The sequence below is a fragment of the Ctenopharyngodon idella genome, chromosome 13, assembly GCF_019924925.1.
Source record: "Ctenopharyngodon idella isolate HZGC_01 chromosome 13, HZGC01, whole genome shotgun sequence".
NCBI lineage: Eukaryota > Metazoa > Chordata > Actinopteri > Cypriniformes > Xenocyprididae > Ctenopharyngodon > Ctenopharyngodon idella.
Genome location: NC_067232.1, coordinates 25,621,685 through 25,741,978, shown reverse-complemented (window position 1 = coordinate 25,741,978; position 120,294 = coordinate 25,621,685). Strand labels below are relative to the sequence as shown.

General features: G+C 37.1%; 1 protein-coding gene and 1 non-coding gene across 2 annotated transcripts; one reads left to right on the top strand and one right to left on the bottom strand.

Moving 5' to 3' along the window:
* Positions 1-34,052: 34,052 nt before the first annotated feature.
* On the top strand, positions 34,053-109,920 carry LOC127525417 (cilia- and flagella-associated protein 46). Its single transcript, XM_051917951.1, has 58 exons — positions 34,053-34,160; positions 39,127-39,258; positions 39,629-39,693; positions 42,679-42,843; positions 44,298-44,421; positions 44,775-44,857; positions 47,511-47,798; positions 48,953-49,052; positions 49,154-49,249; positions 50,754-50,944; positions 51,585-51,804; positions 52,885-53,005; positions 54,522-54,642; positions 55,675-55,790; positions 56,811-56,917; positions 58,227-58,339; positions 59,204-59,416; positions 60,364-60,598; positions 61,368-61,511; positions 64,369-64,479; positions 65,768-65,949; positions 66,084-66,215; positions 66,300-66,465; positions 66,687-66,738; positions 67,965-68,115; positions 68,990-69,173; positions 70,311-70,443; positions 70,528-70,694; positions 70,778-70,891; positions 72,304-72,465; positions 74,602-74,750; positions 74,831-74,929; positions 75,018-75,060; positions 75,139-75,273; positions 76,113-76,313; positions 77,132-77,238; positions 77,324-77,506; positions 78,152-78,287; positions 84,863-85,060; positions 86,804-86,992; positions 87,589-87,699; positions 88,094-88,273; positions 89,021-89,194; positions 91,071-91,168; positions 92,013-92,083; positions 92,794-92,909; positions 93,013-93,116; positions 93,311-93,393; positions 95,150-95,302; positions 99,696-99,775; positions 100,007-100,067; positions 100,220-100,264; positions 101,355-101,457; positions 101,583-101,695; positions 106,360-106,417; positions 108,434-108,570; positions 109,352-109,453; positions 109,568-109,920. Exons 3-58 carry the CDS (start codon positions 39,650-39,652, stop codon positions 109,690-109,692), a joined length of 7,389 nt encoding a protein of 2,462 aa, XP_051773911.1. The 5' UTR covers positions 34,053-34,160; positions 39,127-39,258; positions 39,629-39,649; the 3' UTR covers positions 109,693-109,920.
* On the bottom strand, positions 67,182-67,252 carry trnag-gcc (transfer RNA glycine (anticodon GCC)). Its single transcript has one exon. It is a non-coding gene; the product is annotated as a tRNA-Gly (tRNA).
* Positions 109,921-120,294: the final 10,374 nt, after the last annotated feature.

The window sequence follows — 120,294 nt, the reverse complement described above, 5'->3', positions numbered from 1 at the left end:
GTTTTCAAAAAACTCTCTGTATAAATAAAGGTTGACAGGAGTGAAACTAGCTGTCAGTTCTGTTGCTGTACCACGTCTGCCAAATGGCTCTCAAAATGAGCTTTTAACTTCATAAAGTTCTGTATTCAAACAGTATCGACACCAAGGTCATGGGTTTGATTCCCAGAGAATACATAAACTGAGAAAAAATGAATGCAAAGTAAGTCACTTTGGATAAAAACATTTGACAATGCATAACGTATAAGTGTAGCACTGACAACTGTATTGTACGGGTTCTTCAGGTTTATTTTTATCTTAAAATGTGTCTTCATTGAATATGGAAGACAACCCTTGATACTTCAAATATGTTTGAAGACAGTGAAAGTCAAACTCACAAATGAAAACGATGCTGTGAGGTTTAGATGTAGGTTGTAATGTTTTTTCTCTCTTCCATTCACACACAAACACACACTATCATTAATCAAACTCTAACCTTAATGAATGAAATGATAATCAGCAGAAATTGAAACCTATTCTCATTTCCATCCATCTGCACTTCCTTTGTGTTTTCTAATTACTTCTTCACATTGTCCATGAGCCTTCAAGCGTGTTTAACTTAAACTGTTTTGACATTACGTAGATAAATTATAGCTCATTGTCACCATTGCTGTCTTGAGAATGAAATGTTTGCAGTCATTGTTGTTTTGTTGTTACTCTGAGTTTAATCAAGTGATAAAAATTCTGCCGTTGTGTTTAACGCTTAACAGAAGCACTTGAAATTATGAGGATGATAATTAAAACACAACCGAAACACAACCGCAATCAGGGATGAGCAAGAAATGCATTTAAATGAGCTTCTTCTCAATGTTTGAGCTATAGTTTCTTCTAACACATGTTCAGACAGACAAAACAGCTTCTTTGCATTTCAGAAACTTCTATTTCTATCACACCTATATCACACATCTTTAACAAACTTTTAATTTTTCTAGTGCACTGGTTAGATCACGTTAAACATTATTTGTTTTTTTTTTTATGTATATTTATGCCACTTTTTATCTAAACAAGTACAACAATATGCATGACTATTTTGAATTGGGCTGAAAAATTGGATCCATAAAGGGAGTTTTGAACAATATTTATGCAAGAACAGAGGGTCAAAGCTGATGGTCCCTGCACTGTGTTTAATGCATCTTTTAGCTTTAGTTCACACACAGCATGAATATGAAGATTCCTTTGTCACAGATAAATACATGACATCCAATTCAGTCCCACGCACTAATCCGGACTGTATCCCCCTCACTCTCTTGACACGCTATCTATGCTCTTTATCCCCAGGCACAAGGCATCCCTATGCATTAAACATCAAAGACACTTGAGATCTCCGCTCAGATGCTACTAAGAGGAAATTTTTGGGAGGAAAGGCAGAAAATGAAGCGTCTGCCCTCCATCTGCCATCTGCCTCTGCTGTGACAAGAGTTCCATGAATTCCACATCACACCGTATCCACAACAGCAGCAGCGGTCTGAAGTCCTGATAATGTCTAAATCTAGCAGCGTTGAATTATGCATCTGAGTTTATTGTTGGTGCAGAAGCTGGTGAAATCATGAGCTGCTGGCTGACCTTATACACTGATCAAGCATAACATTATGAGCACTGACAGGTGAAGTGAATAACACTGATTATCTCTTCATCACGGCACCTGTTAGTGGGTGGATATATTAGGCAGCAAGTGAACATTTTGTCCTCAAAGTTGATGTGTTAGAAGCAGGAAAAATGGGCAAGCGTAAGGATTTAAGTGAGTTTGACCAAATTGTGATGGCTAGACGACTGGGTCAGAGCATCCCCAAAACTGCAGCTCTTGTGGGGTGTTCCCGGTCTGCAGATCAAAAATGGTCCAAGGAAGGAACAGTGGTGAACCGGCGACAGGGTCATGGGCGGCCAAGGCTCATTGATGCACGTGAGGAGCACAGGCTGGCCCGTGTTGTCCGATCCAACAGACGAGCTACTGTAGCTCAAATTGCTCAAGAAGTTAATGCTGGTTCTGATAGAAAGGTGTCAGAACACACAGTGCATCACAGTTTGTTGCGTATGGAGCTGCATAGCTGCAGACCAGTCAGGGTGCCCATGCTGATCCCTGTCCACCGCCGAAAGAGCCAACGGTGGGCATGTGAGCATCAGAACTGGACCACGGAGCAATGGAAGAAGGTGGCCTCGTCTGATGAATCATGTTTTCTTTTACATCACGTGGATGGCCAGGTGCGTGTGCGTCGCTTACCTGGGGAACACATGGAACCAGGTGCACTATGGGAAGATTAAGGCAAGCTGGCGGAGGCAGTGTGATGCTTTGGTCAATGTTCTGCTGGGAAACCTTGAGTCCTGCCATTCATGTGGATGTTACTTTGACACGTACCACCTACCTAAGCATTGTTGCAGATCATGTACACCCTTTCATGGAAACAGTATTCCCTGGTGGCTGTGGCCTCTTTCAGCAGGATAATGCGTCCTGACACAAAGCAAAAATGGTTCAGGAATGGTTTGAGGAGCACAACAACGAGTTTGAGGTGTTGACTTGGCCTCCAAATTCCCCAGATCTCAATCCAATCGAGCATCTGTGGGATGTGCTGAACAAACAAGTCCGATCCATGGAGGCCCCAGTTGGCCTGACAGTGGCGCTACAGTGATCAAATGAATGAAATCTCTCATAACTCACTTGCTGCAGACTCAAAATTTTAGATATTTTAAATAAAAAAAAAAACTACTACTTTTGATCAACCTCAACAAAACCAGTGTAGTACAATTCTCTGGACTCTCTAGGTCAATAATTATCAAAACAAAACAAAAAAACTTTAAATTTACCCTTTGGATAGCTATAACAGGGTCATGGCATGGCCAAGTGTACACAAAACCCTACAATTTCTAAAAGAAAACTCAGAACTACACGAAATTGCATATGATTCTGAACAACCATGCAAACTTTTATGGAGATTGGGCCATAGTTGGCACTATAACAGTTAAAAAGCTTTAAAAAAAAACATATATTTCCTTATACCTATTGGCTGTAAATTGTCTATTCCATCTCTGATCTAGATGGTTACAGACTCGCTAAATAGTATGTAAAATTTTTTTACGTATGTGCTTAAAGACCTTAAAGCGCTTGAACCCCGTTAATTGCTGCTTGCAGATTTATTTGTTGGAGCTGACTGTAAAACTGGCACTATGCAGATTAACCACTTCTATTAAATGAGCAATTAATCAGACATAGTTATCAGCTGATGCAGATAATCTCAAAATCTGACTGATGTACTGCTCTTAATAATAGATACAAAGCGTATTTCGTGTTTAAGGTGTCTTGTCTGTTTTCTTTTTTACACGTGATAAACGGCAAAATGTAATATAAAGATCAGAAAGAAAAAAATCACTGTCTTTAATCACCATTTCCCAAGAAGAAAGATGGATTTTGATGTGAAATAGTGTAGTTACAGTATTGACCAGCAGGGCTAACTGGACCATACTAACCAGCCAAACAATGAGCTAACAAGACTTGAAAACAAATGGATGCTGACACAGTGGAAAATTGTGTAAAAGAAAATTAAAATACATAAAAGAATACATGAACTCCTCCTGTGATCATGAAATTCTCAAAAAGAAAAGAAGAAAAAAAATTACAAAAGTTAATAGGGTTAGGGTTAATCCCAGCTAACAAAAATATGTTCTGAGAATGTTTTGATAACATTCTCATTAAGTTATGGAAACATTATTTCTGAATGTTCTTAGTCCAGTTCAAACAGGTTACCGGAGTAAAAACATTAAGTAGTAAGTAGTAACATTTAGAAAATGTTAGACGAACTTCCCGCTAAAATGTTTCATAAAAAGAAAAAAAATACGCTCCATGAAAGATGTATGAATAGAGTTTTTGTGCTAACGTTATGAGAACATTGTTGAAGACCAGATAACTTTGAATGAACGTTCTATTAACATAACTGGAAGAATGTTTGTTTATAACTTTGAGAGAACCTTGCCAGAACTTTCTGAGAATGTTGCCTGTTAGATGGCATGTTCAGAGTCACTATAGCTGCGCAAGTTTCACACTGACACAAATCACAACAGAAATGAAAGCATGATATAATCTTCTCTAATCTTCAAATGAGGCCATTGTTGTCATGTGATTAGACTCACAAGTCCAATCATCAAAGTACGATTGAGAAAACCTGATTAAGATGCTGCACCACATGCATAATGCAAACACACTTTCCACTGAGAGCGTTTGCCACATAATTGGCTCCCATACCATTGTCTGTGTGTTTTTGATTCTATCTCCTCCATCTCTCTTGCTCTGTTTTCCCTGGCTTCTTTTATTGATGAATAATCTTCCATATTTGCTTCTCTGTTTCTCATCGTCCTCTCTGAATCACTTGCACCTCTTTCGTTCTTTATCTCTCCCTAATATCAATTCTATTTTCCCTCTCTTTCTGCATCGTCCTTTATCCCCGTGTTTGTTTTCCAAGCTCTCATTCTCCGTGACACTATCTCAGTCCCCGAGGTTAAGAGGTTTTCTGCCGTCACACATTCTTTGTCAGAGAATTGGAGCTCATCGTCCTGCGGCCTCACACGCTGCAAAGATACAAATAGATTAAGAGAGAGAGACGGCAAAGAACAAACAGTTCTTATCACCTCTGACTGGGTGAGACAATTCACCACACATCTCAGGAGAAAAGCTAATAGTTTAATATTCTCAGTTACAGAATCTGCATGTACGTAACTCTTTCCCCATCATTGATGGAATTTTCTGGCAATCCAATCACGCGTCCAAAATCTTCTGAATAGGTACTACATTTGAATTTGAATTTACCAAATCCACCAAAAAGTATGTTCGATATAGTATGAATGTGTGTAGTATGAATGAAATTCGGATGTACTACGTACATCTGCCAAGTTGTCACTGTCATGGACAACTCACACTGTCACTGATCAAAACACAGGTGAAGAAGAAGCAGAAACAGTGATATAAGCATTGCTGATGCACATGTAAAATAACGCAATCATCAAACATTCAACAATACATAAATCAAAATTATTGTTTTGAACATTTTTAATATTGCTGAATGAAATGTCAAACCCATGGTTGCAATCAATTTTAGTTCTGAATCTGATCCAGGTGAAGTCTTTTACAAAATTTTTTGTTCAAAATGTTGTTGTTTTTAATAAAACTTACCCACATTCAAGTGTTGATAGCGCTGACGGGGAAAGAGTCAAAAAGTCTTCGTAAAAAATGAAGCAGACCAACCAGCTACGAGGTGAATCACAACATTACAAACTTTGATTTGCAGCAAGAAGTATTCCAAATTTGAATCCCTACATGTACAGGGAGAGACAGAAAGCAATAGGAGAGAAGAGAGGGGAACAGACCAGGACCACGAGTCGGGACGTGAACTCACATCACCCGAGGCACAGCTGAACCATATGTCAGCCACAGCCAGTCATCTCTAATTTAGGATAATCTCCTCTCTTCATAGGCTCAGTGTTATTAGTATCCTTGAGATGATAATATAGTTTTTATTTTTATCTTCAGTTTTCAGTTTAAATCGTGTTAAAGTTTTAGTTTTTGTGTGTGTGTGTGTGTGTGTGTGTGTGTGTTGTTTTTATTTATTTATTGGTAACACTTTAAAATAAGGTTTCATTTGTTAACATTAGTTAACTATATTAGTTAACATAACTAATATAGTTATGTTAACTAACTATATTAGTTAACATAACTAATATAGTTATGTTAACTAACAACAACACTTCTGCAGCACTCATTATTCTTAGTTAATGTTAATGTCAACATTTACTAATACGTTTTGAACTTGTATTTGTTAACATTAGTTAATGCACCGTGAACTAACATGAGCATGAACATTTTTAATTATCAACATAACCAAAGGTTAATAAATGCTGTAAAAATGTGTTGCTCATTGTTAGTTCATGTTAGTTAATGCATAAACTAATGTTAACAAATGAGACCTTATTGTAAAGTGTTACCATTTTCTTTATTTCTATATTATTATCATTCATTTTAATTTCAGTTTTAGTACATGTAATTAGTAATTTAGTAATGCTTCTTTGGCAACTACCTGAAATAATAATAATAATAATAACGTTTTTTTTTTTTTTTTTTTTTTTACAGTTTTAGTTGTCAGGGAAATAACCCTGTTTAGGCTAAAAATGAAAAGATAAGAACATTTTCTGAAATTTGCTATCTGCTGTCTTTAAGAGGAGAGAGCTTTAGACTATGTCTAAAATCTTAAAATCTGGCATTTTAAAGACTCTTACTCATCATCCCTCTGGCTCACTGGAAGGTTTGTGCTGCATTCAGACTGGCATAATAACAGAGCGCTCTGAGAATGATTTCATGACACACTCTTCAATTCAATTCAGCAATGATCAGTAGATACATTCACACACAAAAATAAAAGAAATAACGTATATAACCCAAAGTATTAAAACATGAGACATTAAAAAAACACCTGTCTACTACTCAAAACACCCTTGCAACTGCACAACAATACAATAAAAATGACTTGGAATCAGCATCCGCACCCCTATAGCATCTTTTTTCGACCACAATAATAGATCTTCAAAGACTTATTGACTAGGTTTGAGTGGTAATTGGCAATTAGAAGCCTTTGATCCACAGCAATGCACGCCTCACTAACTGCACAGACTCTCTGCAGTATCCTGAGGTTAACTGTCTTTCAGTGCTTAGAGAGCAGCGTTGTGATCAGATACTTCAGTTCATAGATCATCCCCATCAACCAACAAGCTCTCATCCTTAACCTCTAACCTACAAAAGATTACTGACGGCCCCAGATGATTGTTGTTTACATTCAATGCATGCAATACTCTTATTTGATCTTAAAAACTGTGTATCATTAGAAAGACTTAGGAATCCAGCTTTGAAATGTTTACAACAAAACTTGTTCAAAACAGTTTGCCAAAGCAAACTTTCTGGAAAAATTTGCTCTGGATGTTAAACACCTTCAAATTACCATTGGTCTGTATGGCGATGACAGTAGGTAATAATAGGTGGGTGTGGCTCTGAGGCTCCGCCTCTTTGAGGTGTAAATCTTCTCTGGTTAATTTCTTCTGTTCAGTCAAAGTCAAACACGAGTAAATGCATGAACACACCAGAGAGCTGCTTTATAGTAGAAACTGAAGCTGTAATTCTAACTGAAAGTGACACTGACTGTTTTTTCATGTTTAATGCTTTAAAACAATCTGTTGTATAAAGTGCTGTATAAATAAACATCACGTGAATTGCAGAGCTGATCAGATGCTTTCTGAACTGCTGTTTTCTCACCGCTGCCATTTTCATTGTGTGGCATCGTCGTCATGATGTTCGCTAACAGAATATCTCTGTAAAGGTGTTTCAAACTTCTTTTTACCCCTAAGCAAAGAGCAAAAAAAGAACATTGCTGTGAGTATATCGGGACCTTAACTGAAGCTCAAAATGTCTGTAATATCAAGAAAAACACGTTTTTGATGATGCTGTAGGCTTTAAGAAATAAGCAAAACAATATATATTGACCAAAAGTAAGTTTGAGTAATTTTGAATACACCACTATTGTTGCTGAGAATCGCCCAGAGCAGTGCATCAATAAAAGCTCACTGTTTATAGATTTTTTTTTAATGATGTTTACAAAAGATCTGTATTGAAACACTTTATTTTGGAGGTAACAATATAGTGAGTTCTGTAGGCAGAGGAGAAAAAAAAAACCCAGAATAGAGATTATTATTTCAAATAATCATCAGCTAAGAAGGTGAACATTGTCTTCTTCTATTGTCTTCCTTTTGAAGAGTTTCGCTCATTTGTCATGTTTCTCTTCAGACCTCAGACCGACCGTCAGTTCTTTACCATGTTTTTTTTCAGAGTCATGTTTTTCTGATGCATATCTTACATAAGCAGTGACATTTCAAAGCTCTCTGGCGACTCATTAGGGGCCAAAACCTGGAGTACGACTCTTACGTGTCCTCTGATGTGAGAGGCACTTTCACATACTCAAATGTCTGACGCTCTGTTTACAGGGTTTTCACATGCTTCCACCAATATATTTCAATCACTTTAACTCTGTGGTTGCTGGATAACTTACCAATGCAGTCCAATATGCTACTGAATCTGAAGATTGAGATGTGAATCGGTTCAGCTGATTCTTTGAAAAGAAACAATCTGAAAGAAGAATTTGCACACAAATTAATATCAATATACTTGTAATATGCACAACTGCACAAATTTCAGTAATGCTTTACATTAAGGTTTCATTTGTTAAAATTAGTGATAGTTAACATGAGCAATACTTACTGCGTTTATTTATTTTCATCCATGTTCATTTTAACATTACTATACTAAAGCATTTTAAAATCAAAATTTGCCTCTATTAACATGTAAATGCACTGACATAAACAAACAATAAATAATATGTATTATTAATGTATGTAAAAATTAATATTATTAAAATATGTAAAGACAAATATTACTCTCATTGATCCAATGTACTTCTCTTAATGTAGAGAGCCTAAAAATTTCTGAAAAATTAATTTTCTTGATTGGTGGTTGTTTGAAAGGATGAATATGGCTTCTAATGGAGCAGTTAAAAGAGGTGAATTAATTTAAACATGTCTACTGTTTAAACACTGTAGTCATTAAATCTAACATAAATGTCTATCATGTTAACAAAAATTTTATGGAAATTTAAATTACTTTTTTCAGGGCTGGAAAACTCCATTTTAAAATGCCTTGATATTTTTAGGCTTTCCATGACTTTACACAAACCTTTTACAGGTATAATAAACAAACCATATTAAACCAGATAACCGAAAGCGCTGGCATCCAGTTAAAGGTCCCTTACCACTACCTATTTTTAATGTGTTTAAACAAAACACAACTCACAATCAATCTGTCTTGAGATACAGTATTACTGTAAAGCCAATGAACAAGCAGCACAGATGCTGTGATTGACAGATTTGATTGACAACTGAGATTCTTTCCAAGATAACTGGAAGAGTCTGAGTCTGTCCTAAATGCTGCCTCTGACCAGAGGCCTGCTGGGTAATATCAGACCTATTTCAGCTCAGGGCAGTAATGAGGACATCCATTTGCATCAGTGCCTTCTCCAGTAAAAGGAGCATCATGGCAAGCGTGACACTCAGGTCTCTGCCAGCACAGCGAGGGTCCTTCACAAGCCATCACAGAGCTGTCAATCACACAGACGTTGCATTCTTCTCCATACTTAAATTCATGTAATGATGAGATCTTTAGCCTACACGTATTTATGTTTCATGATGAGATTTTCTTTATATGTTAACTGGGACACATAAAACATGGCGCTATTGTTCACTAAAACTACTATGATAATAGTACAGTATTCTTTGACAGATTCTAGAGTATCATGCAAATGCCTCATCAATATGGTAATCATTCAGTGCCATGGTTAGATACTTTCCCTGTACTTTAGTTTTGCCACTTTGTGTGTGTGTGTGTGTGTGTGTGTGTGTGTGTGTGTGTGTGTGTTTGTGTGTGTAAATATTAATGTCATCATTGTACAAACCTGATTCCAAAAAAGTTGGGACACTGTACAGATTGTGAATAAAAAAGGAATGCAATGATGTGGAAGTTTCAAATTTCAATATTTTATTCAGAATACAACATAGATGACATATCAAATGTTGAAAGTGAGAAAATGTATCATTTTAAGGGGAAAATAAGTTGATTTTAAATTTCATGGCATCAACACATCTCAAAAAAGTTGGGACAAGGCCATGTTTACCACTGTGTGGCATCCCCTCTTCTTTTTATAACAGTCTGCAAACATCTGGGGACTGAGGAGACAAGATGCTCAAGTTTAGGAATAGGAATGTTGTGCCATTCTTGTCTAATACAGGCTTCTAGTTGCTCAACTGTCTTAGGTCTTCTTTGTCGCATCTTCCTCTTTATGATGCGCCAAATGTTTTCTATGGGTGAAAGATCTGGACTGCAGGCTGGCCATTTCAGTACCCGGATCCTTCTTCTACACAGCCATGATGTTGTAATTGATGCAGTATGTGGTCTGGCATTGTTATGTTGGAAAATGCAAGGTCTTCCCTGAAAGAGACGATGTCTGGATGGGAGCATATGTTGTTTTAGAACTTGGATATACCTTTCAGCATTGATGGTGCCTTTCCAGATGTGTAAGCTGCCCATGCCACACGCACTCATGCAACCCCATACCATCAGAGATGCAGGCTTCTGAACTGAGCGCGGATAACAACTTGGGTTGTCCTTGTCCTCTTTAGTCCGGATGACATGGCGTCCCAGTTTTCCAAAAAGAACTTCAAATTTTAATTCGTCTGACCACAGAACAGTTTTCCACTTTGCCACAGTCCATTTTAAATGAGCCTTGGCCCAGAGAAAACGCCTGCGCTTCTGGATGATGTTTAGATATGGCTTCTTTTTTGACCTATAGAGTTTTAGCCGGCAACGGCGAATGGCACGGTGGATTGTGTTGACCGACAATGTTTTCTGGAAGTATTCCTGAGCCCACGTGATTTCCATTACAGTAGCATTCCTGTATGTGATGCAGTGCCGTCTAAGGGCCCGAAGATCACGGGCATCCAGTATGGTTTTCCGGCCTTGACCCTTACGCACAGAGATTGTTCCAGATTCTCTGAATCTTTGGATGATATTATGCACTGTAGATGATGATAACTTCAAACTCTTTGCAATTTTTCTCTGAGAAACTCCTTTCTGATATTGCTCCACTATTTTTCGCCGCAGCATTGGGGGAATTGGTGATCCTCTGCCCATCTTGACTTCTGAGAGACACTGCCACTCTGAGAGGCTCTTTTTATACTCAATCATGTTGCCAATTGACCTAATAAGTTGCAAATTGGTCCTCCAGCTGTTCCTTATATGTACATTTAACTTTTCCAGCCTCTTATTGCTACCTGTCCCAACTTTTTTGGAATGTGTAGCTCTCATGAAATCCAAAATGAGCCAATCTTTGGCATGACATTTCAAAATGTCTCACTTTCAACATTTGATATGTTATCTATATTCTATTGTGAATAAAATATATGTTTATGAGATTTGTAAATTATTGCATTCCTTTTTTATTCACAATTTGTACAGTGTCCTAACTTTTTTGGAATCGGGTTTGTATTCAAAGCTGCATTTTACTCTCATTGATCCAATGTGCTTATCTGAATGTTCAGGAAAAAGTCTGGAAAATTAATTTTGTCAATTGGTGGTTGGTCAAAAGAATTAAAATGGCATCTGATGAAGTTAATTTTTAGAGTTTGTTTTAGACATTACAGTGCCTTAAGAGACAGTCTAAAACCAGAAACCAGGTTAACACGTTCTGATCACTCGAGCGGCTCTCTGTGAATTTGGACATATCAAAATGTAAGATCATACATTGTAAATGATACAAGAGTCTGGCAGATTATAAAAATGAGAGACAGAAATGAATATGTGCTCTGATCTCCCTCAGTGAAGGCTGTAATATCATGAACACAGTGTTTATCAGTCTGTCTGTAATGAAGCTCTCTATTCAGAAAGTGACCCGGCTCCCTTATCGCACTAAATGAGATTATTTCTTTATGGCACAAACACATTTCACCAGAGACTGCACTGATCTTCTTACTATGCAGCAGGAGGCAGCTTTTAACTCACAGCCAGATTCAATCAGATCAAGTCTTGTGTTTCACTTAATTATTTTCCTGATACCTTGACAGATCTGAGAGAGCTGAAACAAAAGAGTGTGTGCACAACCTCTTCTTGAATGTTAAAAAGTTGCTTTAGCAAATATATTAAATGAAAGCCTTGGACTGATGGACTTGAGGCTCTTAAGTTCACAGCAATTTCTTAAAGGTCGACATACACTTTTAAAAATAAAGGTTTTTATTGCCATTTATGGTTCTATGAAGATCCTTTAACAACTATGGAATCTCTCCACAGGTTCTTAAGATTGTTGAAATGTTCTTCACACTAAGAGAAAATGGTTCTTTTAAGAACTGATCACTGAAAAGTTATTTTCTTGTGAAATGTTCTCCAGTGACCTTTTAATTACAACTTTGACTTTTACAGTGCAGACAACAATCAAATTAAATATAATGTAGTCTTTTGAGTTTCAATGTCTCAAACTGTGCTCAGATTTGTCAAGATACCAAAATGCATTAAAAAGTCGGTAACACTTAACAGTAAGATTTTATTTGTTAACATTAGGTAACTACATTAGTTAAAATGAACTATGAAAAAAATATCTTAGTCAATGTTTATCTCAACATTTACTAAAACAGATCAAAAGTTGTATCTGTTAACATTAGTTAATGCACTGTGAACTAACATGAACATGAACATTTTTATTAACAAACATTTAGCCTACAAAGTTGAGTAAAAGCTGTAAAAAATATATTGTTAGTTCATGTTAACCAATGAGACTTTATTAAGAAGTCCAATTCTTCAGCTGCTCCACATTCATTTTACAACTCCAGCGAATGTCCATTTTTATTTCCCCTCAGGACTTTTAGGTGAAACATCCAAGATAAAGTTCAGTGGAGCATTTAGCGGAGACATTTCTTAGCTCTTAAATGTTGTTCTGAGAGCACAGGCTTTTATGGGTCAGTCTGACACGCTTTGGGTCTGTTAACGTAGCTGTGCTGAAGAGTGTGACACGAGGCTCCTCAGGGGAACAACGGCGGTCTCACCTTTAACTAGTCAAGTTCACATCACTTCCAATCCTCATCTTCCACGTTCTCCTTTGTTCTGGTAGAGACACACACCTCCACATTATGTTAAAATGAGAATTAACAGATGTTTAGCTCTCGAGAATGTTGGTTTATTGAAAATGATTTGATTGAAGTCACTAATCACCATTATGGTGATTAGTGTTTTCATTCGTCAGGCTCTTTTCTGAAGTTGATTCTCTTTAAACAGTTGGAATAGTGTTTTTACTAAAGGCATTTATAAGTTGTTACAGAAAGGAGAGATAGATCAGATTTAATTGTTTATAATCTTTGAATGATTATCATAAGATCATTTAATCACTGATGTTTTTTCCTAATTTGATGATTTATTCAACTGTTGAGGCATTACTGAAGATCACTGTAATTCATCAGTGTTATAAGAAAAACAGAACCTTTTTCCAATGATACTACAACATATTTTGTATGAGAATTTTTAACTGGGCATTGAGACACAACACCACTCCTCATACAAACCTCAACAATGGTGACAATCAACAAAATATTCAAATAAACAGATCAACTCTCAGAATCATAAAACAAGCTACTAAAAAGTCACAACAACAAAAATAAAAGCAAATAGAAATAATAAAGAAAATAATAGGATAAATCAGCTGCATAATTTATTCATACTGCAATGCATGCTGGGAGTTTTATGAAGCTTTTTGTTGATTGTCACCATTGTTGAGATTCATATGCTGATTGCTGATGTCTAATGAGACAGTAGTTTTTGTGCACATTTTCGTTTATAACTGATTGTTGCAGCACTGCAGGATCTCATGTTGTAGGTTCACAAAAATCCAACTGTAGTTGGTGCCTGCTTGCCAACATCTGCCTTACAGCAAATCGGGACCACCAGATGAATGTCATGTCACATAATTAATATTTATTAGGCAAGTTGATATATTTTATCATGCCCCGCCCACACACACTATTCATATCATTCCAGCAGTATGCCACTGGTATGTGAGTCAAAGTACTGTGTGTTTGGGCTCTTGCAGGCTTATGATCCCCAACTTCAACCCCCAAGCTGTTTTACTCCAGAAGCAGCAGCGACACTCAAACTCAAGCTCCACCTGAGAGAGAAAGAGAGAAACACACACAGAATTTGTGAGAGACAGAATTTAAGTCTCTCCTCTGGCACTCTGTATAAAACTAGTTGTTCTCCCTCAGCTCATGTGGCAAGAGAGAAATTGAGATCACTGGAGAAAAGAGAAGAGAAAGAAAGACTGGAAGCCCCCCAAAACAAACTCTGCTGGAGGGACGGAGCATCTGCTTTAGTCTGAGACTCACACAGATTGAGAGTAGTAAGAGAAGCAGTTTCAAGTGGTTCCACGCAAGAAATAATTAAAGCCCTATATCACTTGTAAAGTGAAACTAACTAACTGCAATGATTGTTAAGTAGGTACTATTTTACACCAGGGTTGCACCCCTAGTCTTTCTGAAAAACAGCAGTTTAACACTATACTGGGGCGTTAAGACCCACTGAGACCGCAGGATGAGCAGAGCCCCCTGCTGGCCTCACTAACACCTCTTCTAGCAGCAACCTAGCCTTCCCAGGAGGTCTCCCATCCAGGTACTGACCAGACTCAATCCTGCTTAGCTTTATTGGGCGTGCAGGCGAAAGCTTCAGGTTGATAACTGCTGGCTTGTGTAGCAAGTCTCCTCAAGCATCTCATATATGTCTGGCCAAGAGCTTGCAGGCATAGAGCATGACTTACTGAACCTTAAGCCCCATCTCCTTTGATTTGATTGGCTCTCTCAAACATTTTGACATTGACAAGTGCCTGCTGCACTGAGCCTTAGATTTACTCAAGTAGGCTTCTGGAAGGATAGACTATATACATACATTTACTATCATTCATTTTTTATATAGGCCTATTTATATAGCAATGGGCCCACAATGTACAGCGGTCTGAAAACTGTACATTGTGGGAAAACTCTCTCTGCTCCAGATGGCCAGTCCGCCACTTCTTTAAAGACAGTGCGAACAGTCATTTGAGATGTCTGCCAACCAAATGCATTTTCTCCAAAAACGGAAGGCATGTAGTGGAGTGTGACAAAAGCTGTGTTAATGTTCTCTGTCATCTCTCATCTGTGTTTTCTTTGATCAGTCGCACCTCCAGCGATAAACTGACACACCAAATCAGACTGAGAACCAATGAACCGTCCGCAGAAGAAGAGACGGGACGACAGGAGTTCATAATGACATGCCGCACTGAAAAAAAAAAAAAATTTAAGGTAAAAAAAAATCAACAAAACCAAATATGGCAGCAACATTTAGGGCTTAACAGATTTAACTTAAAACTAGATTTAAAAAAAAAAGTTATTCAAGACAAACTTTCATTGTGAAGTGTGAAGAAGTTTGAAGTTTTTCAGTTTGAAGTTTAAAGTAGTTTTAAAGCTTAAAGTTTGAAGGATTTGAAGGCAATACAGTCTATCAGATAGATAGATAGATATATATTTTAACATGTTGTTAGCATGCTTTATCACATTGCCAACATGTTTCTAACATGATTTAACAATTTGCTAGCAATGTTGCTAACTTGTTTCTCGCATGAATTAGTACAAAACTAGCATGTTTTAGCATGTCGTTAGCATAATTTAGCACACTGTTAGCATGAATTAACAGATGGCTAGCATGTTTCTAGTATGAATGAAAACATTGCTATAATGATTTAGCACATTGCTAACATGTTTCTAACATAAATTAACACATACCATGTTTTAACATGTTGCTAGCATTAATTAACACTTTGCTAACATGATTTAACATGTTGCTAACGTGAATTAACACATTGCTAACATGTTGCTAGCATGAATTAGCACATTGCTAACATTTTTAACATGTTTGCTGACATGAATTAACATGTTGCTAGCATGAATTAGCAAATTTGCTAGCATGTTTCTAACATGATTTACCACATTGCTACCATGCTTTAGCATTTTGCTAGCATGAATTAGCACATTGTTAGCATGTTTAAGCATGTTTTGCTAACTTGATTTATCAAATTGCTAGCATGTTTAAGCATTCTGCTAGTATGATTTAGCACATTGCTAGCATGTTTTAGCATGTTGTTAACATGAATTAGCATGTTGCTAGCATGTTTCTTGCTAGCATTTTTGAAGCGAAAATGAGGACGCTGCCATCTTAGCTGTGGGTCACCACACGTCACTCCCGGATAACTGAAAATGGGCAAAGAGGCAGGACGTGGTTGGATCTTTATAATGAAATAGCGATCGCGAGATGAATACAATCCATCGCACTTGGGTAAAATGTCCATGAGCGTCCAATGAAAAACAAACAACAGCACTTTTTGTCCACAAAAGCGTTAAATCCATGAAATATTGATACATTGTCCATTGTTTGCATCACATTTCTGCTGAATGATCTGCTCTCCATCATCGTTCTTCAAGTAATTATGCAATCTGAGCAGTTTATGTTGTAAAACTGTATATGATCGTATACATTAGACTCTCACAAACAAATGAGCCTGCGTCCAAACTATAATTTTTCAAAATAGTGCAGCAGTTTTAGTTATAATATCCGAGCAGCGCTGTCTGAGTTTTATATCTTCTCGCCATTGTCATTGTAGTAAATCTCACGAAAACTTTTAGCCGATGCCAAGACGATCCAACAACGTGTGTTCTGTTTATCTTCCGCATGTGTGCACATGTACACAGACGTACAGCTGTCTCGAGTCTCGACCATTAACACAGCAAGCCATATTATTTTATTATTGTACAAAAAAATCCCGAAAAAAGCACAAACACGGCAGAGATGCCAAATTCAGCGGCCGGAATTAGCTGAGGTAAAGTGACGGCTCACAGACAGCAGCGGCAAACCTGTCACTCAAGTGACCATGCCCTTAATTATGCAGAACTTTAAGGCTTAATATAATTTAAACGGATGAGTTATAAAAAATTCACCCCCCTCAGTGTTGTCATGAAATTAGCAGTATAGACCAAAACCACAATTTGAACCAGGCTGTAAACATATTTTTCTGCTGTAAAGTTGGTCATTTTAACATGGGACTCAATGAGATTCTGCTCTCTTTTGGAGCCTGTCCCTAGCGGCCAGTCAATGAATTGCAGTTTAAGTCACTTCCATATTGGCTTCAAGAGAAACTGGGGGAGGTTGTTGCTTGATTGGGACCTTATGTAAAACAACACTGTCTCTTTAAATCTGAATCAGTGACTCATTTGAGCAGCACAATAATGGGCTTCTCCCATGATGCTTTACTGAGCGGGTCAGGAAAAAAAGAGGAGGAGAAGAGAAGATTCTCTCATCTCTGTTTTTGAGACACATGGTGACAGTGTCATATCTGATGATTAATGGATGACTGCGTGTCAAGGTGAATCTGAGTCTCGTTCAATGAATTACCAACACACTCTCAGATGAAGATGGTGGTATCGACCAGCACAAATCCCTCTTTCAAATGCAGCTCAACAGGAGCCTATGACCCAGCAGAAGAAAGTGCTGTGGCTCTTAAAGACACACTTGTGCATGTATTCCTTACATTAGCAGATTTCAGTGGGTTTCAGCAGACTTACAGGAATCTGTGCATCTCTTGAACAAGACTTTCAGACTGAACCAAATGTCTTGTGTTTCTGTAGTGCATCAGATGTTGGCTCTGGCAGGGAGGGACGCTGAGTGACATCATGGGAAGAATCGAGATGTTCTTTCTGATTCATACATCCTTCATGAGTCAGTATGATTACAACAAACACATTCAGGTATTGCATTATCTTTCAACCCATAATGCACTGCACACAAGACACTAGATACACAGAAACTCAGTGTATTCTGAAACTAAGGGTTCAATACAAGTAAAGATCAACTATAGACATGACTTTTCTATTTAATTATAAAATACAGACTGTTTTGAGAGTGTTTTGAAAAAGTTTTTAAAACAACATTGTGTTCACATGAGACTAGAGTGATAAAATCGCTCACTAACCTTGTTTACGTATTGACATTCAAGATTCCCGTTAAGTTAGATAAATGCACATATGAATATTAAGATAAATGCACATACAAATATTCAGATAAATGCACATACGAAAACCAACATAAAGAACAGCAGCACATGCGAGTATGTACAGCATTCCACTCTGAATATCTTAATGTCACAGCCTTTTTCTGTAAGAACAAGATTTCCTGCTGAATAAATAGAGTACATGTGTTGATTTGCATACAGCAGCAGTTTCAGTGGTACCGGCTGTTGTGGTGATGACTGTATGAAGAACTAACATCGTCGAGGCATTTGTTTAAAATATGAATGATTTTGTCAGCAACACTTTTTGACTGCTGCTACCCTGGAGAAAAAGCATAAAGATGAGGGGAAAAGAGTCATGGCGCCTGCGACCACACTGTGAACAAAGAGAGCGAGATAGAGCCAGAATAAAAGAGATTAATCAAGCACATTCACACTGGTCTATTATCAACTGTGAGCAAACTGAGAAGTTAATGAAGAGACGCATTACAGACTGTTTTCAGAAAGTATTGTTCTTTATGATAAGAAGAACTTAAAGTGCCTCTATTATGCTATTTTAAAGGTTCTTAATTTTGTTTTGGAGGTCTCCTATAACAGGTTTATATGCATCAAAGGTCCAAAAAATGCTTTCATTTTCTCATAATATGTATTACACATCACCACATTTTTTCAATCATTCTCAAACGATTCATCCGATGCTTCAGCCTCTCTGAAGCCACCTTTCCACTATCTCCGACAAACGACAAGCTACAGACTGATCGAGAGTAGTACGGGAGATCTGAGGGAGCGAAATGTGACAATCGCATGCGAATGTTGGATATAGTGGAAAGGCGGCTTAAGGCCCTGTTTACACTAGTGTGTTTTCATTTTAAAACGCATAACTTTTGCTACGGTTACGCCTGTAGTTTACACTACTCTGCCGTTTTCGACCCTAGAAAACGGAGACTTTCGAAAACACTACTTTCGTAAATGGAGCAAAATACTGCATATACTGCAGTATACTGCATATAATACTGCAGCTGCCTACATGCGCAAGTGTGTTTGAATGGTCATGTGACATGCGTTTTTGGTCCTGTAGTGTGGGGGGTGGGGGAACAGATTCCGACAGCTGGACTGTTTGCCATCGGCTTCTGTTCCCCCATGGATCTCACACAAGAAGGCTCTAATATTTATCAGGTTGCACTATCAATCCAATAGCCTAGTGGGCAGCATGCTGACATATAGCACCATTGTGCTTTGGCACGACCCAAGTTGAAGTTCCTGCTTGCAGACTTTTCCTGATCCCGTTCCAACCCCCCCCCCCCCACTCTCTCTCTCTCTCTCTCTCTCTCTCTCTCTATCTATCTCCCACTTTTCTTCCTGTCTACATACTGTCCTATCATAAAAAAGGCAAAAATGCCAAAGAAAATAAATCTTTAAACTGATGCTAGTTAACCTCCTTCCACACACAGAATAGAATCAGCATCTTTTAGGCCACTACATCAACATCTTTCATCATGGGGGTTTGGGAACGGATGACAGCTGGATTGTTTTTCATGAGAATCTGTACCCTCCATGTTTCTTACACCGTGTCTACACCAGACGCGACTTTTATCGCATCGCGCTGCAACATCTAAAAGCTGTCTACACTGAATGCGACAAGATGACCGTTGGAAAGCAACGGTCAAGCAACATCTCTCATCATGGGGGTAGGACGATTATAATGGGTTCTATTGTCTTTTGATGTGTTGCATCGTGTTGTGCCGCTCACGTCCGGTGTAGACACTGTGTTACATAGTGAGATTCTAATAATTATCAAGCTGATGCTGGTTAAGCTCCATCCACACACAGAAAAGAATCAGTATCTTTTAAGTCACCACATCCACATCTCTCATCATGGGGATGGGGGAACGGATTACGACAGCTGGGCTGTTTGCTGTCGGATTCTGTTCCCCCATGGTTCTCACACAACAAGGCTCTAATATTTATCAGGCTGCACTATCAATCCGATAGCCTAGTGGGCAGCACATTGACATATAGCACCATTGTTCTTTGGGTGACCTAAGTTTAAGTCCTGGCTTATGGTCTTTTCCTCATCCCGTCCCCCTCTCCCACTTTTCTTCCTGTCTACATATTGTCCTATCATAAAAAGGGCAAAAATGCCAAAAAAAAAAAAAAAACCTTTAAACTGATGCTGGTTAAGCTCCTTCCACACACAGAATAGAATCAGCATCTTTTAAGCTACTACATCAACATCTCTCATCATGGGGGTTAGGGAATGGATTCTGACAGCTGGATTGTTTATCATCAGAATCTGTTCCCTCCATGTTTCTTACGTAGTGAGGTTCTAATATTTATCAAGCTTATGCTGGTTAAGCTCCATTCACACACAGAATAGAATTAGCTTCTTTTAAGTCTCCACATCTCTCATCATGGGGGTGGGGGAATGGATTCCGACAGCTGGACTGTTTGCCGTCGGATTCTGTTCCCCCATGGATCTCACACAACAAGGCTCTAATATTTATCAGGATGCACTATCAGTCCAATAGCCTAGTGGGCAGCATCCTGACATATAGCATATAGTCCCGGCTTGCAGACTTTTCCTGTTTCCCTGTGATCAAACAGCATTTATTAGAAATTTGTAACATTATAAATGTTTTTACTGTCACTTTTGTAGCTCACTTTGGCTTAATAGTAATACAGTTCTCAGTTTATTCAAGCATGATTTTTGTCTCTGTTTGTCAATAGTGTCATACAGAGAGAGCTGTATAATTAACATGAATAGCAGCTCAGATCATTTGATGAGAAATAATTGAGTTCATATTGAGATCTTTAATTTTTCTCAATCTAACCAGGCCTATGACCTTCAAACTTCAAACATCTCTTTAAACTCTCCATGTGCTCAAACTACTGTACTTAAGACCAAAATAACCTTCAGACTTCAAGGCCTTTTTCTGCTTTCACACAAGCCTTTGTCAAAGTTTGTCTTGATGAACTTTCCTTCTCTCTGCTCTTCAGGCTTCATTATCTATTCTATATGTTGTCTGAAAGGTCTCGGCCTCTCTCAAGTTTCAAAAGAATACTTGATCATATCTGCCTAAAACTTTCCATATCTGCATGATTTGCATTGCGACCGGAGCCGTTGAGTCCCCTGTGTGACTAAAAACAGATGTGAGATAGAGGAGTCACAGGATTCAGATGATAACACTGTGAAAGAGAGATACTTATGCTATTATAAAGACAAAAAATACTGAAAAATATACAAGTAGCTGTGAAAATGTCAAAGCTTAGAATGACTTGCTCAGCAAGACTGTCTTTAAACTGTTACTTTTTGAAAGAAATATTTTTATTCATCAAGGACGCATTAAATTGATCATTTATAATGTTACAAAAGATTCTAAGCCGCACAACTGTTGTCAACATTGATAATAATCAGAAATGTTTCTTGAGCAGCAAATCATCATGTTAGAATAATTTCTGAAGGATCATGTGACACTGAAGACTGGAGTAATGATGCTGAAAATTCAGCTTTGATCACAGGAATAAATTACAGTTTACTATATATTCACATAGAAAACTTCTGTTTTAAATTGTAATAATATTAATAATTTTAATAATAATTTTTACTGTATTTTTTATCAAATAAATGCAGCCTTGGTGAGCAGAAGAGACTTCTTAAAAACATTTAAAAAATCTTACCGACCTCAAACTTTTCAATGGTATTTAGATAGATAGATAGATACTAAGTCAATAGTTGACATACAGTGAGAGTGTATAGCTATAAAATTAATATGAATTCATCCATCTAGGAGAAACAATTGAAATATTGAACAGATCTCCTATTGTTGTTTTTCTTTTGGTACTGTTTTTGTTTTATTTTATTAAGAGATGCTGTATGTTTGGGCTAGCAGGTTGAGAAAAATAAGGTCGGTCCCAGAAAAGAAAAGTAGAGGAAGAAACCGCAGAGGAGGAGAAAGGAGCTGCATGAAAAACTTTCTGTGCGTGTCTCTAAATCACATCTGCCCGACTGAAGAGTTCTTGTGATTGAAGCATCTCAGAAATGCTCAGGAGTTTCTCATATCGAAGACTTGTCGTGCTGATGGAGGGGAAGCACATATTTTGATTCAGGAGCCGTTATGATCATGACACTAACATAATTTACTTTTGCCATCATGCAAACAAACTGGCGTTTTTATGTTGCCGTGTGAACTGGGTTACTTAAGCCGATTGGTTGCAGCTTGCATGCTTTATTTAGCCGAGTCCTTTCTCTCTGTTTTTCACTCACCCAAAAGCCTCATGGGATATCAGCCTAGTGCCATGTCAAGCCTTAAGGTTTATTGCATGTAATTTGACATTAATAAAAATGACACACAGCTTCAATCGCTAAAGTGCTACGAACTCCTCTGGAGAGCATTAAACTCATGCTGCTTCAGTGTTTCATGAGGAAAAAAAAGACTGTAAAACACTTGCAAACGAGTTACATCACATACATGCAGACGCAGTTTGTCATGTCGCATCCACAGCATCTGGAGTTTAGCCTGCTCTGCTTCTATTTGCACTTGATCAGAGGTTGTTATTTGTCAGGAGTTAGTGCACTTGTTTTACCAAGGTGAGAATGGTTAATCAGTTCACACTTTTGTTCGTTAAAGCTGTGATGCAACAAGCAACTAATAAGCAATTAGTGGATGAAGCACTAACCCATGTAACAACACAAAAAGTAACAGAATCAATGACGCAAACTTTGAGACAAATTCAAATTCTTCATAATGCAACTGTAGCAAGATTATAGTGTCATTATTCAGCTCAATTCAGTTCAGTTCACTGACTGTTGGATGTCTCTTTGAGAGCGCTGTATTGAACGGTCAGGCGCTCTGAATCCCACCATCTGCTGAAGTGAGAGTTCAGATGGTTGGGGCTCAACACAACTGCAGAAGACTGACGCCGGTCCAGGGACTCGCTGTCAAGCTGAAGAGCCAAAGCCTGAGACGGTGAGGAGACGATCATGTGACAAGACCAATGTGACTTTGTGTCAGCAGGAGCTTCTGGAGCAGCACAACATGACTTATCTATCTATCTATCTATCTAGTCTGTCCATTCATAAATGTACATTCAATTTTTCAAAAATGAAAATATAAAAAAAACTTTGCAAGATTTACGATGTTAATAACTGGAAATGCATCATCACAGTCTGTGGAAAGGGTCCATGTGATTGGGTTTTTCCAGTTTTTTTGTGTGCAATATTCATGAGACGGTCAGTGAGTGTACGTACTGTCTGGCAAAAGTAAATCATGTTAATGTCATGATCATTACGGCTCCTCAATCAAAATATGTGCTTCCCCTCCATCAGCACGACGAGTCTTCGATATAAGAAACACCTGAGCATTTCTGAGATGCTTCAATCACAAGAACTCTTCAGTCGGGCAGGTGTGATTTAGAGACACGCACAGAAAGTTTTTCATGCAGCTCCTTTCTCCTCCTCTGCGGTTTCTTCCTCTACTTTTCTTTTCTGGGACCGACCTTATTTTTCTCAACCTGCTAGCCCAAACATACAGCATCTCTTAATAAAAACAAAGAACAAAACAAAAGACAGTACCAAAGAAAAACAACAATAGGAGATCTGTTCAATATTTCAATTGTTTCTCCTAGATGGGTGAATTCATATTAATTTTATAGCTACTATACACTCTCGCTGTATGTCAACTATTGACTTAGTATCTATCTATCTATCTATCTATCTGTCCGTCTGTCTGTCCATTCATAAATGTACATTCAATTTTTCAAAAATGAAAATATAAAAAAAAACTTTGCTAGATTAATAACTGGAAATGCATCATCACAGTCTGTGGAAAGGGTCTATGTGATTGGGTTTTTCCAGTTTTTTGTGTGCAACATTCATGAGACGGTCAGTGAGTGTACATACCGTCTGAAACTGAGACTAAATATAACTAGCAAACACATCATGCTTAGAAGCAGGAGACATAAATGAAGGCAGAAAACAGTCTCAAGGTGATGAAGAGTAAAAGAAGGAAAAGAGACAATGCTCAAGGCGGCGAGAATAAAGAAGGCAGGACTGACGGCGAGCCGAAGGGAGAGAAAGAAGCGAGTAAAGGGGATGGGGGAAAGAGAGAGCTGACACTGATATGATTTCTTGCCTCGGCAGAGGAGGATTTCAGGCCTGGAGTGGCCCATCTGCGGCCTTACATAAAGTGTTTATCTCAAGTGGGGTTACAAATGTGAAAAAATTGTGTAATCTGTCACACTTAGTCCAGAGAGAGAGAGCTTTAGATGGAGGGTGATGTGAACCGTGAAACAGCCAGAGATACTCTGACATACGACACAGAGAGAAAACGAGTGACAACATCCTCCACACCTCCATCATGACACAGTCTGTCTATCTATCTATTGTTTTATCCATCTATCTGTCTGTCTGTTGTTTTATCCATCCATTCATCCATGGATGGATGGATGGGTGGATGAGTGGATGGGTGCATGAATCGATGAATAGATGGATGAATGGAAAATGGGTGGAAGAGTGGATGGGTGTAGGTATGGATGGGTGGATGAGTGGATGGATGGGTGGATGGGTGGATGGATGGATGGATGAGTGGACGGATGGATGGATGGATGCATGAAACAGCAGTGACAAAAAAATCCCACACAGCCCATATATAAAACTATTTGTGCATTTAAATTAGGCGTCTGAAGGGATGGAGGGGTTTGTTAGCATAAGCAATAATAATGATAATCTTGTAGCTTGTCCAACATCAAAGGAAAATGAAGAAGAACATCGTAAGTAAGGCCCATAAATTAGCTTCGGTAATGTGACCGTTAGGTGAACTTTTACTTGATGCCGTCGGATGCTGTCAGGAGGGCGTGAGCTTTCGCCTCCCTAATTAGTCAGAAAGATGAAGCAGCAGCGGGCAGCTGACACTCGGCTCTGGATAATTGCTGTCTTTGCTCCCAGATAACTCAGGGTCCATTTTAACAGATGGAAAATCAACAGAAAGCATGTAAAACAGCGTGACGGGGCTGAGAGAGACACAGAGAGAAGAGGAGAAGAACAAGAGGTCAAACTAAAAAAATCTAGTTTAAAGGAACAGGTCATTTGAGAAATGTTTGTGAACAATAGCAGAATATATGTTTTAAATTGTATAAAGAAGTGTTATTTCTTTACTTAATTAGGATTATAGCCTAGATTTAATTTAACATATGAATTAAATGTAGAAGAAGCATTCATTTACTTCATATTTGTATTTAATTTAAATGTATGGGCCCTATCATACGCCCGGCGCAATGCGGCGCCAGACGCGACGCAAGTGTTTTTTGCTAGTTTCAGCCCGACGCAGTTATCATTTTCACGTTCTGCGCCACGTTGTTTAAATAGCAAATGCATTTGCGCGCCCATGGGCGTGCTGGTCTGAAAACGAGGTGTGTTCAGGCGCGTTACTATTTTGAGGCAACTGAAATAGACTGCGCCATTGACCAAGTGAAACCTGCTCTAAAGTCAATGCCGCAATATTTGTTTTGTTATTTGAACAGCGCATTAGTAATACACACAAGGAAGCGCAGCAGCACACAAACATGCCAAATATTAAAAATAAAAGGATTACAATGTAAAAGATTAATATTGTATGTATGCATAAAGATAAAAATGCTTTGGTGGAATTCGGCTTTTCCCGTAGATAGTCTGCTCGCGCGCTTTAACCTCGCGCACGAGCAGATCCGTTTCCTCACTATAGACGCGTTCAGTTTTTCCGCTTGCAAATTCCGCCTTGTATATAGCGAATACTCCATGGCGCGAGCAGAGCTGGCTTTTAAAGGGAATGGGAGACGAGACTCTGGCTGGCTTTATTGCGCGTTACTCTCAAAACACACCCATACTCATTAAGAGAATAGGGACAACCCTTTCAAACAATACGCCAGGCGCACCTACCATTTTTCCCGTCCTTAAACTAGCAAAAGTGGATTCGGACACGCCCTAAGTGCACTTGCGCCGTGCGCTTTAGACCATGTGCTTAGATCGCTAAAATAGGGCCCTATATTTGTTTTAAGAAAACATGATGGTTGCTTTGGACACGCCCCCTTAGTGGTCAGGTCGGCATGTAGTCACATGCTTCCATCATCACTGGAACTGTAGCCAAACCAGGTGTGCAAACATTTTTTTTTACTTATTTTTTTTATTTTTTTATTTATTTTTTGACAGTTGGAAGGAGTGTTTAATACCGACAGCATCATTCAGGGCTGCGTTTCCCAAAAGCATCGTAAGCCTAAGTTTATCATAGAACAACTGCCACCAATGGTCTCTACAATCAACTTAGGCTTACGATGCTTCTGGGAAACACAGCCGAGTTCAGTTGCATGCGTTTATAAATCTGGACCTTTCAATATATTGCATTTGCATTGTGATGTACTGTATTGCATTTGGCCATGCAGCAGCTATTTGAGATATTTCACTTTTTTTTTTTATTGATTCTTAAAATTAACATGTTGCTCTTTTAGTGACAAAACATAAGCTTTCTAAAGCTTATGAAAAGGAAAGGAAACAACCATAATGTCTTAATAAAATGATAATTAATAAGCAATGTTGACCTGATTCATGATTGCCCAAGGATGTCATTAATTCAGATGAAGTTAACAGAAGTTTAGGTTGTAGTGAATCATGCTTCCTCTGCGATCATCTGTGTATTGCCATTTCCCTTAAGATCTTTGTTTGCATGTACCGCATGTGAAAGCAGACCACATTTGTGCTCGTGCATTTTAATGGCATTAAACAGGCATTTTCTGCCCCACGAGAGACTGAATGGAAGAGCAACAAAACCATTAAGGGATTTAAGTGTGGATTCTGGAAGGAAGTGTGTGGACCTGAGGTAAAAAGTCACAATGGCGTTTTTTTTACATTTTTTTCGAGAAAACATGAGTGGTGCTTATACAAAAGTAACTACCACAATGATAGGGTGTTGGTGGTTGCTACACTGCAAAAAAAAAAAAAAAAAAAAAAAAAATCATGTTCTTAATCAGCATTTTTGTCTTGTTTTCCAACACAATTATCTAAACATCCTTAAGGGGGGGGGGTATCACACACAGTTTCTGTCAATCTCATGTTAATCTTGAGTACCTATAGAGTAGTAGTGCATCCTTCATCATATCTCCGAAAAGTCTTTAGTTTTATCATATTTATAAAAGCTGTACTGAGTCTTTCCGAAAGCAGCCGAGCGCCTGGAGGCGTGCCGTGTGAGCGGAGCTAAAGAGTGACGAGCACGCACAGCTTTTGCGTAGCGATCGTCTGCAAGCTATAAATGGTCAGCTAAACAAATATATTTAAACACACTCAATACACCATCGCGTTATCCCTGGATAACTTTTGAATCACTATAATGAATATAGCGTACAGTGAATGATGAATAATGAATTTATGAATTCACTACGTTCATGTTGTTTACATTATGTGTACTTAGGCGCCTACTGCCAACAAAACAGATATCTGATGCAGTTTTACTCTCCACCTGCGGTTCTGACTCATGAGCAGCCATGGAAAATCACGAGATATTCTCCATTCATTTTAACTAATAAAAAAGTGATTGCAACTATCAGTTTCTATGGTTATTTTAATAACAAATATCGAGAGCGCATCAATGTAATGCGTGAGCACAAAACTCTCAGCTCCACTTAACGCTGGGTTCTTTGGGAAGCAAGGTTATCTTTCCTTCACAACCAAAAACACACTTCTTTGGTGACATTGTTGATTTCGTGAAGTCCCGTGACCTGTGCAGCGCTGCCGACGACTTCCGTAAAGCCGAACGCACGTTGATGGGCGTGCTCTTGCTCTCTCGCTCTGGTCAACATGTGCGCACGCTCTTCTGGGAGAAGTGCCCGTACAAAGAAATCCCGACCTTTATGACGTTACAAAGCCCCATACTCGAAAAAAAGATTCCAAAGTTTATGAGGATTTGGAAGAGTATTTTTGGCACAGAAATACTCCATCATACGTCCAACTCACACACATTAATAGCATTATATCCCCCCTTTAAAACAAGTTGTTTTCACTTGAGAAGAAAAATGACTTTATGTCTTGATTTCAGAGAAATCTAACAGAATTCTCTGATGTTTTTAAAACAAGAACATTTCCCCAAATTTCCCAATCCAACTGAACAAGCTGAAATTTTGACAAGATTATGAGATTGTGTTGGTACAGTTTCACTATATAGGGGCAATTTATCTTATGAAAACACCCGTTTCTTGTGCTTTTGTGGTCAGTGGATGTCTATGGATTCGAGCAGAAGTGATGTTTGGTCACACATTAACTGCTTTTATTCAGGTCAAAAGAAGCTGCGAGGAATATGAAGGGAAGCAGATTACTGAAGTCAGCCCTCCGACAGCTTTAGGAGGGTGTCGGGTCAGTAGCCGGTCATGAATGAATAACACATCTGCAATACTGCACTTTTCAAGCTCCGCAAACAGAAAGAAGCAGTGCAGAGAAATGGGAGAGAGAAGAGAATGCATGTGTTATGACAACTCACTCAAATAGCCGTGCCTAATCAGTCATTAACTGCTCATCAAACTGAACAATTGACTCACATTCCTGCAGCGTCCATCTTGTCAAAGTGTGTCTGTATCACTGATGAATATAAGCTCAGTGAAGCTGCACTCGGTCATCTGCAAACTCATCACTGCTCTATAATTACAGGATATTGAAGAATCAAGAGACAAACGCTATAAAATTACGCTATCTTAACGTGATTAATACACTGCAAAAAAAAAAAAAATGTTCTTCCTCAGTATTTTTGTCCTGTTTTCAAGTACAAATACCTAAACGTTCCTAAATCAAGATACATTTACTGGAGAAGCAAAATGACTGAAGATATTAAGTCTTGTTTAATGAAAAATGTATTAAAATTAAGTAAGTTCATGCTTAAAGCAAGAACAAATATCTGCCAGTGGGGTCAGAAAATTTTGACAGATATTTTTTCTTGTCTTAAGCATAAACTCATTTCATTTTGATGAATTTTCCAGAAAACAACGCTTAACATCTTCAGTCATTTTGCTTCTCCAGTAAATGTATCTTGATTTAAGAATGTTTAGATATTTGTGCTGGAAAACAAGACAGAAACACTGAGGAAGTATGCCTTCAATTACTATGTGGAGATAATTTATGTATGTATGAATTCATTTATTTCAAACATTGAGAAACTGAATTGGATTACACCTATACTTAATGACTGTTTTAGGGCTGTTAAGATTTGTTTTCTGTTATGAATTAATAATTTAAAGCATTTCTAGTATTGTAAGTTGCTATTTGTTGTGTTACCTGTAATATGTGACCTTTGGCCAATAAGGTTATTTTTGTGAAGTCAATTTTAATTTGTATTGTATATAGTTTCAAAACAGCTTTACAGAAAATCATGATGTTACGTTTGTAATATCTGAATGCCTAATTGTTCACATTTAGCAGACTGGAGCTGGGCAAATTTAGCAGCGATTGAATGATTGATTCTTGGATATAAATAGCAGAAATGCCATTGACTGTTGCATGCATAATATGATTTGCATATATGTGTGAAGAGCTGAGTTTATTTAATAATTCATCTAATCTCACAGACTGAGATGATTTGAGCAGCTTCTGCTTTTAGCGCAGGAACACAGAAAACCATGTTTAGATCAGAGAAGCAGTTCAGAGCACACAGGCATGACTTTGAGTTACAGAGTGAGACGTCAATCCATGACACTCCAGAAGACAGACTCGCATTGACTGAGACTTGATCTGCTTTATGTCAAACCTGATCTAATTCAGCTAGTTTTCCATGCAAATCTTCCTAAACAGATTAAAACATATCTGCAAAATAAGTAGGCAATCTAATCCTTTCTGTCTGTCGAATGCCATGAATTAAGATGACAGTCCGTCCTGACATCTTCAAAAGGTCAGAGGTCATCCAAGCCCTTCAAGATAATGATTTTGCTGTAAAGTAGTATGTGCAACAGAAAAGTTTTTTTTATTTTCTACAACCAATAAAAAAATATTCTACATTTGTACACAAGCATGCATGAAAGCTCTAACTTATAATTTCACATAACTCGGGATTGTTTGTTATGTTTAGTGAGTTTAAGTATTGATTCTAAAGTACTTTACTATTTATCCTTACAAAACAGGTGTTCCCATAATGCACCAGGACATGAATAATATATAAAGTTGCATTTTTTCACAGTGTGCCATTATTTTCACTGTTGCATTTGTCGATGTTCTTTTCAAGTTTGGTAGCTTGTTTTGTGATGCCTGGAGTTGATTTGAGAACGATTCATTTGTGTGCAAAATTGGCCATCAGTTTTTACAGTTATCATGTTTTGTGTACCATTTGTATATTTTTGCCCTTGCATCAGATTTACAAGTAAAAATGTTAAACTGTAAACCGGAAGAGTTTAGAGTTACTCGATCATTTCATTTCTTATGCTGCCTTCACATACTCTCTGAAATACGAGTTGCATTAAATAATAAGCAAAACAATCCTGTAATACATTTAAACAGAAGGACAGATATCAAAATGATGCTATTTAAAGTTCTGATACTATTTTATGCTATTTAACATTAAACTGCTTGCAACCCACACTCAAAAAATTAAGCCTTTTTTCAAGATTTATGCATTCAATTATTAGTAAAATTCCATAAAGTTGAATTGAATAATCCTTATGTAAAAAATATGTAAGGATTACTCAGTTATTCAATTAAAATATGTAAGGAATATTCAATTCAATTTGACGGCATTTTACTATTAATTGAAAAGCATAAAACTTAACATAAGGCTTAATTTTTTTAATGCATTACTGTAATTAATATGAAGGATTTCTGAGTAAAATAGGATATTATGAATGGCAGAAACTGATTTTATCCATCCGTATAAATTGGATGATATAAATTCTCTATATATTCCAGGTCGAAAGTAAGAGGCATTTGTGAAATCAAATGATTGTATTTCGAGGACAAACATGTATTTCTCATTATAATAACATGCATGGATTAATTATTCACAAGAAGGAGAGGTTGACTAGCTCAGTGTGCAAGTCTGAGCTAATAAAGAGTAGGCTATATATGTATTCATAAGCAGCAGTGAAAAGTTATTAGACTTTCTCTTGTTATGTTATATCAAATTGCCAATTATAAAATGCAGTCTCTTTGAGTGAGTGAAGATGTTAGTATGCAGATGGACCCTGTCACAAATACATCACTGACACTTCAGCAAACATCTGTCCACTTCACTTGTTTGCAATAAAGGGTGTTAACTGTTAATTGCATCTGAGCCTTTCATGCTTAATGCAGTTTGACTCATAGTCCAGTGAAGCCAAAGGCAAGAAACATCTCACATCTGAAGATATGCTATGTATCTTAAGAAGATGTGTTATATATCTTCATTTTTTTACTCCAATGTCTTTTAAAAAGTTTGCCCAACTTTATAAAAGATTTTGCAGTTATTACCTATACAAAACTCACAAAAACCCTTACAATTGAATTAATTTCCCAACAGATAACAATGTGAACATCCACTTCATAAGCAGCCTTGAATCTAGATGCATTTAACCCATCAAATTTATCCTTATGCAGTTAATTTTCATTGTTGGAGTGGGCCAAAATCATCATTAGATAGAGCAAAGCTAACATAGATTCAATGCAAAAAGATGCAAGACTAGAACTACTGTGAAAGATGTGAATGACCTTCAATTTAAAACTATCAATATTAGTTACTGATTATAGGCATTAATAAAAGACCATACAGTATATATATATTGTTATATTTTGAGGAAGGTTTATTTATTCATCTCTCAATCATCATTGTATTGCATTATTTGTTTTAAAACTACAGAGCTTTGATCATAAAACTAAGCATTTAAAAATCATCTTACTAAGACATTATTGGCAGATATTGATATTTATATGCATGTTATGTAAGTATCTGCTTTACTGTTATAAGGATATATTAGTATCTGCAGCAAATATTTGCTTAGTTTGAGTCTCTGAATAAAATCGAGCTATTGTTCCTTCATATTCCCACTTTATCACACTATATGAGCCATAAAACCTGATCAACAAAAAACACACATACAAACATTTTAAGATTTATTTTTACATTTTGTTTGAAGGTTCAATAAATGGTTCTAATTAGACTATTATTTCATATGTCAGGTTTTACAGGGTTAAAGCAGAACATAGAGGTAAAAGTTTAAATATAAAGAATGTAATAACTAGAGTAAATGTTCTTTCTTTTCTGTGCATTGGTTTAATTCCATTTATTGTGAATATGCTCCTATTTGAGTGCAAAGGGGGAACAGAAGTGGTTGCATTGGGTGACACTCCATTCCATTCCGTTCCATATTTCACTCCATTACACTCCACTCCATTATTTTCCATTCCATTCCATTCCACTCTACTCTACTCTACTCTACTCTACTCTACTGTACTCCATTCCATTCCACTCTACCCTACTCTACTCCATTCCATTCTACACTACTCTATTCCATTCCACTCTACTCTACTGTCTACTCCATTCTATTCCATTCCATTCCATTCCGCTCCATTCTATTCTATTCTATTCTATTCTATTCTATTCTGTATTTCTTGAACCCCTAAAATATCTAGTAAACCTGATGCAATAACAAATAGAAGCAGTTGCATTGGGTGACACTCCATTTCGTTCCATATTTCACTCCATTACACTCCACTCCATTCTTTTCCATTTCATTCCACTCTACTCTACTTCATTTTATTCCACTCCATTCCAATCCATTGTACTCTACTTTGCTCTACTCTACTCCATTCCATTCCACTCCACTCCACTCTACTCTACTCTACTCTACTCCATCCCATTCTATTCTATTCTATTCTATTCTATTCTATTTTGTATTTCTTATTTGACCTCTGAACCCCAAAATATCCAGTAAACCTGACGCAATAACAAACAGAAGTGGTTTGATTGGGTGTTGAATCTGTCCACTCGGTGTTTGATGTGTCTGCAGTCATGCTGCGGGTGTGAGTGAAGTGCAGTCGTCCTGCTGGGTCTCTTCTCTTCTTGATTTCACAGCTGGTGAGCAGAAGCCTGTCAAAGACAGAACTGCCATATTAACAAAACATGCTTCATGCTGCGACTTCATCCCCAAAGAGCCCATTAGATGTGGAATTGCAAACCAATATATGAATCAACAGGGAACAAAAGCGCTCAGTGTAATTGACTAAATTCAGATTGCTATTAGAACATGTATTGGCAGGCTTAAAAATGACATACTGAATTTCTTACTGAATCAACCTCTTATACTCAGGCAAGTATAATTTTCACCTTAGATGCACTACTGTAAATCTCATCATTATTCCAAGTCTTTGGACACATTTAATGAGACACAATCCCATTTGCATCTCATTAGGCTGCAGTTAATAAGTTACCAAACATCAAGGGAAATATGAGATTAAGAACGTGATTTTTTTTCTAGGGATGGACTGAGGAAAGACATATAGGCTGCATTTTTTATTATTTAAAAATTATTAAAATATTTGACATTTTAATGACAGTTTGAGGATCCCTTATGAATGCTGATTTGCACCTTTTTAAATTTGTAGTTACTTTTATTCTGTGTGTATATTCCATTACATCTTATTAGTGATATTATACGTTTAATTCTACAGATTCTAGATTATTCAATCATATCTGGATCATGTCTGGACTGTTGTAGAAAAATGCGTTTGACCCTGTGCGCTTTCCGTTCAGCGTCTCGTTGCTAAGAGACGCATCCAAACTCTCGCTAGTTACCCAGCCGATCTTACGCTCTCAACATAAACAAAACAAGTACATAATACATAAAAGTCGATATTTGCCTTTGAACTCTTTTTAACTTTAACAGCTGAGCTGCTGTTCTAAAGCGGGCTGAACGGCTGATGACTTGAAATGGATCTTCGTATTCGACAATATTTATTAAAAGCTCAGGAGAAAAGAGGTAACTTACCCATTGAATTACATGTTTATAGTCGATAATTCATTGAATGTGATTATTTTATTCATGAGGATTATTCACGCATTCATGAGGTGCTAGTTGTCACACAGGGAAAGTCCAGTTACACAAATGCTTGTTTTCACTAGAAGGGTTAAATTAGAGTATTATTATTATTATTGTGAATTCTTTCCTTCAACATACATCGTATGTATATATATATATATATATATATATATATATATATATATATATATGTAATACATATGTTTGTAATATAATTAATTAATTAATACAAGAGTCTATATAACGAAGGTTGTTATTAACTCAAAGACTGGACTGTGTGTGTATGTTTTCCATGTCTTCTGTGCAGATGCTGTGTTTGTGAGAAAAGCATATGAGCTGATTGGAGCTTCAGGTCCAGCAGCGTCTGATGGCAGCAGGTCTCTGTCTGAACTCAGTGTTCTGTGTGCTGAACAATCTCTACAGGTGAGATAATAAACCATCCATCACATTCCAACTGCATCGGTTCACAGGTGCGTCACAATTCACGTACTTGTACACTGTTCTATGGCGTTTTGTAGTATAAATAATTAAAGTAGTGTGTTAACACTGAAAATTCCAAAAAGATAAAGTGCACTTTTAAGTACCCGGACGATGCGTAGTGTGGAATGTTGGACACATGAGCTGCATCTGAAATCGCATACTCTCTTGAGAAGGTACTTATTTTGAATAAGTAATTGTTCTATAGGTATGTTCTATATAGTATGAATGTGTGTAGCTTAAATGTAATCCGGACATTCTATATCCGCCATGTTGTCATTATCATGTGACCTACCAGTGCAGTCGCATCGCTTCACTGTCATTCATAAATCCTCTCCTGTGGCCTCATGGGATTGTAAAATATCCATCAAATGCACACTTCAGAATGTATGTGATATCGAATGCAGCCAATCACTCGGGGGAGGGGCCATCAGACTCCAATGATGAATGACCAAATAGCCTTATAAAATTCATAAACTACACAGTCAACTAAATGTCAACCAACTCTCGTTAGAGTATTAGTTGACTGTTAGGTTAGGGTTAGGAGTTAGTGTTCAGGTTGGTAGAATAAGTTGACATGTTGACAAAGTTACTTAGTCAGTAAAGTGGACCATCAAAATAAAGTTTTACAGAGAAGCAAAATGACTCAAGTCTTGTTTTCTGAAACATTAAAGGTGCAGTAAGTAATATTGACAGCTAGTGGTTGAAATGGGCACCGCAGTCCAAATTCTAAATATTGGAGAGTTGTTTCCCCACCCCTCCTCCTCAGACTCGTGTTCACGCGGGTTGCCAGATTGATTGAGGACATGTAACAGGAACGAGTGAAATTGGCAATGGAAGGCGAGAAGACTTATATACTGTAAGTTGATGAGCGTTTATCAGCAATTTATCAGCGTTTTATCAGCATTTTAATATGCTCCCATTCATAGAGATTTTTAGAGGGATGCTGAGGCTTTTTAGGTGGGGTAGAGTCTGCGATCCCTGACCCAGTTCGTTTGCTTGCTTCCATGGCTGCAGTGCGCTGTTTTCAACCAACTGGCAACCCGGGGTGTTTAAATACTATTAGGCAAATTGGCGGTAGTCGTGATCACACAGACCAAAACAAAAACAGACATTTCGACACAGAATGCACATTTAAAAGTAAGATAACTGGCTGTAGCTTTGTTTTTCAGAGAAACAGGTATGTGAACTTAGCATGTTTCCTAAATAACTGCTAATGGTATTTTTTTATGATTTAGTACCGTCAAAAAATTACATACAGCACCTTTAATGAAAATTAAGTGACTTTGTGCTTAAAAACAAGAACAAACATCTGCCAGTGGGGTTAGAAATATAAACTTAAGTGAAAACAAATTTATTTTTTCGGACCCTAATTCTGTTACATTAAAAAAACAACAACAAAAAAACACTTGTTATATGATGAAATTTTGCTTCTCCAGTAAATGTATCTTGATTTAAGAATGTTTAGATATTTGTGCTGGAAAACAAGACAGAAACACTGAGGAAAAACATCTTTCAGTGTGATAGTTTCATTGATTTAATGACTTTAAAGTTGAAGCTGTTTAGACATCATTACCCAGAATGATGTGAGATCAAACCACGTCCACTTGTGTGAGACATGAGCTTGAATGTCAGTTCTTTTTTAAATTTTTTAAATCTTTATTGATAAGCAAATCAAATACACTGCTCTAGAGTGTTTCTGGTGTGGAGAAATCCCAAGCTCGAGCTGGATATGCATGAGGCTTTTTTTCCAGAAATCACCATAGCGTAGAATAACCCTCTTCCATGCCGGGCGCTTGAACACACACAGCTGAGAAATGCAGCTGAATTTACCCTCCTGCTGCATCTCAGTGTGTGACAGCCAGGGTTTGAGTTTCTCCTCTCAGGCTGAAGACATAATGCTGGGTTAGATAACAGCCACGGCTCTCTGCCGAACTGAAGATTCGGCACTGTTACGCCCCCTCGGGCCTTTAGTGCAGCGCAGGATTATTGTAACAACAGCTTATGTGAAAATGTGCTGTCGTTTTTTAAAGAGTGAAAATCTCACAAAAAATGTCCTGAACCCCCAAAACCTGTTACAGGCAGAGGCTATTTGCAGTGTGCGTTAAAAGCTATGTACATTAAGTGCAAATAGTAATTACATGCTATTTGCATTGCAACACTTGGCAGATACTATTTGCACATAAGTGCTGTAAGTACATTATAAAAGAGTATATGCAATAATATAATTCACTTATTTATTTCACAATATATTCTTCAATTTTATTTAAAATAAGGCATTTATCTTTGAGTTTATATGCAATGGGAAAAGTGGACAAAAATGGAATCAGAAAAAGGCGAATACAAACTTGGATCCGTCAGGTCAAATGCAGATATTATTTTTGAGTATCATTGTTAAGCAACTATTATAGTCTTTAATATTTAGTTTTTATTTTTATATTTTCTGTTTCCATTAATTTTAGTTACAGTATTTTTTTGTGTTTTTTTGTCATTTTAATTTTTTTAAACGTGTATGTTTTTATTTATTTATTTATTTATTTCATCTTTTTTACACTTGTTTTACGCACAATTTTACTTGAAAATGAGAAATGTTGCCTTGGCAACTTGCTGAAATAAAATAAGTTTAAGTTTTTAATATGTGATTTCAGTTTATGTTTATTTTATTTCAAGAAACAAAAATATTTTTATGACTTTTTATTTTTAGCTGTAGTTGTAGTATAGTTTTAGTAACTATAATAACCCTGTTCAAAGCTATAGACATGTAAAATATAGTGTTTATATGTTTTCACATTGCTCCTCATCCAAAAGAATAGAATAGCAAGCAATTGTGTTGTCATATCACCTTAAATGTGTATAAATCATCCCTTATATGCTGACACAATTCAAATGTCACATTCGACCAAAAGAAAAAATATGATGATTTGAACTGTCCCATTCCTGAGAAGAGAAAAGCTGACAAAAAGAGCTGAGCTGTTGAGCAGGCTTTTGCTCAATGAGTTGTGAAGTGAGAAATCCTAAAAAGATAAGCGAGCGGTAGGCTATAACCCTCACACTTATCCACCCAGAGACAGCACGGGTTATGAGCATTGTGAATTCATTCCCCTCAGAACTGAAGAAGTGTATAATATATACCGGGCTTGTCTGAGGTAAGCTGAACACAAGGACGAATCCCTTGCTTTTTGCACCCAAGCACTTTAAAAAGTTCCAAGGGCCATTATGTGCTTCCTGATGTGGCAAAATATTTATTGCCAGCTGGGAAATACATTTGAGGCGTAGGGGTTTTATTTGTACATACAGTGCTCAGCGTAAATGAGTACACCCCCTTTGAAAAGTAACATTTTAAACAATATCTCAATGAACACAAAAACAACTTCCAAAATGTTGTCAAGACTAAGTTTAATATAACATCTGTTTAACTTATAACATGAAAGTAAGGTTAATAATATAACTTAGATTACACATTTTTCAGTTTTACTCAAATTAGGGTGATGCAAAAATGAGTACACCCCACAACAAAAACTACTACATCTAGTACTTTGTATGGCCTCCGTGACTTTTAATGACAGCACCAAGTCTTCTAGGCACGGAATGAACAAGTTGGTGACATTTTGCAACATCTATCTTTTTCCATTCTTCAAGAATGACCTCTTTTAGAGACTGGATGCTGGATGGAGAGTGATGCTCAACTCGTCTCTTCAGAATTCCCCATAGGTGTTCGATTGGGTTCAGGAGCCACTGAATCACTTTTAATATAACTTCTCTAAGTTATATTATTAACCTTACTTTCATGTTATAAGTTAAACAGATGTTATATAAAACTTAGTCTTGTCAACATTTTGGAAATTGTTTTTGTGTTCATTGAGATATTGTTTAAAATGTTACTTTTCAAAGGGGGTGTACTCATTTACGCTGAGCACTGTATGTTTCTGATGGCAAACTCTGTTCCAAAAACTAGTACGATCTCATGCTGAATAGTGCCTACATAGACAGCATCCTAATTGAAATGAAACCTCATAAGTGACTGATTAGGCAGCAACTTTGTGCACCACACAAATAACACTCTGCATTTCCAATAGTGTACATTAACTTCATTAAGCTAAATACTATATAGCAAATCTCGGCTGCTTGATTATTTATATCGTCTCTGTCACGATTTCCCCTGTGTTCTGTGTGCGAGAACTTTTATTTTGATGTGTACTTTCTGTTCTCATTGTTCCCTGTGTTTACTTCCTGTGGTTAGTTCCGGTTTTACTTTGTTTCTATAGTTAGTTACCCTTGTGTGTTTCCATGGTTTCTGATTACGCTCACCTGTGTCTTGTTAGCCTCTTGTTATCCTGTGTATAAATACTTCTGTGGTTCAGGTGATGTTTGTAAAGCTGTTGTGTTTCCATTACCTATTTGGCTTATTATCTCATTCCTTCCCTGTTTGGATTATTATCATCTTCTTTCTGTTTGAATTTACGTTTTCCTGTTTGGATTGTCTTTGTTCATGTGTTTATTTAAACTATTACTGCGATTAGATCCTTGCCTCTCCTCTTCCCTGCTAACTGTGACAGTCTCAAAATGTAACTATATTATCGTCCAGCTCTAATCTGATGAATGCAACTATAAGGCATGAAGATATTAAGATATTATAAACATTAAGGTCATAATTTTCTATAAAATCCGCTTTGAAACAATGTGTACTGTGAAAAAAAGCTATACAAATAAAACCGACTTGACTGATGACACCCTGCTCTAATGCATAAAAATGCATAGCATGCACATGGATATTGTTTAAATTACTTGTACTTCTTCATTTAAAACTATTTCAGTTGTATTGTGCACATTATTTGTGGGTTTTGATAATGAGCTTGTGTTGTGATCTGCATGCAGGAAGGCTGAAATACTCATTGTCTTGTTGTGTTGTCAGCTGGGCTGTAGGGAAATCGCACAAGACTGCTTAAAGGTGTACTTGGAAGGGAAACCCCCAGTGAATCAGTTCCTGTGTCGTGCGTATCTCTGCCAGGCTCAGCTCATCTCTTCACACTCCATTAACTCAGTGGTAAGTCAAAGCAGTATATGGTGGGCTCATTAAAGACTGCTTCGTCTTTGACTTCTGCACATTGGACATGCCAATATGGAAACATATATAATGAATGACTTTAGAGGAAACAAATTACATAGAGTCTTTTTACTTGACAACATAGAAACCACATATCAAGGCTATGGCAACCACCCACACATCTTCTTTCCTGTTCTTTTATGCCTGTATGGTAAGATCAGTATGTATAAGATGTTTAAGTCTCAATATTTTTTCTCAGGGGAACTCAGGCTCCACTGAGCCGTATGTGGCTCATTTCTGCTTCAGTGTGGAATAAATCTGTCCCTCACATGTCATTTTGTCCCTATTTTTGTCGTTGTTCTATTTCCAGGAGGACTTGGATAAGACTGTGATGTACTATCTGAAGGCTATTGAGATTGCCAAAGACAAGTCCAGGTAGAGTGAACAGAGAAAAGATGATAGAAACAAATTCTCTCTCATCTCCTGTCCTGATTAAAATAAGTCTGAAGTTCCTCAAGAAAAACAGCCAAGAGGAGAAATGTATTTGTCAGAGGTTGCTCTTTCGTAGGTCAGTAGACTTATGGCCGAAGTATAGTTCACTTTTTACACATACGCAAGGGTCAGCGTACAGTGCGCATGACGCGAATTTCGTCATCAGAAGAGTACGCACGTACTGTACACACCGCATGTACTTGGAAACTATGAGATATTTTATTTCAGGATTTGTTCCAAATAACAACATTTATTTGAAATAGAAACATTAACATTAACTTTTGTAACATTAGGGGCCCTATTTTAACGATCTAAGCGCATGATCTGAAGCTTGTGGCACAGGTCCGAATCTTCTTTTGCTAGTTTAACGACTGAAAAAATGGTCGTGCACCAGGCACATGGTCCAAAAGGGTTGTACCTAGTCTCTTAATGAGTCATGGGTGTGTTTTGGGCGTAACGTGCAATAAACTAATCAGAGTCTCATCTCCCATTCCCTTTAAAAGCCAATTGCGCTCACACCATGCGGAAAGACTAAACGTTTCTCCAGAAAAGAATCCTTTTATTTTTAATATTTAATAATGTTTGTGTGCTACTGTGCGTCCCTGTGTGTGTAAAAAGGAGCTTGTACGTGTGTTGTGCACCCACCTATAGGCACATATTACTAATACGTCCTTTAAATAACAAAAAAAAAAAAATACTGCGCCATTGACTTTAGACCAGGTTTTTGTTGGTCAGTGGCGCAGTCATTTTTTTAGTTGCCTCAAAATAGCAACACGCCAACAATGCACCTGAACACACCTCGTTTTCAGACCAGCACGCCCATGGGCGAACAGATGGCCGCGAGTGCATTTGCTATTTAAACAACGTGAGCGCTGGACGTGAAAATAATAACTGCGTCGGGCTGAAACTAGCAAAAAACACTTGGGGCCCTATATGTGTCTTTACTGTCACTTTTGATAAATTTAATGTCCGCTTGCTGAATACAAGTATTAATTCCTTTTGTTTAAAGGGAGACTCAGTGATATTTCAAATCCACTGTTTGGAAATTAGTCGAGCCGAGTCCAATAACAAACATCTAACCAATCAGCATCAGGGGGCGTATGACGGTCGAGGAGAGAGAGCAAGCAAGAGGGAGATTTGAAAATAAGAAAAAAACAAAAAAACTGCAGAACGAGAAATGGGACACAATACAAAACAGCTCAAAAGAATATCACTGGAATGAAGGTTTATGCCTTTGCAAGCGCTTTAGGACCCGGTTATATTATAAAAGCTTTCCAGCGCTGGAGAGAGCTAAGAGGGAAGGCCTGAAAACTGCTTTGATCCCGCTTCTCATGTGAGAACACTGGGTTTTGATTGTAAGGAGCTGCTGTGCTGTTTGCGACTAACAACGAACACTTTGTATCGTGTGTACTGTATGTTCATTTTTTGTGCTTCCTTGTCGTTCGTTCATCAACTGCGTTTTATTTTTCATGAAGCGTTTTGTTGTGCGTCAGCTGTGATAAACAGACATCCACTCACATTACGTGTGTAACAGCGGCCAGATAGTGAGAGTTCCGCAGTTAAACTACTGCGCAGTGACGGGTGCTAGAGAATGAGGTGTTTAGCGTCATTGGTAGTGCATTCACCTCGCATGCCAGCAGCGATCGGGCAGCGATTTGAGACCGACTCAGTGCAGCGTGGTTAGATTTGGAGTGTGAGTTTTGGAGGTGGAGCAATGAAGAGAGGGGTGTGTTTGTTTGGGTTGATTTCAAATATCAACAATGTCCAACAGCATAGTTCAAATACCACTTTCTGCACCTTTAATCTTTCTCAGCCCAATCTTCTGAACGATAGTGTATCACAATTTAGCAGCAAAACTTTTTCAACAATGTTTCTTGAGCAGCAAATCAGCATTTCTGAGGGATAATGTGACAATAAAGACTGGAGTAATGATGCTGAAAATTCAGCTTTGATCACGGGAATAAATTACATTTTACTATATATTCACATAGAAAACATTCCTTTTAAATTGTAATAATATTTCACAATATTAATGTTTTACTGTATTTTTGATTAAATAATTGCAGCCTTGATGAGCATAAGACACTTCTTTCAAAAACGTAAAAAAAAAATTAATTATTCCAAACTTTTGACCGGCATTGTGTTTATATACTGTGTATATATATATATATATATATATATATATATATATATATATATATATATATATATATACTGTACTTCTTGTTTCGCATTAACAGCAGAGGATGTAATGTTTCCTGGCAGAGCACATACACCTTTTACAACCTCTGAAACACCTTGTAACAGCCACTGAAATGGAAAGGAAATTGTTTCAATTTAAATGTTTCAGCATTATGCCAGATCATCAATCATAAACGCCTGTCATCTCAACACTAAGGAACTCCTTGTGGAGTAAACTTTGAAACATTAACTCTAGGAAAGCAACAAACTATCAAGGGACATCCAGCACACAGAGCTCGGCTGGATGAAGTTATCTACTGTAAACTTGTAATTGGCCAGAGATGGATGTGTAATCACTGCATTTCTTCATCTGTAGCAGCTCTCAGGCATTGCCAGAGGAAACACGTCTCAGATACTCTCTGCTAATACACACGCCGTTCTCTAGTGGATAAATTAGCCTCTCTGAAATAGAGTCTTCAACCATCTTTTTGTTGGATTCTGCATTCCTCAACCATCCTGCAATAATTGCTTTATTTCTCATGGACATTGAGGTCTCCCGTGGCTCTTTGAAAGGCCGTTGCCTTGTGCTCATTACACATTCACTAGGTTTCAGATCTAAGCCCAACGTGCAGTATAAATTGAGATGTACTGAAAAATCGGATACTGATCTTCCCAACAGTGATAACTTGAATAATTAATCAGGCTACTTTCTGCTTCCTCTCCCCTGCCTCATTCTTACTTCATTAGATATCATTTCCTGGTGTTCAATGCCTCGCTGTTGTACCTGCAATCCGTCAGGCTATTCCTGAGGCCCGGGAAGCGTCAGCACCTGGTATCTTCTCTCACACAGGTAGTCAAGGCTCTAGAGGAGGTTCAGGATCTTGACCATGCATGGAGGGCTGAACTAATGCTGTAGGTGGCTTCACTTTGAAATTTAATTATTGTTTTCTGCACCCAATGTACACCGTGAACAAGAAAATGCTATTTCAGACTTTCTACTTCAAAATTTGTGTTTCTTGCCATTTATTTGTAATTAGGTATTCTCATTACTTTTATGCAAATAAAATATTGGTATATTATTTCAATTGTATGCTAGTTATACATCATGGTAGTTTTTGTTCAATGCAAGACACTTCAGGCAAAACCATTGTTTTTTCAAGCACTGGTCAATTTTGGGATTTTGGTCTATTTTGCTTACATTAACATGTCTTCTTCAGACTAGTGGAATGAAAACATCTAAAATACACATTTAAAAACTTAAATGTGTATTTTAGATGTTTTCATTCCACTAGTCTGAAGAAGACATGTTATGGAAGCAAAATAGACCAAAATCCCAAAATTGACCAAAGATAAATTTATATCAGTTTATCTATTTGCATCTGTAAATTACATTACATATCTTTAAAGGCCTTGAGTTTTTCTCCTGCAGTAGTCAGAAATCTCCACTTCAGCAGCTTTACATACACCAGACTAGACCAGTTTTATTCATATCTATATTCTGAAGGCTTTTTGAGGGGTTTGTTCATATATCATGAACTAATTTATATTACTTTTTTTTCTGGCTGTACTTTCTGATTTCTGGAGTTATAAAAATTGATATTGTCTTAATGTACTGTGATCAGTGTTGACATATTTTAGTTAAAGATTTTACCTTATTCACCTGTAGTGTCTTGCCTTAAATAAAAATGTGTATGTAATGAGAATTTAATGAGAAACACAACTGAGTAATTTTCACAAGAAAGTGCTGAAGACAGGTTTCACTTTCTTTATGCATAGTTCTTTATGGTTTTGCAGTGTAATTTGCACATTTTTGTGAGATTCATATGTAAAATCATTATATGATATCAAATACAGTTAATGCCATTTTCAATGGTGCAAAGTCAATAATTAGGACAAGGAGTGCAGCCTTTGGCTCTTTTGAGGCCATCATGACCTTTGAACTCCTGAAATGACAGCACAGATCTCCAGTGATTCTGCAGATGATTCAGTTCAGAGCTCATAGATATGCTCTACTTTCATTTATGTTCGGGTTTCAGGCATTTTAAACCACTTATACTTATAGGTCAACTTATATAAATCCTTATGATGTGATCAAACTCTTTTATGATTGTTTTATTGTATTGTAGCCATTGTTTTATTGTAGCCATATAGAAACCCATCTCTAATAAAAGCTATAAGAGCTTCGTCATTGATCTTGAATTGAATCTGACTCTTTGCCTTGACTCTACAGTCTTTTGTCAAAGAGGTTTCATTGGAAATTCAAATGGCAAAGGCCTGCAGTAAAACACAAGACATAAAAATTCACTCCGAATGAATGGAGTGAAGGCTCATATTTCATGTTGTTTTCACCTTGTGTTTCTATTCAGACACCTTGTTGAATGTCTGCTTGATGCTGGGAAGAGGAAAGAAGCAGCTGCCATGGCCAAGGTCACCTCTGATTTTATAGAATCACATAAACCAGAGCTTTATCCCAGGCTTTTCTCCATACAGGTAAATCTTCAGGCATTCTCTCGTGTATTGCATGTCACTTCCGTTTATTAATCCTGCTCAAGCAGCTGCAACCTTCCTCGTTAGCTCAGGCTCTTTTTCACCAAAATGTTGGTTTATCTTGTGCATTTTCTTTATTCTCCACAGAACTGCCATGTTTTTGGCTCATATCTTATTTAGTTGTTCATAATTAATACACCACTATAAATAAATACACTTCCTATTTATTCAACATTTTTTGGTCTTGCAGTACTGCGAATATTGCTGCTCATTTCCTCATTTGTAAGTTGATCAGTATGAAAGCATCTGCTAAATGAATGAATGCAATTGTGCTAAATGTAGTTACTGTCTCGCAGGTTCGACACAACCTCTTGGATGTCAAGTTGAATGATGAAAACCCTAAATTGCTTGTGATCTACAAGATCCAAAGGCTTAAACAGTAAGGAGGACATTTCTCACATGAAGCGTTTTTTTGCAGTTCAACTTACTTTGTTTATTTTAAATTGGGTTCATTCTTAATGTTTTTATTTAATGCTATCTTCAAAAGGCAAACTGCATTAGCTGTGTTTCCATTCAAAGTTGCGAATTTAACTTATTCGCAAAATTGGAATAGTGCATAAATCATTTGCGAATAAAGCAGCGTTTCCATCCCATGAGTTCAAGCGAAAAAAATCGTCACTTCCTGGGAAATTGCCACAAATTATCAGTAAAAAAAAATGTAAGTTGCTGCAATCGGGCTCTTTTTTGCTCCATCATAAATGAGTTGTGTCTCAGAGCCGCAGACGAAGTGCAATAAACGCTGTTATGTTCTCATGCGTTCGGATGCTGGTGTTTGGGAATGCAATCATGTGAGACGCTTCTGGAGGGAATTAAACCAAATAATTCTGATGACAGACTTTGGCTCAGGTGTTTCAGAACAACCAAACCAACATTTGAGATGCTGTGATGTGATTGGTCTACCTTTGCTGAGGCAAAGTCACATGAGTTTATTGTTGCGCATCGAGGGATTTATGCGGTAAATGTGTTTCCATTGTAGTTTATGCACATGTCTTATCAGATAAAAATTTTATGGCTCAATTGAGCTCATACTTTTTTAATCCCCATTTTTAGAATTTATACCCATCTTGGCGTATCCATCCAGCATTTTTTATGCGATATCCCATAATGCGTATAAAAAAAGGTGGATGGAAACATAGCTATTGACATTGACACCCTGTCGTTTAGATGTGGTGGGTCTCTCAGTCTGTCATCAGATCGTTTATATAAAAGCATTGGATATGAACTCAGAGAAATACTACAGCTGTATTCCTCAAAGAAAGTTACAGAGATGCATATCATTTGTTTTCATCGAGTCAGTCATTCACACGGACTGTGGGGTCTAATATAATCTAATTAGACGTGCTGAAAGTCTTGATCTGTGAATGGTTGCTGCTTCTGCCCACCTGTCACATATAATATAGTCACAAGAGTCAAGAGTGGCATAAAATACGCAATATACGGTAACTCAATTGTGTCCACCAAGGCCTTCTGTGTCTTCTGGGGTAGTAACAGTAAATCTCGCCAGCTATGAATCAAAACAGAGCAGAGCATTTACAGTCAGTGCAGTTCTTTGTTCCAAAGAAGGATGGAGGAATTTTCCCCATCATCTATTTAGAGCATCTTCAGAGTTACAAATCCAGGATGCTTACAGATCTATAAGCACCGGCACCCGCTTCACATCCGTCATCTGGACCATCATCTGCACAGACCTGAGGTTTTCAAGGGCATTGCATATGATTTTCACATACCTGATAGGATTTCTCTTTCTCTCAAGTGCATTTCACTTGTTTAGGTGAACTCTTTTTAGCCGCAGACAGCAGGGACCAGGCAACATCTCAGAAGGATGTGTTCGTCTGACAATAAATCTCAAAAAGGCCGCTCTGATACACTGTCAGAGAATCTTATTTCTGGGACTGGAAATAGATTATATACAAAACAAATTTTCATGTTTCCACAGCTGTTTTTATCCTTCTGGAGCAGCAGGTATATGCATAAATTAGCATTATTAATGTACATTTTCAATACAGCATTGCTGCATATTGTAACTGTAATTACTGGATTGAAAAGCACAAAGACCCACTCTCAAATAATGTTAAGAATTTCCCTACATTTGTTACATATAACTAGAAATTTACATTTAGGCAGATGTTTTTATCCAAAGCAACTTGCATTGCATTGAAGGTACCGTTAGCACATGACTTACTGACTCACTAGTTTGAGGAAAAAAACCCTCATAAGTCGCATCATTGCATAAGTCACATCTTATTATTGCATTCAAAAATGAATGTAAAATACAATGAAATAAAACAAAACATTATAAACGCATGTATTTTACAACATTTCCTTTAAATGTAATGGTATTCAGAAAAGAACAGGAATGAAAATATAATTCAAACTTAAATTGTAGTGGCATTCATTATAACTTGGGCTCACTTTCTTCTCTCATTCGGCATGAATACAAATGTGTGCGCTTTGCACTGTTTTGTGTGCTTGAAGTTAATTCACATTGTGAATTGTTTTTTTCGGTCACTTTGTCACGGAGAGGATTTTCTTTTTCCTGAAAATGCTAGTTAATGTTATCAATTTTTCCCCCACCTTTTTACCGGCCTACAAAAATATTGGATGCCATCTTTATGTCAACTTGTTTTCTTTCAGTTAGCACAGGTTTTGTATTTCTTTTTAGAACTGATTGATCATAGGCCTCATTGATCTGAGCTCATGCACCTCAGTGTTTTTGATGTGAATAAACTTGAGTAAAAAAGGTGCATGAGCTCAGATCAATGAGGCCTATGATCAATCAGTTCCAAAAAGAAATACAAAACCTGTGCTAATTGAAAGAAACAAGTTGGGTAATAAAAGTCGCTTTACAATATAAGTCGCAGCACTTTTCAGATGTTAAAAAACAAATTATTTTCTGGAAGATACGGTATACTTCTTTTTCCTCGGAATTGAACCCATGACTTTGTTGCTGCTAGTGCCATGCTCTTCTGTTTGAGCTTGCAAAACACTGAAATCAGTGAGACTAAGTGTTTTTGTTTCCATGTTCTTCACAGTATGGTTGATGTCAATGATATAAGGAGAGATGAGGTAAAGGCACTAAAGGAGATTTTCCTGCTGCTGACGCAGTCATCAGAACCCGAAGCGTCCGTCATCCAGAACTCCAGTCCTCCACCGCACATGCACAGCTCTAGTGCTCCACCCAACGTCCCTGAGTCGAGTCCTCCACCCATCATACTAAGCTCTAGTGCGCCACCCAGTATCCTCAACTCCAGTCCTCGGTCTAGCTCCTGCAGCTCCAGTGTTTCTCTGGATCACGGCTCGTCCATCCCACTGACTGACAGGTGCGTCCAACATTCGTCACTGTCACAGCAACATCATGATGTTAATGTTGAAATGCAAGTGCAATGTTTTTTATACATATTTCTCATTTCAGTATAACTTTAGGACTGTAAGAATTTGTTTTCATGATGTATTTCCTTTTAAGACAGGAAGCTGGGATGGGTCATTTGGCTGGGCTCTTCCTTTTTTATATAGCCAATAGGCTTTGGATTATGTCTTATCTGGCAAAACATGAAAGCATGAGCAAAACACCAACAAAACGTGATTTGATACTAGCTATTGCTATGTATCATTTAAAATAAATTTAAGGGAAAAGGACATTTTCTTTCGTGAGTGCATGTCATTGCACAAATATTGATGTCATCAATATTTCTGGTCCTGGAAGAGAGAAAGACTGAATGTTTTAAATGCAGCTTCACTACCAGATTTTTTAAAATGTTTTTGAAAGAAGTCTCTCATGCTCACCAAGGCTGCATTTATTTGATCAAAACCACAGTAAAATTTGTGAAATATTATTATAATCCAAAATAGCTGTTTTCTATGTGAATATATAGTAAAGTGTAATTTATTCCTGTGATCAAAGCTGAATTTCCAGTCTTCAGTGTCACATGATCCTTCAGAAATCATTCTAATATGCTGATTTGCTGCTCAAGAAACATTTATGATTATTATCAGTGTTGAAAACAGTTGTGTGGCTTTGTGGAAACCATCATACATTTTATTTGATTTTTTGATGAATAGAAAGCATTTATTTCAAATTTAAATCTGTAACATTATAAATGTCTTTCTGCCACTTTTGATCAGTTTAATGCATCCTTGCTGAAAAAAAAAAAATCTGACAGAACGATAATGTATATCTGCTAAGCATTTATTTACTCAACTGCCAAACAATTTTGATGTCATGGGTTTCTCTGCAAGCACCTGAACACTAGAATCAATGCTGTATCAGAGAATCTGCGAGTCCATTGATTTCAATGGGGATGGTGCATTGTAAAGTTATTAGAAAGTCATGCTCCATCATGTGAACAAATTTCAGAGCAGCACAACAAAAGTTGCGCTTCTGGAAATCTGATTCATTCTCCACTCACACAAAATACATCTTACAGTATTTCTATTCCTATGTAATCACTTTGAGTGTCTCTCCTCATGATTTCAGGGTTGTGCTCTTGTTAGAGCTGGCGTTCCTCTCCCTGCAGTTACAGCAACATCAGATGGCGTCCGACTGCCTGAAGGAGCTCAGAGCCTCAAATGTCACCGTAAGTAGACCGATGTTTCCTCACAAAGCGCTTCTTTCCTTACTCATGCTTGCTCCCTGTTGTTTTTGTGAACACAAAGGTCTCGTGTTCTGTTCTTGAAGGTCGGTCAGCGCATAATGATGGAGTGTGTGCAGTGTGAGCTCGACCTCAACAAGCACAGAGACGGAATTGAGAATTACTCCAGATCCAGTGTGGAGGTGCTGCTTCCTATTTTCTTCTTCTGCTGGGGAAACATTCATGCCCAGAGGGCATCAATGTTTTATTATTGTGGACTGTTTATGTTTGAGGCATTGGAAAAGTATTGGGAAGTGGTGGTTTAAAAAAGGATATTAATATTGATTCGCAAACCATATAAACAACTTTGGCAGAGATGTGCGCTAGAGGTCTGATTTTTTCATCCAATCCCACAGTTTTTCCCTTTCCCAGAGGTCACAGAGCTGTTCATATTTTCATTCATTCATTTATTCTATAGCACATTTAAAACAACTCATGTTAGCCAAAGTAATTCACACAATAAAACACATCAACATTTATAAATCGGACAAATAAACAGTGACACTTTACAATAAGGTTCCATTTGTTAATTTAACTACATTAGTTAACATGAACTAACAATGAACAAATCTTATAAAGCATTTATTCATCTTAGTTCATTTTAATTTTTAACATTTACTAATACATGATTAAAATCAAGTCAAATCTGTTAATATTATTTATTGGACCTGAGCTGACATGAACTAACAGTGAACAGTTGGATTTTTTTAAATAACATTAACAGAGATGAATAAATACTGTAACAAATGATTTGCTTATAGTTAATGCATTAGTTTTCAAGTACTAATATCTAAACATATGTGATGTAGAACATCAGTTTAATTAGCTTATATTTCATTAGCAAACCCTATAAAAACAACTATTTGCCAGTGGGACAAAAAAAAAAAAAACCTGAAAAAAACAAAAAAAACAGTCCAATATATATTCACTGAAAACAATATCTTACACAATTGTGTTTCTCAATTAAATTATTCATGTTTTAGGTTTTAAGATATTTGTCCTGGAAAACAAGCGTTTTTTTTTTTTTTTTTTTTTTTATAGTGACAAAACTGTTCCTATATGGCAACGTTATTTTAGCATTATTTATATACAGTTACTGTATTTATTAATATTTTGATTAAATTGGCTTTTATTTTTATAGTATCAGTTTTTAATCTTAGTTTTAGTCATTTTGTTATGTGCTTTTGTAATTTTTATTAGTTTTTTACAAAAAAAATATTTCTAATATATAGCTTTTTTGTTTTTGTTTTATTTTTGTCATTTTAGTACTTCAGCATAAACATATCTATTTCACTTTGTTGCCAAGGCAACATTTCTAATTTTTATTTAAGTTGTTTAAGTTTAATTTTAATAATCTAATATTTAATAACTAATATTTATATTTATTTTAGCTTTGTTTTCAAATACTGAAAACAATTTTTAATAGTCTTGCACTTTTACATTAAATACAAAACTAGGAGCCAAAAGAAACCTAATTGCTGGAAAATTATGTAAACGACAATACAAAATCTGCATGCTTTACAATAACCGTCTCCATTACAAAAAGGCCACAAGTGCTGAGCGCTCTTTCAGATCAAAAAAAAGTTTCACATGCATTTCTAATAGAATAATAGTTTTTATTTATGCACCCTGTTTTGGTTCTTGCAGCTCCAGTTGAGTGTAATCGTCCGGTTGGATGTGTTACTGCAGACGGCGCTGAAGGAAGGAGACGCTCGGGTGACTCAAGCGGTGTGTGCGTGTCAGTGGAATGCGTGTCTTCCGCTTCTTCAACACAACCTCCGAAAGAGAGTCAAGAAACCTCTGCTCACACTCGCACGGGCGCTGGACAGCACAGACAGGTTTGTGTGCACTGCAAAAAATGAGGTTCTTCCTCAGTATTTCTGTCTTGTTTTCCACTACAAATTTCTAAACATTCTGTGGAGCATAAGATGTTTAGCAGAATATAAAACATCTTTATACAATGAAAGCAGACAGTGACCAGAGGCTCCAAAATAAGACAAAAAAAAAAAAAATCCTAAATATAGTTTAATGCACTATATTCCACGTCTTCTGAAGTCATGTGATTCCTTGTGTGCAAAACAGACTGAAATTTAAGCAGGTAACACTTTATTTCAATGGTCCACTTTTGACATTCTACTGACTATAAGTAACTTTGTCAACTAGCAGTCATTAAAGTATTAGAATTATGTATATCTGCTTTATTTTCAAAACACTTTATTTTGAACAGAAATTCTACTAACTATAAGAAACTTTGCAACTACATGATAACTTACTCTACTAACTCTAACCTCACAGTCTACTAATACTCTGAGAGTTAGTTGACATGTAGTTGCAAAGTTACTTATAGTTGGTAGAATGTCTAAAGTGGACTATCAATCTTCCCCTCCACCACTTAACCTTCTGTTAACTGACTTTTTTTTGTGTTGCACAGGAGAAGTAAAGTCGTGCATTGTGTGGTGTATCTGTGTTTGTCCACAGCATGCTACTGGACATGCTTAGTCAGGTTCATGCTGAGCTGGCCGCTATAGATGAGGAGGATGAAAAGCTGGAATCTGCCATGAAAAATCTTGAGAAAGCCCTTCAGCTGGACAGTCACTCGGAGCATCTGTCCTCCTCCTTACACCTCCTCCAGCTGCGGTCCTCCCTCCACAGCGCTCCCACGTGCGCCGAGGACCAGGCCGCCAAACTCATACAACAGGTTTGGACACTGAAGATGAAGATTCCACTTACCAAACCCTTATGAGTGGCTTTCCTCTGCACGTAGACAGCTGTCTTCTGAGGGGCCGTTCATTCAGGGCCGGTTGTGTGCAGCTTGATGGAGTGCGAGAAAACAAAACATCTTGTGATGTGTTTTTCAAAAGAACTATTTTTAACTTGGCAACTGTGTCTTAAAAATGCAGCATGAGATGTTGAAAAATGGCAAGATGCGACACAATGGCCAAAGCCTCATGTCTGATGCAGGTGTACACAGACTAAAAATAAAAAATAACAGAAAAATAACAAAAGAATGTGTCCTGTAGGAACGGCCCCTTCAACAGCATCCTGAAATGGAACCTCAGTAGATTTGTAGCGCTTTGCATACTGAGAAATTATACATGCCACTCTGCATAAGAATGTTGCAAAAAATTAAAAATACACTACCATTCAAAAGGTTGGGGTCAGTAAGATTTTTTTTTAAAGAAATTAATACTTTTATTCATCAAGGATGCATTAAATTGATCAAAAGTGACAATAAAGATTCTATTTCAAATAAAAAGATTCTATTTCAAATAAATGCTGTTCTTTTGAACTTTCGATTCATCAAAGAATCATGAAAAAATAAAATATCACAGTTTCCACAAAAATCTGAAGCAGCACAACTGTTTTCAACATTGATAATAAACAGAAATGTTTCTTGAGCAGCAAATCATCATATTAGAATGATTTCTGAAGGATCATGTGACACTGAAGACTGGAGTAATGATGCTAAAAATTCAGCTTTGATCACAGGAATAAATTACAGTTTACTATATATTCACATAGAAAACAGCTATTTTACATTGTAATAATATTTCACAATTTTTACTGTATTTTTGATCAAATAAATGCAGCCTTGGTGAGCAGATATTTTAAAAAAGCATTAATAATCTTTCCAACCCCATTATTTGAACAGTAGTGTATCGTGCATGTGAAAACCTCACCACTAATGCCTTAACATGCTGTTCAGATGAGCCGCTCACTAGGTTTAGTGTCAGAGCTGTGCTCTTTGTACTGTATTGATTATGTAATATTATCTTAGGCTACAGAAGGAAGAGGACGTGAGATTTTGAAAAAGCGACGCCCGCTGCTGGTTAGTGCTGGAATCGCTCTGGCACCTGATGCTTTCCAAACCGTCCTGGATGCTGATCGTAAAATCAAAGGTTAGAGATTTTGATCTCATTTTACTTTCATTTGTGCAACTAACAGTAGCCTCAGCCTTAAACAGCAACCATCTTGATTAGGGTTATGATTTGAGCCGCATATTCTGTTTTCTTTCTATAGGTCATAATTGTAATGTGATGAGAACAGAAATATCAACACACTGATATGTGAAACAGGTTTATGCTGTTATTCAAAGGTCTGGCTATGAGACATTATGCTGATAGTAGTGTAGAAGTGCTGTTTGACAAATTCCCATGTCAGATCTACATGTGGAATATCAATCCAGCCCTCCTTTAGTCCCATAAGTCAGTGTGTAATCAATGCCTGCTCTCCCTGCCGACAGCCCCGAGGCAGACAGACTGATGCGTTTGATCTGTGCCCTATCTGTCGAAGATCAGCGGAGCTTTCTTAAGACTGATACACACGTCACTGCTGCAGTGATCTGACAGACAGCGTTTGTCCTGACAGATCTGCTGACTACATATGTGTAATAAATCATTATATATATTTTTGTTTTTTGTAAATGTTATACTTTAATGAGATAGTTACACTAAAATGAAAATTAAAGGGTTAGTTCACCCAAAAATTAAAATTCTGTCATTAATTACTCACCCTCATGTCGTTCCAAACCCATAAGACCTTTGTTCATCTTTGAAACACAAATTAAGATATTTTTGATGAAATCTGAGAGCTCTCTGACTCGTCCATAGACATCAATTTAATTACCACTGTCAAGGCCCAGAAAGGTACTAAAGACATGGTTAAAACAGTCGACGTGACTGCAGTGTTTCAACCTTAATGTTATGAAGCAACGAGAATACTTTTTGTGCGCAAAAACAAAACAAAAACAAAGGTCTTATGGGTTTGGAACGACATGAGTGTGAGTAATTAATGACAGAATTTTTTTTTTTTGGGTGAACTAACCCTTTAAGTCATCATTTACTCACCCTGGTGTTGTTCTAATGCTGTACACCCTTCTTTCTTTATAGACAACAAAAGGAGAATTAAAAAAAAAAGTATCACAGAATGATCTCTTGCGACACGTGTCGTATATTCCAAGTGTTCTACGGGTTTGCTATAGGGTTTGGTGAAAAGCAAAACGAAATTTAATGTATTATTTATCTAAAATCATGACCTTGGTTGTTGGTCTTCTGTGCTCGACTGCTCATTCGTGAGACTCTATTATATCTGTTATATAAAATTACTCTTAGTGTAAAGTAAGATTTTGTTCATACCACCTACTATGATGATGTTTGTCCTCAGATATTCTTCACTGTCATGTTGTTGCTGACAGCAGCGCCTGCAGCTCTATAGCCTGAAGCTCATGATGACCTTAGTATTATTATTACTCCTTGTTTTTGCATGAGTTTGTTTACTGAACAAGTCTTTTTAAACTATTCTAGAGGTGTCAGTGCCTGAAGGCAATTCATGCAATTCCACCGATACCAGATTCATCCATGTTGACAATGCTTTTGAAGACTAATTTTATTGTATTTTGTGGTTCTGTTTTTCTAGTTGATGGAGCACAAGATCATCTGACGCAGCTCGCTGCTAAAGCCCAACATCACATCACCTGTGTGCAGAAGGTCGAAGGTCATTTGGCTGGACTTGACAAGAGCTCAGATGATAAAGAGAGGTGTGTGTTTTACTCCCCGTGTTGCTCTTGTACAAGACGCTAAAAGAATGGAATAGTGATTTACACTGCCAGTGAAAAGTTTGGAATAAATACGATTTTTTTTATGTTTTTGAAAGAAGTCTCTTCTGCTCACCAAGGCTGCATTTATTTGATCAAAAATACAGTAAAAATTGTGAAATATTATTACAATTTAAAACAGCTGTTTTCTATGTGAATATATAGTAAACTGTAATTTATTCCTGTGATCAAAGCTGAATTTTCAGCATCATTACTCCAGTCTTCAGTGTCACATGATCCTTCAGATATCATTCTAATATGCTGATTTGCTGCTCAAGAAACATTTCTGATTATTATCAGTGTTGAAAACAGTTGTGCTGCTTCAGATTTTTGTGGAAACCGTGATAGATTTTATTTTTCATGATTCTTTGATGAATAGAAAGATCAAAAGAACAGCATTTATTTGAAACGGCAATCTTTTGTAACACATAGAAAGCAGTTATTTGAAATTGAAATAATATTTCACAAATTTTACTGTACTTTTGATCAAATAAATGCAGCCTTGTTGAGCAGAAGAGACTTCCTTTATCAACATTAAAAAGAATCTTAATTATTCCAAACATTTGACCGGTAGTGTAGTTAACCATAAGTTTTGGAATGACTCATTTCACTCTCACAAATAAATGTAGTTGTTACTTCTAAAAATTGTGGACATGTTTTACTCTCTCCCAAAAGCCTCAAAGACTGTATGTGTTCATTAAAATACGGCTGGCTATGAATTCACTGCTTCACCCTAGAATTCATCATTGTACAGTTCTGTCCTCAAGGCTACATACGGGCCCACCAGGACATCATTACAGGGAAAAAAACTTTATTCTTCTGTTTTTCTTCCACAAGGAGGGAACATGTGAATAAAACCAGCAGAGCCAAAGGAGGAATTCATTATTTCGTATGACTGAAATGAAGACGCAGAGGAAATTGCAGAATGAAATTTTTGGTCTCATGTTCTTCCTGTGTTGTTTGTTTCTTTGTCAGGGTGAAATTATGGGGGTCACTGGCCAAGACCGCCAGAAAACAGGAGGTTTTTGATGTGTGCCGGGCGGCCTGTCGCTTCTGTCTGCTTTATGATGACGGACGATGGAAAAACACGAGTAAGTGACCCCCACGAGAGCGAGGGATAATGAAATGATGTAGAGCTACTGTATGTGGTTGAAATAGTTCATTTTTCAAAATAAGTTTACAGGAGAAGTATGTAATATTAAAATAATTTCTGGTTTCCCATTTAATGTTCAGACTCTCTATAGGGGCAGTAAGTCATTCATAAGTTGATTTCCCTGAAGACTGAAACACTTACATATGTTTGTGTCTCAACCAACTTCCATCAGCATCATTGACTGGGTTTACCAAGATCATGTTTGCAATTCTGTTTGTTGATGTTAGTATTCTAGAAATGACACAATTCACCTTTAAACAATATGCAATATGCAATTATTTATTGAAAGCTTTTATTTCAGTGCAAACTAATTTCTACTTGGATTTTGGACATTTTTTTCCTAGATATTAAGTGTAGAATTAATCCACTTTACCTTTCAGAAGTATGTTTTTACTTTATGCACACTTATGTTTGCTGGTTTTATTGATTATCTTCAAAGATTTATTTAGGCTTTCGTTTCAAGCTTTTCTTTAAAGTCTTAAAAATAAATGAGTGATGCCTAGAATGATTCGATCCATCTGTCGATTATCATTAATGTTTCACAAGCCTAAACTAAAGCTTTGAGTCTTCTGAGAGTCTTCCATTGCATGATCGTGCTGAAGTGACTGATGAGTTAATCACACCCGAAGGGCTTCATTCTTTCTAAGGAATAGAAAGATAAATGGTGTTATTTATTTACACAAATGACTCGAGCTGCTAGTGAATAAGATCCTGATGCTGCATTCAAATCATGTCACGAGACGAGACCAAGGCATCGTAATCACCAGTGGGAAGGTCGGGATGTTTCAATTAGGGAATCATGTCAGAAGCAAATTGATCCCAATCTGTCATAATTCTGAATAATGATAGTACAATTCGGTTTGTATGCATTTTGTATGCTTGTGTGAGAACCACATTTCCAATCTGAAGGTTTATAAGGTTAGCAAGTGAGTTCTAATGATTGAATCAATTATTGCAGGTAAACACAAGAACAGAGCGAGTCCAGAGCGGAGAAACCAGACTGACGAGCACACGCAGAGAGAGCTGCTGCGTCTGTTAGCTGAGATCCATTTTATCAACGCTGAGGTACAAAATGCTGCTTTCTTACTAAACTCTTCCCTCATAATGCATATTGTAAATTATGTTTGATTCCAAACCAGTTAAGCGCAAACCCCGCCCAACAGCCGATCAATGATAAAACTCAGGACCCTAAACCCTATCAAATGCTAATGAAATCTTTAGAATCAGGTTTGCACTGAACTTGGTAAAGGTTTTGGCACTTGCTATGTGAACACAACAAAAAGTCATAGACATGATTCGAAAAAAAAATGGTCCTGAAAGACATAGTCACACTTGTATTGTTTGTGGACTGGAAACGAATGCGAGAATACACTAAAATTAATAAATTATCCTCTTTGTTCCACAGCATATGGGTTTGTAAGTCAGTAAATAATAATATAATTGTAATTTTGGGTGAAATACTCCTTCACACATTTTAAGAAATCAAGAAAATGAAGATGTCTCACTCAATAATGTGAAGTTCTTCTAATGACTACATTAGACCTCCAGGATCATCTGTGTAATTATGTCTTCAGAGACACATTTCCTTTGAACTGCGCGTACACATTTTGGCACAATGAATTCGGTGCGAGAAAAAGAAGTGATGACCTTGACAAAAGCAGAGGCCTGTCGGAGCAACTTCTCTTTGATAGCACATCACTTTGTTCTCGGCGAATATGCTTCCTCTGTTTTTGAAGGGGTTGATTTTTCAAAAGGCATCCTTTTAATTTGTTGAGTGTGCCATCCGGGGGAAGTGAAAGGATGCGAGTTCCTCATGGACCTGCGAAGCTTTGATCCTCAGTCATCCTGTGTTAGCCGTATGGGCCATTGGCTCCCATCAGCCCCGTCTGCACAGACGACACTGACTGCAGACCCTCGTGAACTGGAAGAGGAATTACAGACAGAACTGTAAAAAGAAGCTGCTTCAGCCCAGTTGAAATATTACTAACAATATCAAAGTTATTCTTACGTTTACTTGATAAAAATCAGTGCAGATTTCACAGCAGAAAGACACGAGCTGAAGGAGGACATTTGTACAGTTATACTAAAAGACTTTTACTTGATAAAACAGTCTAAACTATCAATCAGACGACAGAAGGACTGTAGGAGATTGTGTGCAACAGGTTTATCAGCAAAGTTTATCATTAAGAAAATTTGCCTTAGAAATATGCGTATTGAATATGATACAATAGGATTTATAGGGTTGATTAAATACACCAGAAATATTTGTTGTTATATGTGTATAGGTGCATAACACACACAAAAAAAAATGTATGAAGCAAACAAGTTCTCATCAAAATTGGCATCCCATAAAACACAGAATTGTGTTGTCTAGGTAACCATCCTTAAACTCCGCTCTGAGGGGGTGGAACTGAATGGCTCTGCTGCAGCACCTGATGAAAGACGGACACGCCCACCTGAGGACGACGCCCACTGGACACTGTACAGGTGAACAAAAGCACTTTAATTTTAGTATCATTGATATTAATAACACTGACTCCTTTACACACGTCTTTGGCTCTGTATAACATACTCTCATCTCAAAAACTGATTGGATGTTAAGCATGTTATATTAAGCTCCAGCTGCTGATGTGGACCTGAACAGACAAGATAATCACAGAGAGCCATTCTATTCCACATCCCAGCATGCATCAAATGACTTTCTCAAATTATAAGCCGCATGAAACAATAAGCTTGAGACTCACAGCTAGATAAAGAAAGCTCACAGACACCCTGCGCATCACGAACAGACCCGCTGATCACATATTCAGCAGCATCAAGAACACAGTGGCATTCATGTGAGCGCAAACTATTACACATGCTGCTTTAATATGTACCGGCCATCCAAATGAGATTAGATGAAATTAGATTCAGCTTTATTGTGTACAGAGTCAGTGTAATTCAGTTAGCAACTAACCAGAAGCTGCAGCATAGAATTTAAATACATCTTATGGTATGTGCAAATTGCCATATGATCATTGTGGTGACATAAAGGCATCATAAAAGTGCAGAATACAATAGTAAAATGTTAAAAATGAAAAAAATTTGCTATAAATTATGAAGTTGTCGGTAGGCGTGTCAGTATAATGTGAATCAATATAAATTCATTATTTTAGAGCAATATAAGTGTGATATAAATATATGCATAATCATGATCTATATAATAATAAGTCTCATACTAATAATGTAAAATCTTATAATAGTAATGACTTTAAATTCTCATGTCTTGATTTAGAACTGCTGTGACATAACTGCTGTAATTGGTTACAGCAGCATAATTGGTTATCGTTGCCTTTTTTTGTCTTTCTTCAGTGATTGGATCAAGGATTTATCAGCTTATGCCACAAGTAACTTCCTGCAAGGGGCGGAGCTTGGGGCGGAGCTATGTGAGGCGTGGTTGGTGGCTAATGCAGCTGTATATCTGTGGAACTACAACAGCTGGCTGCTGGCCACCAGAGCGCATCGGCTTCTCCTGCCCACATTCAGCCGTTTGCTAGAACTTCTCAGACAGACAGGGCATGCTGGGTAAGACATGGGCTTGTGTTAATTTATTAGTGATGTTTGATACGTCAATTCTAACTTGTGCTGATAGTGATGTGCTGAAACCTCTAGTACTACATTTACACGACAATGATGTACTAAAAACGGAAAAGTTTTTCCTTTGCTTTTTTCGCATACAGACGACAACGTTGTCAAAACAATATCCGTTCACACACATCTGTGAAAATGACTAAAAACACTATTCTGCTGCCAGGCCAGTAGATGGCAATGTCACTTTGTAAAGAAACACTACACTTCTATAGACTGAACATGTAACACAAATTCGAGTTTTTGTAGTTTATACGGCGACAATAACAGTATCGTTTTCAAAAACGCCATTGTCATATAAATGAATGGCCAAAACGCATAAAGACTTTCAGTTTTTAGTTGAAAACAGTGTCGTGTGTAAACAGCCCCTAAGTATTAAAGTTCAGTGTGTGCATCAACCTGAGCTCCAGACATGAATGATTATTTTATTTATTTATTTTGTGTAACTTTATTAGTTGTGTTTGCTACATCAGTCCTCACAAGTACTCAATCATTTCTTGCTAAAGAGAGTTTTATTTGATTTTTTTATTTATTCTATAATTATATAATAATTTTATAGATTTTTAATAATTTTATTTCATTATTCTATAATTACATCATTATTTTATATATTATTTTTATCATTCTGTAATTATGTAATCTTTTATTTATTATTTTATTTGATAATTTAATTTCATTATTATATAATTCTTTTATTTTATAATTTTATTTTATTATTCTATAATTACATCATTATTTTCTATGTTATTTTTATCATTCTGTAATTATGTAGTTTTTTATTTATTATTTTATTTTATCATTTTATTTTATTATTATATAATTCCATCATTATTTTATATATTATTTATTTAAATAATATTGATTGTGTCTGTGCTTTATTTTAGGGAGGTGGTTCTTCTGGTCATGCTTTGTGACGCTGTTGCTCAGGGACTCATCCAGCCGTGGTGTGGGACGTCTATACATGCCGATCAAGAATCACAGGACGCAGAGAAGGGAGACGTTCAGCTGCCAGCCGAAAAGACAAAGAAAGTGCGAGGAAAAAGCATGGAGAAATCAGGCTTGACCCACGGCCTTCAGCTGGATGCTGCTGCCATGCAGGACATTAAGAAAGCTTTAGAGGTAAGCAGCTGTGTTTTTAGTCCACTTGAGGCTGTAAACACCAAGCAGCATTTAACAAAGACACTCTTATCTACATGCACACTGGAGTTCACCTGGGCAAATGCCCTGTGCAAAGCACTGATCTCAGATTATAAAGAGGCTCTGTGAATGTACTCTCTGACAAGGGCCTTGGAAAGTTGAAGGTAGGCCCTGAATTTAAAACAAGTTAAGTTAAATTGCAAGTTGCAATTCAAATATATAAATGGGGCATATATAAATTTAGGCATATATATGAGAAGCAGAAGAGTATGGTTCTGATCCAAGTGAATACATTTATTGAAAAGAGGCCCATGAATATCTTTCTGAAATAGATTCACAGTCTGATTCAGCCATTAAATACACAGTTAAACACCTCATGCGTTCTGCTGCTTCCCTTCTTCACGATCCCTCTAATTAAATTTCCTTTTGCTGTCTTTTGTGCAGATTTACAGGCCCTCCTCTGCACATATCAGTGGTAATTCCACATGAAAGCCTTTTTAGTATAGGGAAATTATTCACTAACTACTTTTCCTAACACTGCTCTTTTCACACTCGACATGAGAAGCTAATCTCGCTTGCGTTTTTATCAATTTCTAACACGCGTCAAGCAGCATGCTGGCTCAAGCAAACTTGAGATTTATACGTAAAGCTGTGAAGTTTAAGAGCAGAAAGTTTGTGGATGTGTGGGTGAAAGTGAGGGGAGGTTTGGACGTCTGCATTCTGCTGATACCTGACTGTGTGTGTTGTGTAGGTGTGTGACTTTGCGCTGAAACTGTCCAATGGAAACGCTAAGCCGGTGCCGGTTATGGTGAGGAAGCAGCTCTTGAGCACGTGGGTCTCCGTTAAACAGCTGCTTCACCAGCAGATTGGACAGAAACTGGACATCAACGATGAGGTGACATCAAAAAAACAAAACACACCTGTCAAATGGTCTTTTTTGACTAGAATAAGCTGATGCCAATAATCAAAAGTTTGGCTGTGGGGGACTTAAAGGGATAGTTCACCCTAAAATGAAAATTAAGTCATTATTTACTCACCCTGGTGTTGTTCTAATGCGCTTTATTAATCAAGATTAATAAAAACGTGACATGAAAACAATACTTTCTACTCCGAGGTGACTATATCCGTTGTGTTTGTCGCAACAAGAAGTATCGTTTCACATCTGTCATTCTGACTATCATCGAACAAATGGAGTTCCTGTCCAGAGATATTTAACTCTGGAGGGAAAGTACATGGATACTTTTTGTTTTGGGGATTTTTAAGCGTTGTATTTCATGTTTTTATTAATCTTGATTTCTCACAACTTGTGTGTTTTTCTGGGCGAGTCGGAGTGAACTGCAGCGCTAATAGAGTCTCATGAACGCACAGTCAAGCACAGAAGATCAACGGCCAAAGGCAGGATTTTCGTTAAATAAATTAAGTACATTTTTGGTTTGTTTTCACCAAACCCTATCGTAAACCCGTAGAACACTTGGAATATACGACACGTGTCACATGGGATTATTCTTAGGGGTGTAACGGTACATGTATTCATCCCGAACCGTCACGGTACGGACATAACGGTTCAGTTCATGCAGTTAGACGACGAATACAGTCAGTCACAGGTGATCCACACTCCAATCCAGAAGGGGGCGCGCACAGTAATGCCTAACCACTTTTAACCATAGACTGTAAAAAAAATATGGACGACGCACCTTCACTCTCTTCCATTGTAGTAACTGAAGCCACCAGTGTGTCTGTATGGTGCTGACATCTTGAGTCTCGAGTCTGCACATAGTGAACTTGAAACCCAAGTCTGCGCAGTAGTGAGCACGAAGTGGAGCCGCGATATCAAGGTCCCGCCCAAACTCGGAACAACTCATTATTTCCATGTGAAATAAACTGTTATGGAAATGTAGAAATGAAAGGTAAAGCTCCAGTCATGAATATCCAGAAAAAGCCAGTTGGCGCCTCAGTGACTACTTCACTCAAAGAAGCTGTCAACCTCAGCTGTCAATCATGACGTCTCACACCCGTCTCACCAAACTTATTTAAAGAACGAACACTTGAACTAACACCAGCGTGATAAAAACTGTCTAATATAAAAAATTTGAAGTGTAATTTAATTGTTTAGTTTGTCTCACGTCCCACTGGAATACATGGAGAGGGCGGGGTTTATGACCTATACCTGGGGGCGATCGAGACGCTTCACTTTTCAGGACTCCTGAGGTACGCTTGCTTTTAACTAGCATTACCCACCAATAATCGCAATAAGCTCTGTGTTTTGTTACTTTCGATAAGAAGCAAAGTGCCATCTTTAAAATTCTGTCCATTTTATCACGAAATTCAAACAATAAATGCCGTTTTGACGCTTTTTGATGTGGCGTGACAGATCGCTGTATAGGCGTCTCAGTTCAAACGGCAGCGCGGAGCGCGAGTGAATGCGATCATCTCTTCATCTTCACTACTACAGAATAAACATGAATGCACATGAAAGTATGTTGAAAGACAGATACAGTACAACGTACTGAAACGTATATCTCTTGTAATCGCTCAATCAGCGTTTCAACCGCGGAAAGATGTCAGTAAAACAGTTTGTAAACAATATGTCACATAGTATTACATTTACCTCAGAAATGCCATTCAGTGTCAACAGTTCACTAGAGAAATTAAATGTTTCGCTAAATGATTATATTTCAACAGCGAATTGGAGAAACAGAAGTTAATGCAAAAACTGCCTTATGTGTAATTTACATGCTTACAATACATACATTTTTATTATTATTTGAGTGTTGATGATTATATCTAAAAATAAATGGCAACTGAATTTAATAATTTGGGCTCTGTTGTTAATTGTAACCTTTAATAGGGCTCCCTAATAGTTTACAGCATTAGCAGAGATAGATTTCTTTATCCTTAAGAAAATTTTAATTATAATTGAATAAATTTAAAGACAGAGACACAGTTTGTTCAGTAAAACATTGTTTAATAAAAAAAGAGAAAAAATTGTTTTGTTTTCTCACCCTGCTGTACCGAACCTGTACCGAACCATGACTTCAAAACCGAGGTACGTACCGAACCGTCATTTTTGTGTACCATTACACCACTATCTGTGATACTTTTGCATATTTTTTTAAAAAGCTTGATGCTTGTCACTATTCACTGCCATTATATGGACAAGCGTGAGCGGGACATTTTTAAAAAATTCTCCATTTGTGATCAGAAAAAGAAAGAAAGACATACAGCATTAGAACAACACCAGGGTGAGTAAATGATGAATTCATTTTCATTTTAGGGTGAACTCTCCCTTTTAGCCTGACAATAATAATTGAATCAAAAAATTTTTTTCTAATTGAACCTTTAGAAAAATATAAAAGAAAACCTAAAAAAAAGTTTGCATATGTGTTTTTTGTTGAGTATCATATTTGATACATCAGGCTTTTATGACTCATATAGTATCATATAGTGAGAATATGGAGGAAAAAATAGCTCAGTTTTATTCAGAGGCCCAAACTGAGCAAAAATATGAATATTTTGCCCATATAAATATCACAAAAAGTAAGATGAAATAGATGCTTGTAATGTCATATGGATCATATTTGAGACTCACATTTGAACAAGATTTTTCTAAAAAAAATGTACAGATAATCAAGTAAAAGTTCAGCGAATAATTTAGAGTCCTTAGAAATGATTGTATCAAATATGATACGGTAGGATTTATAGGTTTAATATCTTATCTCAAGCCCATAACTTCTTCATTTTGTGTCTGTCAGAGTAAAAACGAGGCATTGACGGCCGTGTCCCGTGTGCTGGTCGCAGTCGAGATGCTTCAGTGTAACAGGAACTCCAGACTGATGGAGTTTACCGTTCCCAGCCTGTCTGTGGTGAGACCTGCTGATTGTCACAACCTGTTAAAATAGTTTCATGTGCAGAGAAAACTATACTGTAAGTGAACCATTAGGTTGATTGTTCTGATAAACTCAAACTGCATCAAGGTGGGATTATAAAAAATTATTCATTTCTTGCAGCTGACTTTTATTCTATATTTACCTTTCTATTTTCAGCCAAACATTTACACTTAATTTCTCTGTTTATTTTAGACATGGATGCTTTTAAATTGATTTCTCTGAACAAAACATGGATCAACTTATATCAGCAACACTGATGCTGCGTCCCAATTTGCATATTATACGATACGTCCTAATCAAAATTAGAATTAGTGTGTCCCAAATCCTAGTATGTTGAAATACAGTGCCTATATTTATTAAAATCAGATAAATGGGTTTGAGTGATTAATAACTCAAGACTAACACAAATTTTTGGAGAACTTTCAGGAGAAAATTCTCCAAAGTGTCCATCTTGCCTGAATCCATTGTCCATTAAACATAGTTTACTGGACTGTAACACTTCTACACTTTTAGAAAAATTGTTTTATTCTGTTGATTTTTTTGAAGAGGTTTTTAACCAAATAAATCCAAATTTAGTTTTAAGGTTTTTAGAAAAAATGAATCTTAAACATCTTATTTAGTGAATATAGCCATAGAAGCTGGCATGGCATTAAGAAAAGAAAGAAAAGAAAAGAAAGAAAGAGTTATTAATAATTCATATCTAACCTGATAAAAAATATATATTTATTTTATCTGCTACAACATTGTGAGCTTTTAGAAAGACACATTTGACCATTAACTAAATGCATAATTATGCAAAAACATGAGCTAAATATGTAATTATAATGTAGTAGTTTTAGTTTGTCCCAAAGCTTGCCTACTCTTCTGCTACACACTCTTAAGTATGCACTTCTTCACAAAAAGAGTGCATACTTTTAGTGCATACTAGTATAAGTAGGTGATTTTGGACCCTGCAAGACTCAACCAATGGTGTGAGTTTGGGGCGGGGCTATTTGTTTGGGGGGAGTGTCCAAGTAAACTATTTTTGCAATTCAGTTGCCACAAATAGTGCAATTTATGTTTATTGAGAAGGCTTTTATTCAATAATATATAAATTAAGGAGATCAGTGACATCTGACAGAGATCCGAGGGTGTTCAGTTGAGTGTTAATTACTCTAAAAGCTGCTGTCAGGATCATTAAATGAGATGTAGTGCCTGATTGTGTGTGTTTTGCTCAGTATATATTAGTAATACAGAGATGTGTGTGTTTGTTTGTGTCCTTAAGCTGGTGCAGATGGCGGCGGGCTGTCACTGGACCGACCCGGTGCTGGAGCTGTATGTGTGGATGCAGCTCGCTCTGTTCGCTCATCGGGCCCATGACCACGACCTTGTCATGACCTGCACCCATAATGCACTGCAGCTGGAGCAGTATGCAGTTCACAGGGTGAATACGGACACATATGCCCTGTGAGTGCATAAAGTTTTCTGTGATTTAGGGGTAGGGTTAGGGGAGAGAATATACAGTTTGTACAGTAAAAAAATCCTTATGTCTATGGAAATTCCTGATAAAGCATGGAAACCCAACATGTGTGTGTGTTTAGGTTCAGTGTGCGTTCAGTGCAGGAGATGTTGAGCAGCGCTGCATGTGTGAGAGGTCAGAGTTTGATCCATGAGGCCAGAGGTCATCACATCAGATATATGGAGGGTCTGCGCATGCTTCAGTCCAGCGTCAGGTCAGTAACACCACCGGATTCAGCTCTTGAATTGTTACTGACTTTCTAACTCTCTCTTGTTCTTCTGATTTCTGTTTGTTGTAGTTTTGCGGAGCAGGCGGGCAGCTGGTGTCTGTGTGTGACCGCAGCGGGTCACTACTGGAACGCCTGTCTGCCTCTCCTGGACATGAGACCGGACAGACGACAGCTCAGAGAACCACTGGAGCTCATCCTGAAGGCCATGGTGCACACCTACAGCAAACAAACCCCTGTAAAGGCCCATTCACACCAAGAACGATAACTGTATTATCATCCACACCAGCACACTATATTGTTCTGTTTATTATAAGCGCTGCAGCCTTGTCGTCTGCCGCTTTAAAGGCTTGAGCTAGTTAAAGCAGGGATTCTGATTGGCTGATTTTATCATTTATCACCTGGAAAAAATCATTCTGAAAGTTATTCTAACTATATCTTTCCTATTTGTGTGTACAGGACAAAAGTAAAAGAGCGTCTGGACCAGTGATGGAAACACCAGATACCACAAGTGAGAATTATTTTGCTGTATTTCTGTGACATATAAGCAGTCTATTTGTGCTTATAATATGTTACTGAGAGAAATGTTCATGATTGTATGTCTATGCACGCCAACCGCTAAATTCTCAGTGCTACATGAGTTTCTACCATAGGATTTTCCCATAGCAAACTGTGGTACAAATAATCATAATGTCACAAATAATTACATCATTTTATAATAAATTAATATTATTAACTATATTAAACATAAAATTTTACTATATTATATTGTTTTAGTATTGAGTTCCAGAAGCTTTAGATACTTTAGTGTGAAGGTGGATCATTTCAATATTGATTTGTCCTGCCTGGTAAGGTTTTGTTTTGTAACAGTTTCCAGACATTGTGGAATTTTAGCATTCAGAGTAACTTTTTGTTCATTTTTGATGAAAAAATTTAAAAATGAAAATTTGTATCTGCATTGGCCGGGAATCGAACCCGGGCCTCCCGCGTGGCAGGCGAGAATTCTACCACTGAACCACCAATGCTGATGCTAAAACACTACGGCCACCTGCTGGATTAAAGCTGCACTGCAGATGGCCTGCAGGAACTGGATTCAAATGTCTTTTAAAAGGGAACATTCTCCCAAAAATGAAAGTTCTGTAATCATTTACTAGCATTCATGTCATCCAAACCATAGACTGTAAACAAATAAACACACAAGAAATTGGTTGATCTTCGAAACACAAATTAAGATATATTTTTTTAAATGAAACCTAAGAGGTTTCTGTCCCTTCACTAAATGTCCATGTACATTATTTTACATGGGTTTTTGTGAGTTCATTAAGAGATATTTGGACTTTTAGAAAATCATTGGTCACACCTTAAAGAGTATTAAAATGAACTGGAAAAAGCTGGAGGGTGAATAAAGTAGTGTATAATAAAGTAAATATAGTGAAAACATCAAATAAATGCTGAGCAGTAAATCAGTGAATGTTTTGTAATTATCTTTCACTTTTGCACTTTTAGATTTTGAGCAGACTTAGAAAAATCCGCTTTCCTGAAAGGAAATTGTGTGTAAATAATTCTGCCATGATTGAGTTCCTGTAGTGAACTGATTGTTTTGCTCATAAATTTTTTTTTTAATGGAATTACATTTTATAAATTCAACTGACTGTGAGACTTTAGTTTAATTGAAAAGGGATGGTTTTGGCATGTTCCGAGAACTTTCCGCACCCGTCAGCCTCCTCTCTCTGTCAGCAGACGCAGGCAGTCGTGATAATGACCTGAAGGTGTGGGCGTCCATGTACAACGCTCTGCTCCATATTCATGCAGACAGTGGTGACTGGAGGAAAGGCCTACAGCTGCTGGACGAGGCTGTCAGAGAGATGCCACACACCGCACACCGCCTGTGAGTCCTTCCCTCCAACACACACGGCTGCAATATCTGCCCTTTTTAACTTGCAGTGTTTCACGGGTCACTGGATACTTGCAGCCAGAGGTGATAAAAATGGTGCAGAACAGAGCCGTGATGATTTCTGCTCTTGGTATTTTCGTGTGTGTGTGTGTGTGTGTGTGTGTGTGTGTGTGTGTGTGTGTACTACTACAGATAAGCCATATAATTGGTTATCAGGTCTCTAATACTGCATTTATCAGTAAATGGCGCCATCTGGCGGGTCTCTGTAGAACAGCGTCGTTACACCACTGTGATGCATTCATTCATTTAGCAGACGCTTTTATGCAATTAAATGAGGAATACAACAAGTGAGGAGCACGAGAAATACAAAGTTTCAAACATTATCTAGAATAGGAAAATGTGTTCATAAGGAAACAATGTTATTTACATGTAAAGAAACTCAATTTTAATGTACGATTGCAAATGCACATTAAGACATGAGCTGACATAGAGGGAAAAGTCATAGATTTCGACTTTTTTTTTTTATAGACTTTAAAAATTTAAGTTGCAAGAGTGAACAGGCTCTGGCAAGTTAAGGTTATTTTACCATCCACTAATGATTCTTTCGTTTGTCTGTGAGGTTTTGGCGACACCTGCTGGTCTTACACATGTACAGCATGTTTTCATTTGTGGTCAACAATGAGTGAATCTCACGAATTTAGGTGTTTAGATCGAAAGATTGTTTTAAGATTATGAGAAAAATTCAATCCTTCAAGTGTATCCTGTTTTTTGCATTTTAGTGTGATTCTCAGTTACACTAAATGAATTATTAGCCACTTGAAAATCATCATTTTCTCTGTTATGAAGCTCTGTGTGTGTCTGTGCGCAGGGTTCTGTTTAAGCAGTGTGTTCTGGTCAAGGCCCGGTTGGGAGAGTCTGTTCAGCTGGACATGCAGCGGTTCAGTGACGAGGGCGAGATCGTCTGCTCTCACATGTGGCGGCGTGCAGCTCTCTGTGCCAAAGACAAACGGCAACGACTGACCTACTATCAGAACGCCATCACGGCACTAAAGGTAAAACCATCAGAAAACACTTCAGACTGGACCACCACTGTTTAATGAGGCTGATCACATTATTAAGGATCAAAGCACAGTGACTGTGTGTGCAGCTCTGTGCATGTGTAATGGTTTGTGGCGACACCTGCTGGTCATACACGTTACTGCATGTTCTCATTAGTGGTCAATAATGTTTGAATCTCGTAAAAGTCTGGGACAGACCATTTTACACCACTGGGACCACATTTTACACCAAAACACACCAAAAAATTATACATTATTTTCATATATATATATATATATGCAGAACAAATTAAGGTGTGTCCAGACTTTGCATGCTAGTGTATTGAATTATCCGACACACTCATTATTATATATTTTTTTTAAAAAATGATTTAAATTAAATTTAGTATAAAATACTACTGTGATATAAACTTACAAATGTCATTTCCAATTTTCCCAAATTCTCATGGGTGGAAAAGTAGTAAAAAAGTGCTGTAAAAAAACAAAAAATATATTTTATTAGTTTTTTTTTTTTTTTTAAATGTCTATATAGTATTCATTCATTTTTATTTCAGTTTTAGTTATTTTAGTACATAAAGTTAAACCAAATTAAAGTTAGAAATTTTATTTTATTTCAAGTAATGAAAAGGTTTTTTTTTTAATGATTTTAGTTTTAGTTAACTATAATAGCCCTGATAAAAGCTGGTTAAAAGCGTCTGCCATATGTATACACACACACACACACACACACACACACATATATATAAATATATATACGGCAGATGCTTTTAACCAGCTCTTTATATATCAGAGCTATTATTTATTTAATTTATTCAAAGCAACTTGCATTGCATTCAAGGTAAACATTTAAACTTTTTTTAATCAGTTCTTGCTTTCCCTGGGAATCGAACCCATGACCTTGGTGTTGCTAGTGCCATTTTTCTTCTTTTTCCTGTACAGTAATGAGAATTTAGTAGAAGATGAGCTTAATTTATTTTTTACATAATGGTTATAACAGAACCTTAATTTTTTCCATGAAAAAATATATTTTAAAAATGTTTTGATTTTGGGGGTAAAATATGATCCAGAGATTTCATGACAGTTATTTAGTTAATCAGCGCTAACTGACAGATCTTCTGTGTGTTTCCTCAGTCTTCTGGTGCTCAGTGGCAGAAGGTGGACGTCCTGCTGGAGTTTGGCGAGTGGCTGTATGTCACACATTTTCCTGTGACTGACGTCCGTCTCCAGGTCGAGTGGGCCGCAGACGTCCTGCTGTTCACAGCTGGTCAGTCTTCATCGTGTGATTATCTTGTGTTCTGTACAAACAATCACTTGTGATCACGTCAACATCGCACCCCTGTCCCGTTAGAGGAGAGCGTGGCGTCTGGAGTGCATCTGTCTGAGGTGCGGGCGGTCGGGCGTCTGGAGCGTCTGATGCGAGCGCACACACTGCTGGCTCTCACAGAGGAGCGGTCGTCCCACAAACACCTGCAGCATCTGCTCACCGCACTCAGCTTCACGCTACACATCTGGAAGGTCAGAGCTTCACTTCCATAACTCACACATCTCAGAGCGGGACGCTTGTGTTGGGTGCTCAAGTGTGTCGTTGTTGAATTCAGGTGTCTATAGAAACTGCACAGGAAGTGATGAATCAGTCAGCCGCTGGTCAAGCCGTACGATCCACCAGCTCCAGAAAAGACAAAGAGAGACCAGACGACAAGAAGTCTAAACAGGTGAGGCTAACTAGATATCCAAAAACATCTTCTAAGAACATTTTGCTAACATTCCACTTATTGAAAACATTATTTCTGAATGTTAGATGAACATACAGTTTTGTTTTTTTTTTGTTTTTTTTTTAAATGTTTTAAAAACATTTTTTTTTTTGGTTATGCAAACATTAAGTGAACATTCCGTTTTTCAAAAAATATGGGAATGTTACTTTTGAATGTTCTAAAAATGTTCTGAAACAAGTAGTAACATTTAAAAATGTTTCAGGAAAAAACGTTCCATGAACGATGTTTTGGTGCTAATGTTATTAAACACCTGATAACTGAACGAACCTTCTATTAATGTTAATGTAACTTTGATAGAACCTTGCCAGAACATTCTGAGAACATTCCCTGTTAGCTGGATAAAAGCATTTGATTCTCCATTGAACATAAAGCATCTGTAGAATTTTGTTGCGCGTCAGCTGTGATGAACAGACATCCACTCTCGTATTGCGTGTATAACAGTGGCTAGATAGTGAGAGTTGTGCAGGTAAACCACTGCACACTGACAATTGCTAGAGAATGCGGTGTTTAGTGTCATTGATAGTGCACTTGCCTTGCATGCCAGAAGTGGACGGGCCGGGGTTTGAGACTGACTTGGAGCAGGGTTGTTAGGATTGTAGAATGAGTTTTGGAGGCGGACCAGTGAAGAGAGGGGTGGGTTTTTTTGGGTTGATTTCAAATATCAACAATGTCCAACAATGTTGTTGAAAAAATGGATACCCCACCTTTAAAAAAGCAGTTGAGCATTTCCACCGTTATTGCCCAGGAAAACACAAACAACATTTTAAACACATATAATTTAATTTAACACATGTTGTGCCCTATGTTGACACAATATGTACAGTAAAATATGTACTTATTAGACAATGAAACAAAACAATTATTAGACTGTATTTTCCATGGGATACCAGCATGACCCACTACATTACTGCTGTATTGCACTGCACTGAATACTGAATCCCACAATGCAGTGTGCTGGACTTGACCTGCCATTTGCAGTGAGATGAATGAACTGGAGCTGAACTCTCTTCATCAAACTGCCAAAAGTCATTTTTACACAAAAATCTATTAAAATGCATATATAAATGTTTTGTTTCTCAGACTGACTCGCCGAATGAAACAGTGTAATGAGAGAATTTGTTTCCAATGGTTAGTAGTATATAATGCATTCTGTTTCACATGCTATTTTTGTAGTAGTTTAAGAATGCAGTGTACACTACCTTTCAAGTTTTGGGTCGGTAAAATAAAATCTTTTGTAACATTATACATGTCTTTACTGTGCCTTTTGATCAATTTAAGGTGTCCTTGCTGAATGAAAGTATTAAATGCACATACAGTGCCGTTTCTCTATTATATATGTTATATTACTCCAGCCATCTCCTGCTGAGGACAAACCCAGAGGTAAAGCTGTAGAAGTGTCTCTTCCCATCAGCCCGGAGCAGTGGGCTCAGTTTGAGTGTCCTGAGGAGGTTCGACAGGCCTTTTGTTCTGACGTCAGCCCGTACAGCATCAACGGCACGGCCCTCAGCGCGCAGGTCAGTGGATCTCCACTAGAAGGCGATGTCATCTCTCATCTGAACAGGGTTTCACATGTGACAGATAGTCTAAACTGTGACAGAGCGGGAAAGTTTCTGATCGATCGCACACTTATTTCGTGGCTTTATGATGAGGAAGTGGAAGTATTGATCTTTAGAGTGAGACCTGAGATATCTGTGACTTAAAGCATCTTCCTCATTGATTGGAAGAGAATTATCTCACTGAACAAAAACAAACACATTATCTCACTGAACAAAAACTGAAAAAAAAAAACACCATTAGAAAACTGTCATGGGTTTATGTCAAGATATAAACACCATCCATCGAGTCGTCTTTATTGGCCAGCCCTACTATTTGAAAATATTAAGAGTGGCATTAAATTTTGCATTGTGATGTTATTGTCATGACAAGTAAGCAAATCTATATATATATAAACGACTGTATTTTTTAATGTTTTTGAAAGAAGTCTCTTCTGCTCACCAAGGCTGCATTTATTTGATCAAAAATACAGTAAAAATTGTGAAATATTACAAATTAAAATATTTGTTTTCTATGTGAATATATAGTAAACTTTAATTTATTCCTGTGATCAAATCTGATTTTTTTAGCATCATTACTCCAGTCTTCAGTGTCACATGATCCTTCAGAAATCATTCTATTATGATGATTTGCTGCTCAAGAAACATTTCTGGGGCTGTATTCACAAAACATTTTATCTTACCACTAAGAGTTCTCCTAAATGGCAGTAAAAGTTCTTAGCTAAGAGTTTTCTCTTAAAACCTATTCACAAAGCTGCTGAGACCAACTTTTACTAAGGAATAGAGAGAAGTCTTAAGCTACGAGAAAGGGCGGGGTTGACCTCGTTGCTATGGACTATGCCCACAGTGATTGGCTGATGGGGAGGAGTCTCTGTCAGCGATTTAATCATAGAAATATTGTAGAATGAGGTATCATGTTGCCATATACAAATAAAGGTTTTAAAATAAAAATATTGCCATATTCAATTAAAGGTTTTAAAATGTAGGCTAAGTGTCACTAATTAAACTAGTATATGTCCAGCTAATTGTCTGCCTCTTACATGTTTGCATCTCGAGAGATTGCAGAATTCAAGTGACAAATTATGTTTTATAAACAAAGTTTTGGAGGAGCACATTCAAACAGTCTATCTAATCAGCTTGAGAGGAGGCATATATATACACAAATGAGAGCCGACTCACATAGTTACCTCGACAGTTTTCTGCATCCCTCTGCCAACCCGTTCCTCACTCTCGGCTGGCTGGGGATATGAGGAGAACTCTGGATTTGGGAAAAATTCCAAGCTTGAAGCCCTCGATCCCCTTGGACAGCACGCCAAATACGCTTATTATATATATATTTTTTACTCTATTTGATCATTTGTAAGTGTGAACTAGTGAAAACAACTGCCACAGGTAGTCAGGCATTATTATTTATTTGTTTATTTGTTAAAGATTTATTTTTGGCATTTTATCGTAGATTTAAATCTATAAATCAAAATATGTATTGCATTTATGAAGAAAAGGCTAAGCACCCAAGGCTATTGCCTCAATGGTGTACAGTGTCTTTGGGTGGATTGCTAAGGCGGATTGGCACCAACAATCATTTTAGGACTGTTTTTGATTTTGTCTTAGTGACTTAGGAGTCCTCTTGAATACTCCTAGGGTTTCACAGATTTAAGAGCTAGTTTTAGCGCTAAAATGCTTTGTGAAATACTCTTAGAGCAAAAATTAAGGAGTCCTAAAATTAGGACTGACACGCACATTATTTTTAAGAGTTTCTTCTCAGCAAGTTAGGAACTACTTTTAGCCTTAAGATGTTTTGTGAATATGGCCCCTGGTTATTATCAATGTTGAAAACAGTTGTGCTGCTTCATAATTTTGTGGAAACTGTGGTACATTTTATTTTTCAGGATTCTTTGATGAATAGAACGTTCAAAAGAACAGCATTTATTTGAAATAGAATCTTTTGTTACATTATAAATGTCCATTTCAATCAAGTTAATGCGTCTTTTCTTTAAAAAAGAAATCATTTTGAACATTAGTGTAAGTATATGTGAACTAAAATTGCATGTGTACACATTATGATAGTGTTTAATGTGTTTAATCGTGTCGTTTCAGAGCCAAACTCTGTTTTATTTGGATCTTTTGGTGAGAGAGCTGGAATCAGTCTCGTTGACCCCACTGACCTTTGCCCCTCTCCACCTGGCAGAGGTCATCGCTCATGACCTCATGCGGAGCAGGAGTCAGTCTGACCTCTACCGCCTCAGGTATCACCCTGAGCACAGCTTCAGTCACATTACATTAGATTTCACAACTAGATATGACAGCACGTCCTCTCATCTCTCAGAATCATCAGGAACTGTCATGATCTGGGATTTGAGTCTTCATCTCCGTACTGTGAACAGCTTCTGAGCTTTACACACGTTCCTGAGGATGAACAGATGTGGTATGATTCTCAAATGAACCGCTTGAATCTCTAATCAAGTCATTATCAGGTGCTTCATAGTGTTTAATGCAACTTTATTTGATTTCAGGAGCCGCAGAGCTGTCATGACTCAGAGCGACGTGACGGACGAGGTCAGTTTCTCACAGCACAGTTTGAGAGTGTTCTGATGTAACTATTTAATGTCAGACTAACACACTGAACTCTGTCAGTCGCCGTTCACTGAAGGTGATCTGTGTGGAAGGACAATGACCGGTCGCTGGTTGGCGAAGGCTGATGTGTGTCTCAGTATGAACCTGTTTCAGCCTGCTAAAGTCCTGCTGAATCACACACACCTGATAGCCGAGGTGAGCAGACAAACTCACATGATGTACCAGTGTTTTACTTCTGACATACTTCATATGTAATGAAGAAAAGCATGAACGAACTCAGCTTTGAAATTCAGCTTTAGTCAAATGACTGAAAACGTTGAATGATTGTTGTATGAGAAGTCTCATGTTTTGTTAATAAACTGCAAAAATGGCTGGACATAAAGTAAGACATTTATTGAAATGTATGCTTAAAACATCTGCCAATAATCAGTGAGTACTAAAATATAAGACTTCTTGTGTAATTATAGGCAAGTTATTCCTGGAGCAATTATATTTTTGTATTTCTGACTTAAGACCAATTAATTAACTCATAACACTCTGAAATAACAAATATTGCACTAGATTTAAAGTAAAATCATTACATAAATTGAGACCACTTCTGTTCAAAAGTTTGGGGTCTGTAAGATTTTTAATGTTTAGAAAAAAGTCTCTTCTGCTCACCAAGGCTGCATTTATTTGAGCAAAAATACAGTAAAAATTGTGAAATAGGTTTACAATTTAAAATGGCTGTTTTATATTGTAAACTAATTTATTCCTCTGATCAAAGATGAATTTTCAGCATCATTACTCCAGTCTTCAGTGTCACATGATCCTTCAGAAATCATTCTAATATGCTTATTTGCTGCTCAAGAAATATTTCTGATTATTATTATCATCAGTGTTGAAAACAGTTGTCCCAGATATGTGCTACTGAACAGATTCAGTGGATTCAGATTGTGTAAAGCTCTTCTTTCTAGAGGAACTTTAGTTTGAGATCTTTGTGGAACTTGGAGGAACTTTAAATGATGCACATCTCATTATTATGTGTGTTACAGGAACTTGGTGATCAGACGTCATTGGCTAAGAGTTTACACCTCCTGGCTGTTCTGGCCAATCAGGAGCAGAGATACGGTGAGGCTCTTGATCTGTGTCAGCGAGCTCAGGAGATCGGAGGAGATGAGGAGTTCTGCTACCTGCTCGTTCAGACGCTGCTAACAGCTGTAGTGGGACAGGAAGGACAGGACACACATCATCAGGTGCAGAATGATTGACAGCTGTTTAACTGATGGCAGTAATGTAGACCAAATTCATTTAGGGATATTTACAGTAATTGACACAAAACAGATGTCTGCACCGAACTCTTATGATTACCAAGGCTGCATTTATTTGACTTGCTACTTAAGAAACAATTTCCTATTATTATCAATGTTGAAAACAGTTGTGCTGCTTCATATTTTTGTGTAAAACATGATTCATTTTATTTTCCGGTATTCTTTGATGAATAGAAAGTTCAAAAGAACAGCATTTATTTGAAATAGAATCTTTTGTAACATTATAAATGTCTTTACTGTCACTTTTGATCAATTTAAAGCATCCTTGTTTAATATAGTATTTATTTCTATTTTTCTTACATCTTAATATACGTGTATATACACAAACACTAAATAAAACAGCTGTTTTAAATTGTAATATTTCACAATATTATTGTTTTTACTGTATTTATGATCAAATAAATGCAACCTTGTGTGCAGAAGAGACTTTTTTCAAAAACATTAAAAAAATTCTACTTTTGAACAGTAGAAGTATATATTTTTCATATTACATTATATTCCAGCTGTTTTAATTCTTAGGCTCAATATGTCAAATTAAAATAAAAGTGCATTTGTTGAACATTTTTATGCATTTCTAAACTAGATTTATTTTTTATTTTTTTTTTACTAGAAGTTACATTTATGTAAATCCAAAACATTTGTTTTTGCACTAAACACTTTTTACACTCAATATTCTTCATTGTTTATTTCTAGGGATATTAAGAGCAAAATATAATGTCAAAAATATGCTGTGTGTTCTGCAGGTGTGTGAGATCACTGAACAGGCCTGCAGAACCATCAGAGCAGTTCTAGAGCAGAGACAGAACCGAGCTTCAGTCCTGCGCTTCTTCATCGCGTCGCTGGAGACCAGGTGCATTTATGGATTTACTTACAGATGATGCTCAATATTTCATAATCAAAGCTGAATTACAGTAACACTGTATGTGCACGTGAAGGGGGGCCATTTTACGCCAGCGTTTACTGAGTCCTGCCACTCCGCTGTGCTGTCTGAGTGATCCGGAGGTGGAGATGTTGAGCTCAGTGTGTGACACACTCAAACACGCTGCCTCCGAACTGCTGCAGCTGGGATACAGGACACAGGCCGCAGAGGCCACGCTGGAACACGCCAACACGCTGAGGTACAACACGTGACCAGCACGCAAACACAGACGCTTCACTGCTAGTGGATTGGGGAAGGTGTTTACATTAGGTGTTTTAACTGCTCACCATTCCTCATGAAGACATGTCCAGGTCACATTTAGTTAAATATAATATAGTTTTGCAATAGTAATGAGAATTTGAGGGTGATAATGTCTCAAAACAAAAAAGTCTGGTATATATAGTTTGGTGTCAGTATGAACATTAAACAATTTTTACAGAACATTAAACAAAAGAAATTGATACTTTTATTCAGCAAGGGCACATTAAATTGATCAAAAGTGACAGTAAAGACATTTATAATGTCACAAATTATTCTATTTCAAATAAATATAGAACTATAAATGTAGAATAAACTACTGTCTGCCCTAATCAATTTTATATATATCATTTTGGGGTGATATATGGCTCATATTCATATACATGACCTTTTAGCTTTTTGTACTTCAGTAGTCTTGCAGTGTGACAAATGCATTTTTAAACCAACAAAAAGTTCATGCACCCTCATTTAATTCCATGTCTCTCAATTAATAAAAGGTCATTTGAGCAAAAGTAAATGCACGTTGTTGTTTATTGTAGTAGGTTTGAATCCGATGTTTGATTTTGTCTTTGTCTTTTTCATCAAGAATTCTGGCTGCTCATGCTTTGAGTGCAGAAGAGAAACAGCGCCACCTTCTGCATGCATTCGCCCTTATGAAGAAGGCTGTGTCTATTCAAGAGGAAGTCGTCACTAATGTCCTGAATGTTCTTCCACCTCATGAGGTAAGAGATGTTTGATGATCAGTTCTGTATAGATGGGTATAAATCTGCAGAATTTATACTAGCAGGACTGAAATGACACGTTCACCTTCATTAGGGCAGACAGTAGTTCTATAATGTATTGGTTTAGTTTACACTAGTAATAATTAGCTTTATTCATCTTTATCCTGGTGACACATTTCCTCCTCTTCTTTGATAAGCAGGTGTTAGGCTTGGCATATTAATTCAAGTTTCCAGACCTTCACACCTTCCACACCTTTGATAATCACATTTGTTTGTCGATTACCTTTCCTCCACGTGCGGTAATGTTGAATCTAAAGGACACAACACATGAGCTTTCTTTCAAGGGGAACAAACGCGATTAGCACACGGGGAAATGTGATTTGGTTCTGTGTTCGTTAAGCTCGCCGATAGTTTTCTTGGCCCCCTGTTGGGCTTAGCGTGCCAAACAGCACACCGGCTCATTTGAACACCACGCTAATTCATTTTGCCTCACACTGCATTATGGATTTTCATTTTCTCAAATGGATTATCTTATTACAAAGCTCTCTGGGTGCTCATATTTATGAAAAGAGGGCAATGAACACATTGACCAAATGGGGATATCTGAATTGCTAAAGTAGTTAGACTCTTGTGCCTTTTGATTTAACGGAATAGTTCAAATCCTGTCGTCATTTATTCACCTTCCAAACCTGGAGGACTTTTGAACAGAAGATATTTTGAAGAATCTTCAAGCTGCTCTTGTTCCATATGATGAAAGCCAAAATAAAAGTTTGGTTTAACTTGAAGAAATTGTGACGGAAATATATTACTATTGTACAGTAGAATTTACCTCTCAAAGTTATAATAATAATAATAATAAATTATTGAACTTTAAGGAATAATCACACAGTATTTTAACAGTAAACCTCTGTTGTGTAGCATTTTGTTTGCAAAAAATTATTACATCAATTTGTATGCCTTTATTTAATAACATCGTTTTTGATAATAAATTGGTCTTAAATCATAAATCAAAAAAATTAAAACTCAACACAGAATTTCTGTAAAAATAAAACATTTCATAGGGCCCATACTGTAAGAAATAATTAATACATTATTATTTTTTTTTTTAAAGTTTTATGAATTCAATTGATTAGACATGTGACACAGAAAAAATAAAATGTATTTCATAGGGCTCTAAATGTATGTGTGTGTGTATGTATATATATATATATCCCAAATTCAGTATCTCAGAAAATTAGAATATTACTTAAGACCAATACAAAGAAAGGATTTTTAGAAATCTTGGCCAACTGAAAATGTATGAAGTATGAACATGAAAAGTATGAGCATGTACAGCACTCAATACTTAGTTGGGGCTCCTTTTGCCTGAATTACTGCAGCAATGTGGCGTGGCATGGAGTCGATCAGTCTGTGGCACTGCTCAGGTGTTATAAGAGCCCAGGTTGCTCTGATAGTGGCCTTCAGCTCTTCTGCATTGTTGGGTCTGGCATATCGCATCTTCCTCTTCACAATACCCCATAGATTTTCTATGGGGTTAAGGTCAGGCGAGTTTGCTGGCCAATTAAGAACAGGGATACCATGGTCCTTAAACCAGGTACTGGTAGCTTTGGCACTGTGTGCAGGTGCCAAGTCCTGTTGGAAAATGAAATTTGCATCTCCATAAAGTTGGTCAGCAGCAGGAAGCATGAAGTGCTCTAAAACTTCCTGGTATACGGCTGCGTTGACCTTGGACCTCAGAAAACACAGTGGACCAACACCAGAAGATGACATGGCACCCCAAACCATCACTGACTGTGGAAACTTTACACTGGACCTCAAGCAACGTGGATTGTGTGCCTCTCCTCTCTTTCTCCAGACTCTGGGACCCTGATTTCCAAAGGAAATGCAAAATTTACTTTCATCAGAGAACATAACTTTGGACCACTCAGCAGCAGTCCAGTCCTTTTTGTCTTAAGCCCAGGCGAGAAGCTTCTGACGCTGTCTGTTGTTCAAGAGTGTTTCACAATCCTCTCCAGGGTGCGGTTATCCCTATTGCTTGTACACTTTTTTCTACCACATCTTTTCCTTCCCTTCGCCTCTCTATTAATGTGCTTGGACACAGAGCTCTTTGAACAGCCAGCCTCTTTTGCAATGACCTTTTGTGTCTTGCCCTCCTTGTGCAAGGTGTCAATGGTTGTCTTTTGGACAACTGTCAAGTCAGCAGTCTTCCCCATGATTGTGTAGCCTACAGAACTAGACTGAGAGACCATTTAAAGGCCTTTGCAGGTGTTTTGAGTTAATTAGCTGATTAGAGTGTGGCACCAGGTGTCTTCAATATTGAACCTTTTCACAATATTCTAATTTTCTGAGATACTGAATTTGGGATTTTCCTTAGTTGTCAGTTATAATCATCAAAATTAAAAGAAATAAACATTTGAAATATATCAGTCTGTGTGTAATGAATGAATATAATATACAAGTTTCACTTTTTGAATGAAATTAGTGAAATAAATCAACTTTTTGATGATATTCTAATTATATGACCAGCACCTGTATATAATGAATAATTTGTTGTTTCATGATTTCTATTAATTATTGATCAATTAATTACTAACACATGAGAGCGAGTAAATGATGACAGAATGATCACTTTTTAGCTGAACTGTCTCTTTAAATCACAAATGCAAACTGAAACGCTGTTTGTTTGCAGGCATTTGTTGTGGATCCTTCTGTTGGATCCTGCATAAATCAGAAAACATATTGTTTGCACCTGATTTAACACCTGCATTGGCTTTGTTACCAGAGTCAGATTGAAGTTTATTCTTCCATTAGATTGAGCCTCCACCTACAGCAGATGGTGCTGCCACCCCAAAAGACAATAAATCGAACAGAGGCGACTCTGGAGACATTGTTCGCTGAAATATATTACAGAAAGAATGTTTGGTTTTCCATAGAAAGGGAAGAGAAAGATATGAGCAGAAATATGTCTCAGTGATGCATGAGACAAAACCTGCCAGTGGTTTTGAGAATAGGAAATTAATCTCAGATTTGATGATCTCTTGAATAAAATACATTGTTTCACTTTATTTTCTGTACTGTAAAAAAAAACACCTGACACGCTTCATCAGGAAGATCTCTTTCTATATTTCACTTGAAACAACATTGTTCAAGTGAAATATAGAAAGATGTAGAATCAATTCTCACTAACTATACCACAGTTGAATACATCTCAACATGCAGCAGATTAATCCAAAATATTTTACATTATTTGCTACGCAAACCTTCACTGACCTTCATCTCTGTCCTGAATATTTTGGAGAGATGAAATTGAAGAAGTAAATGAACAAAAGAACTAAAGTGTTTTTCGGTTCAGACACAGGAAGGTCGTTCTGACGGTGGTCACATGGCTCATTTGTGAACAGGTCATTCTTGTAAGACCTTGTTGTCGGGTCATTTCCTGTTTTCACTCCTCCATTTCCTCAGTCTCTGACCCTGATGAATAATTCATGACTCGTCCAGCGAGACCTAGATTTACAGCAGGATTGCTCTGGAAAAACCCTGCAAGTGTTTGTGGGTAACAAATCAGTTGCACTTTTACTGACTTTGGTTTCCTTACTTGTACACATTCACAAATTAAGGTCGAAAACAAATTAATTCAATTGCATAAGACATTTCAGGTAGTGTAAGCATGTTCTCTATTTGAATGATTCATTACTGCAAGTTTTTCCAAAAGTAAATATTTGTTTGTGTTTTTAATGTTCATCAAAATGTAATAACTCTGTCACTCAAACAATGTTCTTTTTTCTGATGTCACCTAGATTAGAAATAATGCTCATTAATGATCAAAAATGTATTCAGTCATTGTTTTAGGCTGCTGTTGTTGATGATGCAGAGAGTAAATCCACTTCTGACTCCCATTCAGAGCTGATGTCAACACGCTTCACACAGATCAATTCTTATAGATTGTTTTCTTGTTGAAAAGAAATATCACATTACGCAAGTAAAGGGTTAAACTGATGCATATTGACTTGAACAATCAGCAGAACCCAGATAACAATCAATGTTGATTCAATGTCAGAAACCCACGTTGATTCAGTGAGTGTTGCTGTCAAAGATCAGTTCAGATCAATGTGCCCATTTCTGAGTGAAGCAGAGTAGAGTATTACATAAAGCAATAGATACTACAACCCGAATTTCGGAAAATTTGGAACGTTTTTTAAATTTGAATAAAATGAAAACTAAAAGACTTTCAAATCACATGAGCTAATATTTTATTCACAATAGAACATAGATAACATAAAAAATGTTTAAACTGAGAAATTCTACAATTTTATGCACAAATTGAGCTAATTTCAAATTTGATGCCTGCTACAGGTCTCAAAATAGTTGGGACTGGGGCATGTTTACCATGGTGTAGCATCTCCTCTTCTTTTCAAAACAGTTTGAAGATGTCTGGGCATCGAGGTTATGAGTTTCTGGAGTTTTGGTGTTGGAATTTGGTCCCATTCTTGCCTGATATAGGTTTCCAGCTGCTGAAGAGTTTGTGGTCATCTTTGACGTATTTTTCGTTTAATGATGCGCCAAATGTTCTCTATAGGTGAAAGATCTGGACTGCAGGCAGGCCAATTCAGCACCCGGACTCTTCTACGACGAAACCATGCTGTTGTAATAGCTGCAGTATGTGGTTTTGCATTGTCCTGCTGAAATACACAAGGCCTTCCCTGATATAGACGTCGTCTGGAAACCTTTATATACCTTTCAGCCTTCCAAAATTCATAGTGCCTTCCAAAACATGCAAGCCGCCCATACCGTATGCACTTATGAACCCCCATACCATCAGAGATGCTGGCTATTTAACTGAACGCTGATAACACGCTGGAAGGTCTCCCTCCTCTTTAGCCCGGAGGACACAGCGTCCGTGATTTCCAACAAGAATGTCAAATTTGGACTGACCATAGAACACTTTTCCACTTTGAAACAGTCCATTTTAAATGAGCCTTGGCCCACAGGACACGACGGCGCTTCTGGACCATGTTCACATATGGCTTCCTTTTTGCATGATAGAGCTTTAGTTGGCATCTGCAGATGGCATGGCGGATTGTGTTTACTGTAAGTAGTCTGTAAGTATTCCTGGGCCCATTTAGTAATGTCATTGACACAGTCATGCCGATGAGTGATGCAGTGTCATCTGAGGGCCCGAAGACCACGGGCATCCAATAAAGGTCTTCGGCCTTGTCCCTTACTAACAGAGATTTCTCCAGTTTCTCTGAATCTTTTGATGATATTATGCACTGTAGATGATGAGATTTGCAAAGCTTGTGCAATTTGACGTTGAGGAACATAATTCCTCAATCTTGGAAAGTATTCCACAATCTTTTTACGCACTCTTTCACAGCTCAGCCCATCTTTACTTCTGAGAGACTCTGCCTCTCTAAGACATCCCTTTTATAGCTAATCATGTTACAGACCTGATATCAATTAACTTAATTAGTTGCTAGATGTTCTCCCAGCTAAATCTTTTCAAAATTTCTTGCTTTTTCAGCCATTTGTTGCCCTCGTACCAACTTTCTTGAGGCCTGTAGCAGGCATCACATTTGAAATGAGCTCATTTAGTGGATAAAAGTGTAAAATGTCTCCGTTTAAACATTTGTTATGTTATCTATGTTCTATTGTGAATAAAATGTTGGCTCATGTGATTTGAAAGTCTTTTAGTTTTCATTTTATTCAAATTTAAAAAACGTCCCAACTTTTCCGGATTTCGGGTTATATATTATGGAAGGTTGTTTCCGCCACTAAATAAAAAAATTAAAAAGGTAATTGCGACTTTTTATCTCACAATTCTGTTTTTTTTTCCCTCAGAATTTAAACTCGCAATTGCATGTTATAAAGTTAGAATTGTGAGATATAAAGTCGCAGTTCTGACTTTTTTCTCACAATTGCAATTCTGACTTTATAACATGCAATTTTGAGTTATAAAGTCAGAATTGTGAGATATAAACTTGTAATTCTGAAAAAAAGTCAGTCTTTTTCCTTCACAATTGGACATTATAACCTGCAATTGCGAGTTTATATCTCACAATTCTGACTTAATATCACGCAATTCTGACATTAAACTCGCAATTCTGATTTTATATCTCTCAATTCTGAGAAAAAAAGTTAGAATTGTGAGATAAAAAAATCGCAATTACCTTATTCAGTTTTTATTTCATGGCGGAAACAAGCTTCCATACTATACAGTATAGCAAATCTCAACTGCTTGATTGTTTATATTGTTGCAAAATGTAATATTGTCATCCAGCTTTAACTATAACGCATGAAGATATTAAGATATTATAAAAAGTTGCTTTAAAATGATGAGTATTGTGAAGAGTGCTATACAAATAAATTTGACTTGACTTGAAAGATGCTATTAATAATGTCACTGATGAATCATTCACAATAAGCCCAGAAACATGAACTAAAAGTCTACTTTTATTTTATGCTTTATTTAAATAAATGTTCATGTTAAAGAAATCCAGATACATTATAGTAACAGTTTTAAAATCTCCCTTAGTGTGCTGTGTGGTAGTAGATGTTCTTGTGTGTGTTTCCTCTAGTCCGGTTGGCGTAACCTCCCTGCGATGCGTGTGTGTGTGCGTCTGAGACTGGCTCTTGCCGATCTGGCCCTGTTCATGCTGGACATCCAGTGTGCCGAGCAGAAGAGGAAGTCCATCGACAGGGACAGGAAGTGCTCAGTGGAGAGGGCGGTGGAGGACTTCATCAGGAGCAGCTCTGATCTCACCGATCATGAAAGGGTGAGAAACCAACTGACCAACTGAACGTCCATTGGGATCACGATCAAGGTTGCCGACTCTCACACATTTTGACCAGATTGTTCATAGCCGTTGCCGAATTGGTCATTCCAGGATGACAAAGAAGTTTTAATATGAGGAAAATAACCACCAACATGTTCTTTTGCTGGGTTTAACCCTGTTAACACTTTAGAGTATTTAACAAAAAAACCTGATGTAGTTCACCATACATTTTTCTTGCTATGAAAATTGCAACAGAAGCTGGCATGGTAAACAAACAAACTCTCACACTAGTTTAATTTGAGACCTTTACCACGTCAGGTGTTGATAGATTGATTTACTGTTTAATGCAATCAAGAGATTCATTCCCCAGTGCTTAACTTACATTATAATTATGTGCATATTTCCATTTCCTAACAGTTTGCCATAGCTGGGTATAACTGAACTAAACTATAGCTATAACTTCAAAACACATGTGCATGAATGTTAAACAGATGGAGCATAAGAGACAAATGAGTAAAATAATTTAGATTAAAACATGCATTTTTGTGCATTTTTTATAACAGTAAATGTAACAGTATCTTAATATAACATTTAGGCCCTACTGAAAAAGTACATGAGAGTAGCATATTGAAAGGACTGTACAGTAAGTGTGTTCTTAAAGTCAGTGTGAAACAGAAGTTAATCTCATCTTTTCTTCCCTATTGTGCCATATATCCGAGTGAAACGGCTTCTGGAACAAGAACAAATGTAGGGCGTGGCTTGACTTTGTCTGTGGGGAATTGATTGGATGGTTGTGGTTTGCTATTGGTGGATCTCATGTGAGTGACAGGTTGCCCCGCCCTCATCATCAGAGAAGAGAAGAGATGTCATAGCAAGAGGGAGGGGACGTTATTCTGATTCAAGATTACCAGGAACATGAATTTAAAACAATAATGATGTGCATTTTTTTCTGCTTTACAACTGTGGACAAACAAGCTTATATTGCATACACCACTGTAACATGTATAGCTGTACTACACCTTTTTGTCACACAATGAAAAGCATACAAAAATAGTTACTAAAAAGTGCATCTAGTACAACATTAGGATTAAGCATTTGGGTAATTGGCATTATTAAGATGAAATTAAACATGAATTGTTGGATCCTTAAAACCACCAATAGTGGGTTAGCTTTGAGTTTGTTTCAATATGATATTTAGCAGAAAGAAGAGAAGCATGTTTGTGTTTGCTGTTTCTCACGTCTCTGCAGACTGTGTGTGTGTGTGTGTGTGTGTGTGTGTGTGTCTCCAGTCGATTCTGCAGTCGGTCAGACACAGATAAGATGTTTAATCTATCAATCAAGTAACTCTCACTCGCTCACGTTACATCTCGATTGAATTTTTTCATTAAATGATATTTCTCTATCAGGCCTTAAACTCTTGCACTGGCCCAAAAACAGCCTCACTCCAGACAGTAGCTGCTTAAATTGCCTTACAAATGTACTTTACAATTTCCACCTTTTTTGCACAATCCAAAAAAAAAAAATCTTTATCATAGTGGCCCTAAAACAGGCTTCATAGACTTTATGTAAACAATTTATCAATGTTTTTTTTATTATTATTATTATTATTGGATAAATTATGACCCAGAAGTGACAGTTTATGTGAGATTCACCCAGATGTCCTCTTCTGTGTTGATTGTAGTATCAGCGTTAGTGTGACATGGAGCCGTGTGTGTGTGTGTGTGTGTGTGTGTCTTTCCTCAGGACTGGTCTGGTGTGGGACGTTCTCTGGCTCAGGTGGTTCTGACGCACCTCACAGCTGTTAGTTCCCTCTCACTGGACTGTGTGGAGACTAGGGCTCGTTCCCTCGGCATGCTGGGAAGGTGCCTGAGAATATTAGCCCAGCAGAGAGACCCATTGTACCCGTCCACACTGTGGGACGAGCCCATCACGGTACAGTACAGACACACTGACTGCTTTATGATGGCCTTTTAAATGTCATGGAAATTCCTGAATTTTTTAAATTACTACTCTGCAATATTTTATATGCATTTTAAATGCATATGTGGAAAAATGAAAATGATCCCATGATTACTCATCCCCAAGCCATCCTAGGTGTATATGACTATCTTCTTTCAGATGAACACAATCTGAGATATATTTAAAAATATCCTTGCTCTTCCAAGCTTTCCAGGCAATAATGACAAATGACTAGAAGGTCAAGAAACAGTCATGGAACATTGATGGGAACCTTGTCAGTTATTTGTCATAATGATAAAAAAATACTTTGAAAATGACAGTCTCAGACCCAGCAGCATCATTATATACTTACATAGTGTGGTTAAGATGGTTTGGAAAGAAAATAAGCATTTATTTAAGTCACAGTATAGATTTTCTTTCTTTTCCACCTGTTTAAACTCTATTAAGCATCATTATATTCTGCGTTTGGGTCTAATTTGCCTCGGCACCAATAATTCACCCTCTTGAAGACACTTTTCTCCAGACTGCCATTGATTCACATGGACTCAATATCACCGTTGTGCCACCAGGACGAGGACAGGGCCGAGAGAGAGGAAAATGAGGATGATAATGAAGACGAACATGTAAAGATGACTGAAACTGAGAAGAAACGATATGCAGGCAAAAGTGCGGAGCTACAGGTACATGCACACACACACATATTCACACACACACATTTATCTTAATGAGGGCAGGCCATATACTTTATACACATTAACTAGCATAGATTCAGTGTACTTAAGTTAATGATGATGATGACTACAGAGTGAAAAACCCTTAAGCTAAGATTTTTCAGCTAACTTTAGTTATAAAATACAACTTTTTGCATTTTTAGAAACCAAAACGATATTCTTCGGTCTATTTATGAACCACTTAATGCTTTGAGGATATCCAGAAAAAGAGGATTTGTCAGATTGACATCTGAGGATATTTTTCAGCAGTTCTGTCTGTAAAGAAGAAGTGAAAACTTTGCAAGCATCTTTTCTGTGTGTCTCATATGTGAACGTGTGTGTGAATGATTGTGTGTGTTGTCAGAGCGAGCGGAGGGCAGCGCAGCTGCTGTTTGCTCAGGCCTGTGAAACTCTCAGTCAGTCTGTGAGTCTGAGTCTTCAGCACGACCTTCCTCATCTGCTTCCTCGCGTCTGCTCAGATCTGCTGGAGTGTCACGGCCAGTTTGACCTCGGCTCCTCTGGACAGTACCTCGCCCTGCTGCAGGTGTCTGCGTTCGACTGTTAATAATTCACTCATAAATGAAGTTTTGTTATCATTTACTCGATCTCATGGCATTCAAACACATGTGACTTTCTATCTTTGTTCAAACACAAGAAATCAGGGTAACACTTTAGTTTAGAGTCCAATTCTCACTATTAACTAGTTGCTTATTAGCATGCATATTACTAGGATATTGGCTGTTTATTAGTACTTATAAAGCACATATTAATGCCTTATTCTGCATGACCATATTCTTCATCCCTTAATCCAATACCTAAACTTAACAACTACCTTACTAACTATTAATAAGCAGTAATTAGGAATTTATTGAGGCAAAAGTCATAGCTAATAGTGAGAATTGAACCCTAAACTAAAGTGAGACCGAAATCAGATTTTTAGCAGAATGTTCAAGCTGCTCTTTTCCATATAATGTCAAAAAGGCTGACATTTTACAATGTTCTATTGGTTAACATTAGTTAACTATATAAGTTAACAATTATATACTGGATACAACTTTCAGTAAAATGTAAACCTGGCCATCTACTTAGATATGTGCATTAAATATAAATCGTAACCTACACAAACAATATATAAATTTGACACAATGTCTTGACATGAAAAGCTTGACATGATTTCAGAGCTGCAGTTTGTACTTTCATTTGTGGGTGAACTGTGAGTGCTTTAGTCTTTGTGCGACCTGCATGTATACATGTGATGCTCATATATTTATGTGCTGTGGTCTGATCTCAGAGCGGTGTGTGCTGTGCTGAGATGCGCTCCGTCCTGCACGCAATCTGCTCTGGCGTCAGTGAGTCTCAGGTGTGTGCGCTGGTAAACCTGCGGGAGAAGTTGCTCTCTTCACAGGGTCACAGACCCGACGGCACGCTGACAGCAGTGAGTCGAGAGCTCGCCCGTCTCTCTAAGGTACTTCGCTGACAGCCTGATAATGATAGTGCACTGCAAACCCCCTTAGACCGTATTCTGCCAGTCACAGTAGATATTCCCTTCACTTTCTATTCCTATGCATGAGAACAGGCCTAGCATAGTATGCATGTCATTTTGTGCATATGCATGTCATATTTGGCTATGTAGTAAAGTTCAAGATTGCAATGAAAAAAACGGCAGCTGTGGTTGCCAGAATTTTACTGTAAACAATAGCAACATTTTAAGTTTTACAGATTGAACTTTCTTAGGCAAGTACACTGTAAGTACTGTAAAATAAAGTGCAACCGAAAAACATTAAATGTGAGCTGTCACATGCATAGAGCAGAATTCTGGAATGTCAATTTAAATTTTTTCTCTGTATATTATTAGATGACTTGTTCTTTTTCACATTAACAGTGTTTTATTTAAGGATTAGTTCACTTCAGAATTCAAATTTCCTGATAATTTACTCACCCCCATGTCATCCAAGATGTTTATGTCTTTCTTTTATCAGTCGAAAAAAAAATTAAGGTTTTTGAGAAAAACATTCCAGGATTTTTCTCCATATAGTGGACTTCAATAGGGTTCAACGGGTTGAAAATTGCTGTTTCAGTGCAGCTTCAGAGGGCTCTACACGATCCCAGACGAGGAATAAGGGTCTTATCTAGCAAAACGATCGGTCATTTTCAAAAAAATAAAAATGATATACTTTTTAACCACAAATGCTCATCTTGCGCTCTGTCTAATGCTCTGTGATGCGCCACGCATTACGTAATCATGTTAGAAAGGTCACGCGTGATGTAGGCGGAAGTACCGAGCAAGTGTTTACAAACTGAATGTGAAAAAACTAAGTCTTTACAAAAAAAAGGTAAAACAACGATGTCGGACGATTTTGAAGTTGGAGGAGAAAATGTTTTTCGCCTTACCACAGTACTTCCACCTACCTCACGCGTGACCTTTCCAACGTAATGCGTGGCGCATCGCAGAACAGTCAAGATGAGCATTTGTGGTTAAAAAGTATATAATTTTTTATTTTTTAGAAAATGACCGATTGTTTCACTCTTATTAGACTCTTATTCCTCGTCTGGGATCGTGTAGAGCTCTTTGAAGCTGCACTGAAACTGACATTTGGACCTTCAACCCGTTGAACCCCAGTGAAGTCCACTATATGGAGAAAAATCCTGGAATGCTTTCCTCAAAAACCTTCATTTCTTTTCAACTGAAGAAAGACAGACATAAACATCTTGGATGACATGGGGGTGAGTAAATTATCAGGAAATTTTAATTCTGAAGTGAAACTAATCCTTTAAATTTTCCATTACATCTATTACATTTTTTCACTGTATATTGTAAGGAAAATTACTGTCTTTTACTGTTAATATTGTGATCATTTTTTACCAGACCATGCGAAAACATGTCTGAGCGAAATATCAAAGATTTAAAAGAATTAAACATGGAAGAAACTCTCATTTTGGTGGTTTTGCATTAATAAAAGTTGACTAAGTTTAATTAAAACGAGAATCTCATTTATTATTATTTATTTCAGGTTCTGCAATATTTACTCATGCTTATAAGTCTAGTATTTTGGTCCTTCATAGTCCTTCAGACTGCTCATATTCATTTACATTCTTTTAGCCGATGACTTTACTTACAAGTGATGAAACTCATTAAATCACAAGCGATTCATCGCTGAGAAACGTTCCGACTAGAACAGAGATGAAGTGAGAAAAAGAATCCTTTGAGTTTAGACCAAATGGTTCATGAGCCACTGATGTGCAGCAGTTTTAGTTCTGCTTTAAATAGAGCAGCTCTTGAGGGACTTCAGCGTCTAGACAGGATCAGGATTCATGCGTCATGTGTCTCCTCACACTTCCAGGCCTTCAGCCACTTGACCATAAACCCAGACCACCTGAGAATTCTGGGAGAAATGCCACCCAACTTCAAGATCCTGCTACTCCAGCACTCAGAGGACAGGTGGGAGGGATTCTATTCTATTATGGAAATGATTTTTATGCTTTTGACAGATGCTTTACAAATTGTTTCAAAGAAGCTTCAATCAATGATGCAGACTTCATCAAATATGAAAAATAAAGCAGCTCTATAGAAGACAATAGTGTCACATTGCATTCTTGTTCATGCATTCCCTGGGAATCAAACTCATGACCTTGGCGTTGCTAGTGCCATGCTCTACATTCTATTCTGTTTTATACTATACTTTATTCTATTCTCATCTGTTGTATTTTATTTTATTCTATTCTGTTTTATTCTGTTACATTTTATACTGCTCTGTTCTCCATTTCTCTTTTCTATTCTGTTTTATGCTATTGCATTTTACGCTGTTCTGTTCTTGATTATTCCTTTATTCTTTACCACTAAATCTCATTCTGTCAGCTCCATCTGTGCCACACACACACACACACACACACACACACGCGCGTCTGGTTTACTATCTTTGTAGGGACTCTCCATAGGCGTAATGGTTTTTATACTGTACAAACTGTATATTCTATCCCCTTACACTAACCCTACTCCTAAACCTACCCATCACAGAAACCTTTCTGCATTTCAACATTTTCAAAAAAACTCATTCTATATGATTTATAAGCATGTTTCCCCATGAGTCTGTGCGCATTCAGGTTGAAGTCCCCACCGGGATAGAAAAACATGTACACACTTCTCTCACAGACACACATACACACTCTCTCTCTCTCTCTCTCTCTCTCTCTCTCTCTCTCTCTCTCTCTCTCTCACTCTCACTCACTCACACACAGAGGAGCCGCTGCTGTGTGTAACTCATGTCTGTTCTGTTATTGTGTAGTTCTGTGTTGTACGGCGGGTTCTATGAGAAGGTTAAAGCTGCAGAGACTCAGAAAGGAAAGAGTGTGACAGGTAACCGACTCACCTTTATTTTGAATCTCCTTTTTTTCTAACCCTATCTCATGAAAACAGGTCCAGGTCACATTTCTCCCCAAAGTAATAATAGTAATAATAATATGGTAATACTTTATTTTACAGTGTCCCTGTTACACATCTTACATGTACTTACTATAGTAATAACAGTAAAATATGCAGAATTACAAGCAATTGACACTAAACTAAACCCTAACCCTAAGCCTAGTTATATAGTAAGTTCATGTTGTTAAATAATATTACTCAGTACTTATTTGTATAATTGCACTATAACAAGAAACATTTCTGATTATTAGCAATGTTAAAAACAGTTGTGCTGCTTCATGTTTTTTAGAATTCTCTGATGCATGGAAAGTTCAAAAGAACAGCATTTATTTGAAATAGAAAACCTTTGTGACATTATAAATGTACTGTCACTTTTGATCAGTTTAATGCACCCTTGCTAAATAAAAGTATTAATTTCTTTAAAAAAATCTTCTGACCCCAAACTTTTGAATGGTAGTGTGTGTATATATATATATATATATATATATATATATATATATATATATATATACACACACACACACACACACAACCATTCAAAAGTTTGGGGTCAGAAGATTTTTGGTTGTGGTTATTGGTTGTGAGTTTTATTACAGTTTTATTACAGTGTTTTTGTAAGTTTGATTGTGTGTCTGTTTCTGTAGGTGGTCTGATCTGCTCTAAAGTGGTCAAGGCCTCCATTCAGCGATCATCTCTACTGCAGCTCCACAAACACCTGCAAGAGTTCAAACATCTGAACGCACACACATGCCGCACGCATGTAAGACAGTTAACAGCACATGCTTTAATCAGGAAATAAAATATATTAAAAAAAAAAAAAAAAACAATAAATCAAAATGTTCTATTTTACTCCCTTTATAAAGGAAGGGAAGGATAGAAAGCTGGACGATCATTTCAAAGCACTGCTTGAGGAAATGGAGAACTACCTGCATCCTGTTCTCTCACAGTTTGACTTTTCATGCTTTAGGTACCAAAACATGCAAACATAATCTCATGAATCTGGGGGAGAGAAAATCATATTTCACAAGTGTTTATATTGGTTATAGAGTTATTGCACCTATAAATGGGCCTTCTGTTCATTTCTGTTGCACCATTTTTAACGCCCTGTGTGAACTATGATGCCCTCATCTGTCTCTCATTTCCTCTTCTGTCTTATCACAGTGTTCGTTCTCCGTCCATCTCCACTGTCACTTCAGCCCGAGCCAAAGACAAGGAAGACAAAACTACTGATAAACCTCTGCCGGGTACGACCACCCTACAAACACCCTGGACAGACAAAACACGACTAGAATTATTATTATTATTATTATTATTAAATTTTATTTAACATGGACATCACAGTTACATTGGACAAACCATATGCACTTGCTTAAGTGTTAAGTTATTTTCAACACCAGTCCACGGGAGGTTTTTTCAGAGAGCAAAAAAAACCACTAACAATGCTAATAATAATAAATAATAGTAACAATGTTAACAATAAAAGTAAAATAATAACAGTACTAATAAAGAAAAATGAAAAAGAAAAAAATACCATAAAATTAAAAAAAAAAAAAAAATACAATATATTCAGAATTATTTACATACATAAGCTGTAGAGCAAAGGCAACATAATCAGACAATATCGCAATAGTAATTGGGTATAAAGGACTATTCATGTAAGCACTGTTGTTTGGTTTTTAACCATTGTTTAAGTCTCTGTTAAAAGCATTGCCATTGGTCTCTAGTTTTAAATTAGTAGGTAAAGCATTCCAGAGTTTTGGCCCCTTTGCCAAGAATGGAGATTAGTACAAAACAAATGGTGTTTTAACTGCTTTCAGCATTGATAATAATCAGAAATGTTTCTTGAGCAGCAAATCAGCATATTAGAATGATTTCTGAAGGATCATGTGACACTGAAGACTGGAGTAATGATGCTGAAAATTCAGATTTGATCACAGGAATAAATTACATTTTTCTATGTATTCAAATAGAAAACATCTGTTTTAAATTCTAAATGCAGCTTTGGTGAGCAGAAGAGACTTCTTTCAAAAACATTACAGACAACAAACTTTTGACTTGTAAAGGAACTGGATTTTACATTCATCTCTAACTTCTATCTTTTCTGCCATATATTTAGTTGCAGTTACTAACGCTGTCGGAAAATGTTTCTCTGCTTTTCAAGAGAGCCTATCGGCACGAGTTTGTATTGATATGCGCACATAAGAAGATGTTTGATATGGAGATCAAACATGACATTTGATGTGCTTTAAGGGCTGAAATATTGATCAGATTTCCAGGCCCGCATCTGAGATCAAGCCCATCTTTAACATGTCTGCTGGAAAATATGCACCAAGAGAAAAATCCACAAGTGCTAATGTAAAGCTCAACACACAGAAGCAAACTTAACCATCATCTTATGCATAATTTATAGAATTTTATTTAAAGAGGAGCTATTCTGCTTTTCTCCATGTTTATCTGTCTTTAGTGTGTAATGTTGCTGTTTGAGCATGAAAAAGGTTTCCAAAGAAGGAGTTATTCTCTATATCAGTGTCACTGTTTCTGAACTCCCTGAAACGCCTCCATTGTAGTCTTGAGTTTTCTTCCAGGAACGAACATGTCACAATATTCCTCATTTAAATAATTCATACGCAGAATAAAGGGGCGGAGCCTGGTTGAGTTAGTTAATAGTGTGTTGAAACTGGCGGTTATGATAAGAGGCGGGACATTTCACAAACACGCTTGAAGTGCTTGACCAATCCCAACACACTGCTCCAGCCGACCAATCAGAGCACACTGCTTTTCAGAAGGCGGGGCTTCATAGAGACAGGAACTAAACAGAGTGTTACTGACAGACTGGGAAAAGAGGAGCTGCAACAATGGAGAATATGAGGAAAATAATGAACATTCAAGCATCTCAACCTGTTCTAGTAGAGCCCAAAAACAACATCAAGACTTTGAAAAGGGCATAATGGGTCCTCTTTAAAATAAAAAGTGCTGAACGTCTGTATGTGTGTTCTCCAGATCCTGGTGAGTCTGTGGTGATTCTCGCTGACCGGATGTTGTTGGAGTTTCCATTAGAAGCGTTGAGTGTCCTACAGGCGGATGGCATCAGCTCCGTATCTCGAGACTTCTCTCTGCAGGTTCTTCATGCACGTCTACAGACGGATGATGCAGGTGAGTTTGTACTATACACCATCCATCTCTTCTGATGTTTCCACAGAAGTATGAAGCAGCACAACTGTTTTCAGCATTGATAATAATCAGAAAGGTTCCTTGAGCCGCAAATCATCTTATTAGGATGATTTCTGAAGGATCATGTGACACTGAAGACTGGAGTAATGATGCTTTGATCACAGGAATAAATTACATTTTACTATATATATTTACATAGAAAACAGCTATTTTAAATTGTAATAATATTACTGGAATCCACAGATTCCATCTAGGCCTGTTAATGACAAATCATGCAGCGAAAAATCAATCAAACGTTCTGCAATAAAACTCTATATTCATGTCAGGATGCAGTTAATCAGAATATATTTGACATTTATTTTGATTAAATCTTGCTTGCTCTAATTAGTAAATGCATAAAAGCGTGTAGTGATGAAGCAGAGGTACCACACATGTAGTTTATCACATTCACAAAGTGACGCAGAATGACTCTTTTTGTCTTCATTTTTCATTGAGTTTTAGCATTTCAAACCGTACAAGCTTCTTTTTGTCAAATGTTTTGCTAGAATAGTGTGTTTGTGCTGCTTGCTGGGAATACAGTCCATCACGAAATACAAACATCTCATCTGTGGGGTGTTTCTGAATACAGTAGTGTACAACTGCAGAACAATCAGAAGTAAACATCCTGAACTGACCTTCAGATGTTCCAGGGAATTGAGTGAATAAGTGTTTAGTTTGCACTGTAAAACATGCTGCTTTTTCCTAGTATCACCAGAGAGATTTCAGCATCCTCACCGGAGCATCTTCATATTCTCCTGTCTCAGTTTATACAGTTCACTTCTGCACATGACTGTCTGCTGAACAGTTTTAATAAGTTTGTAAGTCCCTGAATGCAGTAAAGATGAAGAAGTAAAGATGAAGCTGCTCTGGGTGACGAGAACCAGAAGGAAATCGAAATACATCCAGAGGTATTTCTGTCAGAGCTTTAATCAGTTTTACCCCTAATAAAAACCACATGCTAATAGGACTTTTCTAATAGGAAATGCTCTGTTAGGATTTACAACCTCGTAATCTCTTTAAAATTCAAATGTGCCATTGCATTTGGGACATGTTTTAAATTTTTATTTGCGTAATTAATTTATTCATTTTGAACTCGTGCTTGGCTTCTGCGTGTAAATCGTCAAATTAAAAACTAAACACCCCAACACTTGAAGGCTTTCCTGAGCGCTCTTACGCGTCGAGGGCTGACATTTCCATATGCCGCTTACTGGATTAAGGGAAAAGGAAGGTTTAGGGCTGTGAGATGTAACGGAAAAACTGTTTGTTTTTCTCTCTAACTGGCAAACCAAAGTTTAAGTATGCTGAAATACACTTTCAGACACGCTTATCAATTTCTGAATGTCACTGTGTTAGATGAAACGTCATAGCAACCAACTCTAACACACTTTACAAACTAAACATTTGATAAAGCTAAGTTTGTTTGCCATGCTAAAATCAATAAATCAATAGTTGTAGTGTTGAGCTTGTGTTTGTTTGTGGTTAATGGGTGATGTTGGTAATTAAAGTGGATCTGTTATGCCCTTTCACAAAGTCTTGATGTTGTTTTTGGGCTCTTCTAGAATGTTTTCATGCTTGAATGTTCATTATTTTCCTCATATTCTCCATTTTTGCAGCTCCTCTCTTCCCAGTCTGTCAGTAACGCTCTGTTTAGTTCCTGTCTCGATGAAGCCCCTCTTTTTAAAACGCACAATGTGCTCTGATTGGTCGGCTGGATCAGTGTGTTGTGATTGGTCAAGCGCTTCGAGCGTGTTTGGAAAATGTCCCGCATCTTACCATAACCGCCAGTTTCAACACACTATTAACTAACTCAACCAGGCCCCGCCCCTTTAATCTGCGTATGCCTTGGGCGAGAATTATTTAAATGAGGAATATTGTGACGTGATATACAAAGACTACGGAGGCATTTCAGGGAGTTCAGAAACAGTTCGCACTGATTTAGAGAATAACTCCCCCTGGAGGGACTTTGGAAACCTAGGTCAGATAAGGGAAATTGAAGGGAAGATATGAGGGAAATATCGTTTTATATCTCTATTCTACCTGTTGTTCTTGATATTGTGATATTTCCTTTTAGAGCACTGGAAATCCAGATTTAGTCATCTGGAAAAGTTTGTATCTGGAGCAGGGTGATTCAATCCAATGTTGCTTTGAAAAACCAGTACAATTGTAAAATGGATTACCTGATCCTGGATAGCAAAATATGGAATTATATTTCTGATCCATATGAAACTTTTTGACATGGCTGATTCAAACACATTGAGACTTCAAACATGTTAAAGAAGAGAAAAGATCCTGCAGCGTTCAGGGCAGAGATGAGACTGTTCCGCTCAACGTGATCGATTTGCCTCATGGGACACATTTATCTTTTGCTTCACTGTCTGACAGGCAAACAACACACTCAGAACATCACAGAACCTTTCAGAGCTGTTCAGCTGACAATATCGTCACACACTTATCACACATCTCTCACATTTACAATGTCCAAACTGGAAATCGGGCTGAAAATAACCACACAAATGTAATAATTAGGCCACGGCCTAACAAGTAGGTCCTCATATATGGGGCAGCGGGAGCCTCGTGGGTTGAGAAATGGGCCGAGACAAACAAGGTCGGATTCGATCCCAAGTGACGGCTGTTCCAGCTCGGTGCCTTTGGCAAGGTGATTTTACTCCAGTTCATTGTATGGGTCTTAAATTGCGCTTACGGTTACAGTGTCGTGAAAGTCTGGTGTCACTGAAACAGAACAGTGTCCTCTGTTTGCTTGAATATGATGCTCGGTCTCTGCCATTTGTGTTTATATTTTTTATTTATATTGTTCTAGATTTTTTTTTTTTGCCACAAACCTCAAAAGAGTGTCATTGTTTCACCCGTTTCACACTCTGGAAATTTTTATACAGTACGTATAATTTGAATAGCGGAGAGGATTTTAATATTTCATAGAGCTGTTAACTTCAACCTTTAGCATTTATCTTTTTCTTTGAATAATTGTTTCACACTTCTTCGGACCTCAGCACTAAAATGCCATATGCAAATGATTGCAGTAGTGTTTTTTTCAGTCTGTGCCGCTCCGGTCTTGTTTCAGAGTCTATAATATTGGTCCACATACACTTTAGTGTGTTCAAGCTCATAAGAAAGTGTACAGACACATTATCATGTAGGACAGTCATTAGCATAATTTGAACATTCATATTTTAGCATTATGTCAGGAAGATGTAGAGCCAAGCAGTGCTTACTAAAGGAGCTATTTGTTATTTTACACCATATTGTGCGTAATACACTGAATAAATTACAGCACACAATGAAGAAATTCAACATTATACTAAACCTATTTGTGTGCTGATAGCAAAGTTTATTTTCCTCATTATTTATAACTGGCACAAGCACAGTGTGTGTTTCAAACACTGTTTTTCTTGTCCTTTTATGTGCTTACAACAAGTTTTAACTGATATGTGCATTATATTCACCATCATCAGGGGCCAGTTATTGTTTATTTTTTATCTTTTCATTCATCATCTGTCACTGTAGTCTATGGCAGCTTTGGTCTAGAAACTATAATTTTTCCTTCAGATTTCTTGCCTTATTCATTGAATATTCACTCATCATATTTGCTCCATTGATGAAAATTGTTCAAATTATCACCAGCCTGATTATTGCATCCTTGCGACAGCGACACCTACTGGTCATAAAATTAAAAACAGTTGTGCTGCTTCATAAAAAGATTTTAAAGCATGTTGTTAAAAAAAATGCCACCTACTGCTCAAAAGTTTTTAAAAAGAATTAAATATGAAGCTACTTATAACTCTTTTGCTGAATTTCATTTTTTGGGTCATGTTTTTGGGTCGTGTTTAATACAATGTACAGGATGTCACTGATGATTTTGATGCTATAATTTGTTTCAGAAGTTTTCAAGCAAATGACTAGGTACATTTAGATCTGATTTTCTCATTTCCTGATTGCATGTTTCACTTTAATACGCACTGATTAAAACGATCAAGCAATAAGATGGACATGCACCCTGTTATTATTTGAATCATTTTGAGTAAACTGTTTACAAGTCCGAGTTTCCCTACAATAATGAGTAGGATGAAAGAAAGTCACATTTTAATGTGATTGTGTTTATTCAGCGTAATCTGTTTATGTGACTTTTGCTGGAGGCAGATGAATGTCTCCGTTGCATTAAATTCACATTATTGAAGTACACAGTCATTGATATTAAATGTCACTGGCCTTTGCGAGTTGCTGTAAGAGCTGAAGTTTGGCACCACACTTGTTTTTACACGCCGCATGCGCCAGTCAGACACTCATTTCCTGTTTTAATAATCTTTCTCGTTGGTGACAGTTGAAAGTGACAATAAAAAGGAGGCCAAAGGTGGCAGAGGAGTCAAGGGAAGAGGCGATCAAAGCCGAGGCATCAAAGTGGTGAGTCTCCTAAATGAGTCTGGCGGCCGCTGATAGAGATGCAATATTGCTTTAGCAGCCTTCACGTTTAGATGTTTCGTTTTTTCCATCCTTCCCTTTTAACCGGCCTCTCTCGGTCAATTATATAATGAGAACGCTGCCCTTCGTTCTCGTTGCTCTTCTTCAGTTCCTTCTCCTAAGTTCACATAAAGTAAAGTGACCTTTAAGGATGTACAGAGCTTTCTTCCACAGGTGCCGGTCAATCGCGTCCTGCCGCCGCACACCATCCCAGTGGACACACACAAGTTCAGATGTATCCTTCACTTTAAAATACCTTAATTTTCCATCTCACAAGCGTCTGTGATGTGTGTGAAATGTCAGAGCGATCATTCCCCGCTGGATCTAGTTTCAGCTTTTTTATTGTAAAATAGTTTATAGAAATATATTCTTAACACAGGCTCAAAGATGTAGTTGATGCCCAGGAGGAGGAGGAGGATGGAAACCAGGCTGGTGAGTGGAATTAGTTTCAAAAAGCAATTTGAAGCCATCACGAAACATTTTACTACTGTAATGTGACACATTTCTGAGTGAAAGCGGGTGTTTAATGAAAAAGCATTACACTTTTATGAAGACAAAAGATGCATTGATGAATTGTTCACAATGAAACCTATGATTTTAATACTTTTATTCATCAAGGGTGTATTAAATTGATCAAAAGTGACAGTATAAAGACATTTATAATGTTACAAAAGATTCTGTTTCAAATAAATGCTGTTCTTTTGAACTTTCTGTTCATCAAAGAATCCTGAGGAAAAAAAATGTATCACGAAATGTTTCTTGAGCAGCAAATCAGTATATTAGAATGATTTCTGAAGGATCATATGACACTAAAGACTGGAGTAATGATGCTGAAAATTCAGCTTTGGTCACAGGAATAAATTACATTTTACTATATATTCACATAGAAAACAGCTATTTTAAATTGTAATAATATTTTACAATTTTTACTGTATTTTTGATCAAATAAATGCAGCGTTGGTGAGCAGAGGAGACTCTTTCTAAAAAAAAAAAAAAACATTTAGAAAATCTGTCCAACTCCAAATTTTTGAAGGATAGTGTATTAAGAAAGCAAATAGAATCATGTTGACTTTAATTTCTGCTCTTCAGGGACCCGTTGCATAAACTCTAATTTCAAACTGTCATACTAGTCATAACTTTTTTAACTCAGCTGCATCAAACCTTAGATTTGAGAGTGAAAAGAAATGTTTTTCATATCGTTTTTAAGACACAGTTTTAACATAATGGTTGTGTTTATGCAACTGGTCCATTTATTTGCATAAACATGTTTCTGAAAGTCTTCTGAAGTCATAGAAATAACTTTTTCAAAGCTCTCAAACCTCATTCATGCTTTACAGACGTGTTCTGTCGGTCACTGTTTTGATTTTATTGTATGGAAAAAAGTAGCTTTTTCACAAAGTTTGTTCACAAAATCTCTGTGCTCCACGGAAGAAAGTCATAGAGGTTTGGATTGGAGTGAGGGTGAATAAATGAGTTGAATGTTATGGCGAACTAACCCTTTAATCTCCCCTGGTTTATTGAGATTGGAGCAGCCCAGCAGAAAGCATGAGAAAGACCCTCGACACGTACGCATCGCAATTTACACCTCTGTGGGAAGGGTTGATCGGCGACGAGCGCCAGCGCAGGTCTGAACTCTCCCGCACACACCTGATTCAGCTGGCAGTGAAGCGTTCAGCCCATGAAACACATATTTTTAGAATCTGACTTTTATCTTGAGTATTAATGTGTGAAAATACCGTTGCTCCCTCAGTCTTGCAGATCTCGAGCAGCTGCTGATGTCCTGTAGCGCTTTCATCTACTCTGGCATGAAGAACTTCTTCTCCTGCTTTCCACCAGCCAAGATGGCCACCCTCAACCTGTCCGGTATCATTAATATACTATTACAGTGTTTGCTAATATTTTGAAGTAGAATTTATTCATATTATTTGTTTTCATTTTAACTTTAGTGCAAGTAATGATATTTTTTATGGTTTTAGTTTTGGTTAACGATAATAACCCTGTCCGGTACTCAAAAACACACTCACTGTGAACTCCAGAACTTCAGTCAGTTTTGGTTCAGGGTTTAGCACAGAATAACCTTCAACCCTCTGGTGGCCTTCAGTCATTTTAGAAATCTAATGGGAATGGTAGGAAACTTGGTGACTCTTGTGACGCTTGCTATATGAACACACAAAAAATTGTTGACGTCATTATGACCGCTATAGGAAATTAATGTAAAATACAAAAATACAGAGCATTTTTTTGGGGTACAAATTGCAATCTACAAATCAGCCATGATAAAATAGTCTTTTCTAAATGTCTAAATATATATCCAAAATGCAAAACCTAATAAAAGTAAGTAGTTATGTCTGACAATACTCTTATAAGCAACTAGGGAATACACAGCCCTATCCATCCACCCACCCATTCACATATCCATCCATCCATCCACTCACCCATTCACCCACCCATCCATCCATCCATCCATCCATCCATCCATTCACCCAGAATGGAAAGGTTAAGCAATGAGAACGGTTTGGCCCAATGGTGGAAAAGTGTCTTTTGACCCTTTCAGCTCATACACATCATAGTCAGATTAGCATACTAACATACTACTCTTTCTGTTCTGCAGTATACAGTATGTATACTGTGAATCATATGTGGATTTTGTCGTATAAATCAGAGCACACTGAATGCAGTACCATATCCCTCAATGCAATGCAAGTGACTTGACATCAATTGCAGTGCTTTTTTTCGGTTAGCAGGCTGTTAAAATGAGTGCTTCTGAAACACATATTTGGTTCATGAATTAAGTGAGCGCCCACTTTTTGTAGTGCCAAACATAGCAGACAAAGAAAGTTAGTGGGAGACAGAGTGATGAAAAGATATTCATGATTGGAAGCTCCCCGCCGTGATCTCGTCTGCCGCTTTACGTTTCCTTTTATTTAACATCCTCTTTGTTGGGATGACCTGTACATGCAGAATCGTTTTACAACAATAAATACTTGATTTCTTATTGATATTTCTCTGATCAGTGCGGCTGTACATGTTCGCTGATGCTTTGAAGATCTCTGTTCTGGTTTGAGCTGAAAAAAACTCAGTCTTTCACCTGCCTCCACTTTCTAATAACGTTTTCAGAGTCTTTTATGTTTTCAGATTTGGCTAAAATATAGATATAGATAAAGATAAAGATATTTTTGTTTTGTTTTCCAGCACAAATATCTACACATTCTTAATTCAAGATACATTTACTGGAGAAGCAAAATGACTGAAGATATTAAGTGCTGTTTAAAGGTGGACTCAGTAACAAACGTCTAACCAATCAGCATAAGGGGGGAGCGTATGACGGTCGAGGAGAGAGAACAAGCAAAATGGAGATTTGAAAATGAGAAAAAAAAAACTGCAGAACGAGAGATGGGACACAATTCAAAGTAATATCACTGCAGTGAAGGTTTATGACTGGGCAAGCGCTTTTGTGAGCTCAAACTTAAAACAAAAACAAATAAACTTTTTTTCCCCCTTTAAGTTTATTTTTCTGACCCCATTGGCAGATATTTGTTCTTGTTTTAAGCATAAACTCACTTCATTTTGATATATTGTTTATTAAACAAGACTTAATTTCTTCAGTCATTTTGCTTCTCCAGTAAATGTATCTTGATTTAAGAATGTTCAGATATTTGTACTGCCAGAAAACTTTTTTCCACACCAGAAAACCAAGGTGATTCCCTCATGGGAGTATGAAGTACGTCAATCTGTCCATTTCAGACTAAATCACACGCTCATTATCACATGTGTGATTGTGTTTTATATGTCCATCAGTGACCGATTGTGTGTTTTATTGGCATGTGAGTTTCATCATTTACATCTGTCCATTCATCATGTTTTCCATCAATAATCACCATCCATACATCATGATCCTTCCATCCATGTGTTCTTGTTCCTGCTCAGGTGTCGTATGATGTACAGTAGTTGTTCGATGCTCTGATCGGGTTTGTTTGGTCTCATTAGAACTGAATGTAAATTTACAATGAGGTTGCCAACAGTGCTAATGATGATGGTGTTTTATGAATATTCATGATGCAATTCTTGAAAATAGGCTTGTCTTACATGCTCTAAATCCTTGTTCGGCACATTTGAGCCATTTTTAAACTCTTCACCCTCTGCATGGATTCTGTAAATCTACATTATGCTTTTTAATTTTTTACAATTTCTTCTTAAAGGGTTAGTTCACGCAAAAATGAAAATTATTCCATGATTTACTCACCTTCAAGCCATCCTGGGTGTTGAGATCATTTAAAAATATTCTGGCTTTTCATAGAATTATCTATCATAAAAGTAATCCATTTGGCTCCAGGCGGTTAATAAAGGCCTTCTGAAGCGAAGTGATGGGTTTTTGTAAGAAAAATATCCATATTTAAAATGTTATTAACTATAATAACCAGCTTCCTGCAGACGGCTGTACGCACTGATTTGCAGCGGAAGACCCGACGCATGACATATTGACGAACGCGGAATCGCAGAGGATAGAGCAAAACAATACATCGGTCACAAATTAGAAGTGTAAAACGAGAAATTTTAAAGAGAAATATAAGAGAAGAGGAGCTTGAGTTTGTTCCCCAGCCCTATTTGTTTGAACCGTGAGAGGCGTCTATGCTTAGATACGATACTCCTACATCCTGCGTCGCATCAGGGGTTACTCTTGTGGCGCAAGTCGACTCGCGCAGTATGCGTACAGTCGTCCGCTGGAAGCTAGATATTTGAATTTATAAAGTTTTAAATATGAAAAGGTTTCTTACAAAAACCAATTGCTTCACTTCAAAAGGCCTTCATTAACCCCCTGGAACCGTATGGATTATTTTTATGATTATTTTATTTTTATCATTTTTATTTTTGGGGGGGCTTTTTTTGGGGGGGGGGCCAATTCATTCCCATTATAAACTTTGATTTTGTTCGTCTGAAAGAAGATAGTCATATACACCTAGGATGGCTTGAGGGTGAGTAAATCATGGGATAATTTTCATTTTTGGGTGAACTATCCCTTTAAGCATCCAAAGTGAAACTGATCATAATAAGTGACTGACTGAATCTTATACTCTGAATGTTCACAGAATGTTCACAATTTGGTCTGTTCTAGTTACACTAATGCTTTTCTATGCTTCATGTGAGGAACACTATAATACTATAATACTCATTTTAACAATGTGGTTTTTAAACCTGGAAAAGTCATGGAAATTAATAAAAACACCATGAGCATTTTTATGAAGAGTACACATTTGTCTAGTTTTGCCAAGCTCTAAAATATTCTATCTAGTAGAAATTGTAAGAAAATATTTTTTATCTTTAAGGCCTGTTCAGACTAGTGACGATAACTATAAAACCCTGGGGCACAATTGAACGCACAGCCTTGGAAAGTATACTTAATTTGACTCTTATGCGTACACAGGCGTTCGATGCATGTGCAATTTTGAGGCATCTCTCTGCCTGAGTTACAACCCATGTAAACATCTTTGTATTCTTTCATGCTAGAGTTGTACAAATGAGGGTACTTTCTAATCTCTCATCTATGTAGGCCTCCATTGTCGCTGTAGCTTCCGGTCTGTTGTGTTTATGCAGGTTTTCTTTGACTACCTTGTGAATCGACGCCCCCAGGGTATGGTTGCCACCTTGTGGATAAACTAATTACTGCAAAAAAATTAAATGCGCAAGTGCGACCTGCGCGTACAAGTACACAAGGTTACAAAAATCCGGCGGTGCGCGTACAGTACGCACATACTCTTCTGATGACGAAATTCACGTCACGTGCACTGTACGCTGACCCTCACATGTGCGTAAAAAGTGAGCTATACTTTGGGCTTAACGATAAAGATATAGTTCTAAAAATCGTTCTAAATATAAAAGAATAGCAGAGTCCACACTTCAACTATAACGATAATGACAGAGGAAAGATGTCATTGGAATCACTTTCAGAACAATTTTTTTCCAGCTGATGAACGTTAAAACAGTGACGGCCAATCAGAATCCATCCTGCTTTAAATAGCTTAAGCATTTAAAGAGACAGACAACAAAACTTCAGCCATATTGATATCTAACAATATCATCTGCTTGTGTGGATGATAATATATATAGATATCCGTAGATAAACTGAGATCAGAATGAGTTTCTACACATGATAAATCAACATCTGTAACTTTGAGACGCCTCAGAGCTCTATGAAAGTGTTTATACAGACCGCTTTCTGAGTCCAGATCGCACAGATCACTGGGACGAACAGCAGGACTCCGTAGGGAACGGATTCACCCGCCGGTTTAATCCACTCAGTACACAACAGACGGCCGCAGAACTCAATAATCAAACTGTTTTCTTCATTATACACAAATGAATGTTTCTAGCAGAAAGCATAAGAGCCGTTGATGTCAGTATTCAGTGTATAGCACAGCTTACGGTGGCTTTCAGACTCCCTGATATTACTGTTAAACCACAGCTGGTGTTGATTTGTCACACTCTAATGCTCTTATAACATTGTTTTCTCTGTGTTGGATTTTCCACAGGATGTCAGGTGGTCTTTCTTTTTGACTGCGGTCAGAACAGAGTCAGTGTCCAGAAGAGGTGAAACATACAAACACTAAATAAAAAGTCAAATTGCTTTATTAGCGTGACATACTTCTGTGTGTATTAATAGTCTTAATAGTTTTCATGATAGTGCTACATTACAGAATTTATACTGTACAGTCATTTACTAATCACCAGGATGCATTTCATGGATTTTTGCCTTTAAAACAGACTCTTGAAGAAAGAGGTTTATTCTGTTTGATTTATTGATTTGTTCTTTATTGATCTCTTGAGGGTAATGAAGACCACCAGTTTAAAATGATTCTCTTTTGCCTTTTCTAATGTAATGACAAATTTGTCATTGCAAATGGTGTTATCAGTAGAGATCAGTGTTAGATCATTGAGACACTAATACACTTTAAAAAAAAATAGCTGAAAACAAATAAAACAAACAAACAAATCACACAGTAAAACAAATTTACACACAGTAAAATATCGTTTTCCATTGAAACAGTAATATACCATAAAACAATGCATTCTGGGTAATAATATTTACCCAGAAAGTATACTTTCTCGAAATCGACAAATAATATTACCCAGAATGCATTGTAATATACAGAATGCACTGTAATATACAGAAGTTAATATACCGTAAAAACAGTGCATTCTGGGTAATATTTGTTGTTTTCAAGAAAGTAGCATATTGGTTACATTCTCGAAAATGACAAATAATATTACCCAGAATGCAATGTTTTTACGGTATATTACTGTTTCAATGGAAAACGGTATTTTGCTGCGTAAATTTGTTTCATTTTTTACAGCTATTTTTTAGTGTATAGTTTTTATGAATATTTTGAATTAAATTTTTCCTTTTTCATTTAAATTTCCTTTAATTCATTCGCAGTTTTAGTAATTCTGTTGGTTTTGTCATGGTTTTTTTTGTTTGTTTGTTTAAAATATGTCCATATAGAACATATTTTGAACATTTTGAGTTAGTTTTTATTTTTATATTTTCCATTTTTATTTAAATTTTAAAGTTTTAAAAAATTTTTTTTTTTTTGTCATTTTTATTTTATTTCAATTTTTTTTAAATATGTCCATATAGGACATATTTTGAAAATTTTAAATTAGTATTTATTTTTATATTTTCTACTTTAATTTAAATTCTAGTGATTAGAAATTGTGTTTGTTTTTGTCATTTTTAGTTTTAGTTTGTTTAAAATGTTTATATAGAACATATTTTGAATTAGATTTTTATATTTTAAGTCTTAGAAATTGTGTTTTGTGTTATTGTCATTTTTATTTATTTATTTTTTTTGTCTATATAGTTTTTATTTCAGTTTTAATTTGTTATTTTAGTCAATCAATTAAATTAAATGAAAATGTGAAATACTAAAATGTATGTTTTATTTTATTTCAGTTAATGTTTATTTTATTTCAAGTTTTTATGGTTTTAGTTTTAGTATATTAACCCTGATAGGGATTAATCATATGTGCGTCCGGGCGTCATTCAAGGACAGATTAATGTTTTCAGATGGCAAGAGATGTGACGGACGCATATATCTGCAAAGGGTTTATTTTTGTTAACTGATAGTAGTACATTAGCATTTCAGTACATAGCATAGATGAGCTCAGAGATAATAGGCATGAAGCTAAAGACACAAAACGCCAATTCTGATTTGATTTACTTCAGTGGCATCAGTTCACCTAAAGCCAAAGTAAGGCACATTCAGATGATGTCATGCAGTCTAAGAATATCATGTGACAATATAAATTCAATCAAGTGTTGAACGACAGAAGAGGGGCCTAGAAATAGTGCAGAATCTATTTCTTAGAGTTGATGTTTTTTTAATGCAAATTTGTTTTCCAGGTTTAAATGAAAAAAAAATCCCATATTTTAAATGTTCTCAAACTTTTGCGTACATGTGACACTGTATAGTATGTTAATGTGCTGAAAATATTGCAGAACTGCTGTGAGGCAGGATGATGAAAACACTTCTGATCCTGATTTATCTGCATCTCTTGACTTTATGATTCTAATTCATAATTTTTAATAATCTCTTCACTCTTCAGACAGTCCGTGCAAGCTTTAGACAGTCCGGTCGGGTCGGCGTATCTGTTGACTCTCAGCGGGGTTCATTCCGTCCTGCTCAACCAGTGGCACAGTAGTGCCGCAGCCAACGCGCAAAACATGCGCTCGCTCATGGACAGTGAGTCAATCACACATTTACAGTCATGACTTCAGCAGATTTCAGAAAAACATTTGATTAGTTCATGCATTTTCTGGGAATTGAACCCACAAGCTTCAGGAATGTCCTTCACTAACACTGAAAAAAAATCTAAAGTAGGATTTACTATTTAAACATAACAATTTTCACAGAAATTTGTTTTTGATATGCAAAGAAAATGGCAAGTAACACATTGCATTAAACATGAAATTTTGAAGTAGAAAGACTGAAATAGTATTTTCGGAGGCGCTTAAAAACATTTACTTAAAGCCTCTATATATAATGCATTATAAAAGATTTTAATGCATTAATTATGCATTCTTATAATGCATTGTATGATCTCATGAATAATTGTAACCAGAGTTATAAACATTATACTACTTATATATTCATTGTCACACCTTTAGAAAGTATAATGCATTAAAACGCATGACAAACAACTAATTTCAAATGTGACAAGGAATCTACAAATATTATAATCCATTTTACTTTGTTTACAATTATTGATGAAAAGATGCATTATAACATAGATTATGAATATCTTTATAATTATATTAAGAATATATATTAATTATATAATTATATTATACATAAAGGCTTTAAGTAATGTGTTACTGTATTTTTTTTTTTTTTTATGTACTCCTATCTTTGATTTACAGCTTCAAAAAATCATTTTTGAGTTATATTACACACTTTCAGACATGTGATGCTTGTTCAAGAGCACTTTTGATACCAATTTCATGTGTGTGTTTCTCAACTTCAGATCTTCTGAAAACAGGACTGACTTCAGGACGGGCTGCTCATGTTTTACGGACACACAAATCAGAAAGTACAGAAGTCAGCGGAAAATCGTCCAGCCCGACAGGTGGTGTTTGTTTGATTTCTTTATTTCTGCTGTGTGCACACATTTGAGTGTTTGTTTATGCAACCAAATAGCCAAAGTGATGAAGGTCTGTTGTCTCTTTTTCTCTCATCACAGTGGATGAGAGTTCAGCTGTAAATGTGGACGACGTTTCATCTGAAGACGCCCGGAGAAAAACACCTCCGAGCTCTTCCGCTTTCAACTTTGTTATTTATGGACTTCCTAATTTAGTGGTTACATGAACAGCTGGAGATGTTTGTGATTTAACCTCAGCAAAACACTCTGAAATAACACCCACTTATGTTATGATTTTGTCTACTTCTCTTTTGTTGTTCAGAGTAAAAAGCCAGTTAGGTACGTGTTAACATCAGACATGTTCCCTGATCAACATCTGTTGATGTTCTGTTGATGTTTTTCTGTAAAACAAATATTGATAATCCCAAACCCTTCAGTAATAAATGATGAAATTCAAGTGCAACCTTGGGTTTGACTTTTTCCTCTGATAAACTACATACACTCTTAAAAATAAAGGTTTCACAAGGTTTTGCATTGATGCTACAGAACAACCATTTTTGGTTCCCTAAAGAATCTTTCAGTGATCAGTTCTTAAAAGAACATCTGAATAATTTAAATAATAAGAACCTTTTTTCTACTATAAAGAACTGTTTGGGCAATTGATTCCATGGATTTTAACGGTTCTTCATGGAACCATCGAGGCCAAAAAAGCAGCTTTATTTTTCAGAGTGTATTCGTACACACTCCTGTCTTTGGGTCGGAAGCAGTTTTGTGTTCTCTGTGTGTTCTCTCTCTTATCTCATATCTATGCAACACCCTGTTATGTCATGGAGACCAGATGCAGAAACACTTTGGAAGGACGTGGCAAAGAATGTCTCTCTGAGGAAGACTAAGAAAAAAAAGGATTCTGGACAAAGAAAAAGACTTTACATCATGAATGAGTCTAAACACCAAACAGATCTGCACGTCAGATAAAAGTAAGTGTTGAGTTTCAGAACACATATTCCATATTCCAGAAAACCCTAAATCATCCGGCTAAATAAATATAATTCAAACTATTCTGAGTTTCTGAATAATGAGTTTATCATTCCAGCGCAATAAGAATATTATCCATAATCCAGTAAATCACAGTTTGTCGTTAATTCTGATTGACTGTTAATCACAGAGCTCTTGATTGGTTCACAAATTTATCATGCAAAAAAAAAAAAATCCTGTTCTCAGTTTAATTTTCATTCATTTTTAAGAACAACAAAATTTTTTAGACATTAGTAACACAAAATGAACTGGATTATAGTGTGTATGTGCTTTATTAAAAAAAGGGATTTCCAAAAGAAACATCAGTTAACAGAGAGGATCAAGATGATAAAGAAGGTGTGTGTGTGTGTTAAAGTGGTCATATAATTAGAATATCATCAAAAAGTTGATTTATTTCACTAATTCCATTCAAAAAGTGAAACTTGTATATTATATTCATTCATTACACACAGACTGATATATTTCAAATGTTTATTTCTTTTAATTTTGATGATTATAACTGACAACTAAGGAAAATCCCAAATTCAGTATCTCAGAAAATTAGAATATTGTGAAAAGGTTCAATATTGAAGACACCTGGTGCCACACTCTAATCAGCTAATTAACTCAAAACACCTGCAAAGGCCTTTAAATGGTCTCTCAGTCTAGTTCTGTAGGCTACACAATCATGGGGAAGACTGCTGACTTGACAGTTGTCCAAAAGACGACCATTGACACCTTGCACAAGGAGGGCAAGACACAAAAGGTCATTGCAAAAGAGGCTGGCTGTTCACAGAGCTCTGTGTCCAAGCACATTAATAGAGAGGCGAAGGGAAGGAAAAGATGTGGTAGAAAAAAGTGTACAAGCAATAGGGATAACCGCACCCTGGAGAGGATTGTGAAACAAAACCCATTCAAAAATGTGGGGGAGATTCACAAAGAGTGGACTGCAGCTGGAGTCAGTGCTTCAAGAACCACTACGTACAGACGTATGCAAGACATGGGTTTCAGCTGTCGTGTCAAGCCACTCTTGAACAACAGACAGCGTCAGAAGCGTCTCGCCTGGGCTAAAGACAAAAAGGACTGGACTGCTGCTGAGTGGTCCAAAGTTATGTTCTCTGATGAAAGTAAATTTTGCATTTCCTTTGGAAATCAGGGTCCCAGAGTCTGGAGGAAGAGAGGAGAGGCACACAATCCACGTTGCTTGAGGTCCAGTCTAAAGTTTCCACAGTCAGTGATGGTTTGGGGTGCCATGTCATCTGCTGGTGTTGGTCCACTGTGTTTTCTGAGGTCCAAGGTCAACGCAGCCGTATACCAGGAAGTTTTAGAGCACTTCATGCTTCCTGCTGCTGACCAACTTTATGGAGATGCAGATTTCATTTTCCAACAGGACTTGGCACCTGCACACAGTGCCAAAGCTACCAGTACCTGGTTTAAGGACCATGGTATCCCTGTTCTTAATTGGCCAGCAAACTCGCCTGACCTTAACCCCATAGAAAATCTATGGGGTATTGTGAAGAGGAAGATGCGATATGCCAGACCCAACAATGCAGAAGAGCTGAAGGCCACTATCAGAGCAACCTGGGCTCTTATAACACCTGAGCAGTGCCACAGACTGATCGACTCCATGCCACGCCGCATTGCTGCAGTAATTCAGGCAAAAGGAGCCCCAACTAAGCATTGAGTGCTGTACATGCTCATACTTTTCATGTTCATACTTTTCAGTTGGCCAAGATTTCTAAAAATCCTTTCTTTGTATTGGTCTTAAGTAATATTCTAATTTTCTGAGATACTGAATTTGGGATTTTCCTTAGTTGTCAGTTATAATCATCAAAATTAAAAGAAATAAACATTTGAAATATATCAGTCTGTGTGTAATGAATGAATATAATATACAAGTTTCACTTTTTGAATGGAATTAGTGAAATAAATCAACTTTTTGATGATATTCTAATTATATGACCAGCACCTGTGTGTATATATATATATATATATATATATATATATATATATACACACAGTACCATGTTTTTGAAAGAAGTCTTGTCTGCTCATGAATGCTACATTTATTTGATCAAAACTACTGTAGAAATAGTGAAATATTATTACAATTTAAAACAGTTGTTTTCCATGTGAATATATAGTAAACTGTAATTTATTCTTGTGATCAAAACTGAATTTTCAGCATCATTACTCCAGTCTTCAGTGTCACGTGATCCTTCAGAAATCATTCTAATATGCTGATTTGCTGCTCAAGAAACATTTCTGATTATTATCAATGTTGAAAACAGTTGTGCTGCTTCATGTTCATTGACAGCCATCAGATGTGTTTATTTCTCTGTCTAGAATCATGAATTTAGATCAACAGGTAGAATATTTGATTATTTTACCTTGTAAGCCTGTTTGTTGGCAACTTGAGTTGTGCTTACTCATGTTCACTAAATTTTCTCCCTGTTTACCCATGATGACTGACACTTTCCGTCATGTTTATGGACACTCACCACTTCAACCTCGTTCTCAACATGCCATACAGCCACTGATCTGACAATAAAGCACAAATCTCTGGCATGTGGAGGACAGCAGCTAAAATGAATGACTGTAGAGCTGCAGTCATATAACAAACTGTTCATCGTTAAACAGGGAGCTACTGTAGTCGTGTGCATTTAATGGCTTTGTTTGGAGGTTTTTGCGATTGGCTACTGCAGAGTAACATTATTCTGGATCCTCCTCACCAGAATGCATTAAATGAACAGGCTACGTGGGAAAAACAGGAGTGCTCTTAAACATCAGCGACTCAAATCATATTAACGGAGTCACTGTTGAAGTCACTCCTGTCAGGCATTATGAGTTAACAGTGCATGTTGATTAAACCGTGATTCAAGAGCGATTCGCTTTAGTCTCTTGTCCATTTCAAAAATGCATTGATGTACAGAATAATTACTAAATATCAAAGCCAGAACCAGTGATACTTCAGTATCATACTAGATACTATTATAGTTATTACATTTTGAATTATTTTTTAACATCATTTTGAATTAGTTTTTATATTATTTTATATTTATTTTTTAATTAAAATAGTTAATAATAGTTTTAATTAATTTTTATTTCAGTTTTAGTTATTTTAGAACATCAAGCTGAAATAAAGTAAGTGTTGTTGTTTTTTAGCAACTTTTTTTTTTTTTTTTAATGGTTTGAGTTTTGTTTTAGTTTCCGTTAGCTAACCCTGGTCAGTTCATGTTTATTATTTAGATGTTTATTAGTTAATTGCACTCATTTTTAATTAGCAGAACACGACTGATCAAAGTTAATCATGATGCATATGCAGTCTGTGTTAGTACATCGCTCACATTCATTCAAAATAAACCTGCTGTTTTCTACTAATTTGTTCTTAGATGTTTGGATTTCCGTTCCTAGAAATGTGAAAGATGGCCACAGTCAGCATTGAGAGCGCTTTTGTGTTTTAGTAAACAGGTATTGATTGACCGCAGAGTTTATAATGAGGTCTTTGTGTTTTAAGTATGTGTGTGTGTGCGTGTGTGTGTGTGTGTGTGACTCAGGAGAGACGGACATGAAGAAATTTCAGCAGGCTCTTCACAGGCTGAATGACACGAGGAGCGAAACACAGGACGTTCTGCATAAACAGGTAACACGGCATCACCCAGACTCATCTGGTTTATTAACATCCACCAAACCAAACTTTAGTCCTTTGACCTGCACAAACCAAGCCAAGAACTGCCCGATCAGCTTGACTGACATGTGAAACAGCCAATCAGAGTTTAATTTGTTTTTATGTGTCATACAGGTTGCACATGTCACAAAAGATTAAACATTAACATCATGATTTTCTGTAAATCTGCTTTGAAACTGTGTACTGATAAAAAGCTATGCAAATAAATGTGACTTTTTTTTTTTAGTTTTATGTGTGTTAATTGTTGTTGGTGACTCTCTGAAGACAGAGAAAGAGTGTCTCATGAAGGTGTTTAAGTTTGAATGTACCGTAAAGGACAAACACCTGATCCCGTTCGTTCAACACCTTCAGCATCACTGTGATGAATCCTTCGCCGAGAGAAACTGACCATCACCAACCTGCAGCGAGAGGTTTGTGTGTTTCAGTTTCTCTCATCACACTTCAAAGTGTTTCACTGAGCATATTACAGCAGCATCAAAGCCATTTATTGAAATCACAAAGAATAAACCAGACAGAAATGTAGTTTCCCCTCTTCTGTAGAGGTTTATCATTCCCTCCCAATTCGGTGTGTTGCAGTTTTAGTGATGCTGAACTGAGGCAATGAGTGAATATTTTGATGTTGATGGAAATAAAATAGTTGAAGTGGAAGCCAAATGTCCAGCATTTAAGGCAGTGATCTGGTGATCCGGATCTCTTCAAGAGTTCTTGTTCCACACAGATTAAAAACACAGAGATGAAGATTGAAAAGGAAAGGAGGATTTCACAGACGAGTGGAGACCAAACCAAGAAAACTCAACAGCTGACAGGAAAACTGCAGCAGATCTAGTGCTTGACCAGGTGAAAACAGAAGGAAATACTGATAAGAGAAACTTACTTGTTTCAAAAGGTTTTATGATGTCACACCCCTTAAATGAGATAATGAGATGTATTTCATGATAAGAAATACAAATTCTGCTTTTTCTTGAGGCAAGACACTAGTCAATTTTAAGATTTTGGTAACATGTCTTTTTTCATACTAGTGGAAAGAAAACATCCAAAATACTCATGTGTTTATTTTTATTGCACTTTATATATTTGTGTTTGTATATTTCAATCTCAGTCCATATCCTTAGAGGCGGTGAGTTTGAGTCAGCAGCTTTACACACACCAAATTATTCATATCTATATTCTGAAGGTTTGTTTATATATCATTCGCCTGATTTATATCAGTGTTCATTTAGTATTTAGAATAGTTTTTATTAATTTTTCATTTTTATATTTTGTTTTCATTTTAATTTTAGTTAACATTTTAGCAATTTTGTTGTGTTTTTGTCTTTTTTTTCTTTCTTTTTTAAATGTCTATGTAGTTTTTATTAATTTTAATTTCAGTTTTAGCTTTAGTCATTTTAGTACACCAAGTTACACTAAATTAAAATGTTGCTTTGGCAACTAGCTGAAATAAAATAGGTTATATATATTTTATATTATTTTAAGCAACGAACATTTTTTATGGATTTAGTTTCAATTTATATTACATTTATATTACAATAACCTCTAATATGTCAACAAAATCAAACAAGTTTGAGTCTGGCTTCATCCAGTGTTCAGATTTCTGTTCTGGAAATGTATGCAAATTAGTGCATTTTTAATTGGATACAGGCTCATTTTTAAAAAATAACATTTCAGAGAACTTGTAATACAAAGCCCTATTTATTGGGCCCTATTTTAATGATCTAAGTGCATGGTCTAAAGCGCACGGCGTAAGTGTACTTAGTGCGTGTCTGAATCTACTTTTGCTAGTTTGAAATGGTAAAAAAGTTTGAAATTTGCTATTTATATCCTTTTATTTTTAATATTTGGCATGTTTGTGTGCTGCTGAGTGTCCCTGTGTGTGTAATAAGCAGAGTGTATGCGCGTTTTGCACCTGCATATAGGCGCATATTACTAACGCGCTCTTTAAATAACAAAACAAATACTGTGCCATTGACTTTAGACCAGAGTTTTTGCTGGTCAATGGTTAAGTTGCCTCAAAATAGCAACACGCCAACAATGCGCCTGAACACACCTCGTTTTCAGACTAGTGCTAGTAAAACTAACTAGTAAAACACTGATCATTTAATTTCAGTTATAGAAAGTTTCTTTTGCATTTCTTGAATATAATTCATTAAAATGTGTCATTTATCACACATTACTTTGACTCTCTGGAATTCACTAAAGCCTCATTTCCTCCTGGATGCAAATGAAGTGGTGACTGCAGAACTTTTAATTAGATAGCTCTTAACAAACGGCTGTCTGTGCTCTTTTCCTGCTGTGCCACCCGTCTGAAGGCTTTATTGATTACAGGTGTCTGATTTATTCCAGAAACACCTCCTCTCCTCTGAAGATACTGGGCTGTTGTCGGAAACGGACACTATTTTGCAGTTATAAATTGTCTTGTGGCTCTCATGGGACAGTGAGGAGTAGCACTTGCCGATTGTTAGAAAGCAACAGGTTATCATTCATTCCAGACCGTGCTTATTTTGCTGAAATGTTTGCAAGCTGATTTGACATGGACTGGATGAATTGGTTAAATTGAGATGCTGTAAATTGGGACGGTGCATCCAAGCGTACGCTGTAATTGTTGTCAGTGGTTTGCAGTAGATGCATCAGCATGTGTCAGTGTTTCTGTGTGTGACAGACGGCAGAATGGAGTCCGGCTTATGAAATGTTAGTACTGTCAGTCTGTCCCATGGACTAGTTAACGAACAGAAAGAATCAGTATTGATCCCTCAGAAAAATCATTTTAGGAGGCTGTTCATGCAGAGTTTAATCATGAATAGTGAAAATTCGATAACACTTTACAATAAGGTCCCATTAGTTAATGCAATAACTAACATTAACTAACAATGAGCAATACAGTTGGTACAGTATGTATCAATCTTTGTTAATATTAGTTAATAAAAATACAACTGCTCAGGTGCATTAAATAATATTAACAGATATAACTTTTGGTTTTAATGTATAAGTAAATGTTGAAATTAACATTGCTTTGGAAGTATTATTCATTGTTAGTTAATTTTAACTAATGTAGTTAAAGGGGACCTATAATGCCCCTTTCATAAGATGTAATATAAGTCTGGTGTCCCCAGAATGTGTCTGTGAAGTTTCAGCTCAAAATACCCCACAGATCATTTATTATAGCTTGACAAATTTGCCTCTATTTGGGTGTGAGCAAAAACACAGTTTTTGTGTGTGTCCCTTTAAATGCAAATGAGCTGCTGCTCCCGGCCCCCTTTCCAGAAGAGGGCGGAGCTTTAACAGCTCACGCTTCGATTGCTCAACAACAACAAAGCTGGAGAATCTCACGCAGCCAAATTGAGGATTGTCAGTAACGGTGTTCAGCCTTATATTGTTCAAACCGGAGTCGACACTGATGGAGAGACTCAGGAAGAAGTTACAACTTTTAGACGTTTCTGAATGGTTAGTGGATACATTTATGTAGTTGCTGTGGAGTTGATTCAACTCATCGACTAGCATGTGCCGTCATGATAATCTTTGGTGCAAATCCAGTGTTGAATTGACTCTCGTTTGTGAAGCAGTCCGGCGTAAAATGGCGGCATGGCAACAACACTCTACTACAACAACTCTTCCTCTTCTCTAAAGCAGCCCAACATGACCTCACCCCCATTGCTGTGTGTTCTTGATGTCACCAACCCGGGAAGAAGCTTGTTGTAGTCCCTACCAGCTGTTTGTTGTAGTCCTTAAAAAGCTTTTTCTTTCTGTAAAAGAAAATATCTCTTTGCATTGAACTTTGAGCTTCGTAACTTTGCAGATGTTGTTTATGATCAAACAGTAACATTACACACTAACTAAAGTTAAAAAAGTGAAATCATAATCGAGGACCCCTTTAACTTGTGTTAACAAATGAAAGATTTGCACTTTATATATTTGTTTTTATTTGGATTTTCAGGTGTACTTTTCTTCTTCTCCTGCATGTCATCACATACATCAGTGTGATGGCTGTTTCCAGCCGCTGCGTGCTTGTTTGAATATCAAAGTGTTTTGTGTCGAGCAGTAAAGTTTCTGCGGCACTGCATCCATCCGAGCAGAACGCTGTGTGTTCCTGCAGGCGGCCGAGTAACAATGTGAGCGGATTACTGATCTCCTGATAGCCTTAATGTGATCTGGATTGTGCTTGCCAACTGGCGTGCAGAGAGGGACATGATAATGTGAATGTTTTCCAGTCAGAAACCAAAGTGCTAAATCCCTTGGACTTATCACAGGCTGGGAAGCCCATGTGCTTCTGCTGTGGAAGTTGTTTACAGACTCATGGGCTTCTGTGCCACCGCCGCCTCCGCTAAGACTGTTCGACCTTACCTTTCATAGTCAGTGAAGAAGCATAATGATGTTTGGGCATGTTGATGGTCTGATGATCACAAGAGAACAAGAGCTTGATTCCAGCTTATTCAAAATTTTATAAATCCTCCTCAGATTTCTGCCAAAGTCAGGGTCGCATTATAAACAACAGGTTAGTCTGTATTCTCTACAGAAAAACGTTCAAATCAGATGTAACATGACATGTTGAGCTGAACCTTCTCCTGAAGCTGACAGACATCAAAGTCTGCATTAGGTTAGGTTATGTTGCCATTCGTTTAGCTTGTTTTCATACCGGTGCATGTCCCACAGCAATGTGACGTACACTGGAAGCAATGCGACAAAACTAGAATCAATTATGCTGTCTGATCTATAAACATATAGCGATGTGGTGCAGATTACTTTCTTTTCATGTTTAAATGCTTCTGAATTCACTGTAAATAGTGTGGTTGCCAGGGTGTTACTAGGATGTTCTGTGTGGCTAGGGTGTTACTATAGGGTGTATGTGTGGTTGCTATTTGTTGCTAGAGTGTTCTGTATGGAAGCTAGAGTGTTGCTAAGGTATTCTATGTGGTTGCCAGGGTGTAGCTAGGGTTATCTGTGTGGCTAGGGTGTTGTTAGGGTGTATGTGTGGATGTTTGTCGAATGTTCTGAAGGCCTATGGATGCTAGTGTGTTCTGTGTTGTTGCTTGAGTGCTCTGTGTCATTGCTAGGGTGTTGCTAAGGTGTTCTGTGTGGTCGGTAGTGTGTTACTGTATGTGTGGTTGCTGGGGTGTTGCTAGGGTGTTCTGTGTGGTTACTATTGTGTTGCTAGAGTGCTCTGTGTCATCGCTAGGCTGTTGCTAAGGTGTTCTGTGTGGTCGGTAGTGTGTTATGTGTGGTTGCTGGGGTGTTGCTCTGTGTGGTTACCTTTGTGTTGCTAGAGTGCTCTGTGTCATCGCTAGGCTGTTGCTAAGGTGTTCTCTGTGGTCGGTAGTGTGTTATGTGTGGTTGCTGGGGTGTTGCTCTGTGTGATTACTATTGTGTTGCCAGAGTGCTCTGTGTCATTGCTAAGGTGTTCTGTGTGGTTGGAGGTGTGTTATGTGTAGTTGCTGGGGTGTTACTAGGGTGCTCTGTGTGGTTACTATTGTGTTGCTAAAATGCTCTGTGTCATCACTAGGGTGTTGCTAAGGTGTTCTGTGTGGTCGGTAGTGTGTTATGTGTGGTTGCTGAGGTGTTACTAGGGTGCTCTGTGTGGTTACTGTTGTGTTGCTAGAGTGGTCTGTCATCGCTAGGGTGTTGCTAAGGTGTTCTGTGTGGTCAGTAGTGTGTTATGTGTGGTTGCTGAGGTGTTACTAGGGTGCTCTGTGTGGTTACTGTTGTGTTGTTAGAGTGGTCTGTGTCATCGCTAGGGTGTTGCTACGATGTTCTGTGTGGTTGCTAGGGTGTCTAGGGTGTTCTGTGTGGTTTCTAGGGTATTGCTAGGGTGTTCTTTGTGGTTGCTATGTTTTAGGATCAGTGAAAATGGTGCATCTGATCAGCACAGCTCTCCTCAACATCTCTCGTCTTCATCCATCAGGTTAACAGGAAACTCAGTGCAGTAATGGTCACTAACTCTCAACTCTGTCGAGACATTGAGACCCTGAGAAGAGAAAAGGAAAGGTTCTCACAGATACACAGCAAACTGGAGAAGGTGGGAACCACTTCACATTCTCCACATGAATCATCACTTCCTGTATTAAATCAGACTAATCAGCCAGTCAGGAGCCAGAGAATGGAATAGATTGCAAGAACAAAAGACTCAAAGCTCTTATGG

Bases quoted from the DNA above. Each gene is read 5' to 3' on its own strand.
- LOC127525417 (XM_051917951.1), top strand. From the start codon at position 39,650: ATGTACTATCTGAAGGCTATTGAGATTGCCAAAGACAAGTCCAG. The intron at 66,466-66,686 runs GTAAAGGCCCAT...TTGTGTGTACAG, and splicing joins CCTACAGCAAACAAACCCCT to GACAAAAGTAAAAGAGCGTC. The intron at 99,776-100,006 runs GTGAGTCTCCTA...TTTCTTCCACAG, and splicing joins AAAGCCGAGGCATCAAAGTG to GTGCCGGTCAATCGCGTCCT.